This window comes from Callospermophilus lateralis, unplaced genomic scaffold, assembly GCF_048772815.1.
Source record: "Callospermophilus lateralis isolate mCalLat2 unplaced genomic scaffold, mCalLat2.hap1 Scaffold_260, whole genome shotgun sequence".
Classification (NCBI taxonomy): Eukaryota; Metazoa; Chordata; class Mammalia; order Rodentia; family Sciuridae; genus Callospermophilus; species Callospermophilus lateralis.
This window is the reverse complement of record NW_027513384.1, coordinates 348,186-492,364: the sequence shown is the minus strand read 5'-3', so window position 1 is coordinate 492,364 and position 144,179 is coordinate 348,186. Positions and strand designations below refer to the sequence as shown.

Below are 144,179 nucleotides of genomic sequence, written 5' to 3'. Positions count from 1 at the left end.
CCTGTATTTGGTCATCCTCTTAAAATGAATGTGCATGGAACTTATTTGAATACTGGGAAAAGAGAAACTATATCAGTGATCTATATTACTCAATCTTTAAGATGCTTTCCTGTTTATTTTCATGGATTTATGTATGTGAAGGCCAATTTTTAATGTTGTAGATAAGAAACACTCAGGTATCCAAGATAAAATATAAAGTGAGAGAAAATACTTGCAAAGTACATGTGTAGCAAAAAGTTGATATGACCGAATGAAAGTGGTTTATATTTGTGAGGAAATGAAGGCATACCAAAAGATTAAGTTACAGTCAAAATATTTCTAAATTCACTTAATTAAAGAGGAAACATTAAACCATTATGTAAAATTACAAAAATGAGTATAAATCATGACTATAGAGACAAGTTTACAAAAAAAATTCACTATTGCATATCAATCAGGAAGGAGAACATGAAATAGAAAGGCAAAAAAAAATGAATTTACAAGCCTTGTGGAAAATTTATTTGGTACTGCCTACATAGGTATACATCAATGAGTCATCAGTTCTACTCTTGGACAACAAAATATTCTGAATTTTCCAACAGGTTACTGCCACTGCTGTTTTCATCATGAAAATACACTGCTTCTGCCACCATCTTTCACTGTCCAGGTTTTCTAAGTCAGGGCCCTGGTTACCAAGATTCCCATGAGCTCATGCCCAGTCCCACAACAATGTTAGAGTAAAGCATAAAAAATGAGGCATCCTTGAGAATCAAGGATCTGAATATGGACACAATGAAAGAAAAAGCAAATTGGAACAAGTAGAAGAAAAAATGGTGAATGACTAAAAGAATGGATCTAAGGAGGATGAATACAATGCTAACTGTGTATTATATAAGAAAAGAGGTTGATCCCATGGGAAAGAAGACAGGAAATATTGTGGCAGCAGGATACTTACCCTAGTCGCCTTATGTTTTGACATTCCTGAAAATCAGAATGCTGTAATCAAACAAGTATGCCACACACCTGGCTTCCTGCTCTTAGAGCTTTACCAGAAATGTCACTCTCCTTTTCTTTCAAGACTTCGAATTTATCCCTCTCCAGGCACTGCTCATCCAACTTAAATCTGCTGGTCCTCTACTTCTGAACCTGTTCCATCTGACCTCCCTCAGATTGTCTCCATTAACTCATACCTAAGCTTTTTTTTTTTCTTTTTTCTTCAAACAATTCCACAAACCTTATACTCAAGTATACTCAGGTAACCCCTCATAACTGTTCATGCTCCATCCCTGATATTTTGAGCTACCCCTTTTTTTTAATGACTCCTGGATCACCCTCCTATTTGCCTCACCAAAAAAGCTTCAGGCATAATTGGTGTAAGATTTTGTTTCCTACACAATGAGATACATATTTTACTCAATTCTTGTACAATTAATAAAATAAATAAATTGTCCCAATTGTTTTTTGTTTGTTTGTTTGTTTGCTTGTTTAAAGAATAATACTTTAAGATAACTAGTTGAAACAAAAAAGTTGAAGTTACCACTAGGGTGACTGGAGTGTATAGTGAAAGCAAGAGGACACGAAGCTGTTCTCTGTAGCATCATTAATGTTCTATTTTTTTAATAGAAATAATAGTCACATAGTATGTTCCACTTGTAATAATTCATTGATCGGTAGACTGTGATGCTGATCAAGTATTTGCATTGTTAAATATAATCAAATTAATTACATAAAAGTTGGTGAGGAAGAGCATAAGGGAGACAAAAAAATTAGGGTACTAGAAATTACATGATTAAATGATAAATTCAATATAAAAGTAAGAATTCATTCACTAAATATCAGTCTCAATATTTTGAGAAAGGCAATTTTTATAGGTAGAGTGTATAGAGAAAATACTAACAAAGGAGTAATATTTGAACATATTAACAGTTAATATAGCATAAAAAGTATCAGTAATTCCAAATGTTGCATTGAGAACACAACTAAAATTAAAAGAGCTCTGGTAAATTTTATAAGTAAGATTTTTATATTATTTATATATTGTATACTTGTATAATGTATGGTATGTATAATGATGCCTCATTTAATTATATAGATACATTATAGAAAATACACCATAAGGTGATTCTGTTATTTTACTATTGATGCAGGTTACTTACTTAATTCTACATGGTATATACCATTACACACCTAGGTTATAATTTAGCCATTAGAGTACATAAAGTCCATCATTAATGAAAACATTGTGCTACATATGACTATTGGATTTAACACTATAGCAATCAATATAGATATCATAATGAGGTGAGTTATTATCCCTGTGGAACTAAAGACAGAATACTGAAGAAGACTCTGGCCATTTAGACAAGGATATAACACAGAAACAGAACTACCATAAAGGAGAAAAAAAAAGATAAACTTTCCAAAAAAATCTGTTTAAACATTGGAGTATCTGCATAATAAAAAAATGCCATTGTATCATTTCCTGGTATTATTTAATAAATCATTCACTGGTAAAATATACCTTAATATAAAAGAAAAATATAAGATATTCCAAAGTTTTTACAAGAAAGAAATTATTTCGTGTACATAATCGTTGGTGATTGTAATATCAGCTACTTGGAAGAAAAAGAAATATTGCAAAATTAAGATCAGCTTAAGCATCTTAGTGAGATGCTTAATCAAAATAAACTTTATAAATGGCTGTGAATGTGTCTGAGTAGTATGACACACCTTTTTTTAATCATGAAGAATAATAAACTAATAATAACATTAAGAGACAAACATATGGTTATTTATTTTCAAAGTGAAATGATACATTTATTTTTTTTTTGAGAGAGAGAGAGAGAGAGAGAGAGAGAGAGAGAATTTTTTATTATTTATTTTTCAGTTTTCTGAGGACAAAACATCTTTATTTTATTTTTTTATGTGGTGCTGAGGATCAAACCAGGCACCCCGCGGATGCCAGGTGAGCATGTTATGGCTTGAGCCACATCCCCAGCAACTAAATGATACCTTTATAACAAAACAGGAAAATACTTAAATGCAAATCATATTTATAATATGATATCATTAAAGGGTACAAACTGAAGTAATGAATTGGGAAAAAACTAATTGCCTCACATGTGACAAAATGTATGCCTCACCTAAGAAAAATGTGTAACAGAAGCTAGGGCAAGAGGATTCCAAGCCTTAGCAACACATCAAAGCCCATAAGCAAATTAGAGACCCTGTCTTAAACTTTAAAAATAAAATAAAAATATTAGGGTATGTAGCACAGTAGTTAAGAATCTCTGATTTTAAAACTGGGCACCAAAATAGTAAATAAAAATGGAAAGAATATCAAACACAGAGACTCCAAAATAGAGAAAGTAAGAGCTATGATTGGTGGCATATTTTTATACTCCCAGCAGCTCAGGATACACAGGAAAGAGAATTGTGAGTCCAAACCCAGTCTCAGAAGTTTTGTAAGGGCCTAAGCAATCAAGTGATACCATGTATCAAAAGAAAATATTTTTAAAAATCTAGGATGTTGTTCAGGGGTTAAGTGCCTCTGAACTCAATGCTCAATGCCAATAAAATGAAGGGATGAGACTTCAATAGCCACCTTTGAAAATAAACATATCGTTCAATAAACATAAAATAGCTCAATAGCTTTAAAAATTTGAAAATGTTAATTGAAATCATATCTGTGGCACAAAAATAAAATAGTATAAGTAAAAATATGGAGCAAGTAAATTGTCAGGAACTAAAGAGAGAGTAAAAATTATAATTTCTTTTAAGAAATGGCTATTGAAAATACATGTCTATTCCCCAGCAGAAGCATATGCTCATTAAAATTACAGCATATCTGAACCATGATAACATATAAGGATAGGGCCATATTGGTAAAAAAAGCTAAAATCAGGACATGGAGAAAAGGCAGTGTACATTGAGAAAGATATAACAAGAATAGGGTTAGAAAGGCAAAGGGAATACAGTGAGAAAATGATTTTCAAAGCCCATTTTTATCAAAATACATCCAGTGTGACAAATATATGAGTCATCACATAATTTTATGTAGATGTCACATATATGTGTTATTTTACTTTCATGCATGTATAAAAATATGTAGAGTTTGTGAAAATAAAAATATATAAAAGAACGTAAATGACTTTATCATACACATCATTGTGTACATGATAAAACTCATCATTACCAAGATGTAAAATTTCCCCTAAATTTACAATATCACTTCATTAAAATATTAGAATATTTTACTTTTAACGAGAGAAGTGAGCAGAGAAAAAATTCTAAAATTCATCCAGAATGTTATATGTTATATATGAAACCAGCAACCCGAAAATTCTGAATTTAAAGAAGAACTTATTTTACAATAATAAAAAACAAAATCCATAGACGAATGTATATGTATGTAAAACTTTATATATACTTAATAGGAATTTAAAGGTCAACATAAATCGAAACACCTCAAGAACAACATCACATGTGAATGGTTAACATGGTCAACCTGAAGAAAGATCAACATGGGGGCAGAACTCACTGGTGAAGTTTGTGTACAATCTGCAAAACACAGGATTACAAAATAGCCCAATGATAAAAGGCAAACATTAAGTGAGGGCACTGTTGGGAATACAAATAAGTAGTAGCTCCTGACTCACTTTCCATTAATGAATACATTAAAAGGGTATATTATATTTCAAGTTCCTCTTAGGCAAAGTGAAAAAAATGAGTTGAAAAATTTATAAAAACTGTATAACTTGGAAAATGTCTACCCTTTGATGATCTTAAAAAGCTAGTGTAGGCTTGGATCTCAGTCCAGCCTTAGGCAATGTGCTATGTAATTGGAACAGAATTACCAACAGCTAGTGAAACCCCAAGAAGAGGAAGATTAAGACTATATATTTAACACTCTACCTCTAAACTGTTTTCTGTGCTTTAGATCTTAATTTTGCTGGAGCTGAAGAAGGATCTGCACATTAATACCACTAAGAAGCCAGAAAAAAATAATAGTTATCTATGTTCTTCCAAGGGCTTCCATGGGTTTAAGACCCTGGGATTGGGAAAGAGAAGTTAAATCACAAATAACTTGGTTTATGCATTTAAGGGTGTTCAGCACACAAAGAACTCCAGTCTTCAGCTTGCCCCTCTAAAAATTTCATGACAGCAAATTTTTCCCAGAAGAAAAATTTTTCTTTATTGAGTGATTTAATATCTCAACATCTTCCATTCAATTGAAGAAACTCATTACCTCACATATAAGAAAACACTCTAGAGAAAGAAAAGTAGGAGGCTTAGGCAGAGAAACCCAAATAAAAAGCCATTCCATATGCTCAAGTTCTGGGAATGAAGCTTACTGATTATAGGCAAATCTCCCCTAGATAACAAAATATTTGGTTACTATTGATTTGCAAGCATCTAAATGGGTTTATAAAATCCCACGCAGTAGTTCAGATAAGGGGTTATAAAGCACATATATTTGTTAATTCCCAGAGAAGGTTTCCACACACTCTCTCTGTGAATACTTGACAAACTGGGCTCCACAATCTTCCCTGACATATTTGATAAGCAAGTCAAATAGTGGACAATTGTATACTGAACACAGGTGTTAGAGTAGCTTTTGTCACCAGTCACAGTTGCGCATACCTGTAATTCTGGCAGCTTGGAAAGTTGAGAAAGAAGGGCCTTGAGTTCAATGCCCAGACTCAGAAAAAGTGAGGCTTTAAGCAACTCAGTTAGATGCTGTCTCTAAATAAAATACAAAATAGGGCTGGGGATGTGAGTCTTAGTTAAATCCCAAGTGCCTACCCCCCAAAAAAGAGAATAGTTTTGTCAATAATCTAATACCAAACAAAGAGTCAAGAAACTATGGATATGAAAAAAAGAAAACCCTTGCACTCTGTTGGTGAAAATGTAAGTATAAAAAAGTCACTTGTGAAAATAATGTAAACTCCTTGAACTATTTAAAACAGAAATAACATATAACATGGTTAAATTAATTCTGGATATAAATTCAAGGAGTTAAAATGAGTAAGTAAAAGAAATGACTGCATGCCCATTATCATGTAGCAGTATTGCCAATAGTCAAAGAAAAAAAATAATTAAGTGAAGGGTGTCTCAAGAGATTTATTTCAGGTGCAGGGCATCCAACTACTCTCCAGATAATCTCCACACAATATTTCAGAGTGCTTCTCCCTTTCCAGTGTACAGATACCGTCTCAATACCCTGCACATTAACTATTGCCTGGCTTTCAGGGTGACTTGCATTTTCCCAATAGATTTTATTATGATCTAGGAGGAAGGAGAACCTCAGTCTCCTGAGCACTGTGAAGAAAGCCTAGAAATGAATCTGAAAGAATGACAAGCTCCAGATATTAAAAGTTGATCAGATAGTGTAAGTCATAGCTTTTGTACTTATCATATGTTGGATTAAACAATTATCATCCAAGAGCACCTGATTGGAAACTGCTTCTCTCCTAGTCTGAATCCACTGAGCCTACTATCTAATAACAGTAGATGGCATCAACTCCAGGAATGAATGAGGCCAGAATGAGTCAAGAAAGGCATGTTCTTGTGTGCATTTACTTTATTATTTAAAGGTGATTATAATTGAGTACAGACAGCAGCTTTTTTAAAAGGCAAGTTTATTTAAAAGTTATGGAGTCTATTATGGCAATAGGATATTTACATTAATCCTTTTATATAGCATAATATCAATGTATGAATTAAATGCATACATATTGTTAATTACTGAAAACTATACAATGGGCAATATTTTATTTATTAAAGTCTCTTTATCTAATTTCTAGAAAGACAGTTAGAGCTCTCAACTGGGAAGCACTCCCCTAATCTCCAACTACAAATAATATGTTAGGCACAGGTGTAGATTTAACTTTTTTAGTATATAAAATAAAAAAAGACATAGTTGAAATTTATTTTAATCACAAAACTGAATTTATTTACAGTATTCTTATTATGAGAAAAATATAAAATTACTAATAAATAATATATATGGATTTAGAACTCGATCCTGACAACTCTCAATATTAATGCTCTAGCACAACTTAATTCATAATGATCACATTCCATTTTGAGAATATGGCTTCCCTGTCTTTGGGGAATCAAAGTGCCTGGACCACTGAATTCCATACAGGAGATATGAGAATACACTTTCTAATAAATACTTTTCCACAAAATCAAAGAGCAGTAGTGGCACTGCCCTCAGAAAGAGAATGAAGAACAAAAGACAAGGTATAAAAGATAATGATTTTTTTTTCTATGTGATGCTGGACACAGAATCATTCCCATTTCAGATGTCAGAGAGCATAACAGAGAGTTCCAAGAGTTGGTTGTCTCATTTTGGTATATCTTTTCTCAGCCTTGACTCTAAAACTTAAATATATTAAACACAAACATCTTATTTTTTAACTTAGCCTTTGACCTAATTCCTACCTAGGCTGTGGTACTGTTTCTTCAGTTTGTATGAGGTATTGTGACAGTTTTTGCATCAATCTGATGTATACATGTCTGCATAAGCAAATAGCACCTCAATAATGGTCAAGACTTAACTTAGGGAAAAAAGAAAGGAGTACCAATAAGGCAACTGCTTTTTTCCACAGAATTTTCTCCAAGTATGTGACAGAATCTTGGTTTCCAATTATAAATATTGAATGATTCACTCTAAAGCTTATTAGATTATAATTGGGCTGCCTTATTATTTTAAGCTGGGCTTATCTGGGTTTTTCTGGTAGAAAAAGTTAGCTGACGGCTGGTAAACTTCAGAGGGTTAGCTATCATCCACACAAGCAGCACAATGATTCTCTGCTTTGATAATTCCTCCACTAATGTAGGCTTGTTATTTTGGACACAACAGGATTTGAAAAGTAAAATCAAAAGAAATCAAGATCTTCTGAGTGTAGGTACTATACTATTCACTTTCATCTTTACTGGTTCCTATGAGCCACAATAAATTAAAATAAAAGCAAATAACAGTGGTGGGTGCCTGAACATAATACAAGTGTCTCAGGAGACTCTGTCAGGAGAATACATAAAAAAATTCTTTAAACTGAACCTCAGCAATGTTGAGAGACTAAGAAACTCAGTGAGACCCTCTCTATAATAAACTACAAAATAGGGCTGTGTATGTGGCTCAGTAGCCAAGTGCCACTGACATCAATTCCTGGTACTCCACGCCCACTCCAATAAAAAAAAAAGAAAGAGAAAAAAAGGAAAAAAAAATATTAGATAGACTTAGGAATAGATTCTGCATTTTAAGAGGTGAAGATGAAAATCACAATATGTAGTTTATAAAGGCAGAAAATAAGAAAGAATTGCTGATATCAAGCACTCTATATCATTCAACCCTACTTTATACATGAAGCTTATATAATGGTTTGAAGGAAAGAATGTGTTTGTATATCCACAGCTATTAAGCAGAAAAAGTAGAATTCAGAATCAACTATGCATACTCCAAATCCCAAAGATTTCCACTAAACCACATACTACATGCAAATTTGCTTACTCTCTGAGGTTTTGGACAGAGACATACCAAAAAAAGCAGGATCTGTATCCATATTGTGTACATCACCAGTGGGGATAAGATACTCAAGAGTGTTCTTCTGAGCCTTCTAAAAAGAACTTGGAATAATTTTGAGTAATGGCTGATGTCTCAATTTAAAAAAAAATCAGTAATCAACAATATATTCTTAATTTCTTACCATGTGAGAAATATGAAAATGCTACAATGCATCCTATAGGCATGGCATTAAAATATTCTATGGAAATTTTAGAAAAAGAATACATCATCTGTGTCCCAAAAGTGCTAAAAATGAAAATTTAAAAACCCATGAAAGAGTGTAGAAGAACACAGCACTTTTAAACAAGATACCACAGAATACACTAGAATTCCATGATAAGATTATTATCTGTGCCTTTCTATATAAGAACATAAAGCTACATGGAACTTGTGCCAACACAAAATGATTTCAAATAGACATAATTGGAAAATGAATTCCATGTTTATGATATATATGCATTAATAGAGCACTATTTTAAATTTAATTGCAAGAATTATTTTAACTATCATAAGAGAAATCCATATATGAGTTAGAGTAAAAAATAAATAGAAATAAATAGAAAACAAATAATAATTTAAATAAAAATCAATTCTAAAATAAACCTGAGAGAGTAAACCCCCCTCTGTCACAAGAGTAATCCCTGGTATACAGATAAAAATTCAGTTCTAGCTATTAACTAAAGAGGCCATATTTATCCTAAAATTTTCTGATTATTAACACTTCTGTTAATAAGTGAGAATGATTTTCAATAATGCAAGTAAACAATATTTCATCTTTATAAAATACAAAATCTAACAAAACATGGTGGCACATATCTAAAATCCCAGTGTCTCAAAAGGTAGTGTATATATTTGTATATATACAAATAAGATTGAACAACACAACAATGGAAGAAAACTAGAAGTCTATAAGTAAACTCCATACCTCTGGTCAATTTAATTTTGAAAATTGTGTCAGAAAAATTAAATGGAGAATAAGTAGTCTCTTCTTTAATGTAGATTGATATAAATGCATGTTTATGTTTTAAGTACTGTTATTGGATTTTACGTGAGATTATATACAATGTTTAACATAAAATGTGTTTTACACTAGAATATAAGAACTAAAACTATAAAATATTAAGAAGAAAACAATTACATATTTATAGATCAAATTCAGCTGTGGAGTCTTCCTTATGCTTCCAAAGTAAAAATAAGAAATAAGAAATTGGACTTGAAAAAACTGCTGTACAAAAAATAACCTCACCATGAAAGTGAATACATAATTATCAAGTTTTTCTTTTTGTTTTCAAAAACCTATCTTTTCCAAGTTTTTAGCCTTGGCTGGAGGGCATTCCATTCCTCCTTATTGAGAGGCTGATTGAGCCAAGAGCCCAAATAATCAACTTTTTAGACTCTCATACTCCAGTGCCAAAATGCACCCTTCATAATTACCCAACAATATGGGACTAAACCATTGAAAAAAATGTTATACATCCCAGAGACCCCAAATTTTTAAAGCTATTAAGTCAATGATGATTACTAAAATCTAGATTACTTCATAGTACATAGTATACTGTAAAGATTACATAGAACTGCTACCACAGTTCTAATATATCTTTGTTATACATTTGAATGAACAACTATTTGTTTATTTTTGACATTATTCTTTTCTTCCTTTTACCCATCCAAAGCAACTGTTTTATATTATGTAAAAAAATTATAAATATTTGCAAAAATACCCTAAAATAAAACAATACAATAAAGAAAAAAAATGTAAATATGCAGAATATTGAAAATTCCATGCCTCTCTGATACAAAAGTAAAATTACATTGATGGTTTCTTGGTAAAATAAAGAATTACTAGATGAAAAATCATTTATTTCAGAAATATACCAAAAGTAACTAAAAATGTATTGAGACTGTCATTCATATAGGAATATTAATTACTGAACTATACATAAGAACCAATATATAAAATCAATTCAAGGTAAATAGATAAATGGAAACATGTAAATCCTCACAGTAGACTGTTACTAAGGAATATTATATTTGTGTTGCTACAAATTGAACTCTGGGCCTCAAACAGGTTAGGAAAGCACTCTAACTCTGGGTTATGATCCCAGCCATATTGAGCAAGTAGGATTCATGAGAGCACTAAATGTTACAATGAATGTGTACAAGGAAACCTTTAGCTAATTGAAAGTAAGCAGAGAAACTGTAATGTGTTTTACAATTAATATTATATTTAATTTTGCACAAGTGAATTCATGAATCCAAAACAAATATAAGTCATTGCCTAGAGCTCTGTGAAAAATAAAAAAAGGAAAGACTGCTAGTTGACACTAATTTCTTTTAATCTAAAATACTTTCTGAAACTAAATGTTGGGGATGGTAAACATGTGAATATACTAAATGATAAAGAATTACACCCTGAAAATATTTATAAAGTTAATTTTAAGTTCACATGTGCTTTCTAGAAATGAAAAGATGAATAATAAATAATTTATGGAATTCATAAAGCAGCCAAAACTAAAGCCTGTAAAATAGGAAAATAAAAATGTAACTTATTACTGTTAAAAAAAACCCAGTGAGTTTTCATTATGAGATCCACTTACATTTATGTGAATATACTGTGACTTTTTTAATTTTTATTTTTACTTTATACTTTGTAATAAGCATATAAGAAAACTAGGTCTATACATCAACCACTATTGTAAAGTAGTCAAGTTTCAATATTCTTATATGAATTAATATTCATTTTTTGTGAGTGTGTGTGTGCATGCAGCAATGGAAATCAAACCTAAGGTCTTGCACAAGCATGGCAGGTCTTTGACTGTTTTGCCACAACCCATTTAAAATGTATATTTTTAATCTTGGTTCTCTCTCTCTCTCTCTCTCTCTCTCTCTCTTTCTCTCTCTCCCTTTCTTTCTGTCTCTCTTTGTCTCTCTCTTAGACCCTCACTCTCTATCTTTCTATTATTTTTTCTCTTTTGTATTTTTGGTCACAGAGGGCACTCTGGGGTCATTTACCACTGCACTACATCCCTAGTCCTTTTGATTTTTTTGGCAGAGAGTTTTTCTAAGTGTATTAGGCTTGCCTCTAATTTATAGTCCTGGGATTACAGGCATGTCTTGCAATATCTGTCTTTTTATCTCATTTTGAAAAGGAATCTAATGCAAATTTTCAACTGTAATATATATATATTTCTTATTGTAAACGTGAACATTTATTCTGTTCTAATTAACATTCTGCTAATACTCTATTGATTGTTGTTGCTTTATTATGAGTGAATAAAAATTTCACATGATTAACTAGTATCTTCTAATACTTCACATATATGCTTTCTTGTATTGCCTATTTATTTTATGTAGAATATAAACTTGCTCTCCCTGATGATTAGTGTGCTCAGTCGCACACAATCCTCAGTTCTCTGGGCTCCTGAGCCTCCTCACTCCTGCTTTTTCTCTAGTCGGCAATCTCTCTTACCTATGCTTTTGCATATGTCATGGGTCTTACTCTAACATAGCAGGGAAAAAGTCTGCATTAAAAAGCCAAAAATCGTCTATAACTCATAGCCATGTTTTCAGACAGAAGAAACTATGCATAGGGAGTCAGATTTATGAAAAAGAAGTCACAAGGCATTTACTAAAAGACCAAATGAAACGTGAGAAAAAAGATCCTGATCATTAAGTTTCCTGACATGTTATTTACACATAAGTTACATGAGTAATTCACAAAGACGCAAATTACACAATTTATCATACATTGGTAAAACTGGCAATTTTGGATTCTGAGGTCAGAGGATTACAAATACAAAGCAAACTAAGCAAGGTCATTCTATTTCCAATAATGGTCTCTTAAAATCTAATAAATTTAGGGGGCAGTGGAACACTACTGTAATCACAGAAATGTTGAAGGTTGAGTCAGGAGGATTGCAAGTAGGAGTCCAACTTCAACAACTTAGTGAGGTCCTATGCAACATAGAGAGACATTGTCTTAAAATTGAAAATTCTCAGGCTGTGACTCACTGGTAAAGTGTCAATGGGGTCAATCACCAGAGCCCTTAAAATGACTAACATCTGAAATTTACTAAAAATGAATTAATTATCTAATAGTTATTTAAGTTACAAAATTAGCACTTAGGTGAAACAAATATGGCCTACAAGTTTTTTACCCTCTACTTTAATTTCTATTTGAAGGAGATAACTAAAAGTTGCAAATCAAAGGAAAAAGATATACATTGTAAATAACTGATGAACTGTAATCTCCTGAGACCAAAACATATACATTACTTCTAGTTCATTATCCAGTTTTATAAAGCCTAATTATAATAGTATGGATTTAATAACCAATTTTATTAACAAATATTAATTTAGTAATAAAATAAAAAAACAAATGTGAAGTATGTATCTTGCTGTGGATGGACTTTTAATTTTTATTTATTCATGTATATGTGATCCTTAGAATTGAACCCAGTACCTCAAACTTGCTCAGCTAGCACCAGGCATGAAGGTGTACATCTATAATTTTTATTTTTTTATGTATATGTTATGCTTAGAATTTAACCCAGTACCTCACACTTGCTCCACAAGCACCAGGCATGATGGTGTACATTTATAATTTTAGTAAGTTGTGATGGTGAGGCCAACCAAATAAGTACAAGATTCATTGTTATGATGGTGAACTTCTGTAATACCATAGCTCAGAAGAAAAAAGCAGGTAATTCTCAAGGTTAAAGGCAACCTCAGAAATTTAACCAAGAAAAAAAAAGTTTTTCAAGTAACTCAGTGGTTAAGTTCCTCTGGGTTTAATTCCTGATACTAATGAAAGTACAAGACTAATTGGGAAACATAGGCAGAGATGATTTTGCTCAATTATAAAGCACTGCTAGATTTTATCCCCAGTACAAAGAAGAACAAAAATAAGAAGAATAAAATAAAGAGCCTCATATTTACTAAAGTCAATACCACAGTAAAATTAAAAATTAATTAATTAATTAATCAGGGCCTTTTGAGTACTGATTTCCATTTGTGAATAACTAATTTGGCACTAAGTACATGCTAGACTAGAAGATACATATCCTGAGACTTTTGGTTGCACTCTGAAAAAAAGTGCAAATTAGTAGAATTAAACAAGGATTTTTGTACCAAGCCAACTGTATGTGTGTGTGGGTGATGAGAAAAAATATTAAACACTTCAGTCTGAAGACACTGTCTATTTTTTACATGTTTTTTTTTAGAAACCTCAAAACATGTGTCAAACAATATAAAGAAGAATACTAAGAATGCTTACCACATAGTGAGAGGGGTTTTTCTGTTTGTTTTTGTTTTTGTTTTTATTTTTTAGGTTAGGCTTTTTGAGGAACTAGGGACATATATTCTAAATATGCAGTTTTATATGTTGCTTTCAATATCCATTAAGAAAGTAGAAAATGTGTATTTCTATTGCCTTTTATACTTTTGTTTATACCTTTACTTGTCTATTATCTTGAGGTACTTTTCTGGACCAGCAATGATAAATAGTTGGAATTTTTTTTCTGTTCACTAGTTCTGCTGGGCTAACCTTTCATGAATATCTTCATGCTGTCATGCTAAAGGTCTCTAAAATATCATATTTTAATGAATGTACACTGAGTAAATTATGAACTGTTTCTAATGGACACATTGTGGTAAAATATTAATTACTAAAACAGCTCACAATTACCTATGAAGTAGTCACACTACTATTTTATTTAAAGGCTTATGAGATGTTATGATAACCTGAATTAATACAATTAAATATTTATATTTTGAAGGAAACTAAATTTTGTCATTGGCCTACTAATCATAAAACGACAAATTTGAGTACAAACAGTAAAAAGTGTGTCTGAAATTAGCTATATTGGGGGGTCATATAAGATTCAAGAAATATGAGCTTATTCAGTTTTAGATACTACATAGCTACAAAAATAATAAATGTTGTAAAACACTGTCAATAACATGACATTAACAAGATATATTTTTAATTTAATAAGTACAACAGAAAAAATTATAGAGACACATTAGCCCCCCCAAAATTGCTACCACAATAATAGTTGCAAAATGAATCAAAATATATTTCTGTAAGTGCAACATATTTGTATTTGCAATTTTAAAAGGACATCAAATTACAACATGCAAGATCTAGATGGGTAAGTTGGCTTAAGCCTAGAATCTTAGTAGCTCTGGAGACTGAGGATGGAGTATTTCAACTTCAAAGCTATCCTCAGCAACAAGGTACTAAGCAAACCTGTGAGGTCCTGCCACTGAATGAAATACAAAAAAGGTCTGGGTGTGAGGCTCAGTACTCCAGTAGCTCTGAGTTTAGTCCCTAGTTATTCCCACCACCAATCAGAAACATTGATTGATGGGAAACTTTGAAGAAACCAATATCAATGAGTTAGAAAAGTAGAGAATGGAACCAAAAAATTGATAAAACTACATTCACTTAATGAAACAAATGATAGGAAACTAGCCAACAAATTGACCAAGTTTAAATTGAATAGGTTAAAAACCTGAAAAGAAAACAGCCAATCTCCAAAATATAAAACTAGAATTATCAGAAAAAAAAAGAAAAAAAAAAAAAAAATATATATATATATATATATATATATATATATATATATATATATATATATATAAAACAGTAGAAAACCTCCTTTTGTGAAAAGCAGATTTTTTAGTTCCAAATAATAAAATGAATCCCTATTAGGTTCATAAGAAAATAATAGTTAAGGCAGAAGTTATCAAAAGTAACTAAAAGCAAAAAGAACATGTGAGTATCTAACATGAAGAGAATGGTTTAGCAAAGACCACCAATAAGTTACATCACAAAGGAACAGGTCTCTCTCTCTCTCTCTCTCTCTCTCTCTCTCTCTCTCTCTCTCTCTCTCTCTCTCTTGAGTGTTTATGTGCTAGGGATTGAACTCAGGGCCTTATGCATGCAAGGAAAGCACTCTACCAACTGAGCTATATCCTCAGCCCTGGAAACTAGTACTGAAAAAATGAATCACAAATAAACTTACATACTATTCAGAAATTTGACATTGCTTTATCAACCTGATTCTTACACTCAGAAAGGGCAGGGAAGTTTCAATCATGTTTTAAAGCAACTTTGTTCAATGTTCTTTTAATTCCTACTTAATTCTGATCACATTATCATGATGGAAATTTGAATACATAGATTTAATTTTCAGTAATTTCTGATTTTTAATATAGCTAAAAAATTAAGTCACTTATAGGAATGAAATAACCAGAAATTATTTCTTACAATTATGGATTATTTAAATACAAGACTTTCATAGTGTGAATGACTGTGAGTATATAAATTTTTATCAAGTTGATGAAATAGCCATACTGCCTATAAAAGTCTAAGAGAAAATTATTTCTTGCATTTTATCAAATCTTATAGCTTCTAGTGTTCTTTAGCTTGTGACCACAAATACTTCTCTTCTGAGTTGGTGAGATACAAAAGATAGATAAGCCTTCTCACAGGGAAGATGATAGTAAAACAGCAGGGAACTACCCTCAATTCCCACAGGGTCTGAGAACCATATTATATGATATGGAAGACCCTCCTATAGACTGACTATTCCAAACATTTTTTGCAAAGATGTAAAAAAGTCAGTTTGTTGAACAAAATGAATGAAGTGGGTTTGTGCCACTGCAGATGAGAATAAGTTTTTAAAAAGCAACAAAAGTGAGTTCAGGACTGGGCATTCCAAGACTTAGCTGACAAAATACCCACCTAAGCTTATTTGAGAGAATCAAATTCAGATGAACAGCAGAGGAAAGAGGCATACCCAAAGGGATATAACAGTATCTATTTTTATTAAATTTTTATTATTATTCCCCACAATTATAGAGTTCTGAATCACCTCAATTACTATTTTCTTGATTTTTTAAGTTCCATCATTACCCTGTACATACAACTCATGCTATTATCATTACCTTGTACATACAACTCATGTACACTGAATTTACCCTTGCATTTATGAGCTTATCATTTATCTTTTTCTCTGTATATATATATATATATATATATATATATATATATATATATATATGTATGTATTTTTATCTAACAATTCCAGGGTTCTGCCATTAAAATTTCTTTGATACCACCTCCATGAAATGCATTTTTGTCACTTCAGTTTAGTACATCTAAATGTTCTATTCCATGTTGTTGGAAAAGATGGGGCTATTGCAAGGTCTTTCTTAGTTTTCTAATTATCCACTAGAATTAAAGATCAACCTTGGCGCCTCCAGAGGATTTAATTCTCATTCACCTTTTTTATACACATAGTGTTTTATTTTTTATGGAAGCAGCAATAACTGTATTTAAAAGTTGAATAAAAGATTCTGATATGGACATGGTGCTTTAGAGGTCCCCAAATCCCTAGGGTGGTGTTCAGACACCATCTTACCACTGAAGCATCTTGATTGCATTACACCTTGGACACTCGTATTATGCTTCCACTGAAAGTGATTCATTAATTATGAATATTGTTCTTTTTCTGCTCTCAATACTCTTGGAAATGTTGGGATTCATGATAGGTTTAGAATCATAATTTTCAACACACTTATCATAGACCCATTTGATAACAAGAGACCACACATATCTGAGAAGAAAAGAGAAGAGAAAGAAGACCATTTATCAATCCTAAAGAGGTAACAGAATAAACTCTGGGAATAAAATAATAGTCATCTAATACATTTGTTTAAAAAAATATTTTAGATGGTCATATATTACTGCATTAGAAAAGAGTGATGTAAATGCAATTTCAATTATTAGAGTTGTGACTGATTATTTTAAAGAGAGTATCAAAAGCTGTGTGCAGTTGTGCATTCCTGTAATTCTAGAGTCTTCTGAGGTTGTGGGTGAAAGATCGCTAGTTCAAAGCCAGCCATCCTCAGCAACTTAGTGAGGCTCTAAGAAACCCCACAAAACCCTTTTTCTATATAAAACATTTTATAAAGGGCTGAGGATGTTTCTTAGCAGGAAAGCATTCCAGGGTTCAATCTGTAATATAAGACAGAAAGAGAGAGAGAGAGAGAGAGAGAGAGAGAGAGAGAGAGAGAGAGAGAGAGAGAGGTGAGGGGGTAATCAGTGAAACTTTCAGGGTCAAGGATATGAACAATTAAAAAACAATAGTGGGTTTGTTGATGAAAACTCATCTATATTTATTAAATGCTGCATTGAGAAATTAGTATGTTCTCAAACATATACAAGTGAGAGAGGAGTCCTACTGTAAGGTGTAAATAGGAAAAAAGAAAAGATTTCACACAGCTTTAAACTGACCCAGATGCTCACTTTACTTTGTGATTGGAATTATGTTCAGGAGATAGATCCTTCAGCTGTTTAAAAGAATGTGTTTTTTATCAAGTATTTATAAAACAAGATTAAGATATAATATAAATCTGACTTGGCAAGGGGAAAATTGTTCAAATAATAAGTAAATACATAAACACATAAACCAACATTGTAGAAGTTAACCTTCAGGATATTTATACCATTATATAATCACTTGTAATGTAAACACAATGACAAGAAAAACTGGTAAATAAAAAAAAAATAAATAAGTGAATGAATGAATAAATAACTAAAAAGTACAAAGTTTTAATGTGACTGCAATTGTAAAAGAGAGCTTGTAGTCTTGAAAAAGTGTAAAGGTACTTCAATATGGTGCTCTACTACATACTGAGACATACCTCATGAACTGTCAATTCCACTTATAGATGTGAAGAGTTAAAAACAGAACCCACTCAACTGACTCTCTCACTTTGGAATAGTGCAACAGTTACCTTTTTCTTTCTTCCCAAATATTATTTCTGCTTCCAAGAACACTACCCCTCAAACCTCATGATGCCATTGTAGACTTGTTGCATCTGAACCCTTCTGCTGTTCAAGTTTTTTTTATTTATCTTTTTCTCCCTACCCCCATATATTCCACAATTTTTAATGTGTTTATTTTCAGTTGTAGTTTAACACAATATCTTTATTTTATTTATTTATTTTTATGTGGTGGTGATGATCAAACACAGGGCCTCTTATGCGCTTATGTCCAGAAATCTGGAGCTGAGGCCAGCCCCTCCACCAATACTTTTAAAAAAATAATGTCACCTACATACTTAGCATCCACCAGTCTTACATTCTGATCCATCCATTTCCTGCTTTTTGCATGAATAATTTTGAGATTTTTTTTTTCATTCAGACATCAATAGTCCAGAGTGCTCAGAATTGGAGGTAAATTTTACAGAATATTAGAGGTCAATTACAGAACATTAAAAATTTATATAGTAAGATGCACCTAAAGCTCAGAATAAAAAGAAAATCTACAGACTTAACTAGTTAAAATAAAAGGTCAAAAATTCAGGAAAATGAATAATTTTGAAATGACAATTTCATAAAAAGGAGAGTAAAGGGCAGAATATACAAGCAAAAACAAAATTATCACACCACAAAAAGTGTACATCTGCATAGAGTGTCATTGATGGGTGCTTCCATAAGACAAATTAAATTGAAAGAGATATGATTAATTTGAGATGTAGCAATAAAATGTTAATTGTATATAATAGAAATATATATGTGCCTCTACCAAATATGCCCCATTTAATAATAGGCATACATTACAATAAATAAAATATAAACTTTTTAAACTTTTTTTTAAAATTTATCGTACTTATTTTTTATATGTCATAGTGAACACTCACATCTAGAATTTTTTATTGCAAAATGTTCAGGCTACATATTATATTTACTTGAAGTACATCACTGAACAACAGATGGATTTTACCATATATTGTTGCACAATATGAACTTATAGAAATAATTACATACCTTATAATAACATGAATAAATAGATGTGTTTAGTAACACATAACCTTTATTAATAAAAAAAATGAAACAAAACAAAACAAAGAACAAGAAATTTGAAATTTAGAGAAATTGTGAAGTGTTTTGCAGAAATAGAAATATGACATTCATTCCAATAAAATCAATGGGACAAGAAATTATTTTGGGGGAAACCTATATTATATGCTTTCTTAGTACCAGAAGAAACTCATTTTCAGAAGTATTATACATTTCAATATAAAAATAAAATACAGCTGTGGATGGTATTACACAAATAATCTCAATGACTTGGGAGGTAGAGGCTGAAGAACCAAAAGTTCAAAGAAAGCCTCATCAACACAGGAAGGCCATGGCCACCCTGAGGAAGTTTCTGCTTCAAAATAAAATATTGAATGGCCTGGGTATATGGCTGTGGCTTAGATTCAATAACCCACATGTATCTGTCAAAAGTTACTAAAACAAGGAATTTATGCTAGGTGTGTTGGCACATGCCTGCAATTCCAAAACGCTGAAGACTGAGGCAGGAGGATTGTGAGTTCAATGCCAGCCACAATAAAAAAGAGTCACTTAAAAGCTCAGTGAGACCCTGTCACTACATAATATATAAAATAATCTTGGGAATGTGATTCATTTATCAGTTGCCCCTGCATTCAATGCCCAGCATGAATAAAAGGGATTTATATAGCAAATGTCATAGTACTTGCCTCTAATGCCATCTATTTGGAAGACTAAGGCATAAAGATTAAAATTTCAAGGATAGCTTGGCCACTTGCCAACAACCTGTCTCTATATAAGATTTTTAAAAAATGCCTGGCGATGTTCATGAGTGTAATGTCAACTTTGATTAAAATCTCAAGAACCACAAAACAGAGCAGTTGTTTATTTTCAGAAGGTTACATAAATATGTTAAAAAAAACTATAAATTGGGCAACATTAACGAAGGAAAAATTTTCATTAAGTGGTACAAAGATGGGCTAGAGTTCTGGGTCATTAGCAAATCACTCACCTGACACATGTGAGGCCCTTGGCTCCATCCTCAACACCAAATAATAATAAATAAACAACATAAGAGTATTATGTCAGCCACAACTTAATAATAACATAATTTTAAGTAAAGGTATAAAGAGAAGTGGGAGAACTCATGAGCTCACATAAAAGTTAAGAATATTTAATAAAAAAGAAAATGACACTTATGGTAGGAGAAATGTTCGAAAATTAAAACCTCTTAATATCTTAACAAATTTTAAAAATGCAAGCTAACATCTGATGCCAAAAAAAATCACACAGTTTTGATGAGGACAAGAAACAATTTCTCTTAAATTAGAAAAACAATATAAATTGCTATTATTTTTGTGTAAAGTATTTATTTAATATGTATGATACTCCTCAAACAGTAGCAAAGCCTATATAAAATACTGTGTTTCTGATCCTGGTGATAGGTAGTTATATGATAGCATAAGGCTACAGATATGTTTGTCCATGCTGTTGAAACCAGAAAAATAGGTGAAGAGAGGAGGTACATTCAAAATGAAATAAATGCTGTAGTTTGAAAAATTGCTTTGTTGGGATCAGACACATTTTTAGTTTCATTGAAGTGGCTCCTGTTTTCTCCACATTGTTTCAAAATAAACAATAAAAAAGACTGGGGATGTGGCTCTGTGGTTAACACTCCTGGGTTTATCTCCCAGGGCCAAACCAACTAAGGTGAACAGTTTCTGAAAGATTACAATTATGCCAGTGTACATATACATGTAAAAATATTAGTGAAAATTTAAAAATTAATAAATATATTTTTTGAAAAAGGTGTTAAGGTTTTTCGAAACCTCAAGATAAAAATGACATATAATCCACTAATAATAATTTTGGGTAGCAAAGCAAGGCTGCACATGTCTATGCTCAAGTGGCTCAGGAGTATAAGAAGAGAGAATCTCAAGTTCAAGACCAATCTCAGCAATTTGGTAAGGTTGTAACCAAATGAGTGAGATGCTGTCTCAAAAAAGGGGTACAGGTTAGTGTATAGTACAGTGAAAAAGTGCCCATGGGTTAATCTATAGTGACTCAATAAATAAAAATAATAATAATAAATCTGGCTAAAAAGTGCCATACAATCCAGTAATAATATTTCTGGGCATACATCTAAATGAATTGGAAAACATTTCTCAAAAAAATAACTGCAATTCCATTTTTATTACAGCTTTGTTTACAGTATCTAATTTAAAAATAAGATGCCAGTAAGGCATGGTGGGAAATGCCTCTAATCCCAGGGGCTTGGGAGTTTAAGCAGAGGATGGCGAGTTCAAAGCAGCCTCAGCAATGGTAAGGCACTAAGCAACTCTTTCCAAAAAAAGAAAAAAATAAGATAAAATAGAGCTGGGGATTAGCATAAGTCATGGATTCCCTCTGACTTTAATTCCTGGTTTGCACCTCCCAAAAACATCCTTTTAGATGAAAAGAATATCAAAAGATTTCTTCCAGCTTCACAGCATCCAACTACTCCTCTTAGATGCTACACACTTATAGTTCAAACTGATCTCTAGAAGACATAACTCAGATAATGATATTTTCTAAATAGGCTAAGAGACATTGATAACTGTAGACACCTTATGTAAGACTGTTGTAAAACTAAGGACTGGGCAAATATGGGAGGTTGGAATGAGAACACAACACACAGTTAAGTTCTTAAAAGGGGAAATCTTAACTCAGACACTGTGATATCTGAAACCACAGTTATTAGATTCTTTCCTTCACTGATTTCTGGGTTATTAATTCAATCGAAACAGATATTGAAAAAGTGTTAAGGCTACTGGTTAAAGTATATATAAAACAGATTATTTAAAATGTATCAGATTAGGGCTGGAATAACAGAATGCTTGCCTACTAGCATGGGTGAGGCACTGGGTTGGATCCTCAGATCCACATATCAATAAGTAAAATAAAAGTCTCTTGATAACTAATTTTTTAAAATGTACCAGATTTCTCACATGGCCTTTGATGTTCAGATTCACTCTGTACTCTAGCCTTTGTGATTAAACTTCCTTATAGTTTAAATCAAGTTCAGTCCCATCTTTATTTTCCTCCACACTAGGACAAAGATGTTTCCGGGACATGTTTGGAATGTTTCTACAGGTCATTTTAATAAAATGATTTTACACATATGGAGGGAAAAACCTCAATTAAGGTCCCATTACATTTTTAAAAAGTCTTTAATTGGGACTGTGAGGATGGCCTTAGTCCTGAGCTTAAACAACTCCATTTAAAAAACTCCAGTTTGAAACATGAAGTGGCACCAGGCACACACACAGAGTCTTCCAGTATGGCCTAAAAAAAGTTACTTTCCCTTAACTTGATAAACAGAGGGAAATATCTGGCAGGCTGTACTTGCCTGATAAGAGAGAGAGAGAAGAAAATAAGAGTGGAGACTACTAGACCAGGTTTCTGGCCCCAGGGTAAATGATGTCATGAAGAAATCCCATGAGAGCTAATAAGAATTGAAAGAGAGGTTAAAGCCTCCAAATTTAGAATAAATAATAGAGCTAATGAGCAGGGATTTAGCCAGCAGAAACTAGCATGCACTCAAGCTGAAGAGCCTGATGAGGACCTGACATCCCATCACTTGTCTTTGTTCTTCTGATCCTCTGCATAATTTTCTCATGTCTCAAACTCTACCACTTCATCTGAACTTTGGTGAAGCCACAACTTCTCCATAAGTTCTCTCCTCATCCTGTTGTCCACTCCAAACCAGGAGAAGCCTGCCTTGGTTCTGGACCTGGTCACCATGGTCTGAGTGAGTGTGCATCTGCTAGAGTAAAAGGCTAAGGCTTAAGAATTTTGTTCTGACATTTAAACTTAGTACATAGAGGGAATGTCTGTCACTAGCCTGTCATGATTAAGTTACTTTTGCAGTGTCTAAAATTAACCTAGACTTCTTAGCAGTAAATCAATCAACCTTTATTTTTTTTTTTGCTATGAATGGATTATCTCTATTACAGTGCCTAGCATTCAGGATAGTTATTTTCTTGAGTAATAACCTATAGAGTATAATTGTATTGAGCAATTTGAGTGAATAAAGCATTAAAAGGGGCAGAAGCATTTGGACATTTTTTATTTCTCTTTTTGACTGCATATGTTGCAATTTTGTCCCTGGCAACTGGGACACATTGACTATATTTTTTTATTAAGAAAAAAGTCATTATTCTTAATGTTTTCTAATTTTTTCTGCTTTTATCTTATGTGAAAGTCTCACAAGAATAAAGCAAAAGCTTTTAAAACTGCCATCCAGTTCTTGGAGAAAAAAATAGAAATAAAGCATGCCTTTAAAACAAAACATGGGAAAACATAATTATGTTGAAATTGAAGCTTTGAGATGAAACTAAATTTCTCATTTAACCACTTTTCTCTGTGACCTTGTCTCGCAAGATTTGAAGAATAAAATCTATTGACACTCAGGGATGGTAATAGTAAAAAGAATAGGATTTATTTTAGCAAGAAAAAATACAACTTCCAAAATGTGGGAGAGGTCATGTTAGCAGAAGAACCCATTTTTTGTGTGTCAGTTTCGAAGTTTAAATATGGTTTTTGGCAAAGCTTTGGTAAATATCTATTTAAAATGAGCATTGAAAAAGGCATTTTTATTACCAAATAGGCTCAAGTTTGTCCTTAATGTATTCTATCCTTTTTCCAGTGAGTTCCAACTGGGTTCACCCCAGGGAAAATGAATTTGGTTGAAGGTATTCCCATAAGTGAGTCTCAAGTGTGTTTTTAATTTGAATAGGCCTTAATGGTGCTCATTAACATATCTATCCATTAAATTTCAGGTGTGTTTAAATAAGCTGTCCATGACACAGATGACTTGTAATTTTACTATCTATTTTATTTTACTTTTTTTTCAATCAAGTTGAGCAAGATCCCTGCCTTTGAGAATGTGAAGGGAGCTGGAAATTTGGGATTTAATCTCAGACCTATAAATAGCTAAACTATCAGATAACCATTCAGGATTTGAGATACTTCTTAGTCCACATTTAGAAAGCTCAGGAGGGATGAGGGTGTTGAGTTCAAAACCAGTTTGAGCAACTGAGCATGGTTCTAAGAAACTCAGTGAGACTTTGTCTCTATAAATATATAAAAAAAGGTTGAGAATGTGGGTCAGTAGATAAAAACCCATGGGAATAATTCATGGTCTAAAATAAACAAACATATAAACAACAAAAATAAAAACTTAGGAGGAACAAGAACAGGGGTCCCTAAAAAAGCCACAGCTTCTCCTACACAGGAACACAACTAATGAGGTTGGGGTCCCTTTCCGATGATTATCCCAGTCTTCACCACACATTCTGGGGACATGCTGAGCTAATGGCACACAGATGCCCACATAGGAATTCAGGAAGGCCCTGAAAACCCCATACAATTATGGAACAAAAGTCTTGAGGTCTAAAATACTGATCTAAGCTCCACTATACTAGTCAGAGAAAACTAAAGCCTAAGCTGCCAAGGAGAGAACCTCTATCCACCAGACTCTGGAGACAATTATGAGGAGTTTCCAGCCAACATTGCCAATCCCAGTGGTTTCAAACGGCCTCCCTACCCAGTCTTAAAAAAAGAACACACACTTACCATTATCTGGATTTCAGGATGCTTAGTGATCCCCTTATATTTATTTCAGCTCCAATCTAGCACAGAAAACTGGAAGCAGAGAAATGGATTCAATGAATGGCAGGCTCCAAAAACAAAAGGAATAGAAGACTATGAAAGTCTGTCCCCTCATCACTGGCTGTGTCTTGATTGGACAGTTCTCACCCAAAAGACAGATTGGAAAGGGCTTCAGGAACTTCTTGCAAAATTGAGCCTGGTAGTGACACCATTGGTTACTGGTGACAAGTCTTACTTTTCCACATGTTGAAGTTTGAACATTAGAGAAGCATGTTGAGGCAAGCATACAAAGCAGGGATTAATTAGAAAGGGGTAACATGGACTTCTCCCAGAAGGGAGAAGGGGGGCATTGCTGGTTATAGGATATCCCAAGAAGCAAGGTGTTCTGCCCATTTTGTATGTCCTATGCTTCCTTTGTTATCCTGCCTTTCCCCCCATATATTTCTCCTTCCTGAGGACAGGTCTAGGCCCAAAAATGCTTGGTGGAATGGCCTAAGGTTGCAAAATAGGTGGGTTTTAGGGGGAAGGGCAGGATGGAGTACAAGGACACATTAACATTCTTAGGGCTCTCTGTAGAGAGGGGAAATTCCTGGGACAGGTTACCTTGGCAACAGGTTGGAGCAGGGGCAGGTTCTTGATAATATCCCTCAGAGGACAGTCTCCAACTTCCCAGATTCACTCAAAATTGGCTTCCTAGATTTAACCTGACTCGATTTACCTATCTACACTGACTGCCTGTCTAATACAGGTGGCCTACTGTTTGAGTAATAGTAAATTTCATCCAGATCAGAATTTAATAAGGACACAAAGACAGGTTTTCGTCTGCTCTGTTTTTGTTGCTCAAACACTGGGGATCTACCACAAGCAGGGGTGCATGCCTATAATCCAAGCAACTGGAGGGGCTGAGGCAGGAGGACAGTGAGTTCAAAGCGAGCCTCAGCAATGGCAAGGCACTAAGAACCTCACTGAGATGATGTGTTTAAATAAAATAGAAATAGGGCTGTGAATGTGGTCTCAGTGGTCATATGCCCCTGAGTTCAATTGCCAGTAGAAAAAGAAATACTGGAAATCACACCCATGGGTATTATTCTTTACACAGTCCCAGGACCACAGATGAATGGATTGATGGATGGATAGAAACATAGACAGTGTCCTGGGGAAGGGTCTCAAATTCTCCTGTGATGGCTTTTCAAGTATTTGATGTTACAACATTACAGGAATTTTCCACAGCCGAGGAATATTTATTATGATTATGATTATGGTTTTTATTATTGCTGTGAATTGCATTAAGTGCCTCAGGATAAATATTTTTCATGGTTTACTCCCAATATTTAGATCTAACCAAGACAGAACTGCAATTATATAAAAATTAAATATCACAATTACTTTAAAATTTTATTTAATATTTCTGTTCTCTAGCCTTATGAGAAAAGAGCTTGAGACTTCAGCTCATAAATTATTCCATGGGGCAGGATTGTCCTTACTCCCTTACAAAAAAATGTGGCAAAAATAAAGTTTTAATGTTTCTAGTTTAATAAAATAAACAAGAGATGAATGGTGCCAGGTCTCTAGATCTCTCAGTATTCCAGAACCTAGAGAACAAAGAATTAAAAAATAAATTACTTGCAATTTTGCCTTGAGCATAATAATAGAATTATTATGTCTCTTTTTTCTTTGGTATGGGGTTCTATGAGAATATTAGCACATATCGCAGGCATTATGTCTATATATTTTTTTTCTATAATTCATCAACTGAGTCAACTTCAAATTTAAATGAAGAAAAATTTAATTATAATTTCCAGGGTCCAGCCCTAGCAGGAATCCAGGTGTCCTGAAGTTTGAATGGCATTGGGTACTGAAGGATACATGGCCTCAGCAAAAGAAGAGGAGACAGGATGACAGGTTGCAAATTACAAGCAGCTTTCAGAAGAATCTGATGCCCATAGAGGGGCCTTTATTTTTATACCTTTTTTTAAAGGTATTTTTTCATGAAGTTAAAGTTACAACAAAGCCAAAAACTTCTTTCATTTATATGATTTTCAAGAGTTGCAATCTTTTCTGACTCATATTAAATTCATAAGATATTGAACACATTGTTTAAAATATGTTCCTGTAACCTTTGCCAATCATGATTAAGCTTTCACATTTTTCACTTCAATCACTAAGTAGTAGACTATGCAACTTGACTACGTGTATCATGACCGATTAACTTTAGACTTTAAAGCACATGTATAATTATTGGTAAGCTTTTTTACTTCTAAACTAAAGTCCTAATAATACACACTTAAGACAGTGAAAGCCTATTACTTAGAAGCCCACTCCTCTAAACTGACTCTAAAATATATCTATATAAAATTTTACATTATTCTCTTTTTCCAAAGTAATTTTCTTTTTTCACATGACCTATTTAACTGCTTTTTAAAAGAGTTTCTTTGATCCTTCATCAAATTATGAATTCTTGTGTCTTTATAATTCTTAATTAAAGAGCAGGCTCTGCACTTCAACTCATTTGCTATTAATATTAACTATGTGTTTCCTATTTTCATCATGAATTCCTGTGTAGTGAAAGAAGGCTCTGTTAGTAAAGGGAATGTATGTTGCACAGGTTGTGGCTTTAGAATGAGGGGCTTAGTGTAAATTGTTAAGCTTTTCTCAGGAATCTTGATTTGCAATCTTTTCCCTGTGAATTTCTTATGAAAAACACTATTGTTTGTATTGTCAAAGATACTAAAATACAACTCAGGACATAACTTTTTTGTATTATTAATCTCATTCTGGGAATTTTCCTGCAATCTCAGGCAACATGTACTTTTATTATTGATTGTTGTATGCCCTATTATCTATCTCATGAGTATTATAAACAAAACACTTAACATTCTCCATGGTACTGGGTTCCAGGTTGTGCAGCCCTGCCACAGAATCCCCCTCACTGTGACCCTGTAAGACAGGATGTGTAGGAACATCTTCACCACACTGTCTGTAAGATACTAGCTATTTTCCACATAGAAACCACTTGGTATCTTGTGGTTGAATAATGGCATCCAGTCAATATGAGTGGATTAATAATCTGACAATGGATAACAAGTCATTCTAAAATATATTCACTCACTGGACCCCTGTGCCAAATCCCCAGCCCTATTTTGCATTTTATTTAGAGAAAGATTCTCACTGAGTTGCTTAACACCTCATCTTTGCTGAAACCAAAATTTAACTCATGATCCTCCTGCTTCAGCCTTCCAAGATACTGGGATTACAGAAGTGCACCATTGCACTTGGCTCTGTTCACATATTTAATGCCAGCATTCCCTCTTTGTCTTGTCAACTGTTTTATTTTCTCTATTTTACATTTCAAATAAATGCAGTATTTCTAATTTTTTCCAAGAACTGGATGTCAGATTAAAGATTTTGGTTTCTCTTTGTGAGCATTTCACATGAGAGAAAAGCAGACAAATGTAAGTTGACAGTTTGAAAAATAATAATAGTTTTTCTCTGCTCTCTGTCTTCCCATGTACAGACACCTTATCTCAATATCTGATTTGAAATTCTTCCTTTAAGACTTTCCTGTGTGATGTGTCCTCATTCTAACCTCCTATATTGTCCTAATTGTGGGTTTCATAACTGCTTGACAAAAGGTTTGAAGAGCCACCATGTCTAATTTCTTTTGGGGGTGTCTAGTGAATATCATTCCCTGGGTCTCTCCACCATGTCTAAATTCTTGTGGAGTGTCTAGTGAATATCATTCCCTGGGTCTCTCCATCTAGAGAGCAATATAAACTATGAAATGAAGACACTCCAGGGAGTCTCTGATAGCCCTACAGCCTGCAAGGATCTTTTAGTGATACAGGGCTGGGACACTCTGAAAAATTGAGGTAGAATGAACACCAATCACTTCAAATGCAAACTTTTTTTTTCAATGAAGACCTAACTTTCAAAACTTATCAATCAGAGTGGCAGGCAATGAGTTAATTAGAAGTGATGTGAGGGAAGAACAGGGTGACACTCTGAGAGAAGAAACTGTGTTCTCTGTGAAAAGATAATAGCATGGCTCTCTAGAACTTCACTTTTTTTGAAGATCTATAAAAAGATCTCAAAGAGTCTTGACCAGGTACAGTTCTTGACTATTGACTGAAAGCAGGATAACATCAACCTCTCAAGTATCCTCTGCCATGAAAACTTTAGGTTAATTAGGCTCATATTCACCATTTCTAATTGAATTCTGAAGCATAAACTCTCACAGATTTTATATTCGTAAGAATTATCTTTATTTCTCTGAGTTCCAGAATCTGGTCTATAGCAGGGTCACAAAACTCTTCACTTCAGGGTAACTAAAATTGCTCTTATAAACATTATTTTTAAACTGCGTTTCTTCAACAGATAACAGTTTGTTAACAAATGTAACATATCCTGTCCAGTTAAGCCAGAATTTTCTTGGAAAATAAAGCTGGGGTCAACATGTTGGGCCTATTTATTTATATTACTACATGTTGAAAACAAAGCTAGTCTACCACTGAGCTACGTCATTGTCACCCTTGCCAGATATAAAGTTGCATGGGGATGCAAATTTCTCAATAAGGCAAAGGCAGTATCTAATTGACATCATATTCTGGAGCGAAAAATCATAAAAGAGGGTTCCTTTCAGATATTCTATGCCACCTTTGCATTAGATGTGGTTTAATTACAATTTTCAATAATTCCAGGAAACCACTTTGAAATCACAAATTTTATTTACCTTTCAGTCCTCAGAGAGTCATGTTCTTCTCAGGTAGATCCTAAGCTCCACATAATAATAAATAAATTAAAGGTATTGTGTCCATCCAAAAAAAAAAAAATACTAACACCAGAAAACTGGGCACACAGGTGCAAGCCTATAATCCCAGCTTCTCAGGAAACAGAGGCAGTAGAATCATAAGTTCAAGGTCAACTTCTGCAACTGAGACCCTGCCCCCAAATAAAAAGGGCTGGGGATGTAGTTCAGTGGCAGAGCATCCCTGAGTTCAATCCATGCCACTGCAAAGAAAGAAAAAGAAAGTGACAACAAAAGTAACACTTATGATTTGCTCTCAAAAATTTTTCCACAGATTTCAACAAATTAAAATACCTCAGACATTAGTTTCTCCTAGTTCCTCATTTATTTAATCTTTATTTATTTACTTTTAACCTTTATTTTTTATTTTTATGTGGTGGGAAAGATCAAACCTAGTGCCTCATATGTGTGAAGAAAGCACTCTACCACTGAGCTACAGCACACTTCTCTGTGCCTCAATATCGTTATGTCTCATGAAGGAAACAAATTAAATCATAATCTTCAAAGAACCATATTTTATGTATAAAAATTTAAAATATGGCAAAAGAAATAATTAAATCACATGTAGAGGGCAAATGGGGGAGAGAAGTAATGATGAAAGAGCAGAAATTTCAATAAATAAAAAACAGAAAACAATAGAGAAAAATAAACTAATTAAATGCTGGTTCTTGGACTGGGGTATAACTCAATAGTACAGTGTGTGCTTACCATATGTAAGGTCCTGTCTTGATCCCAAGGCCCCCCCTTCAAACAAACAAAAAAAAACAAAAACAAATGAACAAAAAACAAAAACCAACCACTTATTCTTTGAGAAGACAGAAAAAAAGTGGAAACCTCCAGTTGGGCTAATGAGAAAGAAAAAGAGACAATATACATATTACTAAAATCAGGAAAGAAAAGATATCACAATAGTTTCTAGAGATAAGAAAAGGATATATGCCAAAAAATCCATCAACCTAAATGAAGAGAACAAATTTTCTAGAAAGATACCACCAAACTCACCTACAATGAAAACCTGAATTGAATATTTACAGGTTTATATTTAAGAAAATTTGTAGCTTGAAAATCTTATCTTAATTTATTTTTTTTTCAGATCCAGATAGCTTCACTGGAAAATTCCTACAAACATGTAGGAAAAAAAAAATATACAAATTCTATAAGAAAACTGAATAGGAAGAAATACTTCCTAACTTATTCTGAGGCCAGCATTAACCTGCAATCAAAGCCAGACAATGACATTACAAGAGGTTGGGATACCCCTCATGAACACAGGTGCAAAGTTCTATACAAAATTGTGAGGGGGTGGGTGGTTGTAAAAAGGATAGAACCCAGGGCTTTACAAATGCTAAGCTAATGTTCTAATGTGGCTAGGCTAATGCCACATCCTCAGTTCTTTTTATTTTGATACAGGATCTCACTGAGTTACCCAGCCTAGGCTTGAACTTGTGACCCTCCTACCTCAGAGTAGCTGGGATGATAAGTGTATGCAACCACATCCAATTCCCAAGCAAAATTTTAATGAATTAATTATAATAATATATAAAATGAATAAAACATCATGAGTAAATGAGATTTATGCAAATATTGCAAAGCTGGTTTGCCATTCAAAACACAATGCACATCATTATATTAGCAAACAAATAATAACAATCCAATACCCATTCTTAGTTCAAAAAAAAACAACAATAAAAACCATAGGAATATAACAGTCTCATTCTGATAAAAGGAATAAAAAAAAACCTACAGATAACACGCATAATAAAAAATGATTGAATGTTTTTCTTTTAATATAAGGAACAAGACAAGGATAACCACTCCCATCATTTTATCCAACAATACACCAGAGATTCCGCTTAGATTAATAAGGCAAGAAAAAAATTGACATTCAAGTGATAAAGGAAAAATTCAAACTGTATTTTTTAAATGATGAGATTATCTATATAAAAAAATTCGATGAAATATGCCCCCCAAAAAGCTACTGGTAGAAGGTGAGTGTGGCAAAGATGCATAATACAACAGCTAGATACAAAACTGAATTGTTGTTCTATGTTAGCAATGAAAAATTTTATATTGAATTTTTTAAACATACTATAATAACACCAAAAATGTCAAATATTTAAGACAAATTTGAAAGGGATATTCAAGACTTGTACTTTAAAAGATTGCTAAGAAAAATTAAAGGAAATCTAAACAAACGGGAAGAAATAATATGTTCATTTGTTGGAAGACTCAATGATGTTAAGAATTCAATTCTCTTCAAGTTGATTCATAGATTCAATATCTCAGAATCCAAGCAGGCTGTTTTGTATAAACAGTTAAGCTGATTATAAACTTCCAATGCATATACAAAGGACCCAGAGCAGTCCAAAAAAATTTGCAAAAGAAAAAATCTGGAATAAAAACACTATTACAAAGGTAAAGTAATTCAGACAATGTTGTACTGATATAAACAAGTAGATCATGATACAAAATAGAGCCCAAAATAGACCCATGTACACAAAAAACTGATTTTTGGCATGGTACAAAGGTAATTCAGCAAAGAGACAATGTTCATTTTTAACAAATGGTGCTGGAACTAAATACCCATATACAAAAACTTATGAATTTTGACCCCTGCCTTGCACCACATACAGAAATTAACTCAAAATGGGTCATATACCTAAGTGTAAAACCAAAAACAATATACCTACTCAAGGAAACAGGAGCTAACTTCTGTGACTTCGGGTTAGGCAAAGAGTTCTTAGATATGATACCAAAAGTGCATTAAAGAACAATTTGTAAATTGAATTTCATCAAAATTAAGAATATCTGTTCTTTGAAAGACACTGCTAGTGGAATGTAAAACATGTCATACTGGGACAAAATATCATAAATCTAATGAAGAATTTGTATCTAGAATACAAAAAGAACTCTTAAAACTTAATAAAAAAAACAAATACCTCAATTAAAAATAACATACAAGATTTGATACTTTACCAAGGAATGGCAAAGAAGCACATGAAAATATGCTCAACATCATAATCAGCCAATAGGGAAATGCAAATTAAAATCACAATGAGAGGCTGGGGTTGTGACTCAGTGGCATAGCACTTGCCTTGCACATATAAGTAACTAGGTTCAACCCTTAGAACTGCAATGACTTCTGGCTCTCCACCTTCTGGACACCTTCAGGAGTGCACTTTCAGGCCTCGTGACAAGTCCTGACCAAAGAATGTGCATGGAAGAAGTTTGTACCATTTCTGGGTGGGGCATTTAATGCTAGTGAGAGGTTATCCTGAGATATGTCTCTCTGATAGGACAAACAATAATGCCCATGATGGTGTTTTCTCCATTGAGCAGAGACCTCAACCAAACTATCATGGCCGCATTATGTGAGCAAAACACAGTCCTTTTTGATTTTAAGCTATTGAAATTTGGGGGTTAATAACTATCATAGCATATTGTAGTCTATCTTGATCAATTCCGCTGGCCTCCTATATCCATAATTCAACCAGTTGAAGATCAAAAACTTTCTTTAAAAAAAAACTACTTTGAGGGCTTGGGCTATAGCTCTGTGGCAGAGTGCTTACCTAGCATGTGTGAGACATAGGGTTTGACCCTTACACTGCATAAAAATAAACAAATAAAATAAAGGCATGCTGTTCATTGACAACTACAAAAATAAAAATATATTTTTAAAAACTGCATCTATGGGATGGGGTGGTGGCTCAGTAGTAGAGCACTTGCCAAGTGTATGTGAGGCACTGGGTTTGTTCCTCAGTCCCACATTTAAAAAAATAGATAAAACACAAATAAAATAAAGGTATTGTGTCCATATGTAACTAAAAATATTTTAACAACTGCATTTATACTGAACATGTATAGACATTTCTTCTTGTCATTAATTCCTAAACAATACAGTATAACAACTATTTTCATAGAGTTTACATTGTACTATGTTTCTACATAATTTAGAGATGATTCAAAATGTATCAAAAATATTTATAGGTTATAAAAATATTATTCCACTTTGTATAAAGTGTTGAACATCCATGGATTTGGGAATCCAGGAGAGGTCATGAAACCAGTCTCTCAAGGATACCGAGGGACAATTGTACGTACAGTATGATTATTTACTCATTGATTCAAACATTTTTCTGCCCAGCTGGTCAAGAACAAAAGCTCAAGTCACAGTCCCGAATATCCTAGTTTAATACATCTGGGCTGGGGAACAGACCTGTGCAGCTGTCTGGTTCTCCCAAGCAATTCTAATGGACTCCACAGTCTTTCTTTCATAATAGACTAGTCACTAAGTAGACACTAATCCAAAATTTTAGATCCTATGTGGATTAGTTCATGATCAGTATTACTGCCACTAACTAATAGTTCCAGTACTTACTCTGTGAAGTAGACACTGGGCACTAGTGTAGTAGGCACTCTACTGAGGGCCACTTAACTAGGAACTTAGCCTGCATCTATTTCCTAGAAGAAAAATTCACTTTTATTTAGGGTGGCACCAAAGAACACATATTCCTCCAAAACTGGCACTTAAAGTTTGTCACTACCATCCAAACACACGTGTAAGTGGGACTCAGAGATGTTATTTCACCTCAGGAGTCAGTGAGGTGGGGGTTAATGTTATTCTCATTTTACAACCAAGCACACTGAGGTTTAGAGAGTTTAAATGAAATGTCAAAAGTCATACAGGTTTCTGTTGATCAAGGTCAAATGTGAATCCAATTAATCTGTTCTTTTGGTATATTCTTGTTTGAATAGATAGCACATATTTGCACAATTCCACTTAGTCCTCTCAAGAACCTCAATGGGCAGGGTAACAGGTAAAATTTTCTGATACCTGCCACCAAATGTTCTCTGATCATCTGGAGTCTTCTTTTTGGTCACCTCTCTGCCAGTTCCAAAGGCTAGCCCCTCTCTAGTCCAGTGGAGCCTGGAGTGTGAAAGAAGGTGAGACAGGTGGAGAAATGGTCAGTTTTTAGATGTCCATCTAGGCAGAACTCCTAGCAAAAGATTGAAGATAGAGGGCATGGAAAAGTCCAAAACAGAGAATATTTGGCATCATTTCCTATATGAAATTTTGAGTAGGGACAATGTCAAAATAAAATCAAGATACAAATGGTGGGGCTGGGGATGTGGCTCAAGCGGTTGCGCACTCGCCTGGCATGCGTGCCGCCCGGGTTCGATTCTCAGCACCACATACAAACAGAGATGTTGTGTCCGCCGATAACTAAAAAATAAATATTAAAAAATTCTCTCTCTCTCTCTCTCTCTCTCTCTCTCTCTCTCTCTCTCTCCTCTCTCACTCTATCTTTAAAAAAAAAGATGCAAATGGTAAGGCAAAAGAAGGGTTTGGAGTTTGCATCCAGAAGCTTCTAGAAAGTTTCATGTGTCTCAAGAGGGATACAGAAAGGAACTGATTGTGGTAGTGAGACTAATGGGAGTTGCTGTGGGAGGGGTGAAGTGGCACTGGACTGAGAGCTACAGGTGACCAGAGATGACCAAGGGGAAATGGGCATGGCAACAAGTTTTCTAGCAGAAAATCAGCACCAGAAAAGTAGGGCTGGTTAACTGGAAGGTGCCTGGATTGGACTGAGTGGACCACCACTATTTAGGAGTCAAGCAGTTTTAGGCCCTCCAACTGTAGCCTTCTGAGCCAGTGACAGAGAGCAAGGAGGTCACTGTCCCAGAGGCTAATGAGGGCTTACAGAGCAGTAGTTTGAGGTCTTGGATTCCCTTCCACAACCCCATACCACCTTCATGAAACAGAGAGGAAGGAATTCTGAAACAATGAAGGTTTTTGGTGAACAACCTTTCAAAACAAGAGAACATGGGTCATGGAGCAGCCATTTGCAGGCAAGTTCTAGTTTCTCAAAAAAGAGGGTTGAGTCTGGGAGGAATACTGGGGAGTCACAGAAGCAGCTTAGCTCCAGAAACCCAAGCTGCAGGGAGAGCGTGCTTATGGTTGGTCCTGCTTTGGCAGATACTGTCTTCCTCCAGGTCTCTCAGACAAACAAAGTGGAAGGCACCATGGAAATACACACTGTCTCTGGGCCTCAGCATCTTTACTTTTCCAATGAGAAAAAGGACACCTCCCTGTGTTAACAGGATGGATGAGGGGCAGAGCCATGAAGCAGGTTGGCAAACATCACAGTCTAGACAGGGAACCTCCATTCTCATCTTTCCTTCCATAATGCTGGCTTCCCATGAACACTTCCCATGACAGTTGTGCCTGGAGCCAGCTGGGACCAGGGTGTAGACTCAATGACTAGAAAGTTATTGACAAACCTCATTTTAATGCTCAAATTATATCATGTCACCAGGAGGTGTTTATGGATATTTAGTTGATTGAATGAATGAATGAATGAATGAATGAATGAATGAATGAATGATTAAGTCAGGGTCTATGGGAGTCATGGATATCAATGTTGTCCAGCGAGGCTCTAATATGCTTTTGGTCGGATTGCCTAAGTAGCAAAGGCAGTCATTTTTCTGTCTTCTTTTGAATGTCACCTTCTGCGGAGGACTCTCCTGATACCCTCATTAGGTTTAAGTGCCCACTTTGTGCTCTTCTCTTCCCACCCCCATATACTAGATGGTTCATTGTGTTTTTCACTTGATATTGAGTTCTTAGAGACAAAGTTACATCTCATATAATCTTCTTGCATCCATAGCACAGGGTCTGGAAAAAGGAAACAAAAAGAACAATTTTTTAATGTTTTCAGGTACCAGGCATTGTGCTAAGTGCTTTAGCTACCAATATGCTTGACTACCTGAATATCAGGTGCCAGGGTAACATTATCATGCCATTGTGCAGGTAAGAACACTGAGGCTCAGAGGAGGTAAGAAGCTCATATTTCCTCCTTTTTTCTTCACTCTACCACTAAGCTACATCTCCAGCCCTTTTTTATATTGAGATATGGTCTCACTAAGTTGCATAGGCTAACTTTAAACTTGTCATCCTCCTAGCCCAGCCTTCCAAGTAGTTGGGAATACACGCATGTGTCACATCATCTGCCCTGGGCTCTTTCTTAAAGCAGATGAATTTTCTCTTACCATTGTCTCTAGTAAGCTTCCCCAAAATATCCTGGGCTCTAATGGAATTTGGCTTATGAGAGGCCAGTGTTCTGGGGGAGGAATACTAGCTGCTTTAAGTAGAAAGGGTAGTGCACTAGAGGATGCTAGGCATCCCAATGAATCATTGGTAGGGCTGGAGGAAAGAACTTGAGGCTAAGCTTCAAAGGAAAATGCCCCAAACCGCATGCAGGCTTGACCAGATGAACTAAGGAAGGCTTCTCCCTTTCTTCCCTGGAGTGCCACGTGCCAGGAGCCTTCCCTTGCTTCAACTCCTGCTGCTGTCAGCCCAGTGCTGCTTATCCTAACGGATCCAGAATTTTCAGACTAGATGAGTTAGTGAGTGGACAGCACTTGGAGTTTTGCTAGGCACCTTGTAGCTGCCCCTTTGATGTGATTTCACCTCCTTAACCACTCTTTCAGCTGGTGGATTGGGTTTTGTTGATATGTAGAAAGAGACTCATATGCTCTGGCTCATATAGCAGAATTATTCCCTGGAGAGTGAACTATCTTGGAGGGTGAGTGGACCTGCATTGTCTAACAGACATAACTATCATGTAAGCTGCTGTAGCCCAGGAAGACTCCAAAAAAGGGGTAAACTGAACCTTAAAGGCTCATGATTTTACAGAACCTGACCCAAAAGAAGTAGACTATGCTGTCTTGTGGAACAGGGTCAAACTCAGAGTTAGGTTCAAATTCTGACTAACTATGAACACGTATTCTACTTTCTTCATCTCAAGGACTGGAAGAATATATACCTTCAATAAATTTTAGCTCCTCTTCTTTAGAAACAATTATTATGATTTCTCCTGGGAAGAAGTGCCATGTGTCTTCTCCCTAACATCATGTATATTTTATGTCCTCTATGCCATTCCATCATACTTTGTATCAGAAAAATGTTATCCAAGGAGACTACAGAATTCAATACAGTCTCATAATTTTCTGGGTCCTGCCCAAGAAATGTCGCAGGGAGGCCTTAGGAAATTCATGCAATGAAGCTGAAACATTTTATTGATAATAATTTTATCCAGACCAGGAATATTGTAGCAGATGTCCACCTAGGTGTGTCTCTGTTCACCTTGGTGAACATTGGGGCCAGGGATGAGGTTGGAAGTAGAGACTGGGGCTAAGAGGCAGTACCCATGGTGCAAGCAGGGACAGAGCCTGGAGGTTGTCATGGAAGGCACTGGTATGAACATCGGAGGAGCTCAGATTCCCATGTTGTCTCTTGCCACTTCCTAGTTTTGTGATTGGAGCCCATTGCATAATCTTGCCACTCCAATTTTTCCACTGTGAAATAGGGAGGACAATAATACCTTCTTCAGGCATTTGTGAGGACCCTAGGGGTGTCGTTAAAGATCTCAGCTGCTATGCTTACTATTTTTACTACTTTTCCTGCGGTCCAAGCTGGGGCTGAAGCTCCCAGGTCCAGGACCCAGGCAGACAAATGCGCACAAAAAACCTGGCGGCCAAGTGAGACTAAGGAGCTGCCTAGCACCTTGGTTTTAATCCTTTGGGGTCACGGGGTGGGCCGAGTGGATTCAGGGGTGGAGCTTGGATAGAAGGTCAGAAGAATAGCTGTTCCTGACCAGAAGGCGCGCTTGGCAGTGTAAAGGGGAGTGGAAAAGTTATTTCCAGGGCGGGTTCGCTCAGCAGTGAGGGCCGAGTAGTGAGGGGACAACCAAAGTCTCGCGAGATCTCACCGCATTGGCGGTAGCGGCAGCGGAGGAGGCAGCATGAGAGGTGAGCAGCGGGCTGTGGGTGGCGTGGAGGCCCTTGGGACCTGAGGAGGGTGAGCGTGACAGAGACCAAGGCCCCTGGCAAGGGGAGCGGGGTGGGCATGAGGGTGGCCAGCGTCTTTTGAGGCAGTTCCCCATGCCCCGCTGCTGCAGTTGCACCGCCTGGTCTACACCATCCTAGACCTGCTCTGGGTGGGGTGGCTATGCCCGGGGCCAGTCCCACTGCCCAGTCAGACCTTGCTCTTGGTGCAACCCCGGACCCACCTCAGTCTCCCAGGGTGGCGGGGTTGACACTGCTGGCCATGGCAGCTCCACTTTGCTGTGTGCCAGGCACTTGTGCATTTCCATGCTCTGGCTGCACAGAGAGGGGCAGCGCCCTGCCCAAAGTTGCATTGCTGGGAGGTGGTGGGATGGGGCTTCCAACACCCGTGCCGGCCTGTGCCCCTTCCTTGTATCTGGCTTTACTCCCAGCAGTGCTTGCAACTGGTTCCCTGGGGTCCTTTTGGGGCTTCAGAGGGTGTGTCTGGGACCCACTCTGAAATTGGATGCAGCATGGAATGTGAGTTTGTTGGGTCAGGATTTTCCAAGCCTTTTGTCTGATTCCCAGAAGGTCTTCCACCCTTAAACTATCTTTTTGCCCTTTGTGAGAGAGCAGAGGTGGGATTAGAGTGACCTTTGTGTGCTAGGGGTGGGGTCAGTAGCCCAATAAAAGTGGAATACTGGAGCCCAAGGCTTGCCTCAGGCAAAGAAAACTTTGATTCTTTTTGAAGCAAGTGATTCTAGTCTGGTACAGGTTGTTTTCAACCACAAAATCAAGGCTCCTGTCCTTGGTGTTGAAAGTTTAAGGAGCCTACTTTTCTACTGAACAGTGAGGTTCATAAATAACAGAACCTGCCTACACACATAAGTGAAAGTGGGTATGATACTTTCACTTACATGTAGAAGAAAAATAAAGGGAGAACAATGTATGATATGCAGTACTGTCTCACTTAAAACCAGAACTTTCAGCTGTGGTGGATGACAGTATGAATTCAAGTGCTTGCAACTGCTGTTAATGAAGAAGTTTGAGTTGGTTTAAAATAAAAAAGTATTAAAATCTAGTTCAAACAAGAAAATCAAAGAGAGAGATGAAGATGGAAACTAGGGAGAAAACACTTAGAATTGGGATAACCTTATTTAAGTTAATAAAAAGCAGAGGCTAGATTGAAGTAGGGATGACATGCCAAGGTCAGTTACAGGCTGCCTCACTCTATCTACAGGTCATACTATTGCCCTTGCATGGATCCCATTCCCCACCATGTTGCAACACATCCTTTGTGTCTTGTGCTTTGAGGTACTGCTACTTGAAGGAACAGTAACGAATTCCTTCAGTTGCTAGTAATAACAGTAAAATATCAACAAGATTGAAATTTTTGGATTCATTAGGGTGCAATTTATGTGCCATCTCATACTGTTAGAATATATACTAGTTTATGTATACTCATAATAGTTTTAAAACTTATGTTGAGTTAATGTGTAGTGTGAAGAAATGAGCAGTAATTTTCAATTTCCTTATTCTCCTGAAGCATCCCTTATTAGTTTGTCTTACATAATTTGAGGCAAGCTGTGGGTTTTCCTATGAAAACTTTTAAATATTATGTCTTAAAGAAATGCTCATTTAAAGTGGGCTTGATTAAACTATTTTTAAGATCAAAATTCTTGTGACCAGGATTAATCTTGATAATACAGATCCATCCCACCCAAGCATTGTGTGAAGCCTAGATCCTGGCCCTCAAACACTAGATGCCCCAGGGTGTCCCCCAAACTCTTTGATAACTTTTTTTCTGGAAAAATTATCATTTTTTTCTGATGTGTCTGACATATAACAAAGACATGGTCTTGGATAGTGACACTTTTGTCAATTATTCTAAAATCTTTGGAGGCAAGGTTTTTTCCTGTCATAAAATTTTGTCTGTGTTTTATGGGAATTCACATTAGTAATGTTGACAACTAACCACTAGAATCATTTTACCAGTTTGATGTGAGAAAAGAGTTGGGAAGTGACAGCAGTGTGTATGATAGCATGTCTGAGTTGAGTAGAATATACATTCGTGTCATCACTTAGGGGCTGGGTTACTTTTAGGGATTGGATTGAACCCATAAACAATCTACCTCTGAATTCCAGACCTTTCCCCCCTTCTTGAAATGGGATCTTCTGAAGCTGTTGAAGCAGTCTCAAACTTGGGATTTTTCTGCTTCAGCCTCCCAGATTTTTTGGATTACAAGCAAGCAGCAACATGCCCAGCTGTAATCACTTTTAAAATAACCCTTTCTACTTACTAGTGTTCATATTAGCAAATTTGGAAAATGTAGATAAATGTACATATGCCAGTCTTCATGGTATGACTCATTACAAATTATCTTTTCATTTGAAACACTGCTAGTTATGATAAAGAAAAAATAAAATAAAGTTTAGCTTAAACTAGCTAAAGTGAAACAAAAATTTCTTCAAGTTGTTTAACTCTAAAAAGGATATTTATTTTGATTTTTTAAAAATCTTGTAAGGTGTTTTTTGCTTATTACTATTGAAATGTGCTATGTAAACAAACATTTAAGTAAAGACTTCTTGGATGAGGATATATTTTCAATTGTCTAGAGATATATTGAATCTTTTTAACATGAGAAGTCAGCCAAGTTGAAAATATTTTATTTTTATTATTTTGAGCAAGTAAAATGTTCCAGAGCAAAAGAAGTGAGTACTGTTAAAAATACTGTTAAACATAATTTCTTTTTTTCATATTCACATGTTCCTAAGTAAACTAAATAAATAACTAATTACAATGATTTTGAAAATGTTTCAGTTTGTAAGCATAGAGGATGTGTTTTCAATGGACAAAACACGCATGCCTTTATGGTGTTATACATTTGAGAGACGTAAGAGTTAGCTAGGAGGAAAACAAATAATTTACCCTACAATTCTGTGGTTTATAATTAAGGCATTTCATTGATTTTTAAGATGTACATCTGAGATGGATGGAATCTTAAAATTTGCATGTTGTAACCACATGGTAGTTTTTCTTCCGAGTGGTACATAGAATGAGAATATTCTAGTGTCTTAAAGGTGATGGCATCTCAGAGGCAGTGAAATAGGAAATATATAAAAATGTCAATTTATTGGTTAATTTTTAGCACCAAAAACTATTCAATGGTGACTTGCAAAATGAAGATACACATTTCTTTATCCTTCTTTTTTTTTGGGGGGGGAGGTGGTGAGTACCAGGGATTGAACTCAGGGGCATAGAGCCACATCCCCAGCCCTATTTTATATTTTATTTAGAGATAGGGTCTCACTGAGTTGCTTAGTGCCTCACTGTTGCTGAGGCTGGGTTTGAATTTGAGATCCTCTTGTCTCAGTCTCCAGAGATGCTGGGATTATAGGCATGTGCCACTACATTTGACTTCTAAATACTTCTGTCTAAACTAGAATTCTTTATTCAGAAGATTCCTATAGAGATCTTTCTCCTCATGTAAAACAAATGGAAAACCATCGTTCATAAACATGAGTACCTTTTTTTTTGAAAAGTGTTTGAGGGAAACAAACTTCTTCGTGCTTTTTCATGGAGAGCACATGGTGGGCAGTTAATGCATTTGAGGTTAAGTAGTTCAGAAAACACAAGCAGAGTTTATGAAATATGGATTATTTTTGTTTCTTTTTCCTATTTCTGAAAGTTTGTAGGTCCACTTATACTTTTTTAAAGACATCCTTAAGTTGAATTTTGATGATTCATAGTTGTTATTGTTTTTATAAGAATGTATTCAAAAACATTTATTCTCTGTGTACATAGTTTATGTGGGAAAGTAGCTCCATGATATATATTGGCTAGAAAGACTGTAAAAGGACTTTTTTTATTTGATAGTGAGGACAAATTTCATAGGAAACTCAACCATATGAAGGTTACATACCTTTTTCCCTAGAAGGACTTCAGCTTTGCTTATCCAAGTGTGGTCCTAGGTCCTGGAGCTTGTTTGAAATGCAGACTAGTGCTGTTGTGAACCTGTGGGAAGCACCAGACAACATATGTGACTCTCAAGCTTGAGGGTATTACCAGCCTTGCTGGACTAGTACAAAGTTTCTGATTCACTAGTCTGGGTGTGAGCCTGAGAATTTTAATTTTAACAAGTTATCACATGATGCTGATGCTACTGGTACAGGAATGATATATGAAGAACTATTATACTAGAGTGCCCTCATTGTACATTTCTCTCCTCTTTTCTAATTTCTTACTCCTTCAAATAGCTTTTTTAAAACAGACTACCATATTCTTTAACTTGATTGAAAGGGGAAAAAGCAATTTTTTTTTTTTTTTTTGCGATGACCATACTAAGATTGCTTTTCAGCATCTAATTTCAGAACAAAAAATCTCTTTAAAGCTTGGTTTTAAGTCTTATTTATATGTGTCTCTTTCTCTTCTTTCTGTAAGTATTCTTTTTAATGTTTAAAAATTCTTTTAATATAGATAACAAATTGTTATGGTCCAAAAGTTAAAATGACACAGGCATGCTTGGGAAAATCTGATTTTCAACAGCTTCCCCCCCCTTCACTCCTCTTTCTTTGATAATCTCTTTTAATTGATTTCTCATAGATGTCAATTGTTTTCTTTTATAGTAGGAGAAATGCCAGTATACTATATTATTTTTATATACAATGTAACATACTATGTTACTAATTCTGTTCCATGGCTTTTTCTTTATTTGCTCTTGAGATATTTTTCTTTTAGTATTTATTTAGAAAGAATATAATATTTGTTTATAAAAAAACTTTTTTAACAACAGCTTTGTTTATACAGCATCTATTAAGTACCTTGTTTATTTCACCAGCTCCCTTGGTGGGTATTTGGGTCATCTCTATGTTTATCACAGACCATACTGTGGTGAAACAGCTTGTGTGCATATCATTTTATACATGTGCAGGTACATCTGTGGGATACATTACTAGAAGTGGGATCACTGCACCAGTGTGCATTGCATTTAAAATTTTGTTAAATACTTTCTTTCTTAAGTATTGCACCATTTTGAACTCCCACAAGTACATTTTCTCCTTTTATCCATGGAGGATTGGTTGTTTCTGGATACTGAAATTCAAGGATGCTTGAGTCTCTTTCATAAAAAGGCTTAGTATTTTCATGCAACTTTTGCACATACTCCACATACTTTTAAATTATCTATAGATTTCATAGAATACCTAATACAATGTAAATGCCATGCAAATAGTTGTTATTGTTTAGGGACTAATGACAAGGAAAAAAGTTGGTATGTGTTCAGCATGACAATTTAAAAAAAAATGTTTTCATCTATGATTGTCGAATCCAGTCTGGATACCACAGATACAAGAGGGCAGATTGAAGTGTATGAGAGAGTTCCTATTTTCCTGGCACCTTTCCAATGTACTATGTTTACAACCCTTGAATTTGTTAACAGTTTGATAGATGAGAATTATCAATATAGAGTAGTTTTAATGTGCATTGCTATCATTATTTATGAGGCTGAGCATTAAAAACTAGTTGTATGTCTTTTTCTGTGAATTCTCTGTTCATGTGTTTTGCACATTTTTGTTTTGGATTCCTTTTTTTCCCTTTCCAATTTCTAGAAATTTATAACTTGGAGAGATTAGTCTTGTGTGATATAAATTGTTGTTTTCCCCAACTTTTCACTTATTTCATTTACCTTCACATATTTTAATATACAAAAGTCTTACATTTTTTTCTTTGAATTTCACAGTTTATATTACTTATTATAATATCTGGATTTTAAATCACTAAAACACTTCCAAGATTTTTAGAATTTGCCCATGGTTTCTTTTAGTACTTTTATGGCATCTTTTTTACATTTAAATGTTCAAACTAGGATTTATTCTGGTGTTCAGAATGATGTGTCGGCTTAACTTTATCTTTTTGTGTGTGCCTGTTATTTTCATCTGTTGGTTTTAGAGCCCTTCTTTGAGCACTCTTATTGTATTGTTAACTTTTGGATGTACTGGAGTGTCTCTTTGTTTGTATGCTATTAGTCTTTTTCTTCATGTACCAGTATCACATGATTGGTTGTATAAAAGTTTTAATATTTTTAAAACTAACTAGTTTTCACTTCTTGGTTTTCATATGTCTGGCAATTCTTGCTTGTTTATCTTTCCATAAGTACTATAGAACTGTTTTGTCTAGTTCCAGAAAATTAAAAACCTTAAAGAAATAAAAATCAGATAATTGTATACATTTAAAATCTATTTAGCTTCTCCAAACTTCAGCTTCCTAATCTGTGAGAAGAACAATACTGTCTTTATAAGAATATTGGAAAAATTAAAGGCAAAAATGTGTGGAACTCATCACTGTCTCTTCCACCACCACTATGTGCTGAGGAGTGATTTTTTCCTGATTGTACTTCTCTCACTTTTAAAGAGAGAAAGAAAAGCAAGACAATAAAAAGATATTGGAGTTGAAGTTAAAGCTAAAATCTTTCTCAGTTTTCAGTTTAAAGATAATCAGTGCATTTCAGAAAGGAAACAAACAGTCTTGTCTTCAAGGCCCTCCTGTTTGTTGCTCTCTTGTGTGCACGCTAATAACAGTGCTACTCAGCATTCCCCAAAGGCCCCATGTGTCCTATGATGACATCCTTTCCACCCAGAATCTGTCACACCTAATTCTGCCACTTAAGATATGTTATAACCCCAGCCCAGTAAAAACCAGTGTCTGTCACTTCAAGCAGCTTTCCTGTGTTGTGGTGTGAGCCTTGGTAGATAGGACACACCTTGAGCGAAACTGTTGTTTGTTCTGTATAGGAGAGAATGCCAGAACCCAGCAAAATACCTGACAATGTTCACATTGAGATGTTTGTTAAACAAACAAATGAAGAATTCACTTTGGACTTTTGCCTTATATATCTGGGAAGCTCCTCTCACCCATTACACATTAGTCTTGGTATAATACAAAGACTATGCCTCTTTTCAATAAGAGTTATAAGAAATACACTAAATAATAGGGGTGGATTTGGTGAGTGGTAGATTTTTTAATTTCGTGAGAGGCTACAATGTTAAAACATTGAAAGTGTGTTCTAAGAACTATTTTAGAGCCTCTGTTGTGGATTATCCCTCATATTTCTTAGAAATCTTCCTTATGGGCATTGTTATTATACATATAAGGAACAGACTCAAAGAGGGGGGCTGACATAACTTGCCCTTGGTGACAGGCAAGTGTGCAAGGCAGGGTCCAGGTGCAGGAAATGAGCATGCCATGGTGCCTCAGACATATGCACTAAATGCAATCATTTACATAGGTTAGATTTGTAATAGTGCCCAACTTTACTTCTCAATTGTCCTATTCTGTTAAGTTCTGTTTTGTTCTGATTGATCTCAGATGTTCATATTCTTCAGGAGTCTTTCTCTAACTGCCTTTGATGCTGGCATGTGTTTGATAGAAAATAATCTTTACTTTTCTATTTTCAGGTTCCTAATGAAGGTGATAAGAAAGAATGTAAGGCAGGAAAACAATTAAATATTTTTACTGTGGTAAGTATTTTATGATTTTACATTTTAAAAATTCTTAATTATTATTTGTTTAGTCTGGTTCATTAATGTGTAAAAGGGATATTGTTTTAGGAGTGTTTGAGTACATAGAACCTATGGGTGGTAAGGTGAATGCCAGGAAAATGGGCTGTTTGAATAATGATGTTTGCCTTTCTCTATCTCTTTGACTCTAATATTTTAATTTCTATTATCTTGTCATTTTAAAGTGTGGTTTTGAGAAAGAGATCTTGTATTACATCTACTTGCAACATTCAATGAATTCTTTTCTTTTTAATAGGAAGTTGAAAGTATTTGAACTAATTTTGGTGATATAGAGGCACTTCTTATTCTTAAAAGTTTGTTGTGATTTTTTATCATAATAATTAGAAAAATTTCTACCCATATAAGACAACATAATGACAAAAGTAAGTCCTCATGTCCTACACAAAGAAATGGCCACCATTAACACACTTTAGGAAACTTATTGATGTACATGAAAGTATATATATATATACTTTCATGTACATCAATATATATATATGACTTTAAATATATATATATATATATATATATATATATATATATATATATGACATTAAATAAATATATATATATGACTTTAAATAAAAATCAGTCTCTCTATATGAAGCTATGTGGTCATTTTTAATGTGTTTTATATATCTCTATTTGTGAGTTGAAACTGATGTGCATAATCATCTGTGTTCATTTTACTGGCTGCCTAGATTTTTTTAATTTTTTTTTTAGTTGTCAATGGATATTCATTTAAATATATGGTGCTGAGAATTAAACCCTTTGCTTCACACATGCCAGGAAAGTGCCCTACCACTGAGCTACAACCCTATCTCTGGCTGTCTATCATTAAGAGCCATCATACTTTATGTATCTACCCCTTTGATAACCATTTAGATTGTTACTTGTTTTTTTTTTCTTGTGAATAATGGTATGTTGATGATAGTATACATATTCATTTATCTTCTTAGAGGTATAACTTCCAGGTCAAACATTATTCATTTTAAATATTAATAAATATGGTTGAGCCCTCAATTTTCATGAGAATACTATTTTCAAAACCCTTGCTCAAACCAAGTTTTGTTAATCTTTTTTATCTTTGCTAATCCAATAGGGAAAAAAAACATTTTTGAGGTAACATGTTTTTTATTGGTACTGGTAATTAAACCTAGTGGCACTTCACCAGTAAATTAGATCCCCAGAACCTTTTGTTTTATTTTATTTTGAGACAGGGCCTTGCTAAGTTGCTGAGGATGTCATTGAACTTTTGATCCTCCTGCCTCAGTCTCCTGAGTTGCTGGGGTTACAGGTGTTTCCATTGTACCCAACTATTGAAGAAAACATTGTGTTATTCAAAGACTTCTTTTATTCAATATTCTTATTAACATAAAGAATTCTCTTCCTTAAGAACATACTTGTGATTCTTATTTGTGAGATATTCCTAGGAATTAGATGTAATGAAAATATTTAAACATATTGAGTTGTTTTTAGGTCTTTTGCCATGATTTTAACTTATTTTTAATATTTGAAAACTTGATGGTTGGGGATGTGGCTCAAGTCATAGCACATATACGTGGCATGTATGAGGCACTGGGTTTGATCCTCTGCACCACATAAAAATAAAATAAAGGTATTGTGTCCACCTTAATGTTTTATTCTTTATTTCTTCTGTTAGCTACATTTGTTAAAAATGTTTATGCTACATTTAAATAGATATTAAGACATAATTGCATGGCTGGGATTATGGCTCAGTGCTTGGCATGTGTGAGGCACTGTGTTAGATCCTCAGAACCACAATCAATCAATCAATCGATCAAAAAGCTATTATGTCCATCTATAACTACCAAAAAAAGACTTTATTACATATTAAATGGGTTGGATTTTGTGCATTTGAAACAGTTTCTTCCTATATTAAGCATAAAGCTTAATTTAGACTGGCATGGTAAGTGATCATTTAATTGGAAAGTTGGGTAGACAGAGAAGTTCAGTCTTCCTGTGCACAATTTAAGACTTTGTACCCTTTGAGATGGAATAGCTATGCAGTCAGGGTGGTAGCACTGAGGTGCAGTGGGAGGAGAGATGCCAAGTGCTGATGTACAGTGTAGATGAGAGCCGCTCAGGGTTTCTTTCTGTAAACTCTGCAACTGACCAGGTCTCCCCCAGGTGCACTGTTAACTCAAAGTCTTAGGGGTGGACTTTTAGAAAAGAGAGGGAAGAGCAGTAGCTTTTAGGCACATGGTTCATAATGAGCTCAGAGCTTAGTGAAACTTCTTAGGGATATTCCAAAGTTCTAAAAAATTCCCATCCCTCTTAGGAATTCCCTCTCTTCTAACACTAAATTTTTTTTTCTAGTGTGTGGCATGATGCAAATTTGTGTTGAGCTATGCAGAGTGAGTCTCTTACTACAGAGTCTAGATTGTGTCTTTAAATAGACATCCAGCATGGGAGTATGGCTGAAAACCACTATCTTCGTGCCCACACCTTATCTATAGCAGTGCAATTGAAATGTCACACAAGCTTTTCCTTCTTTGGTTTGTATAGAGAGGACACCTTGGTGAAGCTTCTGATTGTGTATGTTAAACCCCATGTGTTTTGTTTTAGATATATTTCAGTCTGTTCTAATATAAGAAAGTTTTTCAGTCTGAACATTCTAGCAGCCATCACTCAAACATTAATTGCTGTCAATGGGAAAGGATATCTTCCCACATCTTCTCTTGGTGCTTGAAACCATCCCACTTCCTTTTTCTTTTACTTTAAGAATAGATAACAGACACTTGGGAATTATAATCAGATTGTATCTTTTTTTTATGGAAAAGTTACCAATTATTGCACTGCAAAATAGTCATTTCTTTCTAATAGAGAGTGTTTCTCTCCATGTCTCTCTTTCTCTCTCTCAGTTCAGTCCTCTGAAAATACCTCTTAGGTGAATGAATGCTTTGTGTCATGCCCTGATGTAATATGTTTAAAAGAGACTTTATTGATAGCTTTTTCAAAAACCTATGTGGGAGGTAGATGAAGGAGAATGATTATTCATTCAATGTGAAATCTTCATAGATCTTTAGATGTCCACAAGGTAGAAGGATGGCCAATGTTAATCATCCTACTCTGATTTAAGGTCTGAAATGAGTATTTGCTGTGAAGAGTTGTAAACAGTGAAGATTTCTGTGGTGGGCTGTGGATTGAGCATTGCACTGTGCTCTTTGTGTGCATTACTTCATTTTGTTCTCAATACAGCAAGAACTCAGTAAAATTGTGAAGTTTGTCCTTGGGCATGTAGCAAGCATGTTTACAAAAACAAAAACAAACAAACAAAAAACTATCACTTGAATTCATTTCTCTCTATCTCTAAGGTGCAGTGCTTTCATATTCATACAGAAAAGGCTATTTGTAGAAGCTTAGAAAATTATATGTGATTTCAGAGGCTGCAACAGTAAGATAGATAGTATAAGGCCAGCTTCAGCAACTTAGTGAGACCCTGTATTAAAATAAAAAGGTCTGGGGATGTAGCCCAGAGGTAGTACATCTCTGTTTGTTTCAATCCTCAGTTCCACACCAAAAAAAAAAAATAGAAGAAAAAAAAGGAAAAAGTTGTTTGAATGTTTTCATGGTTGTAGTCTAGATAATGGAAGTGTTGAAAAGACTGACAATAACTTTTTTCTGTCATCACCACTGCCATTATTAATACTATCCTCTTTATTTTTAATGTTCTTCAGCATCAGCTAATGAAGTCTAGGAGCATGCCAGGGTGTCTGGCTCATAGGCTTGTATAATTTAGCAGCACTCCAAAATGAAAAGTTCATGCTGCCAAGTAGAAACAAATGTTCTGTGCATTGTTAATTTGGTTATAGGAGAGAATGCTTGTTTTTCCTTGCTATGTGCTAATGAATCTGGAAGATTTTCTTAGAAATGTAATGGATTTTGACTCATTTAAATCCATGTAATTGAAAAGAAATGGGAAGTCTAAATAAACAATTTTTCATTGTAGTGTTTGGTTACTTTCATTCTGTAACCTGCCAGCTAATTGTGAATTGCATGCTCTTTTGTTCTATGCTCTTTTTACTTTGGATCTGATTTTATGGTTGTTTTCAATGGGATTTTATTGGTAGGAATATAGATTATTTCCCCATTTGAACAGATTGTGTGCTTTTATGACAGAATATTCTGTCACAGGCAGAGTGATTCAACCTGACCCTTATGCAGAGTTGTTACTATATGACTTTGTGCAACCATTTTAAAAATAACAGTTTTATTGATATATAATTCACACTACCATCAAGATCACTCCTGAAAAGTGCAATTCACTGAGTTTTAGTATATTCACATAGTTGTGTGCCTATCTTGCTGTCTAATTCTGAAACACTTTTTCATCTCCGAAGAAGACCCATACCCTTTAGTCATCACTCTCCACTCACTCTTGCTTCATGTATCTATGAATCTCCTTTTTCTCTTTGTGGATTTACTTGTTCTGGATATGTTATATAAGTGTAATCATTCAATATATTGCCCTTTTTGTCTGGCTTCCTAGCCTATTTTTGAGGTAGCACATATCAGAATTTTATTCCTTTTTTATTGCTGAATAGTGTTCTATTATATTGGTACACTACAGTTTGTTTATCCATTTTTCAGTTGATGGATATTTGGATGACTTGCACTTTGTGGTTCTTATGATCATGCTACTGTGAATATTTGTGTTTTATAGTTGACTTATATTTTCTTTGGGTAGATATTTAGGAGTGAATTTCAAGGACCATAAGAAACTCTGCCAGATTCTTTTATAAAGTGACTCTATCATTTTACATTCCCATCAGCAATGTTTGAAGATTTCATTTCTCCATATTCTTGCCAACAGTTTTCCATGGTATTTTTTTTTCATAGTAGTCATCCTAACGGGTATGAAGTGGCATCTCATTGTGGTTTGGATTTGCATTTCCCTGATAACTAATGATATTGAATATATTCATGTACTTTTTAGCCATTATTTATCTTTGTTAGACAAATGCCTATTTAGATTCTTTGCCCATTTTAAAATTGAGCTGTCCTTTTCTTGTTCATTTGTAATAGTTAATATGTATTCTGGATATACACAAATATACTCTTATGAGGTATGAGAAGTGTAAAATTTTTCTTATTCTATAGTATTTTCACTTCTTATGAAGCAAATAGATTTTTTGTTGGAGTCCAATTTATCAGTTTTTTGACTGCTTATGCAGTTTTTTCTGAAATTTTCTATAAGTTAAAAAAAACAGACCTTATTTCTCAACATCTCCTGTTAAAATTTTTTCTACAGAAACATGATTATTTCTTTAACTACAAAATAGGTTACAGATATTAGAAATATTTTCTTTTCAAATATTTTCTTCAAATTTATTGGGTGAAGACAAAGTTTTCAAACCTGATATTCAGTGTACTTTTTTTAAAATAAAAAAATGTCTTTGAGTGTTCTGCTTAGCTCAGAATGCACATATTATTGTGTAAACATTTATAAATGCCTAAAGTATTCTGATGAGTTGACTTGGCTTGGAAATCCAGGAATGCTTGTAACATGGATTTTCTCCTTAAAAAACAAGTGATCATGTGCCAGGCTGCAGATTTCTACAGCGTGTAGTGGCACCCGTGGAGGAGGAGGGGCACTGGCTTGGTGAGAAAGCCTCACAGGGAGTCATTGCTGGTATTCTGTCTGCAGAGGTGTGTGGTTGATCAGAACCTTTAGTTATAGTATATGATTCTTTCTTTCAGACACTTGCTGTTGTGTGTGTTGTGTACCTTGGCACCAGTTATCTATAACAGCAATATTTAGGGATATTGATGTAATGAAATGTAAATATCAATGTGATGACTTTGATACTTAGAAGCAAGCCTAAAGAAAGCCACTTTTCTTTGACTTCTCCAGGTTTTCAAGAATGGGAACTTCCGACTTACTAATTAATTCAGTGTTGTGTGTGTGTGTATCTGAGTTCCAGCCAAAACCCAAGCAGTTCTGGGTAATCAGAGCTTAAATGTGAGTCAAGGAGGAACAGCTATTTGGCTGGAGAGAAGTTTGTGTATATAGATAGGGGTGAGTACTGTTAAGGAATTTAGATCTTTCCTTAATAATGGAGAGCCATTGATGGGTTTGGGTGTATGTGGGTAATATGGTTTCTCCTATTAACTGTACCACAGATGATGGTTGTGAGGACTAGAGATAGGAGACCTGTGGAGCTGTTGGGCTACTACAGATGAGAGCCAATGAGGACCTGAGCTAAGGGGACAGATGATAGAGGTGGATACACAGACTGGAAATATTTAGAAGGTGCAAGTTTGGATGCTTGATTGCAATCAACAATCATAAATTGAAAGGAGGATTACTGAAGAACGAAGATTTCTGAAGAAGGATTCAAAGGAATAAAATGCCACAGAAGCCAGCATGATTTTAGGCCCTTGGGGGTAAAAAGTGACAGAGCAGGGGGCCATTCTCAGGCTCTCCCATAACTCCCACAAGAGGGAGGAAAGAGAGTCTCCTCCCAGCTGTGCTTTTTAAAATCCCAAGAGCACTCTTTTTTTAAAAAAAATTATATTATTTTCTTTACTTGTTGATGAACTGTATATATTTTTTTACTTTTATGTGATGCTGAGAATCAAACCCAGTGCCTTACACATGCTAGGCAAGTGCTTTAACACTTAGCCACAATCACAGCACTCAAGAGCACTCTTAGCCTTGGGTATTGTGCTCCCTGCTCAGGCAGAAGCTTTGCTGGGAGCTTCCTGCCATCATCACTAGCACTCCAAGAAGAGGGGAAGGATTGTGGAGCAGATCCATATATTTCTCTTTGGTAATTCATCCTGGCTTGGGCAATTGTTAAGATCTGAAGAGGAAAGTTGAGAATATTTCAGAAGTTTGTGGCCTGGATAGCCCGGGATGACAGCATTTCTGTGCAAGAACAAGGTTCACAAGTGAGTAGACTAGAATGCAGAAAGTTCACCTTTAGACCAGCTTTGTTTGGGATGTGACTGTTCAGATGTTATGTTTTTGTGACTATTCCCCTCTAGAGACTGGTTATTTTCTTTGCCATGACTTTCCAGCATGGATTTTCAGAGGTACCCTTATCAGCTCCTAGAAAAAGTAATTAAAATTCATTTTATACAGTGCAGCTTATTGTGTTTTTTTTTCTGCCTTTTTTTCTACTAGGAATTGAGCCCACAGTGGTCAGCCACTGAGCCACATCCCCAACTGTTTTTTTTTTCTTTTTTCTTGAGACAGAGTTTTGTTAAGTTGCTTAGAGCCACACTAAATTGCTAAGGCTTGGTTTGAACTTGAATTCCTCCTGCTTCAGGTTTACAAGCCTTTGGGATTACAGGTGTGTTCCACCAACCTGGTTGAACAATCTTTCTTAATGGACAAAAAAACAGTAGATGCTGTTTAAGTGGTTCTTGCTCCTATGATAGTAAAGTGTGAATTTAAATTTCTTTATGCATCTCAAGGAGAACACAATATTGTACAGCAAGTCTAAAAGGGTGGAAGTTATGTGGTTTCTGTAAACTACTTTTCTTGATGTTATCCATGAAACATCAGAGTGTTTAGCAGTTAAATAGAAATTCTTGTCAGAGGACAGTGGAAGGCTGGACTGGCACTACACTGTTACACCAACAGCATCATTTAAAAACAATCATTCTTGGCTGGGGATGTGGCTTCCCTCACATGTTTGAGGCCTTGGGTTTAAAACTCAGTTCCACAAACAAATCACTCTTCTACATTTTCATTAATGAAATACATAGTCATTTTTGGAGGAATGAAGTATAAATTACTTATTTATATATCTCATTTGTTATAACATGACATGAATCATTTACTTATGTAAAAACACTGCTATAGTTAAGTTCAGAATTGTCTTGAATATTTAATGTCAGTTTAAACATGGTCAGGATTAATAATAATACTGCTGGTAAGGCCTCTCTATAGATGTCATTTTACTAAGGATCTTGATCTTGCCTAACTTTCCAAGATATAACAATAAAGGCTAGCTGAAAGCCAAAACTTGGATGATAATTTGTTGCACACACCCAGCTCTGCCACTAAGTTGTTTCTCCTCTATGCCAAGGCAGATGGTAAGATTAAGGTGAATTAGAGAAAAATAACTGTACTGAGATTAAATGGGAGTTAGTCATGATGGGATAAATCCAATTTCTCTGGCAGGTTTGGTCCTATTTGGGGCCCTCTTGTTAAAAGGTTTAAGATATACTCTGTGTTGTCAGTAATGGGAAGTAGCTCAGTGACCTTGGACAATTTATTTAAGGTCAGTTAGGACTCTACCTTTCTAAGATATTCTCCACTGTAGCATTGTTTTGAGGATGAGCACAGCTGCTGCATATAAACTGGTAAGCACAGTGCCAAGCACATTACAAATTACAAGTAGATCTTACTCCATGAAACAGTGTTTTTCTTCATGGTAAAATGAAACAGGAGGGCAGTAATTGACATTGGACATATCATGAGGAACCACAAATTGGATCTTAGCTTCAATGGAACTCAAGCTGTAGCAGATATTATTTCACAATTTTAATTAAAATCAGTATCAGAGGTGAGAAGTAAATTTTCATAGTTTTAATTAAAAGTGCTTAGTTGTCTTTGCTTTTTTCACCAATTTACTTAAAGCAAACCATTTGCATTTGTAAAACTCCAAAAATCAATAAATAGAAGATACAATAACTGAATACTATGGTTTGTTTCATCTTTTGTTTAGTGGATATTTCTTCTCCATGAAGATGAGAATACTTGGGTATTGTGCTTTCAGAACTCGTGTTCTGCATTTCATGGTTACTGAACACTAAGGATTAGTAGTGTTTAAAGTAGTTATGAATTTGGGTATGATGTGTTTAGAACACATACAGAGGAAACATGTCAGTCAAAATTTACTAAAAGCTTATTGTTCAGCAAAACTCTATCTTTGAGAACACAAAACATGACAGTTCTGAAAAACCTGAAGAAATTAGTTATGATCAGTTATACATGACAGTAGAAAATTCTTAAATTCATTGTATACAAATGGAGCAGATGTTGGGTTCTTTTAGAGAAACAATTTAAAGGACAGTATCATTTCAAGGGAAAAAGATAGTGGAAGGTTTACAAATGAATTCCCTTGCTAAGCTGTAAAATGTCTTTTATATTGTGGGAGAGCTACGAATGATTTTATTTGTGATGAATAATTAAGCTTGTATCTTCTATAATATATATTAATTTCCATTATTGGTCCAGTTAACTGAACTCAGTAATGAAGAATATGCTGCTACAGAGTATTATCTTTGATACCAGCTGTTAGAGAATTCACTTAAAACTTCCTATTTGTTATTGGTATTAAAAAATTATTTGGGGTCTATCTTTTCACATCGTTTCATATTTCTAAGCCAGAATGACTTCTTAGAGCTGGCAGACTTCATACACACTGTGTGATGAAGCAATTTGTAATCTTTGTTCTGAGTTCACTTAAGGTATGAGAAATACTTGTAATGTTGGAATTAAGCTGTTAAGATACAGTTCTTCAGTCATATTATCATTGAAATTTATTATTTTAACCTTTAATTAGGAGAGTCACTGTTCTTGGATGTCTGTGGCCTGTTTCCATTGCTATTCTTTCATCATGTGATTTAAGTGTTTCTAAATCTTACAAATTATTCCAAAAAAAGACATGGAATAACTTTGTATTTCGGTACTGTCCATTCTGCATGAAATCCAGCCATTTCAACAGTGGCATACTGAGAGCACATGTGCAGTAAACATTTATTTGAATTAATGAATTGTTTTAGGGCAGCTTGCAAAAGTAATGTTTTCAATATTCAGTGACTGAGCCCTTCAGTACTGGTAATTCAACTAAACATTCTGATTTCATTTGAAGCCAGTAAACAGAAAACTGTGCAATCCAGGGAGACCAATTTGTTAACTTTTCTATACCATAGTAATTTACTTTATTTAAGAGAGAGAGGGGGGAGAGAAAAAGAGAGAGAGAGAGAGAGAGAGAGAGAGAGAGAGAGAGAGAGAGAGAGTGTTAATATCTATTTTTTAGTTTTTGGTGGACACAATATCTTTGTTTTATTTTTATGTGCTGCTGAGGATTGAACCCAGTTCCCCACACATAGCAGGCAAGCGTGTTACCACTTGAGCCGCATTCCCAGCCAGTTATTTAGATTTACAATCCTGCTTATGTAGAGTAAATGTCAAAAGAAAAGGTGTATTTGAAGCAGTTACATGAGTTAGTTTGCTACAGTGAAAGATTTTTAGTATGCTTATGGAAAAGGGACAATTTAAAATTGATATTATAAAATTCAGGTAGCTCTTTTAAAAGACAGTTTTATTGAAGTCTAATTGACATCCAATAAACTTCATGTTTAAAGTGTATGATTTAATGAGTTGTGACACATGTGCACACTCAAGAAACCATCATCAAAATAAGGAGAATGAACAGATCCATCACCACCCCAAATTTCCTTGTTCTTCTATCCTCAAGTTGCTCTGTCCCTTTCTTCAGGCAACCACCAACCTACTGATCTGGTATCATGTAGGTTAATTTGCTTATTCTATGGTTTTATGTAAATGAAATCTCTCTCTCTCTCTCTCTCTCTCTCTCTCTCTCTCTCTCTCTCTCTGTCTCTCTCTCTCTTTGCTCTTTCACTCAGTGTAATTATTTTGAGATTTGTCTCTGTTTCTGATTATATCAGTAGTTTGTTCCTTTAAGTGATCAAAGTATTCCATTGTATGGATATGCCTGTTCACCACTGACAGTCACTTGGGTGTTTCCAGCATTTGGCTCTTAGAACTAAAACCCATCTGAACAACTGTATTACAGATCTTTGTGTGGACTTAGGCTGTCTTTTCTCTTTGGTAAATACACAGAAGTGAAATGAGTAGATCATGTGCTATGTATATTTTTAATTTTTTAAAATGCTAAGCTGTAATCCAAGTTGTTGTTTCCTTTACATTCCTACCAGCAGTGAATGAGGAATCAGTTGCTCCAAGTCTCTATCTTAAATATTACTCTGGTAGTCTTTTTAAATTTTAGTCCTTTACAAGATACATAGTATTATCTCAATGTGATTTTTAAAAAATGTTTTTAGTTGTATATATACACAATTCCTTTATTTTGTTTATTTATTTTATGCAGTTCTAAAGACTGAACCCAGTTACTTACATGTGCAAGGCAAGTGCTATGCCACTGAGTCACAACCCCAGCTTCTCATTGTGATCTTAATTTGCATTTTCCTATTGGCTGATTATGATGTTGAGCATATTTTCATGTGCTTCTTAGCCATTCCTTGGTAAAGTATCAAATCTTTTATGTTATTTTTATTGAGGTATTTGTTTTTCTTATTAAGTTTTAAGAGTTCTTTTTGTATTCTAGATACAAATTCTTTATTAGATTTATGATATTTTGTCCCAGTCTGAAATGTTTTACATTCCACTAGCAGTGTCTTTCAAAGAACAGATATTCTTAATTTTGATGAAATTCAATTTACAAATTGTTCTTTAATGCACTTTGGGTATCATATCTAAGAACTCTTTGCCTAACCCTAAGTCACAGAAGTTAGCTCCTGTTTCCTTGAGTAGGTATATTGTTTTCAGTTTTACACTTAGGTATATGACCCATTTTGAGTTAATTTCTGTATGTGGTGCAAGGCAGGGGTCAAAATTCATAAGTTTTTGTATATGGGTATTTAGTTCCAGCACCATTTGTTAAAAGTGAACATTGTCTCTTTGCAGAATTGCCTTTGTAACCTTGCCAAAAATCAGTTTTTTGTGTACATGGGTCTATTTTGGCCTCTATTTTGTATCGTGATCTACTTGTTTATATCAGTACCACATTGTCTGAATTACTTTACCTTTGTAATAGTGTTTTTATTCCAGATTTTTTCTTTTGCAAACTTTTTTTTGGACTGCTCTGGGTCCTTTGTATATGCATTGGAAGTTTATAATCAGCTTAACTGTTTATACAAAACAGCCTGCTGGGATTCTGAGATATTGAATTTATGAATCAACTTGGAGAGAATTGACTTCTTAACATCATTGAGTCTTCCAACAAATGAACATGTTATTTCTTCCAGTTTGTTTAGATTTCCTTTAATTTCTCTCAGCAATCTTTTAAAGTACAAGTCTTGCATATCCCTTTCAAATTTGTCTTAAATATTTGACATTTTTGGTGTTATTATAGTATGTTTAAAAAATTCAATATAAAATTTTTCATTGCTAACATAGAACAACAATTCAGTTTTGTATCTAGCTGTTGTATTATGCAGCTTTGCCACACTCACCTTCTAGCAGTAGCTTTTTGGGGGGCATATTTCATCGAATTTTTCTATATAGATAATCTCATCATTTAAAAATATAGTTTGAATTATTCCTTTATCATTTGAATGTCAATTATTTTAGTGCCTTATTAATCTAAGCGGAATCTTTGGTATATTGTTGGATGAAATGATGGGAGTTGTCATCCTTGTCTTGGTCCTTATATTAAAAGAAAAACATTCAATCTTTTTTTTTATTATGCGTGTTAACTGTAGTTTTTTTTTTATTCCTTTTATCAGAATGAGACTGTTATATTCCTAAGGTTTTTATTGTTGTTGTTTTTGAACTAAGAATGGGTATTGGATTGTTATTATTTGTTTTCAAATATGGTGATGTGCATTGTGTTTTGAATGGCAAACCAGCTTTGCAATATTTGCATAAATCTCATTTAGTCATGATGTATTATTCATTTTATATATTATTATTATTAATTCATTAAAATTTTGCTTGGGAATTGGATGTGGTTGCATACACTTATAATCCCAGCTACTCTGAGGTAGGAGGGTCACAAGTTCAAGCCTAGGCTGGGTAACTCAGCGAGATCCTGTATCAAATTAAAAAGGACTGAGGATGTGGCATTAGCCTAGCCACATTAGAACATTAGCTTAGCATTTGTGAAGCCCTGGGTTCTATCCTTTTTTACAACCACCCACCCCCTCACAATTTTGTATAGGATTTTGCACATATGTTCATGAAGGGTATCCTAACCTCTTGTAATGTCATTGTCTGGCTTTGATTGCAGGTTAATGCTGGCCTCAAAATAAGTTAGGAAGTATTTCCTCCTATTCAGTTTTCTTATAGAATTTGTATATTATTTTTTCCTACATGTTTGTAGGAATTTTCCAGTGAAGCTATCTGGATCTGAAAAAAAAATTAAGATAAGATTTTCAAGCTACAAATTTTCTTAAATATAAACCTGTAAATATTCAATTCAGGTTTTCATTGTAGGTGAGTTTGGTGGTATCTTTCTAGAAAATTTGTTCTCTTCATTTAGGTTGATGGATTTATTGGCATATATCCTTTTCATATCTCTACAAACTATGGTGATATCATCTTTTCTTTCCTGATTTTAGTAATATGTATATTGTCTCTTTTTTTTCTCATTACCCCAAATGGAGGTTTCTACTTTTTTTCTGTTTTCTCAAAGAATAAGTGGTTGGTTTTTGTTTTTTGTTCATTTTTTTTTGACGGGGGTGGGGGCTTGGGATCAAGACAGGACCTTACACATGATAAGCACACACTGTACTATTGAGTTATACCCCAGCCCAACAACCAGCATTTAATTAGTTTATGTTTCTCTATTGTTTTCTGTTTTTTATTTATTGAAATTTCTGCTCTTTCATCATTACTTCTCTTCCTCATTTGCCCTCTATATGTGATTTAATTATTTCTTTTGCCATATTTTAAATTTTTATATATAAAATATGGTTCTTTGAAGATTATGATTTAAATTGTTTCTTTCATGAGACATAATGATATTGAGGCACAGAGAAGTGTGCTGTAGCTCAGTGGTAGAGTGCTTTCCTCACACATAAGAGGCACTAGGGTTGATCCTTGGCACTACATAAAAATAAATAAATAAAGGTTAAAAGTAAATAAATACAGATTAAAAAAAGAAACTAGGAGAAACTAATGTCTGAGGTACCTTACTTTGTTGAAATCTGTGGAAAAATTTCTGAGAGCAAATCCTAAGTGTTACTTTTGTTGTCACTTTCTTTTGCTTTTTTTGCAGTGCCATAAATTGAACTCAGGGATGCTCTTCCACTGAACTACATCCCCAGCCCTTTTTATTTTGGGGCAGGTTCTCAGTTGCGGAAGTTGGCCTTGAACTTATGATTCTACTGCCTCTGTTTTCTGAGCAGCTGGCATTATAGGCTTGCACCTGTGTGCCCAGGTTTCTGGTTTTAGTTTGTTTATTTATTTATTTATTTTTAGATGGACACAATACCTTTAATTTATTTATTTTTATGTGGTGTTTAGTGTCTACGTGAGAAGAATATGAGTCTCTGAGGAATGGAAGGTAAATAAAATTTGTGATTTCAAAGTGGTTTTCTGGAATTAGTGAAAATAGTAATTAAACCACATCTAATGTAAAGGTTGCATAGCACATTTGAAAAGAACCCTCTTTCATGATTTTTTCGCTCCAGAATATGATGTCAATTAGATACTGCCTTTGCCTTATTGAGAAATTTGCATCTCCATGCAACTTTATTTCTGGCAATGGTGACACTGATTTAGCTCAGTGGTAGACTAGCTTTGTTTTCAACATGTAGTAATATAAATAAATAGGCCCAACATGTTGACCCCAGCTTTATTTTCCAAGAAAATTCTGGCTTAACTGGACAGGATATGTTACATTTGTTAACAAACTGTTATCTGTTGAAGAAACGCAGTTTAAAAATAATGTTTATAAGAGCAACTTAAGTTACCCTGAAGTGAAGAGTTTTGTGACCCTGCTATAGACCAGATTCTGAAACTCAGAGAAATAAAGATAATTATTATGAACCATAAAATCTGTGAGAATTTATGCTTAAGAATTCAATTAGAAATAGTGGACATGAGCCTAATTAACCTAAAGTCTTCATGGCAGAGGATACTTGAGAGTTTGATGTTATCCTGCTGTCAGTCCATAGTCAAGAACTTTACCTGGTCAGGACTCTTTTAGATCTTGTTATAGATCTTCAAAAAAAAACTGAAGTTCTAGAGAAAAATGCTATTATCTTTTCAGAGAGAACACACTTTCTTCTCTCAGAGTGTCACCCTGTTCTTTCTTCACATCACTTCTAATAAACTCATTGCCTGCCACTCTGATTGATAAGTTTTGCAAGTTATGTCTTGATTGAAAAAAAAAAGTTTGCATTTGAAGGGATTGGTCTTCATTCTACCTCAATTTTTTATACTGTCTTAGCCCTGTATCACTAAAAGATCCTTGCCAGCTGAAGGGTTATCAGAGACTCCCTGGAGTGTCTTCACTTCATTGTTTATACTGCTCTCTAGATGGAGAGACCCAGGGAATGATATTCACTAGACACTCCAAAAGAATTTAGACATGGTGGCTCTTCAAACCTTTTGTCAAGCAGTTATGAAACCCACAAGTAGGACAATATAGGAGGTTAGAATGAGGACACATCACACAGGAAAATCTTAAAGGAGGAATTTCAAATTAGATATTGAGATAAGGTGTCAATACATGGGAAGACAGAAAGCAGAGAAAAATTATTCTTATTTTTTAAACTGTCAAGTTACACTTGTCTGCTTTTCTCTCATGTGAAATGCTCACAAAGAGAAACCAAAATCTTTAATCTGACATCCGGTTCTTGGAGAAAAAATAGAAATACTGCATTTATTTGAAATATAAAATAGAGAAAAAAAACAGTTGACAAGACAAAGAGGGAATGCTGGCATTAAATATGTGAACAGAGCCAAGTGCAACGGTGCACTTCTGTAATCCCAGTATCTTGGAAGGCTGAAGCAGGAGGATCATGAGTTAAATTTTAGCTTCAGCAAAGATGAGGTGTTAAGCAACTCAGTGAGAGTCTTTCTCTAAATAAAATGCAAAATAGGGCTTTGGATTTGGCACAGGGGTCCAGTGTGTGAATATATTTTAGAATGACTTGTTATTCAATGTCAGATTACTAATCCACTCACTTTTGACTGGATGCCATTATTCATCCACAAGATACCAACTGGTTTCTTTGTGGAAAATAGCTAGTATCTTACAGACACTGTGGTGAAGATGTTCCTACACATCCTGTCTTACAAGGTCACAGTGAGGGGGATTCTGTGGCAGGGCTGCACAACCTGGAACCCAGTACCATGGGGAATGTTAAGTGTTTTTTTTTTAATGATATTCATGAGATAGATAATAGGGCATACAACAATCAATAATAAAAGTACATGTTGCCTGAGATTGCAGGAAAATTCTCAGAATGAGATTAATAATACAATAAGATATGTCCTGGGTTGTATTTTAGTATCTTTGACAATATAAACAATAGTGCTTTTCATAAGAAATTCACAGGGAAAAGATTGCAAATCAAGGTTCCTGAGAAAAGCTTAACAATTTACACTAAGCCCCTCTTTCTAAAGCCACAACCTGTGCAACATACATTCCCTTTACTAACAGAGCCTTTTTTCCCTACACAGGAATTCATGATGAAAATAGGAAACACATAGTTAATACTAATAGCAAATGAGTTGAAGTGCAGAGCCTGCTCTTTAATTAAAAATTATAAAGACATAAGAATTCATAATTTGATGAACGATCAAAGAAACTCTTTTAAAAAGCAGTTAAATAGGTCACGTGAAAAAAGAAAATTACTTTGGAAAAAGAGAATAATGTAAAATTTTATATAGATATATTTTAGAGTCAGTTCAGAGGAGTGGGCTTTTAAGTAATAGGCTTTCACTGTCTTAAGTGTGTATTATTAGGACTTTAGTTTAGAAGCAAAAAAGCTTACCAATAATTATACATGTGCTTTAAAGTTTAAAGTTAATAGGTCATGATACACGTAGTCAAGTTGCATAGTCTAGTACTTAGTGATTGAAGTGAAAATGTAAAAGCTTAATCATGATTGGCAAAGGTTACAGGAACATATTTTAAACAATGTGTCAGAAAAGATTGCAACTCTTGAAAATTATATAAACGAAAGCTTTGTTATAATTTTAACTTCATGAATAAATACCTTTAAAAAAAGGTATAAAAATAAAGGCCCCTCTATGGGCATCAGATTCTTCTGAAGGCTCCTTGTAATTTGCAACCTGTCATCCTGTCTCCTTTTCTTTTGCTGAGGCCATCAATCCATTTATCTGTAGTCCTGGGACTCTGTAGAGAATAATATCCAATGCCATTCATACTTCAGGAAACCTGGATACCTGCTAGGGCTGGACCCTGGAAATAATAATTAAATTTTTCTTCATTAAAATTTGAAGTTGACTCTGTTGATGGGCTGTATTGAATTATAGAAAAAAAAAATATATATATATATATAGACATAATGCCTGTGATTTGTGCTAATATTCTCATAGTACCCCATACCAAAGAAAAAACAGACATCATAATTCTATTATTATGCTCAAGGCAAAATTGCAAGTAATTTATTTTTTAATTCCTTATTCTCTAGGTTCTGGAATACTGAGAGATCTAGAGACCTGGCACCATTCACCTCTTGTTTATTTTATTAAACTAGAAACATTAAAACTTTATTTTTGCCCCATTTTTTTGTAAGGGAGTAAGGACAATCCTGCCCCAGGGAATAATTTATGAGCTGAAGTCTCAAGCTCTTTTCTCATAAGGCTAGCGAACAGAAATATTAAATAAAATTTTAAAGTAATTGTGATATTTAATTATTATATAATTGCAGTTCTGTCTTGGCTAGATCTAAATATTGGGAGTAAACCATGAAAAATATTTATCCTGAGGCACTTAATGCAATTCACAGCAATAATAAAAATCATAATCATAATCATAATAAATATTCCTCGGCTGTGGAAAATTCCTGTAATATTGTAACATCAGTTTCTTGAAAAGCCATCACAGGAGAATTTAAGACCCTTCCCCAGGACACTGTCTATGTTTCTATCCATCCATCAATCCATTCATCTGTGGTCCTGGGACTCTGTAGAGAATAATATCCATGGGTCTCCAGTATTTCTTTTTCTACTGGTAATTGAACTCAGGGGCACATGACCACTGAGACCACATTCACAGCCCTATTTCTATTTTATTTAAACACATCATCTCAGTGAGGTTCTTAGTGCCTTGCCATTGCTGAGGCTCGCTTTGAACTCACTGTCCTCCTGCCTCAGCCCCTCCAGTTGCTTGGATTATAGGCATGCACCCCTGTTTGTGGTAGATCCCCAGTGTTTGAGCAACAAAAACAGAACAGACGAAAACCTGTCTTTGTGTCCTTATTAAATTCTGATCTGGATGAAATTTACTATTACTCAAACAGTAGGCCTCCTGTATTAGACAGGCAGTCAGTGTAGATAGGTAAATCGAGTCAGGTTGAATCTAGGAAGCCAATTTTGAGTGAATCTGGGAAGTTGGAGACTGTCCTCTGAGGGATATTATCAAGAACATGCCCCTGCTCCAACCTGTTGCCAAGGTAACCTGTCCCAGGAATTTCCCCTCTCTACAGAGAGCCCTAAGATTGTTAATGTGTCCTTGTACTCCATTCTGCCCTTCCCCCTAAAACCCACCTATTTTGCAACCTTAGGCCATTCCACCAAGCATTTTTGGGCCTAGACCTGTCCTCAGGAAGGAGAAATATATGGGGGGAAAGGCAGGATAACAAAGGAAGCATAGGACATACAAAATGGGCAGAACACCTTGCTTCTTGGGATACCCTGATACCAGCTATGCCCCCCTTCTCCCTTCTGGGAGAAGTCTATGTTACCCATTTCTAAATAACCCCTGCTTTGTATGCTTGCCTCAACATACTTCTCTAATGTTTAAACTTCGACATATGGAAAAGTAAGACTTGTCACCCGTAACCAATGGTGTCACTACCAGGCTCAATTTTGCAGGAAGTGCCTGAAGCCCTTTCCAATCTGTCTCTTGGGTGAGAACTGTCCAATCAAGACACAGCCAGTGATGAGGGGACAGACTTCCACAGTCTTCTATTCCTTTTGTTTTTGAAGGCTGCCATTCATTGAATCCATTTCTCTGCTTCCAGTTTTCTGTGCTACAGTGGAGCTGAAAAAAATATAAGGGGATCACTTAGCATCCTGAAATCCAGAAAATGGTAAGTGTGTTTTTTTTTTTTTTTAAGACTGGGTAGGGAGGCTGTTTGAAACCACTGGGATTGGCAATGTTGGCTGAAAACTCCTCATAATTGTCTCCAGAGTCTGGTGGATAGAGGTTCTCTGCTTGGCAGCTTAGGCTTTAGTTTTCTCTGAATAGTATAGTGGAGCTTAGATCAGTATTTTTGACCTCAAGTCTTTTGTTTCATATTTGTATGGGGTTTTCAGGGCCTTCCTGAATTCCTATGTGGGCATCTGTGTGCCATTAGCTCAGCATGTCCCCAGAATGTGTGGTGAAGACTGGGATAATCATCAGAAGAGGACCCCAACCTTATTAGTTGTGTTCCTGTGTAGGAGAAGCTGTGGCTTTTTTGGGGACCCCTGTTCTTGTTCCTCCTAAGTTTTTATTTTTGTTTTTTATATGTTTGTTTATTTTAGACCATGAATTATTCCAATGGGTGTTTATCTACTGACCCACATTCTCAAACTTTTTCTATATATTTATGTAGAGACAAAATCTCACTGAGTTTCTTAGAACCTCACTAAGTTTCTCAAACTGGTTTTGAACTCAATATCCTCATTTCTCCTGAGCTTTCTAAATGTAGACTCAGAAGTATCTTAAATCCAGAATGGTTATCTGATAGTTTAGCTATTTATAGGTCTGAGATTAAATCCCAAATTTCCAGCTCCCTTCACATTTTCAAAGGCAGGGTTCTTGTTCAACTTGATTGAGAAAAAATAAAATAGATAGCAAAATTACAAGGCAGCTGTATCATGGACATCTTATTTAACCACACCTGAAGCTTAATGGATAGATACGTTAATGAGCACCATTTAAGCCTATTCAAATTAAAAAAAAAAAAACACTTGAGACTCATTTATGGGAATACCTTCAACCAAATTCTTTTTCCTTGCTTGAACCCATTTGGAAGTCACTGGAAGGAGGATGAGATACATTAAGAACAAACTTGAGCCTATTTGGTAATAAAAATGCCTTTTTCAATACTCATTTTAAATAGATATTAACCAAAGCACTGCCAAAAACCATATTTAAACTTCGAAACTGACACACAAAAAAATGGGTTCTTCTGCTAACATGCCCTCTCCCGCATTTTGGGAGTTGTATTTTTTCTTGCTAAAATAAATTATATTCTTTTTAATATTACCTTTCCTGAGAGTTCAGAGATTTTATTCTTCAAAGCTTGTGAGACAACATTCCAGAGAAAATTGGTTAAATGGGAAATTTAGTTTCATCTCAAAACTTCAGTTTCAACATATTTATGTTTTCCCATGTTTTGTTTAAAGGAATGCTTTATTTGTATTTTTATCTCCAAGAACTGGATGGCAGTTTTAAAAGATTTTGCTTTATCGTTATGAGACTTTCACATAAGAAAAAAGCAGGAAAAAAAATTACATGACATTAAAAATAATGACTCTTTTCTTAATAAAATAATAGAGTCAATGTGTCCCAGTCCCCAGGGACAAAATTGCGACATATGCAGTCAAGGAGAGAAATAAAAAATGACTAAATGCTTCTGCCCCTTTTAATGCTTTATTCACTCAAATTGCTCAATGCAATTATACTCTATAGGTTCTTACTCAAGAAAATAACTATCCTGAATGCTAGGCACTGTAATAGTGATAATCCATTCATAGAAAAAAAAAGGTTGATTACTTTAATGCTAAGAAGTCTAGATTAATTTTAGACACTGCAAAAGTAACTTAAACATGACAGGCTAGTGACAGACATTCCCTCTGTGTACTAAGTTTAAATGTCAGAACAAAATTCTTAAGCCTTAGCCTTTTACTCTAGCAGATGCACACTCACTCAGACCATGGTGACCAGGTCCAGAACCAAGGCAGGCTTCTCCTGGTTTGGAGTGGACAACAGGTTGAGGAGAGAACCTATGGAGAAGTTGTGGCTTTCACCAAAGTTCAGATGAAGTGGTGGAGTTTGAGAGATGAGAAAATCATGCAGAGGATCAAAAGAACAATGACAAGTGATGGGATGTCAGTTCCTCATCAGGCTCTTGAGCTTGAGTGCATGCTAGTTTCTGCTGGCTAAATCCCTGCTCATTAGCTCTATTATTTATGCTAAATTTGGAGGCTTTAACCTCTCTTTCAATTCTTATTAGCTCTCATGGGATTTCTTCATGACATCATTCACTCTGGGGTCAGAAACCTGGTCTAGTAGTCTCCACTCTGATTTTCTTGTCTCTGTCTCTTATCAGGCAAGTATAGCCTGCCAGATATTTCCCTCTGTTTATCAAGTTAAGGGGAAGTAACTTTTTTTAGGCCATACTGGAGGACTCTGTGTGTGTGCCTGGTGCCACTTCATGTTTCAAACTGGAGTTTTTAAAATGGAGTTGTTTAAGCTCAGGACTAAGGCCATCCTCACAGTCCCAATTAAAGACTTTTTAAAAATGTAATGGGACATTAATTGAGGTTTTTCCCTCCATATGTGTAAGACCATTTTAATAAAATGACCTGTAGAAGCATTCCAAACATTTCCAGGAAACATCTTTGTCCTAGTGTGGAGGAAAATAAAGATGGGACTGAACTTTATTTAAACTATTAGGAAGTTTAATCACAAAGGCTAGAGTACATAGTGTATCTGAACATCAAAGGCCATGTGAGAAATCTGGTACATTTAAAAAAATAGTTATCAATGGACTTTTATTTTACTTATTGATATGTGGATCTGAGAATCCTACCCGTGCCTCACCCATGCTAGGCAAACATTATGTTACTGAGCCGAAACTCTAGACATAATCTAATACATTTTTAATAACCTGTTATACATAGACATTAACCAGTAGCCTTAATACATTTTCAATATCTGTTTGGATTGAATTAGTAACCCAGAAATCAGTAAAGCAAAGAATCTAATTTTATCTCCAACTGTGGTTTCAGATATCACAGTGTTTGAGTTAAGATTCCCCTTTGAAGAACTTAATTATGTTGTGTTCTCATTCCAACCTCCCATATTTGCCAGTAATTAGTTTTAGAACAGTCTGACAAAAGGGGTCCACAGATATCAATGTCTCTTAGCCTATTAGGAAAATATCATTATCTGAGTCTTCTCTTCTAGAGATCAGTTTGAACTATAAGTGTGTAGCATCTAAGGGGAGTAGTTGGATGCTGTGAAGCTGGAAGAAATCTTTTGATATTCCTTTTACCTAAAGGGTGTTTTTTGGGGGTGTGCATACCAGGAATTAAACTCAGAAGCACTCCACGACTTAGGCTAATCCCCAGCGCTATTTTACATTTTCTTTGGAAAGAGTTGCTTAGTGCCTTACCATTGCTGAGGCTGCTTCGAACTCTCTATCCTCTGCATCAAACTCCCAAGCCCCTGGGTTTAGAGGCATTTCCCACCATGCCTGAGTGGCATTTAATTTTTTTATTAGATACTGTGAATAAAGCTACAATAAAAATGGAATTGCAGTTATTTCTTTGAGAAAAGTTTTCCAATTCCTTTAGATATATGCCCAGAAATATTATTACTGGATTGTATGGCACTTTTTAGCCAGATTTATTATTATTATTTTATTTATTTATTTAGTCACTATAGATTAACCCATGGGCACTTTTTCACTGTGCTATACACCAACCTGTACCCCTTTTTTGAGACAGCATCTCACTCATCTCATTAAAACCTTGCCAAACATTGATCTTGAACTTGAGATTTTCCCTTACTCCTGAGCCACTGGAGCATAGGCATGTACAGCCTTGCTTTGCTACCCAAAATTATTATTAGTGGATTATATGTCATTTTTATGTTGAGCTTTGGAAGAACCTTAACACTTTTTTCAAAAAATATATTTCTTAATTTTTAAATTTTCATTAATATTTTCACTTGTGTATGTACACTGGCATAATTGTAATCTTTCAGAAATTGTTCACCTTAGTTGGTTTGGCACTGAGAGATAAACCCAGGAGTCCTAACCACAGAGCCACATCCCCAGTCCTTTTTATGTTTTATTTTGAGACAATGTGGAGAAAACAGGAGCCACTTCAATGAAACTAAAATTGTGTCTGAACACAACAAAGCAATTTTTTCAAACTATAGCATTTATTTTATTTTGAATGTACATACTCTTTTCACTTATTTTTCTGGTTTCACCAGCATGGATGAATATATCTGTAGCCTTATGCTATCATATAACTACATATTATCAGGATCAGAAACACAGTATTTTATATAGGCTTTGCTACTGTTTGAGGAGTATCATATATATTAAATAAACACTTTACACAAAAATAATAACAATTTATATAGTTTCTCTAATTCAAGAGAAATTGTTTCTTGTCCTCATCAATTCTGTGTAATTTTTTTTGGCATCAGATATTAGCTTGCATCTTTTTAATTTGTTAAGATGTTAAGAGGTTTTAATTTTTGAACATTTCTCCTACCATTAGTGTCATTTTTTATTAAATATTCTTAACTTTTATGTGAGCCCATGAGTCTCACACTTCTCTTTATACCTTTTCTTAAAATTATGTTATTATTTAGTTATGGCTGGACATAATACCCTTATGTTATTTATTTATTGTTATGTGGTGTTGATTACAGAACCAAGGACCTCACATTTGCCAGGTGAGTGATCTGCTCCTGATCCAGAAATCCAGCCCATCTTTGTACCAATTAATGAAAAAAAGTTTTTTTCTTAATGTTGCCCAATTTATACTTTTTTAAACATATTTCTGTAACTTTCTGAAAATAAAAAACTGCTCTGTTTTGTGGTTCTTGAGATTTAAACCAAAGTTGCCATTACACTCATCAACATCCCCAGACACTTTTAAAAAATCTTATATAGAGACATGTTGTTGGCAAGTGGCCCAGCTAACCTTGAAATTTAAACCTTTCTGTCTTAGTCTTCCAAATAGATGGCATTAGAGGTAAGTACTATGACATTTTCAATATAAATCCCTTTTATTCATGCTGGGCATTGAATGCAGGGGCAACTGATAAATGAATCACATTCCCAGGATCATTTTATATATTATGTAGTGACAGGGTCTCACTGAGATTTTTAGTGACTCTTTTTTATTGTGACTGGCATTGAACTCACAATCCTCCTGCCTCAATCTTCAGAGTTTTGCAATTGCAGGCTTGTGCCACCACAGCTAGGATAAGTTCCTTGTTATAGTAACTTTTGACAGATATATATGGGCTATTGAATCTAGGGGTGGCATACCCTTAAGCCACAGCCATTTACCCAGGCAATTCAATATTTTATTTTTAGGCAGAAACTTCGTCATGGTGTTCATGGCCTTCCTGTGTTGACAAGGCTTTCTTTGAACTTTTGGTTCTTCAGCCTCTACCTTTCAAGTCATTGAGATTATTTGTATAATACCATCCACAGTTCTATTTTATTTTTATATTGAAGTATATAATACTTCTAAAAATGAGTTTCTTCTGGTTTTAAGAAAGCATATAATATAGTTTTCCCCAAAAATACTTTCTTGTCCCAATGATTTTTTTGGAAAGAATGTCATATTTCTATTTCTGCAAACACTTCAAACTTTCCTCCAAATTTTAAGTTTCTTGTTGTTTGTTTTGTTTTGTTTCATTTTCTTTTTCTTAATAAATGTTCTGTGTTTCTTACACACATCTATTTATTCATATTATTATAAGGTATGCAATTATTTCTATAAGTTCATGGGATTTCTCCATGATATTATTTACCCTGGGGTCAGAAACTTCGGGTCTTGTGGTCTCCACTCTGATTTTCTTGTCTCTCTCTCTCTTATCAGGAAAGTATAGCCTGCCAGATATTTCCCTCTGTTTATCAAGTTAAGGGGAAGTAACTATTATTTAGGCCATACTGTAGGACTATATTGGTGTGCCTCGTGCCACTGCATGTTTCAAACTGGAGTTTTAAAAATGGATTTGTTTAAGCTCAGGGCTAAGGCCATTCTCACAGTCCCAATTAAAGACTTTTAAAAATGTAATGGGACCTTAGTTGAGGTTTTCCCCTCCATATATGTAAGACCACTTTATTAAAATGACCTGTAGAAGCATACCAAACATATCCAGGAAACATATTATTTTCCTAGTGGAGGAAAATAAAGATGGGACTGGACTTGATTTAAATTATAAGGAAGTTTAATCACAAAGACTAGAGTACATAGTGAATCTGAACATCAAAAGCCATGTGACAAACCTGGTACAATTACAAAAAATTAGTTATCAATGGACGTTTATTTTACTTATTGATATGTGGATCTGAAGATCCAACCCAGTGCCTCACCCATTCGAGGCAAGCATTCCGTTACTCCAGCCCTAATGTGATACATTTTTAATAATCTGTTTTATATAGACATTAACCAGTAGCCTTAGCACTTTTTCAATATCTGTTTGGATTAAAGTAATAACCCAGAAATCAGTGAAGGAAAGAATCTAGTTTTATTTTCAACGGTGGTTTCAGATATCACAGTGTCTGAGTTAAGATATCCCCTTTGAAGAACTTAACTATGTGTTGTGTTCTCATTCCAATCTCCCATATTTGCCCAGTCCTTTGTTTTACAACAGTCTGACATAAGGTGTCCACAGATGTCAATGACTCTTATCCTATTTAGAAAATATCATTATCTGAGTCTTGTCTTCTAGAGATCAGTTTGAACTATAAGTGTGTAGCATCTAAGGGGAGTAGCTGGATACTGTGAAGCTGAAAGAAATCTTTTGATATTCCTTTCATCTAGAAGGATGTTTTTTGGGAGGTGCAAACCAGGAATTAAACTCAGAGGCACTCCACGAGTTAGGCTCATCCCCTGCCCTATATTACCTTTTTTTTTTTTTTTTTTTTTTTTTTGAAAGAGTTGCTTAGTGCCTTACCATTGCTGAGGCTGCTTTGAACTCTCCATCCTCTGCCTTAAACTCCCAAGCCCCTGGGATTAGAGGCATTTCCCACCATGCCTGAGTGGCATTTAATTTTTTTATTAGATACTGTGAATAAAGCTGTAATAAAAATGGAATTGCAGTTATTTTTTTGAGAAATGTTTTTCAATTCATTTAGATGTATGCCCAGAAATATTATTACTGGATTGTATGGCACTTTTTAGTCAGATTAATTATTATTATTTTTATTTATTGAGTCGCTATAGATTAACCCATGGGCACCTTTTCACTGTGCTATACAAAAATCTGTACCCCTTTTTTGAGACAGCATTTCACTCATTTGGTTACAACCTTGCCAAATTGCTGAGACTGGTCTTGAACTTGAGATTTTCCCTTCTTATACTCCTGAGCCACTCGAACATAGGCATGTGCAGTCTTGCTTTACTACCCAAAATTATTATTAGTGGATTATATGTCATTTTTATGTTGAGCTTTGGAAGAAACTTAACACTTTTTTCAAAAAATATATTTATTAATTTTTAAATTTTCACTAATATTTTCACATGTATATGTACACTGGCATAATTGTAATCTTTCAGAAATTGTTCACCTTAGTTGGTTTGGCACTGGGAGATAAACCCAGGAGTGCTAACCACAGAGCCACATCCCCAGTCCTTTTTATGTTTTATTTTTAGACAAAGTGGAGAAAACAGGGGCCACTTCAATGAAACTAAAAATGTGTCTGATCCCAACAAAGCAATTTTTTTCAAACTATTGCATTTATTTTATTTTGAATGTACCTACTCTTTTCACCTATTTTTCTGGTTTCACCAGCATGGATGAACATATCTGTAGCCTTATGCTATCATTTAACTACATATTATCAGGATCAGAAACACAGTATTTTATATAGGCTTTGCTACTGTTTGAGGAGTATCATATATATTAAATAAACACTTTCCACAAAATAATAGCAATTTATATAGTTTCTCTAATTCAAGAGAAATTGTTTCTTGTCCTCATCAATACTGTGTAATTTTTTGTTGGCATCAGATGTTAGCTTGCATCTTTTTAATTTGTTAAGATGTTAAGAGGTTTTAATTTTTGAACATTTCTCCTACCATAAGTGTCATTTTTTTATTAAATATTCTTAACTTTGATGTGAGCTCATGAGTTCTCCCCCTTCTCTTTATACCTTTTCTTAAAATTATGTTATTATTAAGTTGTGGCTGGACATAATAACCTTATGTTGTTTATTTATTATTATGTGGTGTTGAGGATGGAGCCAAGGGCCTCACATGTGCCAGGTGAGTGATCTGCTCCTGATCCAGAACTCCAGCCCATCTTTGTACCACTTAATAAAAATTTTTTCTTCCTTAATGTTGCCCAGTTTATAGGTTTTTTAAACATATTTATGTAACATTCTGAAAATAAATAACTGGTCTGTTTTGTGGTTCTTGAGATTTAAATCAAAGTTGCCATTACACTCATCAACATCCCCAGGCATTTAAAAAAAAATCTTATATAGAGACAAGTTTTTGGCAAGTGGCCAAGCTAACCTTGAAATTTTAATCTTTATGCCTTAGTCTTCCAAATAGATGGCATTAGAGGCAAGTATCATGACATTAGCAATAAATCCCTTTTTTTCATGCTGGGCATTGAATGCAGGGGCAACTGACAAATGAGTCACATTCCCAGGATTATTTTATATATTATGTAGTGGCAGGGTCTCACTGAGCATTTTAGTGACTCTTTTAATTTTGGCTGGCATTGAACTCACAATCCTCCTGCCTCAGTCTTCAGAGTTTTGGAATTGCAGGCATGTGCCACCACACCTAGCATAAATTCCTTGTTATAGTAACTTTTGACAGATACATATGGGTTATTGAATATAAGGGTGGTATACCCTTAAGCCACAGCCATATACCCAGGCCATTCAATATTTTATTTTGAGGCAGAAACTTCGTCATGGTGTTCATGGCCTTCCTATATTGACAAGGCTTTCTTTGAACTTTTGGTTCTTCAGCCTCTACCTCCCAAGTCATTGAGATAATTTGTGTAATACCATCCACAGCTGTATTTTATATTTATATTGAAATGTATACTACTTCTGAAAATGAGTTTCTTCTGGTATTAAGAAAGCATATAATATATGGGGCTAGGGAAGTGGCTCAAGTGGTAGCACACTCGCCTTGCATGCGTGTGGCCCAGGTTCGATCCTCAGCACCACATACAAACAAAGATGTTGTGTTTGCTGAAAACTAAAAAATAAATATTAAAAAATTCTCTCTCCCTCTCTCTGTCTCTCACTCTCTCTTTAAAAAATAAAAAGAAAGCATATAATATAGTTTTCCCCCAAAATAATTTCTTGTCCCAATGATTTTTTGGGAAAGAATGTCATATTTCTATTTCTGCAAAAGACTTCACACTTTCTCTAAATTTCAAATTATTGTTGTTTGTTTTGTTTTGTTTCATTTCCTTTTTCTTAATAAAGGTTCTATGTTAGTTACTCACATCTATTTATTCATATTATTATACGGTATGTACTTATTTCCATAAGTTCATATTGTGCAACCATGTGTGGTAAAATTCATCTATTGTTCAGTGATATACTTCAAGTAAATATAATATGTAGCCTGAACATTTTGCAATACAAAATTCTAGATGTCAGTATTCACTATGACATATAAAAAATAAATAAGATAAATTTTTGAAAAAAGTTTAAAAAGTTTAGAGTTTATTTATTGTAATATATACCTATTATTAAATGAGGCATATTTGGTTCAGGTACATATATATTACTATTATATACAATTAATATTTTATTGCTACATCTCAAATTAATCATATCTCTTTCAATTTAATTTGTCTTATGGAAGCACCCATACATGACACTCTATGCAAATGGACATTTTTTGTGTGGTGTGAAAATTTTGTTTTTGCTTGTATATTTTGCCCTTTAGTCTCCTTTTTATGAAATTGTCATTTCAAAATTATTCATTTTTCTGAATTTTTGACCTTTTATTTTAACTAGTGAAGTCTGTAGATTTTCTTTTTATTCTCAGCTTTAGGTGCATCTTATTATATAAAGTTTTAATGTTCTGAAATTGACCTCTAATATTCTGTAAAATTTACTTCCAATTCTGAGCACTCTGGAAAATTGATGTCTGAATGAAAAAAAAATTCAAAATTATTCATGCAAAAAGCAGGAAACGGATGGATCAGAATGTAAGACTGGTGGATGCTAAGTATGTAGGTGACATTATTTTTTTAAAAGTATTGGTGGAGGGGCTGGGCTCAGCTCCAGATTTCTGGACATAAGCGCATAAGAGGCCCTCTGCTTGATCATCAGCACCACATAAAAATAAATAAATAAAATAAAGTTATTGTGTCGAACTACAACTGAAAATAAACACATTAAAATTGTGAAATATATGGGGGTAGGGAGAAAAAGATCAATGAAAAAAAAAACTAGAGCAGCAGAAGGGTTCAGATGCAACAAGTCTATAATGGCATCATGAGGTTAGAGGGGTAGTGTTCTTGGAAGCAGAAATAAAATTTGGGAAGAAAGAAAAAGGTAACTGATGCATTATTCTAAAGTGAGGGAGCCAGTTGAGTGGGTTCTGTTTTTAACTCTTCCCATCTATATGTGGAATTGACAGTTCATGAGGTATGCCTCAGTATGTAGTCGAACACCATATCGAAGTACCTTTACACTTTTTCAAGGCTACAAGCTCTCTTTTACAATTGCATTCACATTAAATCTTTGTACTTTTTAGTTATTGATTCATTTATTTACTTATTTATTTGTTTCTTTAATTACCACTTTTTCTTGTCATTGTGTTTACATTACTAGTGATTATATAATGGTATAAATATCCTGAATGTTAACTTCTTCAATGTTGGTTTATGTGTTTATGTATATACTTATTATTTGAACAATTTCCCCCTTGCCAAGCCTGATTTATATTATATCTTAATCTTGTTTTATAAATACTTGATAAAAACACATTATTTTAAACACCTGAAGGATCTATCTCTGAACATAATTCCAATCACAAATTAAAGTGGGCATCTGGGTCAGTTTAAAGCTGTGTGAAATCTTTTCTTTGTTCCTATTTACACATTACAGTAGGACTCCTCTCTCACTTGTATATGTTTGAGAACATACTAATTTCTCAATTCAGCATTTAATAAATATAGATGAGTTTTCATCAACAAACCCACTATTGTTTTTTAATTGTTTATATCCTTGACCCTGAAAGTTTCACTGGTTACCCCCTCACCTCTCTCTCTCTCTCTCTCTCTCTCTCTCTCTCTCTCTCTCTCTCTGTCTCATATTACAGATAGAACCCAGGAATGCTTTTCTGCTAAGAAACATCCTCAGCCCTTTATAAAATGTTTTATATAGAAAAAGGGTTTTGTGGGGTTTCTTAGAGCCTCACTAAGTTGCTGAGGATGGCTGGCTTTGAACTAGCGATCTTTCACCCACAACCTCAGAAGACTCTAGAATTACAGGAATGCACAACTGCACACAGCTTTTGATACTCTCTTTAAAATAATCAGTCACAACTCTAATAATTGAAATTGCATTTACATCACTCTTTTCTAATGCAGTAATATATGACCATCTAAAATATTTTTTTAAACAAATGTATTAGATGACTATTATTTTATTCCCAGAGTTTATTCTGTTACCTCTTTAGGATTGATAAATGGTCTTCTTTCTCTTCTCTTTTCTTCTCAGATATGTGTGGTCTCTTGTTATCAAATGGGTCTATGATAAGTGTGTTGAAAATTATGATTCTAAACCTATCATGAATCCCAACATTTCCAAGAGTATTGAGAGCAGAAAAAGAACAATATTCATAATTAATGAATCACTTTCAGTGGAAGCATAATACCAGTGTCCAAGTTGTAATGCAATCAAGATGCTTCAGTGGTAAGGTGGTGTCAGAACACCACCCTAGGGATTTGGGGACCTCTAAAGCACCATGTCCATATCAGAATCTTTTATTCACATTTTAAATACAGTTATTGCTGCTTCCATATAAATAAAACACTATGTGTATAAAAAAGGTGAATGAGAATTAAATCCTCTGGAGGCACCAAGGTTGATCTTTAATTCTAGTGGATAATTAGAAAACTAAGAAAGACCTTGCAATAGCCCCATCTTTTCCAACAACATGGAATAGAACATTTAGATGTACTAAACTGAAGTGACAAAAATGCATTTCATGGAGGTGGTATCAAAGAAATTTTAATGGCAGAACCCTGGAATTGTTAGATAAAAATACATACATATATATATATATATATATATATATATATATATATATATATAGAGAGAGAGAGAGAGAGAGAGAGAGAGAGAGAGAAAGATAAATGATAAGCTCATAAATGCAATGGTAAATTCAGTGTACATGAGTTGTATGTACAAGGTAATGATAATAGCATGAGTTGTATGTACAGGGTAATGATGGAACTTAAAAAAATCAAGAAAATAGTAATTGAGGTGATTCAGAACTCTATAATTGTGGGGAATAATAATAAAAATTTAATAAAAATAGATACTGTTATATCCCTTTGGGTATGCCTCTTTCCTCTGCTGTTCATCTGAATTTGATTCTCTCAAATAAGCTTAGGTGGGTATTTTGTTAGCTAAGTCTTGGAATGCCCAGTCCTTAACTCACTTTTGTTGCTTTTTAAAAACTTATTCTCATCTGCAGTGGCACAAACCCACTTCACTCATTTTGTTCAACAATCTGACTTTTTTACATCTTTGCAAAAAATGTTTGGAATAGTCAGTCTATAGGAGGGTCTTCCATATCATATAATATGGTTCTCAGACCCTGTGGGAATTGAGGGTAGTTCCCTGCTGTTTTACTATCATCTTCCCTGTGAGAAGGCTTATCTATCTTTTGTATCCCACCAACTCAGAAGAGAAGTATTTGTGGTCACAAGCTAAAGAACACTAGAAGCTATAAGATTTGATAAAATGCAAGAAATAATTTTCTCTTAGACTTTTATAGGCAGTATGGCTATTTCATCAACTTGATAAAAATTTATATACTCACAGTCATTCACACTATGAAAGTCTTGTATTTAAATAATCCATAATTGTAAGAAATAATTTCTGGTTATTTCATTCCTATAAGTGACTTAATTTTTTAGCTATATTAAAAATCAGAAATTACTGAAAGTTAAACCTATGTATTCAAATTTCCATCATGATAATGTGATCAGAATTAAGTAGGAATTAAAAGAACATTGAACAAAGTTGCTTTAAAACATGATTGAAACTTCCCTGCCTTTTCTGAGTGTAAGAATCAGGTTGATAAAGCAATGTCAAATTTCTGAATAGTATGTAAGTTTATTTGTGATTCATTTTTTCAGTACTAGTTCCAGGGCTGAGGATATAGCTCACTTGGTAGAGTGCTTTCCTTGCATGCATAAGGCCCTGAGTTCAATCCCTAGCACATAAACACTCAAAGAGAGAGAGAGAGAGAGAGAGAGAGAGAGAGAGAGAGAGAGAGAGAGAGAGAGACCTGTTCCTTGGTGATGTAACTCATTGGTGGTCTTTGCTAAACCATTCTCTTCATGTTAGATACTCACATGTTCTCTTTGCTTTGAGTTCCTTTTGATAATTTCTGCCTTAACTATTATTTTCTTATGAACCTAATAGGGATACAGAGAGAGAGAGAGAGAGAGAGAGAGAGAGAGAGAGAGAGAGAGAGAGAGAGACCTGTTCCTTGGTGATGTAACTTATTGGTGGTCTTTGCTAAACCATTCTCTTCATGTTAGATACTCACATGTTCTCTTTGCTTTGAGTTCCTTTTGATAATTTCTGCCTTAACTATTATTTTCTTATGAACCTAATAGGGATACATTTTATTATTTGAAACTAAGAAAACTGCTTTTCAAAAACATGGTTTTCTACTCTTTTATATATATATATATATATATATATTCTGATCATTCTACTTTTATATTTTGGAGATTGGCTGTTTTTTTTTTTTCAGGTTTTAACCTACTCAATTTAAACTTGGTCAATTTGTTGGCTAGTTTCCTATCATTTGTTTCATCAAGTGAATGTAGTTTGATCAGTTTATTGTCCCATTCTCTATTTTTTTACCTCATTGATATTGGTTTCTTCAAAGTTTCCCATCAATCTCTCTGATTGTTGGTGGGAATAACTTGAAAGTAAACTCAGGGCTACTGGAGAACTGAGCCTCACACCCAGACCTTTTTTGTATTTGATTCTGTGGCAGGGCCTCACAGATTTGCTTAGTGCCTTGTTGCTGAGGATAGCTTTGACGTTGAAATCCTCCATCCTCAGTCTCTTCAGTCTTCTAGGATTCTAGGCTTAGTCCACCTTACCCAGCTAGATATTGCATGTTGTAATTTGATGTCATTTTAAACTTGCAAATACAAGTATGTTGCACTTACAGAAAAATATTTCCATTCATTATGCAACTATTAATGTGGTAAGAATTTTTTTGGGGGGGTAATGTTTCTCTATAATTTTTTCTGTTGTACTTATTAAATTAAGAATATATAATGTTAATGTCATGTTAATGACAGTGTTTTACAACATTTAATATTTTTGTAGCTATGTAGTAACTAAAAATGAATAAGCTCATATTTTTTCAATCTTATATGACCCCAATGTAGCTAATTTCAGACACACTTTTTAATGTTTGTACTCAAATTTGTCATTTTATGATTAATAGGCCAAAGACAAAATTTAGTTTTCTTCAAAATATAAATATTTAATTGTATTTATTCAGATTATCATCATATTTGATAAGCCTTTAAAGAAAATAGTAGTGTGACTACTTCATAGGTGATTGTGAGTTGTTTTAGTAATTAATATTTTACCACAATGTGTCCATTAGAAACATCTCATAATTTACTCAGTGTACATTCATTAAAATATGATATTTTGAGAGACCTTTAGCATGACAGAATAAAGACAGTCATGAAAGGTTAGCCCAGAAGAACTAGTGAACAGAAAACAAATTCCAACTATTTATAATTGCTGGTCCAGAAAAGTATCTCAAGAAAATAGACAAGTAAAGGTATAAACAAAAGTATAAAAGGCAATAGAAATACACATTTTCTGCTTTCTTAATGGATATTGAAAGCAAAATATAAAACTGCATATTTAGAATATATGTCCCTAGTTCCTCAAAAAGCCTAACCTGAAAAATAAAAACAAAAACAAAAACAAACAAAAAAACCCCTCTCACTATGTGGTAAGCATTCTTAGTATTCTTCTTTATATTGTTTGACACATATTTTGAGATTTCTTAAGAAAAACATGTAAAAAATATAGAGTGTCTTCAGACTGAAGTGTTTAACATTTTTTTTTCATCACCCACACACATACATTTGGCTTGGTACAAAAATCCTTGTTTAATTCTACTAATTCGCACTTTTTTTCAGAGTGCAACCAAAAGTTTCAGGATGTGTATCTTCTAGTCTAGCATGTACTTAGTGCCAAATTAGTTATTCACCAATGGAAATCAGTACTCAAAAAGCCCTGATTAATTAATTAATTAATTTTTAATTTTACTGTAGTATTGACTTTAGTAAATGTGTGGCTCTTTTTTATTCTTCTTATTTTTGCTCTTCTTTGTACTGGGGATAAAATTTATCAGTGCTTTATAATTGAGCAAAATCATCTCTGCCTAAGTTTCACAATTAGTCTTGTACTTTCATTAGTATCAGGAATTAAACCCAGAGGAACTTAATCACTGAGTTACTTGAAAAACTTTTTTTTTTGGTTAAATTTCTGAGGTTGCCTTTAACCTTAAGAATTACCTGCTTTTTCCTTCTGAGCTATGGTATTACAGAAGTTCACCATCATAATAACGAATCTTGTAATTATTTGTTTGGCCTCACCATCACAACTTACTAAAATTATAGATGTACACCATCATGCCTGGTGCTTGCTGAGCAAATTTGAGGTAGTGGGTTCAATTCTAAGGATCACATATACATAAATAAATAAAAATTAAAAGTCCATCCACAGCAACATTCATACTTCACATTTGTTTTTTATTTTATTACTAAATTAATATTTGTTAATAAAATTGTTTATTAAACCCATACTATTATAATTAGGCTTTATAAAACTGAATAATGAACTAGAAGTAATGTATATGTTTTGGTCTCAGGAGATTACAGTTCAACAGTTATTTACAATATATATCATGTTCCTTTGATTTGCAACTGTTAGTTATCTCCTTCAAATAGAAATTAAAGTAGAGGCTAAAAAACTTTTAGGCCATATTTGTTTCACCTAAGTGCTAATTTTGTAATTTAAATAACTATTAGTTAATTAATTCATTTTTAGTAAATTTCAGATATTAGTCATTTTAATGGCTGTGGTGATTGACCCCATTGACACTTTACCAGTAAGTCACAGCCTGAGAATTTTTAATTTTAAGACATTGTCTCTCTATGTTGCATAGGACTTCACTAAGTTGTTGAAGTTGGGCTCCTACTTGCAATTCTCATGAATCAACCTTCAACATTTCTGTGATTACAGTAGTGTTCCACTGTCCCCTAAAGTTATTAGATTTTAAGAGAGCATTATTGGAAATTGAATGACCTTGCTTAGTTTGCTTTGTATTTGTAATCCTCTGACCTCAGCCTCCAAAATTGACAGTTTTACCAATGTATGATAAATTGAATAATTTGCATCTTTGTGAATTACTCATGTAACTTATGTGTAAATAACATGTCAGGAAACTTTATGCTCAGGATCTTATTTCTCAGGTTTCATTTGGTCTTTTAGTAAAAGCCTTGTGACTCCTTTTTCATAAATCTGACTGCCCCTATGCATAGTTTCTTCTGTCTGAAAACATGGCTATGAGTTATAGACGATTTTTTGCTTTGTTAATGCAGACTTTTTCCCTGCTATGTTAGAGTAAGACCCATGACATATGCAAAAGCATAGGTAAGAGAGATTGCAGACACTGAACTACAGCAAAAGTAGGAGTGAGGAGGCTGAGGAGTCCAGAGAACTAAGGATTGTGTGAGACTGAGCACACTAATCATCAGGGAGATCAAGTTTATATTCTACATAAAATAAATAGGCAATACAAGAAAGCATATATGTGAAGTATTAGAAGATACTAGTTAATCATGTGAATTTTCTTTCACTTATAAAACAGCAAAAACAATCAATAGAGTATTAGCAGAATGTTAATTAGAACATAATAAATGTTCACTTTTACAATAAGAAATATATATATATATATATATATATATATATATATATATATATATATATATAATACAGTTGAAAATTGACATTAGATATCTTTTCAAAAAGAGATAAATAGACAGATATTGCAAGACATGCCTATAATCCCAGGACTATAGAGGCCAGCCTAATATACTTAGGGAAAAACTCCCTGCCAAAAAAATCAAAAGGACTAGGGATATAGTGCACTGGTAAATGACCCCAGGGTGCCCTCTGTGACCAAAAATACAAAACAGAAAGAATGAGAGAAAGGTAGAGAGTGAGGGTCTAAGAGAGAGACAAAGAGAGATAGAAGGAAAGGGGGAGAGAGAGAGAGAGAGAGAGAGAGAGAGAGAGACAACCAAGATTAAAAATATACATTTTAAAGGGTTGTGGCAAAACAGTCAAACACCTGCCATGCTTGTGCATAACTTGGTTTTGATCTCCATTGGTGCATGCACACACACACACACACACACACACACACACACACACATACACACAAAAATGAATATTAATTCATTTAAGAATATTAAAACTTGACTACTTTACAATAGTGGTTGATGTATAGACCTAGTTTTCTTATTTACTTATTACAAATTATAAAGTAAAAATGAAAATTAATAAAGTCACAGTATATTCACATAAATGTAAGTGGATCTCATAATGAAAACTCAGTGGGTTTTTTTTAACAGTAATAAGTTACATTTTTATTTTCATATTTTACAGGCTTTAATTTGGGCTGCTTTATGAGTTCCATAAATTATTTATCTTTTCATTTCTAGAAAGCACATGTGAACTTAAAATTAACTTTATAAATATTTTTCAGGGTGTGATTCTTTATCATTTAGTATATTCACATGTTTACCATCCCCAGCATTTAATTTCAGAAACTAATCTAGATGAAAAGAAATTAGTGTCCACTAACAGTCTTTCCTTTTTTGATTTTTCACATAGCTCTAGGCAATGACTTATATGTGTTTTGGATTCATGAATTTACTTGTGCAAAAACTTAAATATAATATTAATTGTAAATCACATTACAGTTTCTCTGCTTACTTTCAATTACCTAAAGGTTTCCTTGTACACATTCATTGTAACATTTAGTGCTCTCATGAATCCTACTTGCTCAATGTGGCTGGGATAATAACTCAGAGGTAGAGTGCTTTCCTAGCCTCAGTGAGGCCCAGAGTTCAATTTCTAGCAACACAAATATAATATTCCTGATTAACAGTCTACTGTGAGGATTTACATGTTTTCATTTATCTATTTACCTTGCATTGATTTTACATCTTGGTTCTTATGAATAGTTCAGTAATTAATATTCCTATATGAATGACAGTCTCAATACATTTTTAGTAACTTTTGGTATATTTCTGAAACAAATGATTTTTCATCTAGTAATTCTTTATTTTACCAAGAAACCATCAATGAAATTTTAATTTTGTATCAGAGAGGCATGAAATTTTCAATATTCTGCATATTTACATTTTTTTCTTTTTCATATTGTTTTATTTTAGGGTATTTTTGAAATATTTATAATTTTTTTACTTAATATAAAACAGTTGCTTTGGATAGGTAAAAGGAACAAAAGAATAATGTCAAAAATAAACAAATAGTTTTTTCATTCAAAGGTATAACAAAGACATATTAGAACTGTGGTAGCAGTTTTATGTAATCTTTACCGTATACTATGTACTATGAAGTAATCTAGATTTTAGTAATTATCATTGACTTAACAGCTTTAAAAATTTGTGGTCTCTGGGATGTATAACATTTTTTTCAATGGTTTAGACCCTTATTGTTGGGTAATTATGAAGGGTGCATTTTGGCACTGGAGTATGAGAGCCTTAAAAGGTGATTATTTGGGCTCTCAGCTCAATCAGCCTCTCAATAAGGAGGAATGGACTGCCCTCTAACCTAGGCTAAAAACTTGGAAAAGATAGGCTTTTGAAAACAAAAAGAAAAACTTGATAATTATGTCTTCACTTTCATGGTGAGGTTATTTTTGTACAGCAGTTTTTTCAAGTTCAATTTGTGAATTCTTATTTTTACTTTGGAAGCATAAGGAAGACCCCACAGCTGAATCTGAGCTATAAATATGTAATTGTTTTCTTCTTAATTTTTTATAGTTTTAGTTCTCATATTCTAGTATAAAACACATTTTATGTTAAATATTGTACATAATCTCATGTAAAATTCAATAACATTACTTAAAACATAAACATGCATTTATATCAATCTACATTAAAGAAGAGACTACTTATTCTCCATTTAATTTCTCTGACACAATTTTCAAAATTAAATTGACCAGAGGTATGGAGTTTACTTATAGACTTCTAGTTTTCTTCCATTGTTGTGTTGTTCAATCTTATTTGTATATATACTTCCTGAATATTCAAATAATTATAATGATTAAGGTAATAGGATATGTCAATGTCAGTAAGATATAATATGTAATGACAGAACTTTTTTACTTAATTTTATGAGACATTAACAAATAAAACTAGTGAAAAGAAATTGAAGCACAACATTTTTAGAAAAAAAAACACACTTTTTTTTTACCTTGGATTGAACCAGAGGCACTTCACCACTAATTCACATCCCCACACCTTTTCATATTTATTTAGTGACAGAACCCGTCAAAGATGCGTAGAGCCTCACTAAGTTGCTGATGCTAACTTTAAATTTATTATTTATTATTTTTCTACCTCTACCTCTTGAGACACTGGGATGTTTTGTTAGTTTTTGTATTTTATAAAGATGAAATATTGTTTACTTGCATTATTGAAAATCATTCTCACTTATTAACAGAAGTGTTAATAATCAGAAAACTTTAGGATAAATGTGGCCTCTTTAGTTAATAGCTGGAACTGAATTTTTATCTGTATACCAGGGATTACTCTTGTGACAAAGGGGGGTTTATTTACCTCAGTTTTATTTTAGAATTAATTTTTATTTAAATTATTATTTGTTTTCTATTCATTTATATTATTTTTTTACTCAAACTCATATATAAATTTCTATTATGATATTTAAAATGATTCTTGCAATTAAATTTAAAATACTGCTCTATCAATGCATATATATCATAATCATGGAATGCATTTCCCAATTATGTTTATTTGAAATCCTTTTGTATTGACACAAGTTCCATGAAGCTTTATGTTCTTATATAGAAAGGCACAGATAATAATCTCATCATGGAATTCTAGTGTATTCTGTGGTATCTTGTTTAAAAGTGCTGTGTTCTTCTACACTCTTTCATGGGTTTTTAAATTTTCATTTTTAGCACTTTTGGGACACAGATGATGTATTCTTTATCTAAAATTTCCATAGAATATTTTAATGCCATGCCTATAGGATGCATTGTAGCATTTTCATATTTCTCACATGGTAAGAAATTAAGAATATATTGTTGATTACTGATTTTTTTTTAAATTGAGACATCAGCCATTACTCAAAATTATTCCAAGTTCTTTTTAGAAGGCTCAGAAGAACACTCTTGAGTATCTTATCCCCACTGGTTATGTACACAATATGGATACAGATCCTGCTCTTTTTGGTATGTCTCTGTCCAAAACCTCAGAGAGTAAGCAAATTTGCATGTAGTATGTGGTTTAGTGGAAATCTTTGGGATTTGGAGTCATGCATAGTTGATTCTGAATTCTACCTTGTCTGCTTAACAGCTGTGTATAAACAAACACATTCTTTCTTTCAAACCATTATATAAGCTTCATGTATAAAGTAGGGTTGAATGATATAGAGTGCTTGATATCAGCAATTCTTTCTTATTTTCTGCCTTTATAAACTACATATTGTGTTTTTCATCTTCACCTCTTAAAATGCAGAATCAATTCATAAGTCTATCTAATTTTTTTTCTTTCTTTTTCTTTTATATTGGAGTGGGGGTGGAGTACCAGGACACCATTGATGTCAGTGGCACTTGGCTACTGAGCCACATCCACAGCCCTATTTTGTAGTTTATTATAGACAGGGTCTCACTGAGTTTCTTAGTCTCTCAACATTGCTGAGGTTCAGTTTAAAGAATTTTTTTTATGTATTGTCCTGACAGAGTCTCCTGAGACACTTGTATCATGTTCAGGCACCCACCACTGTTATTTGCTTTTTTTTTAAATTTATTGTGGCTCATAGGAACCAGTAAAGATGAAAGTGAATAGTATAATACCTACACTCAGAAGATCTTGATTTCTTTTGATTTTACTTTTTAAATCCTGTTGTGTCCAAAATAACAAGCCTTCATTAGTGGAGAAATTATCAAAGCAGAGAATCATTGTGCTTCTTGTGAGGATGATAGCTAACCCTCTGAAGTTCACCAGCCAGCAGCTAACTTTTTCTACCAGAAAAACCCAGATAAGCCCAGCTTAAAATAATAAGGCAGCCCAATCAGAATCTAATAAGCTTTAGAGTGAATCATTCACCATTTATAATTGGAAACCAAGATTCTGTCACATACTTGGAGAAAATTCTGTGGAAAAAAAGCAGTTGCCTTATTGGTACTCTTTTCCTTTTTCCCTAAGTTAAGTCTTGACAATTATTGAGGTGCTATTAGCTTATGCAGACATGTATACATCAGATTGATGCAAAAACTGTCACGATACCTCATACAAACTGAGGAAACAATACCTCAGCCTAGGTAGGCATTAGGTCAAAGGCTAAGTTACAAAATAAGATGTTTGTCTTTAATATATTTTAGCTTTAGAGTCAAGGCTGTGAAAAGATATACCAAAATGAGACAGCCAACTCTTGGAACTCTCTGCTATGCTCTCTGACATCTGAAATGGGAATGATTCTGTGTCCAGCATCACATAGGAAAAAAAATCATTATCACTTATACCTTGTCTTTTGGTCTTCATTCTCTTTCTGAGGGCAGAGCCACTACTGCTGTTTGGTTTTGTGGAAAAGTATTTATTAGAATGTGTATTCTCATATCTCCTGTATGGAATTCAGTGGTCCAGGCAGTTTGATTCCCCAAAGACAGGGAAACCATATTCTCAAAATGGAATGTGATCATTATGAATGAAGTTGTGCTAGAGCATTAAAATTGAGAGAGTTGTCAGGATCAAGTTCTAAATACATATATATTCTTTATTAGTTATTTTATATTTTTCTCATAATAAGAATACTGTAGATAAATTCAGTTTTGTGATTAAAATAAATTTCAACTATGTCTTTTTTTATTTTATATACTAAAAAAGTTAAATCTACACCTGTGCCTAACATATTATTTGTAGTTGGAGATTAGGGGAGTGCTTCCCAGTTGAGAGCTCTAACTGTCTTTTTAGAAATTAGATCAAGAGACTTTAATAAATAAAATATTGCCCATTGTATAGTTTTCAGTAATTAACAATATGTATGCATTTAATACATACATTGATATTATGCTATATAAAAGTCTTAATGTAAATATCCTATTGCCAGAATAGACTCCATAACTTTTAAATAAACTTGCCTTTTAAAAAAGCTGCTGTCTGTACTCAATTATAATCACCTTTAAATAATGAAGTAAATGCACACAAGAACATGCCTGTCTTGACTCATTCTGGCCTCATTCATTCCTGGAGTTGATGCCATGTACTGTTATTAGATAGTAGGCTCAGTGGATTCAGACTAGGAGAGAAGCAGTTTCCAATCAGGTGCTCTTGGATGATAATTGTTTAATCCAACATATGATAAGTACAAAAGCTATGACTTACACTATCTGATCAACTTTTAATATCTGGAGCTTGTCATTCTTTCAGATTCATTTCTAGGCTTTCTTCACAGTGCTCAGGAGACTGAGATTCTCCTTCCTCCTAGATCATAATAAAATCTATTGGGAAAATGCAAGTCACCCTGAAAGCCAGGCAATAGTTAATGTGCAGGGTATTGAGATGGTATCTGTACACTGGAAAGGGAGAAGCACTCTGAAATATTGTGTGGAGATTATCTGGAGAGTAGTTGGATGCCCTGCACCTGAAATAAATCTCTTGAGACACCCTTCACTTAATTCTTTTTTTTGTTCTTTGACTATTGGCAATACTGCTACATGATAATGGGCATGCAGTCATTTCTTTTACTTACTCATTTTAACTCCTTGAATTTATATCCAGAATTAATTTAACCATGTTATATGTTATTTCTGTTTTAAATAGTTCAAGGAGTTTACATTATTTTCACAAGTGACTTTTTTATACTTACATTTTCACCAACAGAGTGCAATGGTTTTCTTTTTTCCATATCCATAGTTTCTTGACTCTTTGTTTGGTATTAGATTATTGACAAAACTATTCTATTTTTTGGGGGGTAGGCACTTGGGACTTAACTAAGATGCACATCCCCAGCCCTACTTTGTATTTTATTTAGAGACAGCATCTAACTGAGTTGCTTAAAGCCTCACTTTTTCTGAGTCTGGGCATTGAACTCAAGGCCCTCCTTTCTCAACTTTCCAAGCTGCCAGGATTACAGGTATGTGCAACTGTGACTGGTGACAAAAGCTACTCTAACACCTGCGTTCAGTATACAATTGTCCACTATTTGACTTGCTTATCAAATATGTCAGGGAAGATTGTGGAGCCCAGTTTGTCAAGTATTCACAGAGAGAGTGTGTGGAAACCTTCTCTGGGAATTAACAAATATATGTGCTTTATTACCCCTTATCTGAACTACTGTGTGGGATTTTATAAACCCATTTAGATGCTTGCAAATCAATAGTAACCAAATATTTTGTTATTTAGGGGAGATTTGCCTATGATCAGTAAGCTTTATTCCCAGAACTTGAGCATATGGAATGGCTTTTTATTTGGGGTCCTCTGCCTAAGCCTCCTACTTTTCTTTCTCTAGAGTGTTTTCTTATATGTGAGGTAATGAGTTTCTTCAATTGAATGGAAGATATTGAGATATTAAATCACTCAATAAAGAAAAATTTTCCTGCTGGGAAAAATTTGCTGTCATGAAATTTTTAGAGGGGCAAGCTGAAGACTGGAGTTCTTTGTGTGCTGAACACCCTTAAATGCATAAACCAAGTTATTTGTGATTTAACTTCTCTTTCCCAATCCCAGGGTCTTAAGCCCATGGAAGCCCTTGGAAGAACATAGATAACTATTATTTTTTTCTGGCTTCTTAGTGGTATTAATGTGCAGATCCTTCTTCAGCACAAGCAAAATTAAGATCTAAAGCACAGAAAACAGTTTAGAGGTAGAGTGTTAAATATATAGTCTTAATCTTCCTCTTCTTGGGGTTTCACTAGCTGTTGGTAATTCTGTTCCAATTACATAGCACATTGCCTAAGGGTGGACTGAGATCCAAGCCTACACTAGCTTTTTAAGATCATCAAAGGGTAGACATTTTCCAAATTGTACAGTTTTTATGAATTTCTCAACTCATTTTTTTTTACTTTGCCTAAGAGGAACTTGAAATATAATATTTCCTTTTAATGTATTCATTAATGGAAAGTGAGTCAGGAGCTACTACTTATTTGTATTCCCAACAGTGCCCTCACTTAATGTATGCCTTTTATCATTGGGCTATTATTGTAATCCTGTGTTTTGCAGATTGTACACAAACTATGCCAGTGAATTCTGCCCCCACGTTGATCTTTCTTCAGGTTGACCATGTTAACCATTCACATGTGATGTTGTTCTTGAGGTGTTTCGATTTATGTTGACCTTTAAATTCCTATTAAGTATACATAAAGTTTTACATACATATACATTCATCTATGGATTTAATTTTTTATTATTGTAAAATAAGTTCTTCTTTAAATTCAGAATTTTCGGGTTGCTGGTTTCATATATAACATATAACATTCCAGATGAATTTTAGAATTTTTTCTCTGGTCACTTCTCTCGTTAAAAGTAAAATATGCTAATATTTTAATGAAGTGATATTGTAGATTTAGGGGAAATTTTACATCTTGGTAATGATGAGTTTTATCATGTACACAATGATGTGTATGATAAAATCTTTTATGTTCTTTTGTATATTTTTATTTTCACAAACTCTACATATTTTTATACATGCATGAATGCAAAATAACACATACATGTGACATCTACATAAAATTATGTGATGACTCACATATTTGTCAAACTGGATGTATTTTGATGAAAATGGGTTTTGAAAATCATTTTCTCACTGTATTCCTTGCCTTTCTAACACTATTATTGTTATATCTTTCTCAATGTACATTGCCTTTTCTCCATGTCCTGGATTTCACCTGTTTGCACCAATACGGCCATATCCTTATATGTTATCATGGTTCAGATATGCTGTAATTTTAATGAGCATATGCTTCTGCTGGGGAATAGACATGTATTTTCAATAGCCATTTCTTAAAAGTAATTACAATTTTTACTCTTTCTTTAGTTCCTGACAATTTACTTGCTCCATGTTTTTACTTATGCTATTTTATTTTTGTGCCACAGATATAATTTTAATTACCATTTTCAAATTTTTAAAGCTATTGAACTATTTTATTATTTATTGAACAATATGTTTCCTTTTCAAAGGTGGCTATTGAAGTCTCTTCCCTTCCTTTTATTGGCACCGAGCATTGAATTCAGAGGCACTTAACCCCTGAACAACATCCTAGATTTTTAAAAATATTTTCTTTTGATACATGGTCTCACTTGATTTCTTAGGCCCTTACTAAACTTCTGAGACTGAGTTTGGACTCACAATTCTCTTTCCTGTGTATCCTGAGCTGCTGGGAGTATAAAAATATGCCACCAATCATAGGTCTTACTTTCTCTATTTTGGAGTCTCTGTGTTTGATATTCTTTTTATTTTTATTTACTATTTTGGTGCCCAGTTTTAAAATCAGGGATTCTTAACTAATGTGCAACATCCCCTAATATTTTTATTTTATTTTTTAATTTTAAGACAGGGTCTCTAATTTGCTTATGGGCTTGGATGTGTTGCTAAGGCTTGGAATCCTCTTGCCCTAGCTTCTGTTACAACTTTTTCTTATGTGAGGCATACATTTTGTCATATGTGAGGCAATTAGTTTTTTCCCCAATTTGTTACTTCAGTTTGTACCCTTTAATGGTATCATATTATAAATGTGATTTGCATTTAAGTATTTTCCTGTTTTGTTATAAAGGTATCATTTAGTTTCTGGGGATGTGGCTGAAGCCATAGCACGCTCACCTGGCATCCGCGGGGTGCCTGGTTTGATCCTCAGCACCACATAAAAAAATAAAATAAAGATGTTTTGTCCTCCAAAAACTGAAAATTAAATACTAAAAAAATTCTCTCTCTCTCAAAAAATAAACATATCATTTCCCTTTGAAAATAAACAACCATATTTCTGTCTCTTAATGTTATTATTATTTAATTATTCTTCATGATTTAAAAAAAGGTGTGTCATACTACTCAGACACATTCACAGCCATTTTTAAAGTTTATTTTGAGTCAGCATCTCACTAAGATGCTTAAGCTGATCTTAATTTTGCAATATTTCTTTTTTTTCCAAGTAGCTGGTATTACAATCACCAACCATTATGTACACTGTATAAATTTCTTTCTTGTAAAAACTTTGGAATATCTTATATTTTTCTTTTATATTAAGGTATATTTTACCAGTGAATGAATTATTAAATAATACCAGGAAATCATACAATTGCATTTTTTTATTATGCAGATACTCCATTGTTTAAACAGATTTTTTTTTGGAAAGTTTATCTTTTTCTTCTCCTTTATGGTAGCTCTGTTTTTGTGTTATATCATTGTCTAAATGACAAGAGTCTTCTTAAGTATTCTGTCTTTAGTTCCACAGTGCTAATAACTCACCTCATCATGATATCTATATTGACTGGTATCGTGTTAAATCCAGTAGTCAAATGTAGCACAATGTTTTCATTAATGACGGACTTTATGTACTCTAATGGCTAAATTATAACCTAGGTGTGTAGTGGTATATACCATGTAGAATTCAGTAAGTACCCTGCATCATTAGTAAAATAACAGAATCACCTTATGGTGCATTTTCTATAATGTATCCACATAATTAAATGAGGCATCATTATACATACAATACATTTTACAAGTATATAATATATAAATAATATAAAAATCTTACTTATAAAATTTACCAGAGCTCTTTTAATTTTAGTTGTGTTCTCAATGCAACATTTGAAATTACTGATACTTTTTATGCTATATTCACTGTTAATATATTCAAATATTACTCCTTTGTTAGTATTTTTCCTATACACTCTACCTATAAAAATTACCTTTCTCAAAATATTGAGACTGATAATTATTGAATTAATTCTTACTTTTATTTTGAATTAATCATTTAGTAGTGTAATTTCTAGTACCTTAATTTTTTTGTCTCCCTTATGCTCTTCCTCACCAACTTTTATGAAATTAATTGATTATATTTAACAAGGCAAATACTTGATCAGCATCACAGTCTACTGATCAATGAATTATTACAAGTGGAACATACTATGTGACTACTATTTCTATTAAGAAATAGAACATTAATGATGCTACAGAGAACAGCTTCGTGTCCTCTTGCTTTCAGTATACACTCCAGTCACCCTAGTGGTAACTTCCACATTTTGTTTCAACTAGTTATTTTAAAGTATTATTCTTTAAACAAACAAATAAAAAAAACAAACAAAAAACAATTGTGAGCAATTATTTATTTAATTAATTGTACAAGAATTGAGTAAAATATGTATCTCATTGTGTAGGAAACAAAATCTTACACCAATTATACCTGAAGCTTTTCTGGTGGAGCAAATAGGAGGGTGATCCAGGAGTCATCAAAAAGAGGGGTAGCTCAAAATATCAGGGATGGAGCATGAAGAGTTCAGCTATGACAGGTTACCTGAGTATAAGGATTGTGGGATTGTTTGAAGAAAAAAGAAAAAAAAAGCTTAGGTATGAGTTAATGGAGACAATCTGAGGGAGGTCAGATGGAGCAGGTTGAGAAGTAGAGGACCAGCAGATTTAAGTTGGATGAGCAGTGCCTGGAGAGGGATAAATTTGAAGTCTTGAAAGAAAAGGAGAGTGACATTTCTGGTAAAGGTCTATGATCAGAAAGCCAGGTGTGTGGCATACTTGATTGATTACAGCATTCTGGTTTTCAGGAATGTCCAAATATGAGGCGACTGGGGTAAGTATCCTGATGACAGAATATTTCCTGTCTTCTTTCCCATGGGATCAACCTCTTTTCTTATATAATACACAGTTAGCATTTTATTCATCCTCCTTAGATCCATTCTTTTAGTCATTCACCATTTTTTCTTCTACTTGTTCCAATTTGCTTTTTCTTTCATTGTGTCCACATTCAGATCCTTGATTCTCAAGGATGACACATTTTTTATGCTTTACTCTGACATTGTTGTGGGACTGGGCATGAGCTCATGGGAATCTTGGTAACCAGGGCCCTGACTTAGAAAACCTGGACAGTGAAAGATGGCAGCAGAAGCAGTGTATTTTCATTATGAAAACAGCGGTGGCAGTAACCTGTTGGAAAATTCAGAATATTTTGGTGTCCAAGAGTAGAACTGATGACCCATTGAGGTATACCTATGTAGGCATAACCAAATCAATTTTCCACAAGGCTTGTAATTTCAGTTATTTTTTTTTTACCTCTCTACTTCATGTTCTCCTCCCTGATTGATATGCAATGGTGAATTTGGTTTTTGTAAACTTGTCTCTATAGTCATGATTTATACTCATTTTTGTAAATTTACATAATGGTTTAATATTTCCTCTTTAATTAAGTGAATTTAGAAATACTTTGACTGTAACATACTCTTTTGGTATGCCTTCTTCTCCTCACAAATATAAACCACTTTCATTCTGTTATATCAACTTTTTGCTACACATGTACTTTGCAAGTATTTTCTTTCACTTTATATTTTATCTTGGATGCCTGAGTGTTCCTTATCTACAATATTAAAAATTGCCCTTCACATACATAAATCCATGAAAATAAATAGGAAAGCATCTTAAAGTTTGAGTAATATAGATCACTGATATAGTTTCTCTTTTCCCAGTATTCAAATAAGTTCCATGCACATTCATTTTAAGAGGATGACCAAGGACAGGGAGAAAGTATAAATAGGGTATTGGTTGGAATAATCCAAAGCTCCATGTTATTGAGTGGTTTACATGGTTTCAAGAAAAAATAAATAAGACTTCCACTCTGTACACAGCTCTGTACTCTGCTCTGCATCTGGAGACAATGTATGATGTCACGTTTTAATCTGTCATAGTCAGTTTTGTGCATAATTAACCTGTCTTGCTACATTTTCCTGGATCAGTGTCACCTCTCTTCCTTCATCCACTGTGCATAAAATTTTATTTTTTGTGATTCTGTCAAATACTCTCTGAAAAAATAAAAATAAGCTCAATGGAGGATCTAACATCTATGCTGCTATAGTTTTCAGAATGTTGTAACTTGTTATGACAGCACCATTCTCCCTCCCTCTCTCTCTCTCTCTCTCTCTCTCTCTCTCTCTCTCTCTCTCTCTGTGTGTGTGTGTGTGTGTGTGTGTGTGTGTGTGTGTGTATGTGGTCTCTCTTTATTCTTTTGAAGACTGTATCACTACTAGGAGAAGGGAAACATTTGTAACCACAGAAAAAATAGAATAGCCATTAAAAGCTGGAATGATTGTATTCCAGAGTTTTGGAAGGAGTGTATCTTTGCTAAAAATTGTTATTAATCCTCTGTCTTGATAATAAAAACATCCATTACTGTAAAAGAATGAGTTTTTATTATTTTAAGCTGTTATATTTGTGATTATTTTCTTTAGTAGCAATTGGAATCTAGGGAATTTTTTTGCAAGTTTAATTGACAATGTAACCAAACTGAATCCTCCTAAAGTGGTAGGTATCAAATATAAATCCTGGTTGTCCAGCTTGTTTATATATATATTTGCAAGTTTAATTGAAAGCTGCCTAGCATATTTTCAGAATCAGAATGAGCTTGGTTAGGCAAATTCCTCAGCCTTTCATTTATCTATCTATTTATCCATCTATCTATTTATTTATCGATTTATTTAACATCTTACCTGCTGCTTACTGTAGATTTGACTCTATCTTTTATATAACTTCTCATTCTTTATAAAATATTTTGTTCTAAAATAATTTTTAATATATTTTATTTTTGCAGTTTTCAAAAGTGTAGGGCTGATTCTGACAAACTTCCTGAAAATATGTTTTTATTTTTTAAAATGGGAGGAATTCTTTATTGCTTCTGTCATCTACTTAATTGAGAACAGAAAATTTACTGGTTCATGTTTCTTTCACTTTTTTCACTGAGTGGATATATTTGTGTCTCTTTGGTGGTCTTGTTTTTTTTGTTTTTGTTTTGTTTTGTATCTGAATTGTAGATTTTTGAGATTCAAACCAATGTTTTTAATATGGTAAAATAAGATATATAACAAGTAGCTTACTTGTATCTCTTGCTATTTAATTTTGTTTTTTCAACAAATGAGTTATAACAGAGATAAAAAGTAGATATTTTCAAGGTTACCATAAAGGAAGTGTGTAAAAATAGAATAAAAAATAGATAAAATGGAAAAGTCAACAAAATATATGCACTTGGGCTTCTGACTAATGTGGTGAATTTCTGGCTGAATGTTATCTAAAGTATGCTGTCATTCTGTACATAAAAATTTCAGAGTGAAGACTTAAATTCAGAATGGTCACATAGAACTGTTTTTCATGTCTAATGTGTCTTAGAGTTTTTACCAGGGGTATTAAAGGATCACTATACTCCTTATTGTGTAGTGTTCACTGACTTTGAAACTGTTTATGAATTCACTTTCCTGAAAACTTTAAAAAGCTGAGAAAAAGTGTCTTGTAAAACATAAAATAATCATATATAAGAATACTATATTCTGTTGTTTAAATGGTATCTCAACCTATAAATAGTGATATTAAAAATCTATACTTAGAAATATGTGCAAAGAAAATTTACCAAAAACTGCATACCTATTAATATTCCAGCCAAAATGTCACTAATAACATTTTATAATTTCTCAGTATTATCTATTAAATTCTGCATGTGCTTTATTATTGTCAAAGTTTTACCACACTGCCTACATTTTGTAATATATTAGAAATCTTCTCTTTTTTTGGTACCATTGATTGAGCCTAGGTACACTTAAGCACTGAGACAAATCCTGTGCTCCCATGCTCTTTTTATATTTTTATTAGAGACAGTGTTTTGCTGAATGACTTAGAGCCTTGCTAAGTAGCAGAGGCACTATTTGACATTGTGATCATCCTGCCTCATCCTCCCAAGTCACTGGAATTTTAGGTGTGTACCACCATGTCTAACATATATTAGCAACCTTAAGATTGACACTTGTTTCTTTTTGTTTCATAATAACCTATGGTTATTTTGTACAAAAATTATGCAATGTATTTTGGAATGTATAATGTGTTCATAAACATTTATAGTATTTGCACAAAGTGTACAAGAAAATAAACAGTCTGTGGTAAGGTTTTTATTTTGTATTTAGTAAACTCATATAATATTGGCTATAATTAAATTGAGATGATAAGATGGAAATTATAATTTTCTTAGAAACCAGAAAAAATGAAATATAGTGTCATTGAAATACTAGGAAAGAATAAGCTAAGGGGAATAATTATTTGTCTAAAATTATTGATGGCACCACTCATCCTAATGGTCCAAAATGAGAAATTACTCAAATGTTCTTGAATGTTGAAATGAACTATTTGTAGTGCATCCATGAAATACAAAATCAGTCATCAATATAAAGGAACACTTTAATGAAGCACACATGTTTATTGACTCTTAGAGCAGCTGAATTTAAAATTATATTGCATTATGCCAGGCAAAATAAAATTATAGTTTTTATAATACATCACAGTAACATCCTTCTGGGGAAAGCAAAGTTGAATGTAAAAGAAAAAAAAATATTGGGGGGGAAGATGTAAATACTCTGTGCTTAAGACTAGTGAATATTTTTAACATTCTAATTTGTTAAAACTGTATAATGTATTTCTATGACATTCAAAATATGTACATAGGACATCACCAAAAAATAAATATACAAGGAGGATGGCTGGCCTTTGTTGTGAAATGGGTAGAAGCATACAAAAAATAGAAATGGCATATAATAGGCAGGTATTAAATCTGGGTAACTGGTAAAATATTTACTTTTTAATGTACATTTTACATTTATGTAATAAAAAATTCTAATGCTAGTTTTTAAGAACCTTTTTGCTCTTTGGGATAGTAGATGAAAAAACTGATTTAGACTTTCCTGAGCAAGGCTAATTCAAAATGTGTTTACTTTTGAATAACTTCTGAATCTTTACATAAATGTTTTTTGTTGTTGTTGTTTTACATGTGCATCATACTTTAATGAAAATTTTAAAAGATATGTTTCTGAAATAATTATATTTCTCAGAATACTAGTAACAATTTATGATTTGGTATAAATCTCAAATTGGTTATCTTTCTATTTTAATATTTTTATCATTCTCAAGCATTTACCCATGTTCTAACACTTGGACATAACTTTATTTATTTATTTAATTCAGCAACCATTTGGTAAACATTATTGTTTTTATTCATTTTTTTCCCTCAGTACAGAGGATGGAAGGAAGTATCACCAAATACACACACACACACACACACACACACACACACACACACACACCAGTGGATATATATATATATATATATATATATATATATATATATATATATATATATATATATACACACACACAAACACACACACACACACACACACACATTCACTGGTAAAATATTCACCATACTATGTTATGAATTCTGTCACTGAACTTGCAATCCAAAAGCATAATGCAAAAAAAAAAGCATAATGCACATTTATTGCTAGGATTATTGGCATGCAGTACAACACATGGCTTAACACATTTTTTTAATAATTTTCTCCATTTAAATTATTTGATAAAATGATATGGTTCGTAATCCAGGGACTTAAAACTGTGCCTGGTGTATTCCCAGTAAGTTTTTAACTGAGTTAAATTGGCAAAATGAATCTCAATGTTCAGTGTATGCAAAGGATATCAATAATATAATACTGGCACTCTGGTTTGAATAATTGCTCAATAATAGTCCATATATTTAAGGTTTATTTTCTTTTTGTTTTTAAATTGATAGTAGTTTATTTTATTTTATTTTTTTAAATTAATTTTTATTGTTGGTTGTTCAAAACATTACATAGTTCTTGATATATCATATTTCACACTTTGTTTCAAGTGGGTTATGAACTCCCATTTTTACCCCATATACAGATTGCAGAATCACATCAGTTGCACATCCATTGATTTACAAATTGCCATACTAGTGTCTGTTGTATTTTGCTGCCTTTCCTATCCTCTATATCCCCGTCCCCCCTCCCCCCTCCCCTCCCCTTTTCTCTCTCTACCTCCTCTACTGTAATTCATTTCTCCCCCTTATATTTTTGTCCCCTTTTCCCTCACTTCCTCTTGTATGTAATTTTGTATACCCCTAAGGGTCTCCTTCCATTTCCATGAAATTACCCTTCTCTCTCCCTTTCCCTCCCACCTCTCATCCCTGTTTAATGTTAATCTTCTTCTCATGCTCTTCATCCCTACTCTGTTCTTAGTTACTCTCCTTATATCAAAGAAGACATTTGGCATTTGTTTTTAAGGGATTGTCTAGCTTCACTTAGCATAATCTGCTCTAATGCCTTCCATTTTCCTGCAAATTCTATGATTTTGTCATTTTTTAATGCAGAGTAATACTCCATTGTGTATAAATGCCACATTTTTTTAATCCATTCATCTATTGAAGGACATCTAGGTTGGTTCCACAGTCTTGCTATTGTGAATTGTGCTGCTATGAACATGGATGTAGCAGTGTTTTTATAATAACACAAAATTATTTTGTGTTATTATAAAAACAAGGTTACTATAAATTACAAAGTCCCAACAGGTATAATTCTACATATAAAGAGTGTCCCTATAGTGTGCTCTTTTTAGGTCTTTAGGGAATAGACCGAGTAGGGGAATAGCTGGGTCAAATGGTGGTTCCATCCCTAGCTTTCCAAGAAATCTCCATACTGCTTTCCAAATTGGCCGCACCAATTTGCAGTCCCACCAGCAATGTACAAGTGAACACTTTTCCCCACATCCTCGCCAGCACTTGTTGTTGTTTGACTTCCTAATGGCTGCAAATCTTACTGTCCAATAGAGGACAGATTAAAACTAAAGTGTTTTATAAAATTATTATTGCTAAAGTGTATAACAAAAAGCATAATTTTGTCTAGGAAATTTGACTTTTGTCTTTCAGTATTTACAAGCATGAATAATTCCCAACTATTAAAAAATGGTCTAAAGATTCTTCAATGTCAGGCTAAAAGTTGTTGACCGCTATCCAAGAAACCAGAAAAACCTGTTTAGAATGGGACCCCAAACTGGGGGACTCTCCCAAGGAGACCAATAAAGCTGCGTCTTTGGGAAGTTCCCCCAGGGAAAAATAAACCCCCTTCATTGGTCTATGTTCCCTCAACTCTTTTCAGCTTTCATGAACAAGATCCCCTCAGGAAAAAGATCAGAAAATATTTAAAATTCTATATTTGTTATATGCCTAGGTTAATATGTTTTTCTGATTACCCTCTGTTTTATTCTGAGTCCAATTTTCAAGGGTTAACTCTCATTCTAATTGGTTTTAAAAAATAAGCTACAAGGCTTTTTTTTTGTCTGTTTGCTTTGTGTGGGTGCACCAGTGTACTGTCTGTCTATATGTGTATTGCCATGTCTACATATATTTGGTACAAAAAATATTTTCATATGAGCTCATAAATTAAAATTTTAAAAAATGGATCCAAATACTTTTGGTTAATATAATTTAAAAGATTCAATTTAAATTGGGAAAACAGATAAAAGTACAAATGTCTTTAAAGTTACTAATGCACAGTTTTTTTTCTAGATGTTTAAAGACCTGTTAAAATGTTAATGTCTATAAAGTGTCTAATATTCATTGTCTCTAGGGTTTTTATTCAACAACAACAACAACAACAAAAGATTACTAATACTATTCAATGCACTTGTCTGATACATTGTTTTAAAAAAAGATATGTAAATTTCATCTAAAAGTATATAAGATTAATCATGGATCTGTTTGTTAAAGACATCTAATTGGTACAAAGTTGAAATGCTAACTGTTAAATATAATATCAAATACTCTTAACTCTTTAAATTCCATAAGGTAAAATATTTAAAGAATGTTGGTGTTTTCATAAATTGGTAAACATAAGGAAAGTTTAAAATTATTTTGTGTTATTATAAAAACAAGGTTACTATAAATTACAAAGTCCCAACAGGTATTATTCTACATAAAAAGAGTCAAGATTCTTCAATTGTATTTCAATTAAAGTACTGTAAGTAACAAATATTTCATATTATTAAAAGGGATTAATTTATCTAAATTCAAAAAAATATAAGGGTTATTTCAAGGTACAAAAAAAGGACCAATGGGTTAAAAGATTATTTAAAAAGTTCTAAATATAAAAATATATTTACTGAAAAATCTTTCCAGGTTAAAACTTTTTATGTGGTAAAGTAAAATTAGAATACATCTAAGTTAACAACAAAAGGGTCTAATTAAGTAAAATAAAGCTCTATAATAAAAGACAAATATGAAACAGTTTATATGTAACTAAGTTGGTTATATATATGTAACACAAATATTTAAAACTATTCAAGGTTGTTCCCTAAGGACAAATAATAATGTACTGATATATTTATATGTTAAATTGACAAAAACATCTAAAAATATTAATTTTTATTAATTAATTACATTATGTCTGTTAAGTTTTATCCCCTAGAACAAGTAATCTTGGAAAAATTAAGGTTTGTACATCTGTGGCTAAACAGCAACTGTTATTTTAAAGTATTGTCTTACTTTACAAAGTGTAGATTTTCCTTTAAAAGCTAACCTTGGTTAATATAAAAACATCAATAAAAGTGTGGTACATTTTTCTTTTTTACAGATTAAGTGTCTTCATATCTCTCAGGTATACAAGTCTTTAAGGTAAAAGGTTTAAGGAAACATTTTATCAAGGTGGTATTCTCCAAACTAAAATTATCTGTATTGGTAATTTAAACTTATAGAGATAATAGATTTTATTGGAGATTTATTTATATCAATTGATATTGTGCAACCAAATCTTATGTTACCTTTTACCCTAAATTTAAAAAGTAATGAGAGCCTAATCTATTTAAAGGTTAAATATTATAAAACATTCTGCCACTTTTCCACATTAAAAAATGTTAAGTGTTCTCAGCCTTTAATAATTAATGTTTTAGAAGTATGTCATATTGTGCTAACTAACATTCATAAAGAGTCACAAAACAGTATGTGTAAACTTTATACAACTAGATCTAAAAAGAGAAACAAAGATCAGCTTTAGCACTAAAACACTAAGATTTGTAAAAAGCCCTGCCTTACCTGAGATAAGGCTCTGCCTCCCACCTTACAGCATGTCAAAATAACTTCAAAGTAGGCCAGATTTTAGTTAATTTAAAGTTATATTCAAAGATTAATTTTATTACAAAAATTACTGTGATCTCTAATAAAAAATATAATGTGTAACTCAGCCACAGTTCAAAATTATATACAAGCTAAATATGTTTTTACTATTGTTAATTTCACTTTGTATTCTCATTATAACTAAAAAATGTGACCACTACACTAAGAGCAACCAAGAGACCTTTACTGTGACAGTGTCTGATTAACACAAAGAGAGAGAGAGAGAGAGAGAGAGAGAGAGAGAGAACTGCAAAAGAGAGAAAAAAGGAGAATGAGAGAGAAAGTGAGAGAAAAAGGAGAGAGCAAGAGAGAATGACCTGGCAAGAGAGAGTTTTTATAGTCAAAATCTAATGGACTCTCTGTATGTGCAAGATGCCTTGTTGGTGTACAGTGATTACATCATACAGTAGATGCTAAGGTGTCATCTTCTGCCTTCAGGCAGATCTTCAGCATTATGTAAATTAATAAATAAAATAAGGATATTGTGTTATGTTAAAAATTAACTGAAAAGTTATAAAGATTAAAGTCAAAGCCCAGCATTCTTACTTTAAATCTGATAAAACTGACTTGCTGGATGTTTAAGGCCAAACTTAAAAATTAAGGGTAAAATAAAAGAGCTGAAGAAACCAATATTCGGCTCTTGCCCTCTAAGTCAGCCTGAACCCAGGACAGGGGAAAAAGCTTTGCAAATTTGGGCCAGATAACCTCCCAATAAGGGAGATTAATGAGGCCAAGGGAGAACAGAAAGCCAATGAGTGTACATGCTGCAAAACAGGAGGGTCATTTAAAAAGGAGACGTGCCTGATGCTTCCAAGGGAAGCCATATGGTCAGCAAGACCATCCTAATGCAGATGACAGTAACAGAGCTAAAATGCTGCTCACATGTTCCCCAAGAATGTCCACCAAGGAAACTCATCTGACTCTTACCAATAGATAGGAACAAGGTCAGTTTGTCCAGCTTGGTCTTAAACACCTTGCAAAAACAGTTAAAACCAAAGCACAGCCATTCCTGGACATTTAAAAAGAAACAACAATTATTTTAATTTAACTTAAAATGTACACTAGTGTTAGCATCTCCCAAAATAAGAAAGACAGGAGGCAACACAGAAAAATTTTTAGGCAAAAATGCCTGATAACTACCAATAAAAAAACTGCCAGAAGTTTTTAGTCAGTTCAAGGCCTACAGATCTTCCTAAATTCCTACCAGATAGATGTAATCAATATTTATTAATAAAATTATCTAGCCTTAATTAACAAAAGGATCTTTACTGAAAACAGTGTCATGTCAAAAAGGTATTTTTACAAAAATCAGATGACATTAACTAATTTAACTAAATGTTGTGTCTACATTCCTAATAATTCTGACAATGTTAAAGATTTATGTTCCCTAAAAAAGAGCCTTATTAGTCTTTGGTAGGCCTTGTTATGGGGACATTTTCTCAGGTCTTCTGCCTCCAGGTAAACAATTATTAATTTCTGTCATTTTCACAATATTCATGGACAGGTTCCAGATGCTACGACTGCTATTTTGTATTAATCTTACTTCAGCACTCATGTCTTTTTGTTTCTCTCATAGAAGTGCCCACCCATGGTGACTTTTCATCCTGTTCTTCCTGAACCAGATTTTTACCATGGACTCCTTGACCGACTCAGTTTCTAGAAAGGGACTCCAAACTGCTTGCCCACTGCACAACGCCCCCTTTCAGCTAGAAGTAGCAAGAACAGTCATCGCCCTTTTCCCTTACGGCAGTTGGAGGTCCCTAATATTAGAGGAAAAATTATGGTCAATATAGATGTTCACCAATATGTCTAGCTCAGGAAGATGTACCTGGAAAACTGCTTCCAAGATCACCCTAGGTGATCTACCAAAAAGAGACACTTGCTTCTACAAACCAACTTATAAGTGGAAAAACTCCCTATTTACCAAAGATTGTGCTTCCTGGGTCCCACTTTGAACTCCTTGACTAAATCTCCAAACTGTCAATAACTCTGAACAATGTAACCTACTATTTTGATGGAGTACTATTTTGATGGAGAAAAGGGAAAAGAACACCTGGACTTATTAAAAGGCCAGGCCCCACTGATTTATCAACATAGACTGGCTGCCCCCATTTTAGTTCCCCTCCTAACTGTTTTGGGAATTGCTGGATCTACTGCTTTAGGAACTGCAGGTCTTGTCACAAGCTCTAAAAATTTTAAGTCCCTCAGCCATCAAATATATATAGATTTAGAAAATTAGAAAGGTCAATCTCCAAACTAGAGGTTTCACTAGACTCTCTGACAGAAGTAGTCTTACAAAACAGATGAGGTCTAGATGGTCTCTTTCTGAAACAAGGAGGACATTGTATGGCTCCAGGAGAAACTTGTTTCTATGCAAACCATTCTGGGATAATAAAGGACAGTTGGGCGCTTGTGAGAAACAGGTTAAAGAAAAGAGATGAAGCACTAGAAGCTTCTGGAAATTGGATCCAAAACCTATTCTCGTGGTCCCCTTGGTTGGCTATCATCATTTCAGCCAAAGTTAGGCCCCTAGTCCTTCTCCTGATTGGTATTATTGTAAGACCCTGCCTCTTACAAAAGAATGTAGATGAGGTAAGACTTATGGTCTTGTGAGCCCAGTATAGTCCTTTAGACACAGAAGGAAAAAAAATCTGAGGCCTATGATGTGCAAGATTGACATCAAACCTACTAAAACCAGTGGGGAATGTGATAGTAGGAACAAATGTGACTCCATTTTGTTTTATGACTTCATCCTGTAAAACAACCATGCCAAGTAGAAGAGTCATGACTGGAGCAAGATGTTCTTTTCTTTTTGCTATAGAAACCTTCAAGAACACGGAACTAACTAATGGGGTATTGTTTCTATAGCTAGGGTAATGGGGCTCTGTTTCTGTAACTGGGGTGACTGGGCTAACTGTGATTGGTTAGACTTCCCTCCACTTGATTGCAGTGTCCCGCTTCTGTAACCTGGCTTGCTTGCATTGGCTAGACCCCCTGAACATCCCTTTTGCAGTTTTCAGGCTTATAAGGAGTGCCCTTGCAAATGTGTGGGCTGATCAGGGGAACAGCTTTATGTTCTGGTCAGCCACCACTGGTGTGCTTCAATAAAGGCTTGATTCGATTATATGTGAGTGGTCTGGAAGTCAGTTTATGAGACCCTGGGACGAAGCTTTAAATATAACAGAAGAAATAGCAAATAAATAAGGTGAAATGAAAATGGACCAAAGGAAGTTAGAGCATTCATATCTTTCTGGACATATTGTGACATGCCAGAAATCACAACAACCTGGAGATTGAGGATGAAAGATCAAAACTGAAGCTTAGTGTAGCAACTTAGTGAGAGACTGTCTCAAAAAAATAAATTAAAGGTCTAGAATATATCTTAATTGTAGAATACCACTGTACCAAAAAAAAAAAAATCAAAATTCCAAATGAAGTATCCTTTACAATGAAGCCAATGAATACTTAGGAGTTTTAAGAAAATTGTGTGTATGTTGGTTTGGGCCGCTATGAGATGGCTCAGTATTCTTAAAGTTTCATATAAAGAAAATTATCTAAAGAATACCAACCTGTTTTTTTAACAAATATCATGTTCTGACCCCTGAATGTAAAAGTGTTCATTTAATATTATTTTATGTAAAACAATGGGAATATTCAGAATAAGTATCTGAATCAGCATATTTAAAATAGTGAGGATCTTCTAAATCTTATTGAGAAAGGGGCTCTTCTAAGGCAGAACATAAAAATTGGAGGTAATATCTTCAACCACTTATTTTCAAAAATGTCCTATATTGTGTCCCATTTTCCTCTGACATTTTTTTAGATTCTATGCAAGGATTCAATTGTCAACTTCCAGATTTATATAATTTATAACAAGCTGGTATACAAGTGTGTTCTTTTTTATCAGAACAAGTAACTTGAGTGAGTAAATGTAGAGACCCCTAATTTATAGGAAATTAATTATAAATATGAATATTGTTCTATTCTGGGGCTTGAAACTGGTACATAAGTTAGTAAATTTTGATAGTAGTAAACACCAAACTTGTGGGATCTGTACTAGATGGTATCAGAACCGAATTATTGGACTACTAGTTGTTGAAATATTGGTTGTTGTTCAAGTTTGCACATTTGGTATCAAAAGTGGTTGCAGAGTCAGGAAACGTTGCACAAACTTGTAATCATTGTGATGTGGAAAAATTAGGTAAGAAGAAAGTAAATATGATTCAAGACTCAGTAATTTAGTGACCCTAAGCAACATTGTAAGCCCATTTGTCACAATTAAAAAACATCAAATTTTTTTGAAATGCGTTTCAGGTGTAGAATGCAGCTGGATTAAATCTCTAATTATAAAAAATTCTGTTTCAGAAGAAAGACATCACAGATCTGAATGTTAAACTAACTTCATGTATGTGTTTGTTAACTAGTGATAACTGAGACCCTGGTAAAAGGAGTATTTCCAAGCTATCAGAGAGGCATTTAGGGTGCCAGAGCCTTTCAGAATTTTTTTCATAATGGCTTAGTATTTTCTCACTTTCTACTTTGAACTGAGCCAAGTGAGGATTCAGTTTCACAGTGAGAGTGGTTTTATGAATCTGGGAATGTTAAACCTGATGTGTCAGTTTCCTTATGAACTGAGAGATTAACAGTCTATTTACTTAATTTGCGTTTTTATTTTTTTTTTTGTTATAACTTTGTGCCATGTGATTCAAGTTGACCCAAGTACCTAAGTGTTTTGTAATAATTTGCTAGTTAAAATTTCTATTCTTTTGTCTTAGAAGTGAGTTGTGATGTTGTAAAAGTAATTTTTTAAATACACTGTAGATTTATGTTATATTTAAATAATGAGAAGATAGACAACTTTGGAGATAAACATTCAAATAATTATGTGGACTGTTGAAAGTTTTGGTGTGTCTTTAGTGATATCTTATATCTTCAACACACTAAGGTAACCACCATCATTTGAGTATTGTTATTACTTATAATTTTGTTATGCATATCTCAAGTATCATTGCTTTGTTTGGTTGTGCTTCTTTTGAATATTCAATAACTAATTGAAACTATTATTTATCCTTTGGAATTATGTTGGATTTTTTTCCCACTTTTTGTGCTTCAGTGTTTTGCTTCACATGTGCTGCTCCCTGGGTTTCATTATAACAAAATTAGCCACCAATTTTACTTCTTATAATAAATTATTGGGGTTGGGGATATAGCTCAGTTGGTAGAATGCTTGCCTTTCATGCAAAAAGCCTTGGGTTTAGTCTCGGGCACCACAAAAAAAAAAAAGTATCTTACTGAATGGTTGACATCACTACCATATATGAAAGCCACCTCTTCTAACTCTCATTAATATTTGTATGAAATTAAGTACTATGTCATTAATCATATGGTTTATGTTATATGTATTTCTTTATTTTTATTTCAGGAGCCATTGACATTAAAAGATGTGATCATTGAATTTTCGGAAGAGGAATGGAAATTCCTGGACCCCTCTCAGCAGACTTTGTATGGAGATGTGATGTTAGAGATCTGTAAAAACCTACTCTTTATTGGTGAAATTTCATTCAGAATTTTTAATTGAAAACCAATATTTATTTTTTTAACTTTATAGAGTATCTTATGGTAGCTTCTATTCTGCATTAAAAAGTTTGTATCTTGTTTATAGTACAAAGATTGGGCATTTGTTTATGTGGAAAAGTAAATTTTAATTTTTTTTCTTTTTATGTTTTTAACCTATCTTTTCTAAGTAGTGCTCACAATGTAGAGAACGAAAATGATTTCAAAGTATTTTAGTGTCTTTGTCTAGACAAAAAATCTTTGAGAAAATGATTTTGTAGACTCTTATAGGATATTTACTCTTTCTTTTTTTCCTAATGAGGGTAACACTAAAAAGACTTCTTTAGTTACCAAGAAAATAACAAAACATGACATATTCCATCAAAAGTGTATTGATGTCTCTATGTAATCTTTGGTCACCACGTGGTCTCCAACGAAATAACCTTGAGATTCGAAGAGAAGTGACAGTAGACATGTCAAGTTGGGTAGAAATCAATGAAGCAAAGAATACAAATAAGAGGTCTAAAATTAAAGAGGAATTCACATTTAAAATGTTAATTGATTAGCTAAAATCTGAAAGAAAATATTTTTTACAAGCCTAGGTTTGTTTCAGTTGTAATCATTAAAGATCATTTCATGGTCTCTATTTACCATGCATATCAGTTATTTAAGCTCCCTCTTGTTCTTCAGTGATCTCCCTACATTTAAATTAACAAAATATTGTAGGAAAATCAAAAGAAGAGGGGCTGGGGATGTGGCTCAAGTGGTAGCTCGGTTTCCTGGTAGGCATGCACCCTGGGTTCGATCTTCAGCACCACATACAAACAAAGATGTTGTTTCCACCAAAAAAAAAAAAAATTCATTCATTCTCTCTCTCTCTCTCTCTCTCTCTCTCTCTCTCTCTCTCTCTTTCTCTCCCACTTTCTCTTTTTTAAAAAAAGAAAATCAACAGAAGACACAGACAAGTGACAGAAAATGCGGCATAGTGACAGAGAGGCCAAACTGCCAAGCTTTATTTATATCAATAGGTTAATTTAGGTCATTGGCATCACTAGTACATACTGTTTACTTTATTTCTAGGCAGATTTCAAATTTAACAACATAATGCAGCTTATTTCTCAGTTATATACTAAGTGGCAATGTGCAGTGTTAGGAGTTTTGTGTAGCTCTCAAGAAAGTCCATTGTATAAAGTTACTGTTTTATGGACAGGTTTAGACTCAGTGAACCATTGTGCTTGTCTAAAAAGAGAGTTTTTTTTTTTTTTTATTCCGAGGAGTTGTGTGCCAGAGATTATGTTTCAGGCTGAAAACACTCTTGTGCAGAGCCTTTTCAAGCAGGGCACTGCCATAGCAGCTTTACATTGCTTGACTAGTTCCTAGGGAACTAGTATTTAATTACTTGACTAGTTCCTAGGGAAAATTGCAGGGCATTCTAAGACAGGGAAACAAAGAATTGTCACCCCTACAAATTATTCCACAATGACTGTGAGGATATGCATTACCTGGCATTTATTTGCATTTGGAGGCTCCCTAGAAAATCTGCTTATTTCCAAATATCTCTAGGCAAACCATTGTAAGATATTAATATTACAGGAGAGTTTCTTTAATATAATTTAAATATTTATTCATTCAAATTTTTCTCATCAGAACTTTATATGAATGCTTATATTGAATATTCTGTAAAGTTTTTTTTACCATGTAATGAATAGCAGTATTTCACAATACCTGCTCCTAGTGATTATGTACGTATAGCTGATCAATGTGGTTTAAAGAATAATTTTCAGGGCTGGGTCTGTAGTTTAGTCGCAGAGGGCTTGCCTCACACATGTAGGGCATTGTGATTTATCTTTAGCACTACATAAAAATAAATGGATGAAATAAATGCATTCTATCCATCTATAGCTACAAAAAATTAAAAGAAATATTTCTATTGTATTACAATTATTCATAATATTGTAGGTAAAATTTCTCTAATTCTTGTATCTTTTTTGACTCTCACACTTTAGAGAGCTTCAGTGTTGTTCATTATGTTTTCTCACTGTTTTTGTTTTTATATCTATATGTAATAATTGAATAGAAATTATCATGACTTTTCACTTTGGACAACATTAGATAAAATTAAACTGCATGTGACCCATATGCCAATTTTCAATTAAGTTTTCTATGCTTTTACTTACAAGTATAAATATTACCCCTGTTTTATATATGATTGTATATTGTCTTGATTATTTACTCTGCTTTTGTGCTTAATCATGTAATGTATCCAAATTTTGTTATATATATAAACACACACACACACACATACATACGTACACATACATACATACATACAAACACACACATACACATACACATACAGCAGATTGAACACAGAGGTTCTTGTAATATTGAGCTACGTCATCACCCCCTTTTGACTTTTAGTTTGAAATAGACTCTTGCTAAGTGGCAAAAGTTGGAAAAGTATTTCCATGTTTCAGCCTTCCAAGTAGCTAGAATTAATGGCATATTCATCATCTCTACATATATAAATCTGTTCTTTTGTCTAGGAGTAAGACTTTAGCTTTTTAAAGGTACCATAAAGATGTTTACAATTCTTTTATCTTTTATATATTTGTCAAATATGTAATTGTGGTCAAAACTGTATATCTTTGCTGAACTTATTATCTTACATATTTTAAATATACTGGTCAGTTCTGTTCATTCAAAATTTTTTGTAACTTTTTTTTTTCTAGAGAATTTGTATCACATTTTTTCTTCAAACAAGTTTTCTTTTTCCTTACTTTTTCATCCCTAATACCATTCCTTTTGGTTTTCATATTTGGCTATAGTAGATATCTCTCAGAAGTAGAATTAACTGGTATTTCTTTTTTTGGGGGGGTGTGAATTACTCTTTTACTTAACATATTCTCCTAAATGTTGATCATTGTAGATATTATATAATTTATTATCTTTGAAAAGATTTCTAACGTTTTCATTCAAAATTGCCTTCTTGTAGCCATTTGAAATGATATTTGATTGGCTTGCCATATTTATCTCTTTTGAATGTTGTTTAATGAGAATATGTCTGTAAATATATTTTGACTTGACCATCAATTTGAAGGCTAATTGATATACTTTCAATTTTATTACTCATGGCTTTCTCATTTAACCTCATTCCATTGAATATTGTAGCTTTTATTATTTTATATCAGGAAGCATTATTAATTTTTTATGTGTAGTTATGGAGGCACCAAGAATATTCTAAAGAATTGTTCAAATAACTTATTTTGTTTACACAAAAATAATATTGATTGTTTGGTGTTACATATACTTCTTAGATTTTGGGGGATGCTACTGGCACTTATTTTTTAGAACAGGTGCTTAACCACTGAGCAAAATCAATAGCTCTTTTTGGGGAAGGGTACTGGGGATTGACCTCAGGGGCACTTGTCCACTGAGCTACATCTCAAGTACCATTTTTTATTTTACATAGAATCATGGTCTTCTTGATTTGCTTATCACCTTTGTGTTGATGAGGCTGGCTTTGAACTCACAATCCTGCTGTTTCAGACTCCCAAGCTGCTTGAATTACAGGTGTATATTACTATGCCTAGCTGGTAGCTATTTTTATATTTTATTTTGTGATAGTGACTAGGTAAGTTGCTTAGGGCCTTGCTTAATTGCTGAATTTGGCTTTAAACTCATATTCATAACTTTTGAATATCACTTTCAATTTTTCCTTCCAACTTATTATTTTATGTTACAAAGCAATTTCAATATTTTAATATCTTCAACTTTTCTTGTATTTTTAACCTGATCTCTTTGGAAAAATATTCCATACACTATAAAGAAGATTGCCTCTGTAAACCTAATTAGTTTTTAATGTTTTCTGAAGTTTTTTCATTCTCTGGGTCCTAATGCAATCACATTTTTTTATTTGCATCAACTGGGGATTGATGTATCCTACTATTACTGTGTTGTTTTTTATGCTGTTGAATTTTTTTTCTCTGATTTCTTTCTAGAATTGTTTTTCTGTGATTTCTTTCTATAAAAATATTATTTGAGTTATAAATGTTTCTACTATGATTGTATTCCAGTGATTAGTCATATTTATCTTTGTATGATATTCTACTTTGTACCTCATTTATATAATTATTATCACCTTTGCAATTTTGAATGTAATATTATATCATTTTGTTTTTAGTCTTTTTGTTACCTTATATCTTAAGAGAACTTTATGCAGATTTGCATGTGACATAGTTAATATATTTTTATTTTATTTTAATATATTCTTTTAATCACATTGTTTTCTGATTACTTGTTTTCAAATTAGGTTATTTCTACATAAATTACTGATGAGAAAGAACTTATTTCTCTAGATTTCAAATTTTGTTGATATTTATAAATTTATCTACTATAAAAAACTGCCTTAATTTGTATTTCATAAATTTTATGATGATTTTTTTTTTTTATTTTGCGTGGGTTGAATATACTCTTTATTGTGTGAGCTATTATTTTTATTGGTATTTTTCTATTCAAAATTGGTTCAACTAGATCATTATAGTCATTTTGTAAAATATTTGGAATTTCAAAGTAAAGAAAAAAAGGTGATGTGCAATGATATATAAATATAATTCCATATAACTGGAAAGCTGAGACAGTGGAATGCCAGTTTAAAATAAATTTCAGCATCTTTTTGATAAACTATCATTAAAAAAGTATATAGATATAGATATAGAAATATAGAAATAGATATATAGAAATACAGAAATGCCTGTGGATCTAGTTTGGTGATAGAATACCCCTGTATTCTCTTATGAAATAATCCCCCCAATGACAAAAATATAAATAAACAAATAAGAGATACACATTTCCTGAATATTTGAGTCACAGGTGGAGTCTGAATATGTTGAAGTTAAGAGCTATGATTTGAAATTGTTGTAGTAATGTTAGTCAGTTTGCATTTTGTCCTCATCTGTGGTGGTATAATTTCTTATGGTAATTTTCAAAATTCTCAAAGCTTTTGTCATCATGTTGTAATAAAATCTAGATATTTTTTGAGTAATAATGGCCTTGAATCATACTTTTCTCTTGCTAGTCCCCCCCACTTTGATAAAGTTCTATATAATTGCAGAGTTATTCACCATAGTAAGTGAAATAACTTCCTATTATTTTTTTTAGGTATGACTTCTAATCAAAACCAAGAATTTTCAGGAGAGCAAGAAATAAAATATTTTTTGCAAAACTTGAAAAAGCAAAGGTATGGAAAGCAGGACAGTTAATACTTGGTTTTAAACAAGAAATTTAAACTGAAAGAGAGGGAGTTCAGAAAATTTGTCTGAATGAGTGGGAAAAAAACATGAAAATTATTTATTCATAAAATTACAAGTTCATCAGTTTATATTATTACAAACATCTAAAAAGACTGACTGCTCAACTAGTGCCATTCAGTTTTATTTGGTTAAACTTTAAATTACATTTTTGTAATTCTAAAATATTTACTACTCAGTATTTTGTGTAAAGCCACTTGCAATACACAAAATTTTAAATTGCCAAAATATGTATCAAATTATATTTACACAATGTTTACAGGGCATTATGAAGATGTATCTTAAAAATATCTTTAGAAAAATAAAGACTAAACCTGTTTGCTCAGCTTTTAAATAGGATTAGAATAGAAATAGGCATTATGATGAAAAACTCAAAAAGTTATAAAATGCTTATTATCATTTACATTTTTAAAAGTTTTGATGATCTCTACATAAGTGCAGGTTAGAGAAAAGTGTACAGATCATTAATTTAAAGTTGCATCATTCTAATCTGTCTTTTTTATAAAGTAATAAGAAGGAGATTTTCTACACAGTATAGAGAAATTGTCTTTTAATTTAAACACATGTGTAGTATTTCTACTTAAAGAAAAGAAAAACATGCAGATTAAAAATGCTGCAAGAAGACTTACTAAGACATTTGTGCTGAAAAGAACAATTCAGTAATTAAATGTGTTTACAGTGAAAGTTTGGTAGGTATTGCTTTTTAAATGCAATAATAATTAAGCAAAAAAAGGAGAAGAGAAGCAGTTGAATCTTTCTAAAACCCATCAAATAAGCAAAGAGCTCATCTGTCATGTATGACAATCGAAACACAGAAAAGTCTCAGAAACTTTTAGCACAGTCTCCCAGAAAACCCACAGCCCAAATGGCTTGCAGGAATGCATAACACCCCAAAAGCAGACATGAAGGTCTTGTGAGAATTGTGAAAGTCTTCTGACACTTTTCTGGGATTGTGCTAAGAGGTATAAAACATGCCTGGAATAGAAGTAGTAGGTATGGTGTGGGCCAAATGAAGAACAATGAAGGGCTTAAGCTAATAATTGTATAACCCTTTGAGAAAAGTAAAGCAGCCACAGTGGTGATTTAAGACAACCTTTGAATGAGGAATGGCTTACAATTAAACTTCTCCTCTGTAAGAAAAAGAAGATCTATAATGTCTTTGTCATTTCATGATTCTGTCTACCATTGCAGAAGCCCACTTCTGTACAACCTTCTCCCTGAAACTTGATAGTTTGAGTCAAAGTTGCTTGTAAATATTTATTTATAATATTAATTCAACTTGAAGCAGTCTTTGTGTAGTTACCAATGTATTTATGGCTCATAAGTTAGCATAATTAGGGCTGGGGATGTGGCTCAAGCGGTAGCATGCTTGCCTGGCATACGTGTAGCCTGGGTTCGATCCTCAGCACCACATACAAACAAAGATGTTGTGTCTGCCGAAAAACTAAAAAAAAAATAAATATTAAAACACTCTCTCTCTCTCTCTCTCTCTCTCTCTCTCTCTCTATATATATATATATATATATATATATATATATATATATATCTCAAAAAAAAAAGTTAGCATAATTACTCCATGTCATGGGACATCAAGCATCCCACCTGAGTAATTTGTTTTTTGGATGGTGATGAGCCATCTGAAAAAAAAATAAGTATCTGAAATAATTAGTAAAGGAATATAAGACCTGGCAAGAACTTATGTTAAAAGAGGTAAAACATCTTATAGATTCTCTAGACCACATAAGTTCTGAAAAACAGTTGCTAGATAATTTTTCCAGTTCTTTATTTAAGGGAGTGTGCATCAAAATAGGAATAAGATTTCAACAGGAAGAATCTTTCTTGAGACAGGTTGATTGGCATTCTGACATGTCTCACCCATCTCTGTGATGCTAAGTGGCTATATGGCTCCAATGGTTGATACCATCTCTAGTGCCATGCTGAATTTATACAAAACTAGGTAGTATATAACATGTACTGGATAGTCTCAACCCAGCTGGATTTCATCTGTGAGTTCAGAGATACCAGACTTTTTTCCCTAAAGACTTCCATGCTTTTTAAAAAATTTAATGCACAGTTTATAGATATCTTTCAGGAGCTCTATCTGACATGCACTGCTTCATCTTTCATATCAACAGGTATTTTGACCAGACTCCTAGTGAATATCCCAAAAGATCTATTCATTTTTGTGATTTGGGGTGGAAAGGGAAAAATTTTCCAAGTGTGAGAAACAGAGACTTCCTGGATCCTATACATGTCCCTAGTGAACTAAATTCTGTTGCTATTAGATTTTTCTGAGGCCCTAAGACTACTTATCTGTGCATCTAAAGGAATATGTTTTTGACAAATCAAAAGTATTCTCTAACTTATTTCAGTGAGCTAGTTACATAGAAAGAATTTTAAAAACACCCTCAGTGATAGATATTTTGCTGGAAAGTTGAGCAGCCCAGCTCAGATGAAGTTTGTTTTTTGGCTTAATGAAGAATACTCTGACACATCAGGATAATGATTATGTCCCAGTGCCTGCAGGATTCCCCACAAATTAAAACTAGACAATAGTGTGTTGGAGGCAAGGTGGATCTGTAGGGATGTGGGACATTGACTAAGCTGGAGAGAGACAACAACACATATGGCAGTCACATTTGAGGACCTGTGGGTGCTTGTGAATATACTTGAACAGCATTTGTAATTATACCATTCCTCTAAAAAATAAAAAATTTGCAATGGAGTCTATTTCATGCTATAGTTAGTCACTGGAATAATTTGAAATTCACCATTGAGTAAATATCCACAAAGATTTCTTTAGATAATTTAGTTTAAAAAGAAGGAGAAGGAGAAGGAGAAGAAGAAATTTCTGAGTTTTAGTAGTCTCCCTGATAATTACATTACAAAAATGATGAAATGAACAGTTTCTCCTTGTGGCAATGCATGGAATAATAATGAATGTGGGAGTAATTGTACTTTCCTAATATTGCTTTATTTAAAAGTAGAAAGAATTTTAAAAACACCCTCAGTGATACTCAAAGATAACTATATTTATGATAAATCTTTTAGGACCTGTAGACTGCCTCTACCCTAGGTAATTCACAGCATAATAGATTTGGTGTAAAACAATGTAAATTCTGTGAAAGTCATTAAAATTGTCTTCTTTTTTAAATCCTAGAAATCACCCATGTGATCGTTTAAAAGAGCTTTACAATGAAAAAAGTAAAAAAGTTTTTAATCCATACCCAAAATTTATTTATCCAAGCTTTTATAATCAAGAGACAAATTACAGCTATAAGGCATGTGAAATCATTTTTAATAAAACTACAAGAATTCCTGAACTCCAGAGAATTAATATTTGTGGGAAGCTCTACAAGTTAAAAAAATATGTAAAAACATTTAAAAATAACTCAATTGTTTATCAGAGCAGTGATAAATCCTCCATAAGTAAAGAATGTGAAAAATATTTTACTCAAATTCTATGTGTTACTAAAAACAATAGTCTTTACAATGGAGATAAACCTTACAAATTGAAGAAATGTGAAAATGTCTTTAAGTGTTGCTCAAACCTCTTTAAACACTACAGTAATCATACTGGAGAGAAAATCTGGAAACGTAAAGAAAGTGTTAAAGCTTTTAATAAAAAATTACACCTTCCTGAACAGCAGAAAATTTATACTGGCCAAAAGCCATACAAATGTAAAGAATGTAAAAAAACTTTCGATCAAAAATCATGCCTTATTCAACATCAGAAGATTCATACTGGACAAAAGCCATACAAATGTGAAGAATGTAAAAAAGCTTTTAATCAAAAATCATGCCTTATTCGACATCAGAAGATTCATACTGGAGAAAAGCCATACAAATGTAAAGAATGTAAAAAAGCTTTTGATCGAAAATCATGCCTTATTCTACACCAGAAAATTCATACTGGAGAAAAGCCATACAAATGTAAAGAATGTGAAAAGGCTTTTAATCGAAATTCACACCTGACTGAACACCAGAGACTTCATACTGGAGAAAAGCCTTACAAATGTAAAGAATGTGGCAATGCTTTTAATCGAAAATCACACCTTACTGAACACCAAAGACTTCATATTGGAGAAAAGCCATACAAATGTAAAGAATGTGGCAAAGCTTTTAATCAAAAATCTCGCCTTACTCAACACCAGAGAATTCATACTGGAGAAAAGCCATACAAATGTAAAGAATGTGGCAAAGCTTTTAATCAAAAATCTCGCCTTACTCAACACCAGAGAATTCATACTGGAGAAAAGCCATACAAATGTAAAGAATGTGGCAAAGCTTTTAATACAAAATCCTGTCTTACTCAACACCAGACAATCCATACAGGAGAAAAGCCATACAAATGTCAAGAATGCGGGAAAGCTTTTAATAAAAAATCATGCCTTACTCGACACCAGAGAATTCATATAGGAGAAAAGCCATACAAATGTAAAGAATGTGGCAAAGCTTTTAATCAAAAATCTTGCCTTACTCAACACCAGAGAATTCATACTGGAGAAAAGCCATACAAATGTAAAGAATGTGGCAAAGCTTTTAATCAAAAATCACACCTTACTCGACACCAGAGACTTCATACTGGAGAAATGCCATACAAATGTAAAGAATGTTGCAAAGCTTTTACTCAAAAATCTTGCCTTACTCAACACCAGAGAATTCATACTGGAGAAAAGCCATACAAGTGTAAAGAATGTGGCAAAGCTTTTAATAAAAAATCATGCCTTACTCAACACCAGAGAATTCATACAGGAGAAAAGCCATCCAAATGTAAAGAATGTGGCAAAGCTTTTAATCGAAAATCGCACCTTACTCAACACCAGAAACTTCATACTAGAGAAATGCCATACAAATGTAAAGAATGTTGCAAAGCTTTGAATCAAAAATCATGCCTTTCTAAACACCAGAGAATTGATACTGGGGAGAAACCATACAAATATCTGTAATGTAGCAAATCTTCTAATTGAAGGTCACTCCTTAGTCAACACCAGAGGCTTCATATCAGAGAAAAGCCATAGAAATTTGGAGAATGTGGGAAAGCTTTTAATCAAATATCGTAACTTATTTGACACCAGAGAATTAATACTAGGAAAAAGTCATACAAGTTTAAAGAATATGGCAAAGCTCTTTATCAAAGATCACACATTTCTGAACACCAGAGAATTCATACTGGGGAGAAACCATACAAATGCAAAGAATATGGCAAAGCTATCTATTAGGAAAAGTATTGTTGTTCACCAAATATTCATACTGGATAAGAGCCATGTAAATGTTAAGAATGTGGCAAATTTTCAGTATGCTTCAAGTGTTAAGAAGAAACAGATCATTCATACTTGCAACAATTCTCACAAATACATAGACTGTAAAAGTCATTTCCTGTAAGATAAAACCTCATTGGTCACCAGAAAGTTCATACTGGAAAGAAAAATTACCATTGCCCAGAGATAGCTCCGCAACACTGACTCCATAAAATTCTGACCCTTGCCCTTCTGGCCATTACTCATTAGCCCATGGAAGTGGGCAGGAAGCATGATTGGATGATCTGGTTTCTTTCCTTCTGTGGACCTCTCTAGGTTCAACTGTCATTTCCTCAGTTTCTCTGTATTGATTGAATTCAAATCATCTTTTTTTTTCAAAAGCTATATTTGGACTTAGAGGCCTACTTGTACCAAACCAACTCATTAATAAAATTATCTTATGCCTGAATTTTATGATCACATCAATATTTTTTCCATAATATCAGCTGGACACAATGGTCCTATGTCAATGTCTTATTTATTTATTTTATTTTATTTTCGGGGTATACCGAGGATTAAATTCAGGTGCACTCATCGACTAAGTCACATCCAAGCCCTATTTTGTATTTATTTAGAGACACAATTTCACTGAGTTGCTTAGGGTATCACTTTTACTACTAAGACTGAATTTGATCTTGTGGTTCTCCTGCCTCAGCCTCCTGCACTACTTGGATGCAAGGCATGCATCCCTCAACCCAGAAATGATTGTCTTTTGCTTTGTAGTTAATTAAAAAATTTTACTCAGGGTTTCATGTCCATAAAAAGCATTCAAAAGATGGTTTTGTGACACTTCAGGCATCAGATTCTGGCTTTTAAAATGTCCTGCATGATACAAGTTAGTTTTCTACATCAAATGCAGAGTTCAAAAGTTTGAAACCAGATGGTGGAGAAACAAAGATATTAAACAGCAAAATGCAACACATGGCGTGGTTAAATCCACACATGAGGTGGCTATAAATGCTCACACTAAATAGACATCAAGAGGCCTGTCCATGACCTCTGAGAGTCCTGAGACTCCATTCAGACTTTGAGCCCCTGAGCCTTCAAAGGGTCTGCACAAATGAGAGTGAAGCATAATACCTCTTCCCACCCTTAAAAATACTATTGCATTTACTAGACACACCAGAGGAAGAACTGTGTGTCTTTGTACCAAAGTATGGCTCTACTTGCATATATATGACATCTGTTTTAGAGAACACTGATGTTCTTTAAAACAGATGTCATATATACCTAATGAAACATAGTTGCCCTTTTTTCTCTTAATAGAAAACCACAGCCCTGCACATTTTTAAAACAATTTTGTTACAGTTGAAAAAAAAATAAAAATGGTTAAATAATTGTGTCAATGAAAAGCATTTGAACTGATGAGTCCATCCTTCCAGTAGAACTTACAAGGATACAGTTGTGTCACCCAGGAAAAGGCAGGTCTGTCCCAAGCCACACTGTGAAATCTCAGAAAGTTACATATTTTCCTGGACCCATCCTCAGTTCTTCAAGTTGCTTCAACCAAGTAATGATGTTTTTAATGGTTAATAAAGTATAAGCAAATCTCTTCTACTGCAGTACTTCAGGTTATTTCAGTATTCTGGAAAACTCAAACTTCAGCTGGGCACACTGGTACACACTTTTCATCCAAGCAGCAGGGGAGTTCAAGGAAGGAGAATCACAGTTACAAAACCAGCCTCAGCAATTTCACATGAATCTAAGCACCTTAGGAAGAACCTAACTATAAATAAAAAGATTTGGGAATGTGGCTTAGTGGTAGAGAGCACTTTGGTTTGATCCCTAGTACAAAAAAAAAGACAAAGAGGCTCAGGTTTTGTGGTCATCAGAGTCAGTTTATTCAGTACATAAGTCTGAACAATTGCATTATTTAATTTTTTTAAATTATATTAGCTATAGTTACTTAGTGATCACCATAGTACTATAAAGCACAGATACCTCCACTAACTTTTACTGTCACAGAAATACCTCCATAAGAATCCCACAATATTAAGATGATGCCTCTGTTGATGCAGGGATTCATTTGGTAGCCTCTGTTCAATTATTCTCTCACAACAGGTGTGCACGTAACCCCTGAAAGTTTCAGTAATTCAGACTCAAAAATCATGCCTTACTCAACGCCAGAGAATTCATACTGGAGAAAACCCATACAAATGTAAAGAAGGTGGCAAAGCTTTTAAGAAAAGTTTATGCCTTATTCAACATCAGAGAACTCATACTGGCAGTGGATACACCCAATGGACACTGGGCATTCTAGAGGCATTTTTATTTTCAAGTAGGGAATAGGATTACTAATCATCATCATGATGGTCAAGCCTCTTACCAAAAACAAGCCTTTGGTCTCTACCTTTTACCATGTTGAGGCTCAGGGTAGATCACACATGCTAAAAAAAAAAAAAAAAAAAAAAAAAAAAAAAAAAAAAAAAATCTTCTATTTTTCTAATTTATTTTTTCTCCCAGTGCTTTAAGCACAATGATTGTCTCCCAGTAATGAGGAAGGTAGGAAAGAAACAAGTGAAGGAGCAGAAGGAGACACACAGCATATTATCAGAAGAAACCTAAAGCCTGCAGACAGGAGAATTATTAATTTGGGCCTGATTGTGTTGCTACAAACTCTCTGTCAAAGAGTTCTACCATCCTTCCCAAACCTTACCAGTCTCATGTCAGTTGTCAGTATCAAGCCAGATGCCCCTACTTGAATAACAGACAAGATCCTTTTTTAGCAGAAACCTCATTGAGTAAGCAGTCATTCCACCTCTTCTTTTCCAATAATGAATAGTGAGTCATTGAGAACTTCACCTGCATTCTTGTGCACACAAACACACACATACACACACACACACACACACACACATACACACACACATACACACAAATTATTTTTCAGGCCTTCAGATTCTGCAACATAATGCTGAATCTGGTTATTTGGGACATTATCTTGATATCTACAAGAAAAACCTTTGACTTCTGCTCCTGCACATTCCAGAATTTTCTGTGCGGTGTTTCACTTTCCCCTTCCAAGATACTATCCGAGAGAAAAAAATCTAAAGTGAGATTCAAAGCCTTGCCACTGCCATATTCTCTGTATCTGAGTAGTCTGCCTTTGTCCCATACATCCTGAGTTTTCCCCAGGCAGGTATCACCTGGTGACAAATTGAGGATCAAAGACAGAGGAGAGACTGTTGACAGGCATCAGAATTCTCTGCTCTGCTGGCCAAGATTTAAGGCTCACTGTAAGACACTCTATTAAAACAAAGAGTTCTGCTGCTCCACAGTCACACACAAGGCTGGATAGAGTCCATTTTAAAATTTTACCATGAGCCAGGATCTCACTAAATTATTCAGGCTGACCCTGAACTTACAATCCACCAGCATCGGTCCCCTGTATCACTTGATTTACAGGCATGGACCTCACCCAGGCATGGACTACTTCACCCAGTCATGACCTTCTGGAGAGAGCCAATTTTTAGAGATAGTCAGCCATCTTTCCATGTTGTTCATGTGAAAATTAACTAATATAATTTTCATACTACCAATATCCTTCCTATTATGCTCCCAGCATCAAAAGTCAGTTTTTGTCTGACCAAATCATGGCATGTCCAGTTACCAGAATAATAGATATGGCTCATGCCCCCTAAAGTTCACTGAAATTATAATAACATAATAACCCTAAATCCACTTATGCTGTATCATCTTTTCTTCCTGCATGAATAGAAGAAAGTCTCTTTTACATGGTCTCTATCACCTCCCACACCCTCATCTCCTGACCAACCCTGGAGCTTCCCAAATGGCTCTTCACTACTGTTTATAGAAAATTCTAGCTCTCTGTGACAGTGCATGTGTTCATTTGCATCTCCTATATATGATTAAAACAAACCCTAAGCACTATTATGACAATGGGAAATCTATAAATCTCCTCAAAAGGGCCAGAGCAACTCCATCTGTAACCTGTGCCACTTGGACTTGGTCATGGGGAGGCACCGAAGCCCCTTCTTTCTGTTATGCCTTCCCCATCTTAGTGCTGGGGAACACAAAAGTCTTCCAGAGGTGAGAGGAAAGGAAGGGCTCTACACCTGGAATGTGGGAATTGTGCAGGCACTGTTCCTGTTGCATGCAGACTCTTCCACCATTGTTGTAAACGTGGGTTGCAGAAGTGGTACATTAGCAGATAAAGTCCACAATAGTCCAGAGTAGAGCTAGGCTTGGATTCAAAATCGAGATATCTTCCAATCTTCTCAGTTACCTTCCTTATAAACACTTTAAAGCATCAAAAAAAAAAAAAAAAGGCAGGCCATGTATTCTGGGTGTTCATTAAAACCATAGTATACTTTTCAGGAGAAGAAAATATTGACTCTACTTTTCACTTCGAGATTGGTATTATTAAGGCCTATGACCATTCCCCTGCCACTACCAGAACTTCAGGCTGTGGGCAAATAGTTAGCCTGTCCTGTATGAGGAGGAGGACCTGCACCATTTTCAATAAATTTCCTGCTACAGTACTATAGTAGTACTGTAGTCAAAGACCCTGGCTTCATATCACTTTCTGGAATCTGCAGTGAAACCTGCCTGAGCATAGGGTCACTTCAGGGACTCTGATGGGAGCAACCAAGAGAAGACCCCAGCCACCTGCAGAGAGCCTCCACTGGCAAAAAAAAAAAAAAAAAAAAAAAAAAAAATCACACTCGCCATCTAGCGGTCTTATCGGGCAACTGTGGGGATCTGCACATCATGATCCAGAATCTTTATTAAGAAAACCATGGTCCATCCAATCAGAGTTACAGTGAAGTAACATGGCCTTTATAGATTTTTATTTTTTTTAATATTTTTTTTTAGTTTGAGGTGGATGTAATTTTTATAAAATTTTATTTTTATGTGGTGCTGAGGATCAAACCCATGCCTCATGCATGCTATGAGAACACTCTTCCACTGAGTCACAAATCCAGCCCCCTTTAGAGTTTTTAAACAAGAGATTAGGTTATTGCTTTAATCTCTGGAAAAGAAGTAAAGGTTAAAATGTTTACAGGGATTGACTCTTAGCTGTGGGTGCTGTGTTTGAAGGTCTTAATGAGGTCACTGCAACATGATTCCCTAAACATTTCAGCAGGAGAGATCCATGCACCCAGCCCCTTGGATCTCAGGGTCTGTCCACCAGGGCTGAAATTAGACAATTTTGGATGCAGGTCATTAAGGTGTAAGTGAGTGAGGTCATAATAACTTTTTTTTTGTAGAATGGTGAAAAAAATGCTCTTGGAAGAGAGACCAAATCAGGACACAGATTATTAGCCCCAACCATGGAACTGAATGGATCATACAAATTAAGATTTGTGAGCCACCCGGAGTCTCATATAATAAAGCTGAGCTGCAACCTGAGAATCCACATTTCTATCCAGTTTTCTGGTAAAACTTATGTGTGTCTGGGGGCGCAGTCTTTGGGACATTGGATCAACAACAGCATGGTTTAGGCTAAACTACTTCTTGCTAAATGATAGGGGACAGATGTGAGTGGTGAGAGCATGAGGTTCAGGGAATAATTCTATAAAGTGGGGGTCACTGTGCTGACCCCTACATGCTTTTCTCTTCATGAAGAAATTAACCTGTAACCCTGCCTGCCTTAAGTGGACAGGATATATCACATTTCTCAGTAAACTGTCTGTTATCTGCAGGAGAAAACCAGATATAAAATAAATGTCCATAAGAGGAAGCCATGTTACACTTGAGAAAGGAACATTTGTGACTCTTTTTACATACCAGATTCTGAAACACATAGAAATAAAAATATTTTTCCTAGCTCTAAAATCTGCAAGAATTTATGGTTAAGAATTAGAATCAGTTGCATTGGCCAAGGTGACATAAAGTTATCATAGCAGTGGGGACTTGACACTTGGATGTCATCCAGCTGTCAGTTCAAAGTCAAGTAGTAGGCCTGTGTGGGACTCTTTGGAAACTTCTCTGGGATACCCAACAAAAGTAAATTGCATAAAAGAAACACTGTCTCTCTCCCCTCTCAGAGGACCCATTATCTACTATGAGAGTGTCCCCTTTCCTTGTTTATCTATTCAACAAACTCACGCCTGTTTTTCTGAGTGAAATGTCTTAAATCATTCTGACTTAGTTAAAAGAATTAGAGTTTAAAATGAGGCCTTCTTACTCTCTCAGTTTATTTGAAGTCACCAACCTTGTATCATTAAACATTTACAAAGTTCTCATGATATACATTAAGCTTGCTCCAACTACATTTTCAAGTTTTACAAAATTGTAGTCTCCAGCTCTTTCAGGCAAAGCCAAAAGATAGAGCTAAGATCAGCTAAGATAAAGCTAAATGGTGTGACTGTCTTTTTCCTCACACTCTTGTGCTTAGGACCACCAGGAGATAAGGTTGAGCCCAGTTCCTGTGCAGCAAAAACCTTTGATTCCCACTTCTGAATCCAAAATACCAATGAGGTTCGGATGGTCATCATCCACAGTATGTGAGTCCAGGTATAAAATGTTTTCACAAGATACATGCACATTTTCATCACTTTCAAATAAAGATTTGCATGTGAGGTGTTTTATGCTAGAAACTCACCCAAACAAAGGTAAGCTTGTGCACTGAACAACCAGAAGAATTTCATCAGAGGATCAGTTCCATCCTGTATCTCCAGCATAAGGGGTTCTGGTAAATGCTTGGTTTAATAAACCACTCTTAGTTTAGAAATAAGCAATAATCTGATACCCACCCACAAATTCTGTTCAGCCTATTTAAACCACTAGTACATGTAGCCAATCAGAAGTTATCCCTGCTCAAGGGAACCTCAAGAAAGTGGAATCTATTATCTGGCTGTTCCTGTTCTACTCAATCAAGGAATGTATCTTAGTTGATATGGTTTTTAATATTCATTGCAGAACTAGTAATAAAAAATAATTTGCCTGAAGCTAGACACAAATTATTGGTTATAAGTTTATGCCACTTATTACATATCAGTAAAATAAACAACAAAACAAAAAACCCCAACAATTTCAGAGTTAGTTCATTCACTGAGAAACATCCAGCCCTATTTTGTATTTTATTTAGAGACAGAGTTGCTTAATACAATGTTATTGCTGAGGCTGGGTTTGAACTCAGGATTCTCCTTCCTCAACCTCCAGACCCACTCATATTACAGGCATGTGCTGCTGCACCGGGCCACAAATTTGTTTTCTTTTAAAAATAAAATATCTGTGGGTAGTTCTGACTGAGACACAGGTGACTTCAGGAATCGGTGTCTTTTTATCTCTCACTTCCCATTTTATTTTCTGGCCTCCCCTGAAGCCATAGTTGGCAATAAGCTTTCCATGCTCACTTTCTAGTTATTTGTGGCCCTCTGAAAGACTATGTCCAGACCAGCTCAAACCAACTTTGCAGGTTAAGAGCCTCTTGGCCAGAGGGGATCATGTTATCACTTCCTGGTCTGGGTAACCATTCTGACTCACCTCACATGGAGTGGAAAGCAGAAGGGGATTCCCTGGAAAAAACACAACAACTTCTGGAAGAAAAGAAAACTGAAAGACACTGAAGACAAATAAGGCATCAGACTCCCTTCTGGTCTCCAGGGAAGCCATTGTCTACACTGTGGATCTGAGAATCTATGTTAGTTCATGACACTGTCCAAGTACTCATGCCTCAGAACATCTCCACTTTATAGATGAGGAGACTGGAGCTCACACGTAGTTTAAACTTCCTGTCAAAGGCCACTGGCCTTGAAAGTGATAGACCTGAATATGAAGACAAATCCAGACAGTTTTGAATCAGTCTTGACCTCCCCGCTCAAGGCTAGTCTCCTTCAAGTACAAAAAGATTATCATTGACATACAGAAGGAAGAGGGGAGGCAGGAAAGATAAAGATTCCCTGATAGAATTTCACATAGACCATGTACTGGTCAGTTGGTTCCTGATTTTGGGAGGTTTCCTGCCTACTAATGACTTCTAGTGTTTCATAAACATATATATTTCCATATTACTTTTCCAATTTTGGCATTCATATATTTTTTGTTCACTTATTTTTCTTAATTCAACTTGCCTGCTATACTTACAGAAATATCCTTAAAATCTTAAGTGTTTGTGGCAGTTTTAAATCAAAGTGAGTAATGCTTGCCTCAAATAAATATTAGCTTTAAAATTCTATAAAAGAATTAAATGAAAGGCTAGCCATCTGTTCACCATTTAATATCATCCCACAACTGAGGTAAGGTCTTCAGAATCAATTAGAATAATTGGAGCTACCAGTTCACACCAGAACAGAAATGACCACTATGCTCCTCCTCCACATGAAATTTTCCATTCCTGTACTTTCCTCTGCACTCTAAGAGCAAGGCTAAGGAAGTCCTGGTCCTCTAAACCAGGATGTCAGGTTATCCTACCGCAAATGTGGCCAAGTCCCCACACCTTTTCTCAGAAACTAGATCCTGGCAACTGCACCCTCTAGTTTCTGAACACATACTTTTGTAGGTGTGTAAATTTATTCAGGGACCTTGATTTCTTCCAGCACTATTTTCCTGAACAATGTATAATGTTATAACTCCCATTTTATCTTTAGTGGGATTATTTCTTTATGTGCCCTGAGAAGAAGTCACCAGGTTTGCAAGGTGTATCCAGGAAGCCAGGCAGTGCTGGGCCATGCACATCTTTTCCCACTTTTCTTCTGCCTAGCTGCTGCACAAACGTCTGTCTTAGACCAATTTTCAGGGGAAGACACAGAGGCAACCAACCCCAGAATAAAGAAGGGCCTTTGAGAGTAAAACCAAATACCAATCACTGTGAAGAGAAAAAAGTCAGTCCTCAGGGACCTGGTCTAACTATCTTGCACAAATAGCTGGGACAGAGCTGTACTTGATCAGTATCTTCTGATTTCTTGCACAAGGTTTTCTTTTATTCAGCTGAGATTATTTCTTTCCCAAATGACATTGATCTCCTTTCTCTAAGAATAGAGTATGCAAAATTCTCATTCTAAAATTGTCTAGTCTCTGTGGAATAGCCAGGTAGTCATAATTACTTTCTCTCACCTAGGAGATGAACCACATGACTTCCTAGAGACTAATGATCCTATAGAAATAGAAATTTTTAAAAAAAACTTGGAAAAACAAAAGGATGTAGAGAGCCCCACCACACCTTGCCTCATCCTGAAGACTCTAAGACATTTCATCCTGTGGATGGAGAAAGCTTCATGTGATTGCATAAACCAGAGGGTACACATAAAGTGCATTTCCTCTGTCTCAGAAAGCAATATGAAGTAGTTGTGGCTTGAAGTCTTTTCTCTCACAGTTGGCCACTCAGCTCCCTTCTGCTGAGCCCTGTTTCACAACTGGGTTTCAGTCTGGCTCCTCTCTCAGTGCTGGTAAGGGTCATCCTTAGGAGGTCAATTCATCCCACCTGCCCAAAATCTGTGCAACTACACCAGAAAGATAGCTGAGTATGGGTGAGAGACACAAAGAGTCTAAGGAGTTGAGGTCCAAACAATTTAAGGACAGATATTCTCCCAAAAGCCTCGACATCCAAGAAAGTGTGGTCGTGTTGAAAAGGGATGGAAGAGAACAGAAATCATTGCTCAATAAAGAATATTTCCTCTAAAATCACTTCTTGTTTTATTATTTGGTGTAAGATGTTTATTATGATTATTTTTAGAATGGCTAAAAACCAATCACCTAAGATAGCAATATGGCTGGGTATCCACCCAAGATAGCAATATGGCTGGGTATTCATGGTGCAACTATTCTACAACTCTCATGCAGACCTAAGAATGATGGTTTAATAGTATGGATGGTTTAATTCAGATAATATTTATATGTAAAAAAATTGTTAATTGCATGTGTGATGAGATTACTACTGTGGTAGTTGATGCTGCATTTTTTGAGCAAAATGTTTCAACCCATATACAACTATAGTGGTCCTAGTGAACTTCTTGGCTAGTGCATACAAATATGGAAATACATGACTGAAGTATAATCCCTGTTTCCACTCAGTGCCTCAGAGTGGCCAGGGTTATCCAACTCTGGCCTGCAGGCAATATAGAGCTGTCCCTAAGAATTTATGCTAGGAAGCTCATCCAGGTACCAAACCTCTCCTGCTTCATAGAAGGTGCCACACGAAAAAGAATGACACTGTATTTTGCAGAGTGCATGTGGTCTTGAGGAAATTTTTTTTTTTTAAATTTAAGGCTTGGAATGGACTTTCCAATGAGAATGAATGTGTCAGTGTTGCTTGAGGGTTGAGCCCTGACCCTAACCTCAGGGGGTTTACAATTCAGGATGACTATTCACAGGTCTTGCTCCTTTTCCAGTATTGTAAGAGAACTCAAGGTCACTAGTACCTGTCAAGTGCCACAACCACAGTTCTCTTTGTCTGTTTCTCTGTCTCTCTTCTTGCTTCCCACCTTTTTTAGCAGGATCCCACAGGTATTTCCTTCATCAGCACTGTGTAAAGCCATATTTGGCATGCCGCTTGTTAACACTGGGATGAAACTAGAGGTTCCTTGTTGGGGCTACTACCTCTATTGTTCAGAAAATACAAGGAGAGTGTGGGTCATGTCTGCCAATACCAAGAGTCTGTGCCAACATTAATCTCAGCTCTTTGACCAATGTGCCCCAAAGGGGTGGTTGCATTATTTTAACCTTGAAAATTCAAGAGGGTACTTACCTCAAATTGTGACTTCCAGAGATACATGGCACACCATTGCTGGGAGCGTCTTGGACACATTGCTACCAGTCACAGCTTGGCTTAGCTAAGGAACTGGTCTTTGGAGAAATGGTCCATCCCTCTCCTAAACATCTGAGGACCATGCCTGGTTTGGATTCACTTACACTTAATTGAGGAGGGTGTATTTTTTGGCCCCAATATGTTTCATTTCTTTCTTGCTCCCTACTCTTTTCCATCTTCTCACCCTATATTTATTTTTTTCCATAATCATGGTAATGACAACAGTGTAAAAGTCATTCATGGATTCATGGCCATGTGTCTTAAGCTTCAGAGTCAATCCTTCAAGTGAAATCTTGTCCACACTTCATAAATATAGCAAAACTGGTTCCCAAAATGCCATAGATGCTGCTACCAAGAAGCAAAAGTCAAAAACACTGAGAAGACAGCACCTCTAGCAATTAGAGAAATGTAATTTAAAACTACACTGAGCTACCATCTCATTCCAATTATAATGCCAATTATCAGGAATATAAGTAAACGCAAACGGGTGAGGATGTGGAAAAAAAGAAAACACTCAAACATTGTGGTGAGTCTGCAAAATTGTGTAACCTCTCTGGAATGCATTGTAGAGATTCAAAATAAGATAAGCCTAGTATTTAAACCCCCCCACATTGAACCAATTATCAAATTCTTCAGTATATATATATATATATATATATATATATATATATATATATGACTTGATATCAGCATAATACAGTGACAAAGTCACATCAATGTTTATAGCAAAACAATTCACAAGATTTGAGCTATGATAAATGAATAAATTGTTGTATATATAAACAATAAAATATTACTTACCCATAAAGAAGAATGACTCTATGACATAGCCCAGTAGTTAAATGGACATGGAGACTCTTATTGTAAGCGAAACAAAAAAATTAAAAAAAAAAAGAAATATAGGTGGAATGTTTTTGCTGATATGTGGAGGCTAAACCACAATAAATGAGAGAGAAAAAGTGAAGAAGTTCAGTATATTATCCAAAGAAGCCTTCAAGAAAGGTAGAATAAATAGGAATAGGAAAGACATTAGAATGAATAATTAGAATAATTATGAATTATTGTTTTAACTGGACAAAATATCATTATTTATTTTTCTGGTGCTGAGAATTGAACCAGATCTTTACATGTGAGGCAAGCACTTTACCAACGTACTATATCCCAAGCTCAAAATAATTATGAATTATAAATAAGAGTTTCTATGCTTGTACAATTTTACCAAAATGGATTCTATTCCATGTAAACTTAAGGAAAACAACTAAAATAAATTAAAAAATAGTGAATAGGAACATGAAACAAAATTGATAGAATAAAAGTCTGATGATTAAATGTCTTTAGGTTCATTTCAGAATTTTCTGAATCTGTTCCTATGTGGAGTCTGCCAAAGGTATTCAGGCCTGAAATGTCAGAATATAAAAGGGCTGGGATGTAGCTCAGTGGTAGGGTTTGATCTCCAGGACTACAAAATGCAAGCAAGCAAACAAAAACAGAAATAAAACAAAAGCAAAACAACCACCTCTCCTCCTCCTGTTGCAGAACATCCTTCTCTTTCCCTGTCCTAGCATTGTCCTTGCCTCTGAACCTTCTTTATTCTCCTGCAGCTTCTGAACCTGGATAATCAGCAGCTCCACAGGCCTTTAGGACCCCTCTTGCTAAATCTTTTTACATGTTCTCTTCCTCTTTCTCTCTAATCTCCCCAAATCACTGCTCCAAGTTCCATGAATAACACAATACTCTTTCACATGTGGGAAAAATGAAACCCAGCTTAATCAGCTCCGCTGGGCTGCACTTTTGTGAGGCTTCAAATTGCCTGTTACCAGCCCCCTGTGGGAGGGTTAACACTTTCACACTGTCCTTTCTTCTTGCAATCCATCCTGTCTCCCTCTCTTTGTCCCTGGCTCTGTGCTACAACTTGATATCTTAGCAATGCATTTTTAAACCTAGTTGGAAAACATTTTTTATCCTTTTAGCTTATGGTCTATTGCCCCATCACTTGGCCTTATTTAACTGGAAGGTACCCAACAGACATTGCTGGTATAAAAAAACCATTATTCACAGTGGCTTTGTTATTGTCCTATAGACAGTGTTGAAAATGTATCATCTCAGTCACCAGGGAGTCTCCGAGTTATGGCAAGCACAAGAAGACAGACATTGTTCAACATGTCACAGATGCCTGCATGTTAAAGCATTGGGGGAAATGATACAGAGACTAGGTCACCAAAGCAAACAAAAACAGAAAACAGCTCCACCATCAACCAAAACAGGTCTGGAAATAATACAACATTATTGAAGGTAAAAGCGTTTACACCGAGCTATCTGTCTTAATTGCTTTGAGAATATACTTATTCAAAATATCTATATATTTACTTAATTTCTAGGTAGGAATTAAAACAAAACAGCAAAAAAAAAAAAAAACCTTTTAGTGGTAGACATATTATAATCTCTGGTGCTAGGGTAGCCCTAAGAAAGGACCATGAACTGTGTGGCTTCAATGACAAATTAATTTTCTCCCTATTCTGGAGGCTTGATTGTAAGATGAAAGAGTGGCCACCTTGGTTTCCTCTGAGGGCCGAGGGGAGGTGGGGAGGAGTTGCTCCAGGCCTCTCTCCTTGGCTGTCTTCTTCCTGTCTCTTAACAGAATTTACTTTCTATGCATGTTTCTCTGTCCAAGTTTTCCCTTCTGATGAGGATGCCATTCATAAGAACTAGGACACCCCAATCACCCCATTTTAACTTGTTTACCTCTATAAAGACCCTATCTGCTAACAAGGTCTCATTCCAAAATCATGTTTGGGGGTTCCATCCCTCTTATTTGGACTGCCTGCACGATTTGCAGGGTCCAGGATAAATTGAAAATGTATGGCACTGGATGGATAGTATTTTTCACATACTATCACCACTGTGACAGTAGAGACACTTGAAACACAGGCACAAATTTGCTTGCCACTTTAGACCTTGGTAATTTGGTAAATAACCTAGATATATTTATCAAAAGATAAATAGGAGAAAATGTGAATAGAGAAAATACTATGGAGTGGGTGTGTATGTGTATGTGTGTATGTATGAACATATACAATGAAGCATAGATGGATATGCTAAGTGAGTGGGCTAGGCACAGAAGGACAAATAATGTATGATCTCATTGTATGTGCAATCTTAAAAAAATTGTATTCATAAAAGCACACAGTACAATGGTGATTACCAGGGCATTCAAATTGGGTGGAATTAGGGAGGTGTTGGGAAAAGGGTATAAAATTTCTAGTAGGCAGGAGAAATAAGTGATTTTAGTAAATAATAATGCATTTTACCCTTGAAAATTGCTATAAAAATAGATTTTAACTACTGTCACTACAAAAAAAGACATAAGTATATGAGATTATGGATACATTAATTAGTTTGATTTGATAATTTTATGTGTATATCAGTATCGAAATATCATATTTATACCTTAAATATATAAACTTTTATTTGTGAATTAAATCATCACAATACAAATTAATACAAATGTTGAAAAATAATAAGTGCAATAGAGTTAAATTCTTATAAATATTAGAAGTTACTATTAGGAATGATTGATACTTTAACTTGTAGAATCCCAAATAAAAGAGAGGATTGAAGTGCATTCTTGCTTTCTCTTTGAGTTAGCTTGTCAATATCTCTGACCAAAAGACCTGACCAGAACATGCCAAGAAGAAAAATTTATTTTGGTTCATGGTTTTAGAGATTCATTCCACTGTCAGCTGACCATGCTTAGGTAAACCTGAGTTGAAGAACGTCATGGCGAAAGAGTTAAGTAGAGGACAGCAGCTCAGGGCATGGCAACCAGGAAACAGAGAGCTCTGCTCACCAAGAGCAAACTATAATCTCCAAAGACAGTCCTCCAGTGGCCTATTTTTCCAGCTACACCCTACCTGCTAACAGTTACCACCCAGTTAATCTACATCATTGGTTCAATCCACTGATTAGGTTAAGGCCATAATAACCAACTCATTTCAACTCTGAACCTTTGTGTTTTGTCTCACACTTGAGCTTTAGGGAGACACTTCATATATAAACCTTAACACTTTCCAAGTTCTTAATATATAAAAATTTGGTGGTATATTTCAGTGTTGTTATCAAATTCCAACTTGTTAATTTCTTTTGACAACCTGTGGGTGGAAAAACAAATACGTTTTCCATGAAAATAATAAGTTATTCTAATCAATAATAAAGTTCTTTTTTTATGCTTCATCAGAGTTAGGCCATGGAAAAGAATTATACAATTTACATAGGACTCAAGTGCCTTTCTCTTTTAAGTGCTTTATATTAGAAACCAGGGCTTTTGAGCCAAAATTTATCAAATATGTCTATTATAGACAAATTTATTTGCTTTAGCCTTTTGACCATTCATACTTGCAACCTTTAGAATAAGGATTAGCAAAGTTAAAGAATATGTTGTCAGTGTTAATTTCTTTCCTACTTTATTCAAAAAGCAGAATTGATTCAATTTCAAAAAATGTAGAATTCCATCACTGCTAGGAACTTGCCTTCTCAGATCGTTGAATAGGAAGGCAGCCCATCCAGCACTTGCTGTTCTCACTTTGATGACAGTTGGCTCTTGCCAGAGGACACTTTCAACTTTCCTGGAAAGGCAAAACATTTTTGATAATCTTTTATTCCACTCTATCTCATAACTTGAAGACTCCAGTTCTTTGCAAACCTGTGACACAGCCTTTGCTAGTCATTGTTTTCATCCTGTGTGATCTGTTCTTTCTGCTTTTCTATTCTTTTCAAAATCAAGCTGAAAACAGCACGTTTGCTGCTCCATTTTCTCTGGAGATTCCTCTCTTGGTTTTTCTCTTAAAGTTCTGTCTTCTTTGTAGGCTTCCCTTTCTTCATTTTATATGTTGATGTTTCCCAGAGCTGTTTTGGCTTCTTCATTTCTTCTTGCTACTGAATTTGAGCAGTGCATCTCCAGAGGTGTGAACACAGGAGTTTTGAAAGTGGGAGTTGGACTTGAATTGATGTTCTACCAGTTAGCACTTAACTTTGTAACTTTGGAGGAAACTTTTGGAAGCACTCTTTATACTATTTTCCTCCAAAAAATCAATTTAAACAGGATAATAGGCTTAGTTCAGGAGATTATTTAAAAGATTAAGAGAGATTAGAGAAATAATGCATATAAAGTACTTAGGACACCAGAGAACCTGTGTTTATCAGTTTTTTGTTGCTATGATCAAAACACCTGATAAGAACAACTTAGAGAAGGAAGTTATTTTGGTTCATGGTGGCAGAGGTTTAGTCCTTGATGGGCCAATTCCATTGGCCTGGGCCCAGGGTCAGGGAAACATCATGGAAGAAAGGATACAGTGGAGGAGAATTCTTGTAGCCAGGAAGCAGAGAAAGGAAAGGAAAGGAGCCACAGGGAAGCTGAATACTTCCAGTGCATACCTCCAGTGACTCACCTCCACCAACTACTCCATACTGCTTATATTTACCACCTATTTAGTCCATTCACACTATAATAGACCAAGTTACAATTCTCAGTATTCAATAACTTCATGTCTGAAAATCCCTAGTTTAACACAGGAGATATTTTTTTTGGGGGGAGGTACCTTACAGTCAGATCATAACAGTGCCCAGACAACAAAAAATGCTCATTGCCATGCTGGATTTCACTTTCCACCTCAACCCTGTTTTCTAATTTACAAATTTATCAACTTCAAATTGATATCTAATAGTATCTTTAACTCAACAATTTTAATGTCAAAGTCATGATTCATTCTCTCTCTCTCTCTCTCTCTCTCTCTCTCTCTTTCTCTCTCTCTCTCTCTCTCTCTCTCTCTCTCTCTCTCTCTCCCCCTTCTAAAATGATATTAGCTCCACTTTAAACATTCTTAGTCATGGAATATCTGAGCAAATGAAAATATGACAAGTCTGGCTAAGAATCGAAAACTGGAGATTCATTACAGTGTTTTTCTCCCTAAAGCTATACCTTGATTGGCATACCATGTGAAACAAGGATTTTCACTTTTTACTTACAATTTAGAATATTGTCCTTTATCATAAAATTTTTGGATAATAGATCAATTGCTATTATGTCTTGGAAACAAAAACACATTTTTGAATTATTTTCTCAAACTTATCTAAGATTGAGAAAAAGAAGCAAAACAGTGCTAGGAAAGTGAAGGATTGGCTGAAGCAGAGAAATCTTAATGCAGTGATGGTACTTAACTTAAAAGTTTATTGATGTAAAAGAAAGTCTATTAACTTTTAAAAATAAATAAAATGTATGAGGATAAAAGTTTTCCTTTCTTTCTTTTTTATTTTTTTTTCAAATTGCAGAATGACAGAAAATAAATTTAAAACAAAAGAGCCAAATCATGTAGAGCCTACTAATGCATAGTAATTTTGATTCTTCCAGGAAAATTAATTAAACATTGAAGGGTTTAAGCATAATACTGACATGATCCAAATTAAATTTCTAGAATGTCTTTCTTACTATGCTATAGATAGTGAGTTCTAACTGGGTAAAGTTAAAGTTAGGACATTTTGGGGGACTTAAAGAAATAACCCAGGTAAAATGCAGTGATGATCTCAAGTAGGAATGGACTGGAGACATATTGAAGATAGAACTATCATAATTTAGAATATGTATTGATTTTGGAGGGATAAGAAAAATGAGAAATCAAGCACTATGATTCCCTCCCATCATGTGTTAGAGGAATGTTAAATGTTCCATTTTATTTCTGTAAATTTTGCTTTACTAAAGGGAATTTATAGAAATTGTTAAGCAAAAAATCAGCAATGAAAAAAGTGTTTTAAATTTCAAATGCCATATGTTATTTATATCTATCTATCGATTGATCTATATATCTATCCATAATACAGTCTTGAGGTATGTTTTAGTCAACTTTTTTATTGCTGTGACTAAAAGATATGAACAGAATAATTGTAAAGGAGTCAAAGTTTATTTGAGGGCTCACAGTTTAAGAAATCTTAGTCCAAAAGAGGCTGGATTCATTTCTTGGGGCTCAAGGTAGTTGAAGGAAATCATGGTGGAATTGTGTGGCAGAGGGAAGCAGCTCACATGTATAAATGTACACCCCAAAGCCACCCCCTAATTCCCACCTTCCCCAACCACATCCTACAAACTTCAGTTACCACTTAGTTAATCCCTATCAGGGGATTAATTTACTGATTTTGTTAAGACTCTTGCAACCCAATCATTTCTCCTCTGAACCTTCTTGAGTTGTCTCACATGTGAGATTTTTGGGGGCACCATATCTAAACCATAACCAGGTATGAAAGCAATGAGTTTGATTAGTTTGCTTAGATAAGTGAGTAGAGAAAAAATATAAAAGGATCAGAAATTAAATCACATAGGATGTCAATACGCATAAAGATATAGTGAAGGTCTCAAGATGTAATAGGTATCTAGAAATTTTGCAAAATGAGTTTTAGGGGGCTGAAGTATTGCTTAGTGGCAGTGCACTTTTTGGCATTCACAAGACCCTGAGTTTGATCTCTAGTATGCAAAAAGAAATCTATATCTATTCCCAAGCATATGTTAATTTTTCCTGTATAGACCACATAAAGATATAAATCCTTGGCTTCTGAATTTATTACAGAATTTATTTTCAGGAACAAGCTTGGAGACATTTTCTGTAAGTTTAGCATTTGTTTTAAAAAATGAAATTTTGGGGGGGTCTTGTGGGCTTAAGGTTATCCAGCTAAAGATGTGCATTCTCCCAAACATTTGATTTTATCCAAATTAGGATCAACTATTATCAAGTAGATCCATGGTGATAGTTACAATCCTTTTGCAATGCTATGGTAACACATGTGTATGTAATCTATATATAACATGGTTTCATTCAGGGCTACCAGATAAGTAGAAAATTCTGTCATTTTCCAATAAGTTTTCAATTTTTTTTCCCCTGCTGAGTCTGAAACATTCTGATAATAAGGACAATTTGTATTTAGAAAAGTTATGATTAATTATTTTAAATTTATAATTGAAAAATAAGAGTGTACATATTTATGATATATGGCATAATTTGAAAGATATGTTTTAGAATGGCTAAATCAAGCTTTAACAAACACATTACACCACAATCTTGTTTATGATTTGAGACATAGCAGCAATCTTTCTGAAACAAAAGATGTAAACTTTAACTAGACAAACTAAATACTTCTAAGTATTTATGTAATATTAATAATTTTCCTAAAATGTAGGCTCTTATAAAAATGTGGCCCTAAGAAACTCAACTGTACAAGATAATTATAATTACAGGATAATTGTTTGCATCTTACATGGTCCTTTGGGATCATATTTTGTAAAATACAAAAATTTCTAACAGAGATTTCAAGGATACTGGTCAGTGGTTCTTTATCTATAAAGATCATACATATAGATCATACACATCATACATTTTTGCACATCATGCAAAATGTATGATGTGCACTTTGGATTACATCTGTTGCTCCTGTTTTCATAAAAGTCTTCCTGCTTATTAGAGAACCAATTTCTGTTGTCTTAATATGAAATTTTACAGGAGATTGCAAGAAAATATACATAGGAAACAAAGTTTAAATTTTGTGATATATTTCAGGGAAGTAATCCTAGAAGGGGTTGTCCCAATTTTTATAAGGCAAATGGCCTAAACAATTATACAGTCTTTTAGTCATTTGGTCAGAATATGCATCAATAAATAAACCTGTTGGAATATATGGCACATGCTATGAAAGCTATTTTTCCCTTCAATTTTCCCTAATGAGTCCAACTCATCATTACACAAGACCTGGAAAGCAATGGTAGTAAAGCAAACTATGAGCTTGACAGCATCTCTGGGAGTTGATTACAAAGCCCTACAACACAAGTGGCAGCAACTGATGATACCCCCATGGGAGATCATATGGAGAGATTAGTCCAGGTCAGAATGCATGGTGCCAGGATATGGGTTCAGATTTCCTCATATCCTATATGCACCCCTCCTATTAATATAAAAGTTCTTGTTTGTGCTCATGACATTCTTTGCACGTTAGTCTTTCTGACCAAGGTAAAGTAAATGCTTAAAGGCTTTCTGGTCAGTGAAGCCATTCCTGACAATGCTGTATTAGGAATCCGTATCTATTATTACTTTTGCATCCATTACCTTGCTTTGTTATTCTTCTATAGTATTTTAACACTTTATGCTACACAACATGTTCCTAATTTTAAAAGATGTTCCTCTACCTTTAAACTGAAATATAATGTTTGAATATGTGGTTTTAATTTTTTATTAGTATGACCTCAGTATTTAGAACATTTCCTGAATTTACTGTTTCATACTTGTTAAATTCCAAAAGGAAAAACAAGCTTTCCCTCTAAGATACCATATAGCTCATGACTGAAATTCATCTTGTCATATTTTATCAGTCTGAGGAAAAAGTCATAATCATACTAGAGGCAATATACACAGCTCCCAGGAATATAATGGACATTTTCTGTCTACATAGTAGGGTTTTTTTTTTTGTTGTTGTTCAAGATATTCAGTGAAAACAAAAACTATTTGTTCTTGAGCATATAACTTGTCTCATATAACAGGGATATTGCTCTTACAAATAATCATAATTCATTTTCATTTAATAATCCAATATTTTTTGCAATAAAATCATTAAAGAAATACAGAGCACCATATATTTCCTTCCATTGTTAAGTACTGATAAATGGTACCATCATTAAAGTAACTTCAGTCTTTGAATTTTAAACCACCTGCTTAAAACCAAGCTTATTGAGTGATACCATGCCAGGCAATTTAAATATACAGGTGGCCAGGCAAAGAGTAAATAAAACTGCTGGCCCTGAAAGAAAAGAATCAAATTACTCTTAATATCCAGCATTAGCAGTGACTCATAAGACCACATAAGCCAAATCAATGGCTGTATACAAATTAGCCATAATTAAAATAATTTTTCAAGGTAGAAATATGGTCAGTCACAGTTCTCTTCTAGTTTCTGCAATTTTAAAATCTATAAATAATTCTATTTATGGTCTATAAATAACTTCCAGAATCCACTTGACTTCTGTGCTTGCCAAATTAAGACCATAATTGGGATAATGTTGGTATTGGACATAGCCTACCTCTCCAATTTCCATATTAAAATTAAAGCTTTATACATCATCTCTAAAATATGTCAATTATGATTCATATTTATGATTTCTTGTGGCTGAAAGACTTTGGGTACTTCCATTTTTCCTGTATAGTAAAAAAGTTGCTGCAGTATGTTTTTTTTTTCTTATGAGTTAAAAGATTTCCCAAGAATCACAAAGAATGAATCCCAGCACCGGTTGAAAACATAGGGAAAGCATCAAAATGAAATCACCTTCATAATTTATGTCCTACCTAAATACGTAGTAAAATTCTGCAGCTTCAAATTTTTTCTCTTTAATACACATTAACATAATCTCTTCTTCCAAAAACTACTACATGTTTTGTTTTTACTCTTAATATTTCTTAGAAATATTTGAACTTGAACAGACAGCTATGGTCTCTGCAGACAAATTCCTACAAGCTATTTACCTTCAGGGATTGACTAGGTTTAAATCCCTATGCTGCTGCTATTGCTAGTGTTCAGGTTTTGTTGGAGGCATGTGAGTTTGATGGGTGGGGTTGTGCTTTTTCTGATTTATTGTACAGACTGAGATTGATCTTGGTGTTAGATTCCTAGGGCTATTACAACAAAGTATTATAAGCTTCAAACACCTATTTTGTTTGTTTGTTCTGCAGTGCTGGATATTACAAGTCTGAAATTGAAGTGTGTGCAGCACTATATTCACTAAGAAATTCAGGGAAATTCTATCCTTTCTGAACTGACCTTCTGGTGGCTTGGTGAAACTCTTTTGGTGTTCAATGGTTTATAGATAGATCACTTCACTCCTCAGTCTTCTCATGGCCTGTGTCTCAAACTTTACAAAATATTCTTATCATAAGGACAACAGTCTTATAGGACTAAAGGCACATCCCCCTGCATTATGATCTCATTTTCACTTAACTGATTGCATCAACAAAGAACCTATTTCTAAATAAGTTCTTATTTTGTGGTACTTTGGGTTAGGACTTGGAGAATATCATCTTGGGGAGGACATAGATCAAGTAATAGTGACTTCCTCTCTTTCCTCTTAACACAGCTTCTTGATCTCAGGAGGAGTACTTGTCAATACAGGTAGGGTATCCACCCTTGGCAAATCCACTACAGCAGCAGTTGCAAGAAGTGTCCACGTGTCCCTTGGTAAAGACTATGGGCTCCTCAAGTTCTGAGAAGATAGTTGTCTCTATCCAGAGGAGTTGATTTTCATGCTGGTTGAGCAAGTCTTTCATTATCTAGCTCCTGTTAACCTGTCCAATTTTAGCTTGACCTTCTGAGAAAACTGCCAAAAAAGTAGAACAGGTTTACCAAAGCAAATTTATTTGAATTTCAGTCAGAGGTAAATCACTTCATTGAACATTTAATCATCTAATCAGGGCAATGGATATAAGCCTGCAGATTTTCTTCAACAACTGTCAGGAATCTTAGAAGTTTTTCTCTGGCAGGGTAATTCAAAAAATGGCTGTTATCTTCTGGTTTTTACTATGCACTGTTTTCATCTTTGGACACAAAATCTCTTGGGGTGCTATGTTACCATGGTATGACATCCTTATTGAGGTCCTCTAAAGCTCCTAATTCTTTCTTTTCCAGAGGGTCCCTACATCTTACTGAACTTTACAACCATGAGATCAGCATGCCACCTGCTGTGCCCAAAAGAAACTGGCAATATATGTTAACTAATGTGGGAGAGATGGCAAGTAATGGAAATCATTATTGAATTCAGAAGGATTTCATTAGTCTTTTAAATAACTTCTGCCTTCGACAAATGTTTCTGTAAGAAGAAAGGAGAATATCTGAGCAGTGAGAAAGTTTGATGATTTCTTCCTGACTACCCAAATCTCTGAAAAAAGATAATAGTGAATTTTTGCTATGATTTCTAAGCTATTTTATCATTTCTTTTTTTTAACAAGCCAAACATCATAATAACATTGTGTTTATCATGATGCCTTGAATTGTCTGGGGCTCTGCTTTGAAATTCTGCTGGTTTTATTTGGATCTGTCACATAACTCCATTCAGCTCAGATTTTTCTGGAGGCCATCTTTCAACTTCTGATGCCTTTGTCATATATCTTTAATCATTTAATAGTCTAGTCTGGTTGCCATACAGCATAGCTCCTGCATTTTATAAAATTGAAGCCCTTGCTGTCACATCCTATTCATCAGAAATAGCCACAATTTGGTCCCAAATCAAGAAAGATAAGCACTTTCATTTTTCAGTGAGGAGTCAAATGTGTATAACAAAATGGAGGAATTTGATAGCAACCATATTTGAAGACTGCTGACCTTAGTATCAAATATTTATTTAACATTGCTTCTAATTTCAGTTCTTACTTCATGATAGTGCATCAAGAAAGCTCCTATCAAGAGAGTAAAACAACAGAATAATTTATAAATGTGTAGTTTTATATAAAAGTGTCTAAAACAAGGGATTGGAATTGTGAGAATTTAGCTAGGAACCAAAAAAAATAATAATAATCCGAAAACTAGAAGAAAAACAGATACAAAAGAATGTTATGCTCTAACACTTGGGTTAAGATGTCCATTGAAAACAGACCCCATCCTCAGTAGAGAAACCTAATATGATGTGAGCTTTTAATGAAAGAATGCTCTATTTTTAATCAATTCCACTGGGGCAGAAATTAGAGACAGTGATAGCATGTAACTACATTTTCCTTATTTAAACCACTGAAATATTTTTTCCTATTAAAATTAGAAATATTAAATAACTAACATTATTCCTTATGGATAGAAGAAAGATATTGTAAGGACACCATCAAGCTCTATATATTTTCATTTTCTCTTTCTTACTGGAACATATACAAAATTCCTCAGAATTAAATATTTGGAGACATTTGTGATGTCTTATGTGACAAAATATACTGACAAATTTCAGTGAAGTTTTCCTAGGGAAAAAAATTACCAGATATCCAAGTCCCCAATACTCTTTGGCTGTGATGTAGTATGTCCTGAAAAGTTTATGGCATCTAAATTCATAATTGTCCCAGAGAGTTTTTGAAGAAATTTTAGTTGATATATTTCTTATATATATTTGAACCACTTAAAAGTGGAAAAATACAACAAATATTAAATAATTTTTGAAAGTCCTTTTGTTTTAAAGTGTCCCTATTAAAACACTTAAGGCAATGTACTACTTTGTTAGTAATGCTGAATTTCATTGTCTCAGATTACAATAATATTTTAATATTTATCTTTCAACCTAAAGGACATGCATATTTTATCATTAGACACTAATGATTTTTATTTTTCTTCTGTTAATTGTATGGAAATTAAAACAAATGGAACAAAATAATCACAAACCAATTAAAGACTTAGGTGGATATTAAATAATTAACTTTAAAATATCCTAGATTTATTACAAGAAAAAGCAAAAATATTTCTCAAGTATTACATGAAATATGACATAAGCCACATTAGCCATCTATTCCATAGTGAAGGATACTGCTGAATCACAGCACTACAAATGACATCATCAGTCACTAAAAATGCCAGCTATAACAATTATCAATTACCAAGTGCAACAAGAGGCACATTTGTTGAGGAGTCACACTTGCCTTGAAATGCCAAAAATTCATCAGTGCTGCAGAATGCTTTAGGAAAGGGATACTCTTAAAAATTGAAAATTATGACTGGAAAATGGCAATGTGTTGATGTTACAGAGGGAGGTGGTTATCTGTGATAACACAGGTAGTCATACCAAAGTAACATAAAAAAATGTTTAAAATTGCATTAAAGAGTTTATTATTTGAAACTGATGATATAATACAATATTTCAATAAATAATAAGTCTATTTTAATCAGAGATAATGAACCTTGGTTACAGTACAGTCAGGAAGAGCAAATTCTCAATTACTTAAGAGTAACTGTTAAAATTTGAAATAGAATGAAGCTATTGAAAGGATTAAACATGATTCTATAGTTTACAGTAACATGGTGAAAATGCTTATATATAAAATATGAATAAAAGAGAAAAAGTAATTATCGCAAAAATTGTAAAAGGAATTATACTGACTTAGTGGAGTTTAACCTAAAAAATACATTTTCTATGAAGATTCATGAAGTGTTTCATTGAAATTTTTGAATGCATAAGTAAAAACTTACAAATCATAATAAAAAAACATTCAATTAAAATACCCAGTGATCACAATACTAATAGATTGAGATTGAAGTGGCAGACTCAACATTTTCTATGTGCAGCTGTACAGACACTTTCAGAGAACACTAGATTTTAGGCAGCTAAAGAGAAACCAGGATGTGAAGTTTGGCTCTACTTGTGAAGAAACATTTTGGAAAATAAAGAAGCAATTATCAGTGAGCTAAGTTTCAGGCTTCTTTTGCTCACTGTTTTTGGATTCACATAATGAATGAACAGCATTGTCAAGAACATTTTGAAATGCCTTAAGATAGGAGTGGCACCCAGCCAGGAAATTCTGCAAATGCAATTCTAACAAGAATAAAAAAGAAATATAGAAACAGAGCTGGAGTTGTATTTTGTATTGTCTTTGTTTCATTTGTAGAGTTTCAGGATATTTTTATGAATAATTTTCTGTAGCAATGGGACTCAAATGCTAAATTATCATTTAAAAAAAAAAAAAGAAGGCAAAAAAGCTTCTGAGGCTAGAGGTAGAAAATGACCTCCAGTGGTGGCAGTAATATTCTCAGAACAACCTAAATTACATATTTTTCAGCTATGACAATGCCCAGAGAATTACACTGGTACAGAAAGAGCATGCATCACATTCATAACAAAGACATTACTTAACCTGCAAATATGAAAACAAAATGTGACAATATTATTATTTCCATATGTCTCTTTATGAAATTAATTAGTGGACTTCACTTAGTATGTTCTTCAAGAATAAATATATACCCAACTTTAGTATTGAACCTATAAGCAGATTTGTGTCCATGTTGGTGACTGCACAAAACCTGGAGGAAAACCCAAGATATGCAGAGCCCAGAAGACTGAGACAGGGATAGGAGAAAAAAAGGAGTCATAAATGCATTTTTTGGGTGGAAGCAGAGTGATCTATGCATGCAAAGAATAGAAGAGAAGATTCCTCCTAGAAATTGAGGAGGTGAGTTCATATAGAAATATTCCTTATGTAAAAATTAGCAGATTGTTTTATGCCAAAGAATTGCCATTAGGTAGAGGAAAGCTGTTGTTAAGAATCAAGAGGAAATAATTTTTGAAGGAGGGTAAATATCCTTTCAGGTAAAACTTTTTGATATTTATAAAATTAATATTTGGTTGCATTTAT

The 144,179-nt window shown here is 34.1% G+C and overlaps 1 protein-coding gene across 1 annotated transcript; it reads left to right on the top strand.

Moving 5' to 3' along the window:
• The first annotated feature begins 38,866 nt into the window (after positions 1–38,866).
• On the top strand, positions 38,867–120,368 carry LOC143387343 (uncharacterized). Its single transcript, XM_077108249.1, has 5 exons — positions 38,867–39,097; positions 46,135–46,197; positions 107,340–107,434; positions 116,348–117,685; positions 120,203–120,368. Exons 1-5 carry the CDS (start codon positions 38,867–38,869, stop codon positions 120,366–120,368), a joined length of 1,893 nt encoding a protein of 630 aa, XP_076964364.1.
• The last annotated feature ends 23,811 nt before the right edge of the window (positions 120,369–144,179 follow it).

Coding starts and splice junctions, on each gene's coding strand:
- LOC143387343 (XM_077108249.1), top strand. CDS start 38,867: ATGCCCGGGGCCAGTCCCACTGCCCAGTCAGACCTTGCTCTTGGTGCA. Junction 107,435..116,347: donor ACTTTGTATGGAGATGTGAT/GTTAGAGATCTG, acceptor TAAACACTACAG/TAATCATACTGGAGAGAAAA. Junction 117,686..120,202: donor AAATCATGCCTTTCTAAACA/CCAGAGAATTGA, acceptor CCTTACTCAACG/CCAGAGAATTCATACTGGAG.